The sequence below is a fragment of the Geotrypetes seraphini genome, chromosome 16 (assembly GCF_902459505.1).
Source record: "Geotrypetes seraphini chromosome 16, aGeoSer1.1, whole genome shotgun sequence".
Lineage (NCBI taxonomy): Eukaryota > Metazoa > Chordata > Amphibia > Gymnophiona > Dermophiidae > Geotrypetes > Geotrypetes seraphini.
The window spans coordinates 21,797,694-21,941,872 of NC_047099.1; the positions used below are offsets into that span (position 1 = coordinate 21,797,694).

At 44.9% G+C, this 144,179-nt stretch overlaps 1 protein-coding gene across 1 annotated transcript; it reads right to left on the reverse strand.

Annotated features, from left to right (window-relative positions):
* Positions 1 to 259: 259 nt before the first annotated feature.
* LOC117349765 (NXPE family member 3-like) lies at positions 260 to 102,795 on the reverse strand. The gene is made up of 5 exons (XM_033923356.1): positions 102,727 to 102,795; positions 38,799 to 39,538; positions 31,639 to 31,709; positions 15,735 to 15,947; positions 260 to 1,511 (listed from the first exon to the last, which is right to left on the reverse strand). Exons 1-5 carry the CDS (start codon positions 102,793 to 102,795, stop codon positions 979 to 981), a joined length of 1,626 nt encoding a protein of 541 aa, XP_033779247.1. The 3' UTR covers positions 260 to 978.
* Between the last annotated feature and the right edge of the window lie 41,384 nt (positions 102,796 to 144,179).

The following is a 144,179-nucleotide window of genomic DNA, read 5'->3' on the forward strand; positions in this document are numbered from 1 at the left end:
GATGACAAATCACCAGGAGGGAAACCTACTCCCTTCTGCCTGTCGGGCCACATGCTCAGAATGATGGGCCTTCCCTCTCCCAATGCATCTTTGATATGAAGTGGGAGGAGCCTAAGGCCCTGATTGGTTCAAAATAATTTTGAGCCAATCAGGGCCTTAGATCCCTCCCACTGCATCTGATAACCTCACTGCAGAGTAATTATTGGGACAGACTGTGGCCAAAACATGGCCTGGGCTTTAGGTCTTGTCCTAGTGCCTGCTCTCTCTTCATCCCTCCTTCTACATATCTACGCTTGATTCTGCAGCTTTGATTAGGCCAGGCTCCAGAAACTACTTTTCAAGATCTTGGCCTCAGGCCCCTTTTCCTCCACCCATGCTATAAATGTTAGCTGCAGTGCATCCCTTTGCCTCCCTCCCTTGAGTCTGCCCTCTAAAAAGTGCAGAGGCTCATGGGCTGGCAGCTATTCCTAAAACGCTGGCCTGCAAACCCTTGAAACTTTAAGTGGAGAGATTAGGATTCAGAGGGAACATACTGCCACTGTTTGTTTTTCTCAGTGGTCCACTAGGAGATCCCTGAGTCTCCCATAGGACAATCCACCCCTAGAAATGATTGCACTGGATGAGGTGGGGTATCATTCCTACTTTCTGCTGTCCAAAAATAGGGTTACCCTATGGCTGCAGATAAAGGAGGATGGATTGAGACATCCGGGATTTACTTCTATTGAAAGCAATAAAAGTAAAGAGGACAGAGACATCTACATGTTGCTTCCACTGAAAGTAATGGAAGTAAAACACGGATGTCTCAATCCATCCTCCTTTTTCTGGAGCCATATGATAATCCTATCCAAAGAAAACATTACATTCATCACTGTACTGCAATAATATTGTCTAACTTGCAGGGATTCTCTGGCCTCTCTTTGGATTGCTTGAAATAATTTATCAAGAAGAAAGCACAGGGCATGCTCTCAGGTGCCTGACTTAGGAGGGACAGATAAAAGAGAGAAGAATGTCTACTTCATTCTGAATAATTTTCTTCCAGGGGTGGATGATTTTCGGAAAGTAATGACAGGATGTCATCTGCCATGCATCAACAATGGCCACTGGGATCCCTGAGAACATCCTTCTTAAGATGATGTCCAGCTGCAAGCTGATCCAGTCATTGACGTCCAAATATTTGTATCCCGTGTTTGCTGACTTGATGATAACAGTGGTCTGAGGGCTCCTGTACAAGAGATCCACCACCGCCCTTCGGATGCTCTGCACCCGCTGGATGTACATGTCCACAGGCAAGTAGGTAAAATGGGCCCAGATGTTGAAGACAATCACCACTTGAGGTCCCCCACCTATCCCATTAATGTCATTTGCCATGTAGTGGAGGTCTGCCACTCTGATCTTGGTCATCCTCAATGGCTTTCCATGCCCCCTCCACTGAATTAGGTAGTTGTTTTCTGCGTCTGTGGCCAGTATAGGGCCCATCTCATGCGGCACATGTAAATCAATCGTCTTTAGAGCTGTAAAAGAAAGTTACCCGGTGTTACCGTCAGTAGTACAGTCTTAGAGCATGATGACTTGTTAGTGTGAGTAGGCCGAGGCCTGAGCAATTGAGCAAGGTGGCCCAGGTGGTCACTTGACTAGTGGCCTTGATCAATATGAGATATTGTGTACAGCCTAAAGTGCAGGAAAAGGGTGTGATCTGGCTTCATGCAGAAAAAAACTAACAAGAGAGACACTGACAATGAGACTCAAACAGCAAGGTCAGATACAAACTGGCTGAGGCTGGAACATGTTGAAACTGACAAAGAGGAATTTGACCTGCAGGGAGTAACGGATGTAAACCATGAACAGAGGATGTCCAGTAAAAGCACATTTGCTTAATTGTCATCCCCGTAGTTTCTTTGTAAATGTAAAAATAATGACTCAATAAATAGAAGTAGGATGAAATGTTCTAAGATAGAAGTATTATATGCATAGGTTTACCAGACATCCGGATTTCCCCGGACAGCTTTTCAAAATCTGGCACTTTGTCCGGGTTTTGAAAAGCCTCCTCAAATCGTGTCGGGCAGGGAGCAGGGGGCGGGGCTAGGGCATTACAGGGCGGGGATGGGTGGGCCTGGGGGGTGGGTCTAGGGGATTGGAAAATCTGGCAACCCCATATATGCACAAATAAGATAGGGAAATGGTCAAGGTTAAGGTATAAAGTTATGTGTGCAACTAAGCTGCTGATCTGTAGAATAGTATATAAAATATAAAGAATAGGTTGCAAAAAGTATAGTACCATGTTGCAAAACACTAAAGTAATGAGTACATAACATACCTAATTTAGTAATATAGATAGAGGAAGTTAGAGACAGGAAACTAGAGCCGTGTTAGGCCAATAACCATCTTTGCTACCCTGAAGCATTCTGGATGTGTTTACAAGATCTGTGTGCGTATAGGCAAGGACATTCATTATCTCTGGATGTCCGTTGCCATGTGAATGTGGAGGAGAGCTGGTTTCTCATCATGGGTGTGAACTGTGCTTTATGGCTCTTATCATCTTTGGCCCGTCTTGCGGTCAACCGAGGACCTTGTACAAGATCATTATTCATTATTCCACTGCATGAAAAAAGCCCCTGCTAGGCTAAATTTGATTGGTTCTCTAGGGTCACCTGGCACACCCTAAGAATCCGTGTGCTATCCTGTGTTACGGCAGACAGAGTAGATAAAAGAATCCTGTGGAAGAGTGTAGGGTTAGAGAGAAACATTCTGCGCCTTGTATGCTAGCTACAAGCATAAGAACTTCCTCCCCTGTGATGACCTATTGAATTACTAACCTTATTTTATTGCCTTCTGTACTTGACTGCATTTCTTTGATAAAATAAACCACTTGAATTTGAGAACTGTAACAGGGTGTTGTATGGTCGCTATTTACTCTGTGAAGGGCTTCTTGCAGCCAGCCTTTCACAATGAGTCAGAAGTCAGTTCTGTGATGTGTCCATGCAGGCTACGTATTTTAAGAAAAAGCTTTGGGATAACAGAAGCAGAAAGCATTGTTTCTGTCCAAGCTCAGAAGGAACATGTGGAGGTTTTGTGGCCACCTGGATTAGGCCTGACATCAAATATCTCAGTCAAATTCAGCCAGTGCCTTTGAAAACACTGACTGCCACTGGCTGAATATTGCGGGGGTATGGTATACTGCTTTGAAGTAATCTTTCTACCCTGAGGTCATATATGAGGGTGGTTTGAAAAGTTTAGTAAAAAAGAAATCTATATTTCTCAACATAGTCTCCTTTGCGCAGCGGCCACAAAGAAGGCAAACAGAATGTTGGGCATTATCAAAAAAGGTATCACTACCAGAATGAAGGAAGTTATCCTGCCACTGTATCGGGCGATGGTGCGCCCGCATCTGGAGTACTGCGTCCAATACTGGTCGCCATACCTTAAGAAGGATATGGCGATGCTCAAGAGGGTCCAGAAAAGAGCAACAAGGATGATAAAAGGCATGGAAAACCTTTCATATGCTGAAAGGCTAGAGAAGCTAGGGCTCTTTTCCCTGGAAAAACGGAGACTTAGAGGGGACATGACAGAGACTTATAAGATCATGAAAGGCATAGAGAAGGTGGAGAGGGACAGATTCTTCAGACTAGCGGGGAAAACAAAAGGGTACTCAGAAAAATTGAAAGGAGACGGATTCAGAACAAATGCTAGGAAGTTCTTCTTCACGCAGAGGGTGGTCGACACCTGGAATGTGGTTCCAGAGGAGGAGGTAGGATAGAGTACGATATTGGGCTTCAAAAGGGGATTGGATGATTTCCTGAAGGAGAAGGGGATTGAAGGGTATAGATAGAGGGTTACTATACAGAATAATAAATGATTAGGGAATGAAAGGTTTAGGTAAAAGATCACATACAGGTCATGGACCTGGGGGGGCCGCCGCGGGAGCGGACTGCTGGGCATGATGGACCCCTGGCCTGACCCGGCAGAGGCAATGCTTATGTTCTTTGTGGCCTGTGAGAGTCCAGGTTTTCTATCCCATCTGAAAAATAGGTTTTGTCAAATTTTAAAAAATATTTCTTTAACTTTTCAAACCGCCCTCTTATCATTGGGGAAACACTTCATACATCTCCTTCTTCTGTATCTCTTTTCTCCTTCACTGTCTCTCATTTTTTTTGGGGATTAGAAGTTTCCAAGTTTAATAAATCTTTGGAGATGGGAGAGCTTCCTTAGGATTGGAGAAAGTGGAGACAGGGAAGAAGTGGGAAACTACAGACCAGTAAGTTTTCCAGTGGTTGGAAAAGTAATGGAAGCACTGCTGAAAGAAAGGATAGTGGATTTCATGGAATCTAATGGGTTACAAGATCAGAGGCAACATGGATTTTTACAAAAGGAAAATCCTGCCAAACATAGTAACATAGTAGAAGACGGCAGATAAAGACCCGAATGGTCCATCCAGTCTGCCCAACCTGATTCAATTTAAATTTTTAAATTTTTTCTTTTTAGCTATTTCTGGGCAAGAATCCAAAGCTCTACCCGGTACTGTGCTTGGGTTCCAACTGCCGAAATCTCTGTCAAAACCTACTCCAGCCCATCTACACCCTCCCAGTCATTAAAGCCCTCTCCAGCCCATCCTCCCCCAAACGGTCATATACAGACACAAACCGTGCAAGTCTGCCCAGTACTGGCCTTAGTTCAATATTTAATATTATTTTCTGATTCTAGATCCTCTGTGTTTATCCCACGCTTCTTTGAACTCAGTCACCATTTTCCTCTCCACCACCTCTCTCAGGAGCGCATTCCAGGCATCCACCATCCTCTCCGTAAAGTAGAATTTCCTAACATTGCTCTTGAATCTACCACTCCTCAACCTCAAATTATGTCCTCTGGTTTTACCATTTTCCTTTCTCTGGAAAAGATTTTGTTCTATGTTAATACCCTTCAAGTATTTGAACGTCTGAATCATATCTCCTCTGTCCCTCCTTTCCTCTAGGGCAGGGCTGCCCAAGTCCGGCCCTCGAGATCCACTGGCAGGCCAGGCCCCCAGGACATCCACAATGAATATGCATGAGAGAGATCTGCCTGCACTGCCTTCTTGGTATGCAAATCTCTCTCCCATGCATATTCACTGTGGACATCCCGAAAACCCGGCCCGCCAGTAGACCTCAAGGACCGGACCCGGGCAGCCCCGCTCTAGGGTATACATATTCAGGGCTTCCAGTCTCTCCTCATACGACTTCTGGCGCAGGCCTATCATTTTCGTCGCCCTCTTCTGAACCGCTAAATAACTTAAAATATTGTAATCACTCTGAAACTTAACAATTAAATGAAAAGTGCTTTTACTACTTATGCTTTCTCACTTCCCCCCCCCCCCTTTTTTATTTTATTTTTTTACAAAACTGTAGCGTGGTTTTTAGTGCCAGGCGCAGCGGTACTATGAGTGTCAGAGGTGCAACTGCCACAGCCGGCGCTAAAAACCACGCTTTAGTTTTGTAAAAGGTGGAGTTAAAAAAAGAACTAGACTTCTAACTTTAGGAATTAAGACACAGATTCTATAAAGGGTGCCTGAAGTTGGGCGCCTAGATCCGTGTGCCTAGCCAATCTAGGCACCTAATATAATTTTTAATTAGCTTAGTCAGTGCTATTAGTGGACAGTGAGCACTTAACTGGCAAAAATTTAAATTAATTGGGTTGTAGGTGCCTAACTTAGTAGGCGTCTAGCTCAAGGTGCCTACTAGAAAGAGGGTATGGTTAGGGATGGGTCTTGGGTGTGATTTGCACCTAGGTGCCTAAATTGAACTTAGGTGCCAGTATTTAGGCCTTGAAAACCCTAGCAAAAATAGGGGGCGCCTAAGATTTTGATGCCTGCCAGCACCTAAGTCTAATTTAAGTATCCGTATAGAATGCCGGACTCAGCAGCCGCCTAAGAAGTGGCTGAGAATCGCAGACCAATTTCCTATACAAATTTGCATCTGCCCTAACGGACAGATACCTAAACCCACCTAACTGCCTTGATTCTCTGAACCAATCAGGGCCTTAGGCTCCTCCCCAGTGCATCCCAAAATGCATCAGGAAGGGGAAGGCCTGCCATTTTGGAATGGCGGGCCTGCCGGCTGGAGGGTGAAAGCAACCCTCTGACTGGACTTTCTTCTGGAAAGGTATGGAGGGGTGTGTGGGGACTTAGGGGGGCTGGGGTATCTACAGGTTTGGGGGTGCCAGGGGGTCTTCAGGTTTGGGGGGGTCTGGAGGGGGGTGTCACTGGTTGGTGGGAGTAGTGGGAAGTTCCAGGGAGTAGCAGCAGGAGGGAGTGGGCATCCTTAATGCCAGGGTACTTCAAGGGGAGTTCCCTGCTGCAGCCATTCAGATGATCAGCTGATCGCAGCCAGGGGATTCCCTTGCCACGATCAGCTCAACGGCAGTGTCTATTTGAAAAGTAGGCCAGCATATGCTTACCTACATTTCAGGTATTTGTCATGGCTATGGAGACGCCAAGGGCTACTTAGGCTCGCCCAAGGCCACTTACGTGCCAAACTACGCCCAGCCTTGGGCAAGCTTAAGTGTCCCAACGCATCTCCCTCAACTGTGACAAACGCCTACAGTGTAGGCGGTCTGCCTTCATAGTAACATAGTAGATGACGGCAGATAAAGACCCGAATGGTCCATCCAGTCTGCCCAACCTGATTCATTTAAAAAAATTTTTTTTTTTTTTTTTTTAGTTTTTTTTTTCTTCTTAGCTATTTCTGGGCAAGAATCCAAAGCTTTACCCGGTACTGTGCTTGGGTTCCAACTGCCGAAATCTCTGTTAAGACTTACTCCAGCCCATCTACACCCTCCCAGCCATTGAAGCCCTCCCCTGCCCATCCTCCTCCAAACGGCCATACATAGACGCAGACCGTACAAGTCTGCCCAGTAACTGGCCTAGTTCAATCTTTAATATTATTTTCTGATTCTAAATCTTCTGTGTTCATCCCACGCTTCTTTGAACTCAGTCACAGTTTTACTCTCCACCACCTCTCTCGGGAGCGCATTCCAGGCATCCACCACCCTCTCCGTAAAGTAGAATTTCCTAACATTGCCCCTGAATCTATCACCCCTCAACCTCAAATTATGTCCTCTGGTTTTACCATTTTCCTTTCTCTGGAAAAGATTTTGTTCTACGTTAATACCCTTTAAGTATTTGAACGTCTGAATCATATCTCCCCTGTCTCTCCTTTCCTCTAGGGTATACATATTCAGGGCTTCCAGTCTCTCCTCATACGTCTTCTGGCGCAAGCCTCCTATCATTTTCGTCGCCCTCCTCTGGACCGCCTCAAGTCTTCTTACGTCTTTCGCCAGATACGGTCTCCAAAACTGAACACAATACTCCAAGTGGGGCCTCACCAATGATCTGTACAGGGGCATCAACACCTTCTTCTTTCTACTGACTACGCCTCTCTTTATACAGCCCAGCATCCTTCTGGCAGCAGCCACTGCCTTGTCACACTGCTTTTTCGCCTTTAGATCATCGGACACTATAACCCCAAGGTCCCTCTCCCCGTCCGTGCATATCAGCTTCTCTCCTCCCAGCATATACGGTTCCTTCCTATTATTAATCCCCAAATGCATTACTCTGCATTTCTTTGCATTGAATTTTAGTTGCCAGGCATTAGACCATTCCACTAACTTTTGCAGATCCTTTTTCATATTTTCCACTCCCTCTTCGGTGTCTACTCTGTTACAAATCTTGGTATCATCTGCAAAAAGGCACACTTTTCCTTCTAACCCTTCAGCAATGTCACTCACAAACATATTGAACAGGATTGGCCCCAGCACCGAACCCTGAGGATTGATTTTTTGTATTGAGTGGCTAGAGAACTGGATCAAGGAATGTGTGGCGGATTGGTTGGAGCTACAGCCCCAGCACCCTGGGGTCATTGGTTCAAACCCCACACTGCTCCTTGTGACCCTGGGCAAGTCACTCAGTTCTCCGTAGCCCAGATACATTAGACAGATTGTGAGCCCACCGGGACAGATAGGAAAAATACTTGAGTACCTGATTGTAAAACCACTTGATAGGCGGTATATAAAAACTTAATAAACTTGAAACTCATTTGATATAGTCTATTTGGATTTCACCAAAGTCTGACACAGTTTCTCATTGAAGGCTCATAAATAAACTGGTTAGGCTTCAGAATGGTAAATGGGACTAGAAATTGGTTGACCGGTGGACTTCACAGAGTGGTCGTTAATGGAATTCACTGGAAGGGAAAAAGAAGAGCAATGAAGTGCCTCAAGAAATGGAGCTGAATCTATTCAATATATTTGTGGGCAACATTGCTTTAAGGTTAGAAGGTAAAGTTTGCCTTTTTGAGGATGACGTCCAGATTTGTAACAGAATGGATACCCCTGAGGGAGTGGACAACATGCAAAGTGATCTGCAAAAATTGTGTTTTGCAGTTGAATTGTAATGTGAAGTGCAGAATGATGTAAGTGGGGAGGAGAAATCCCAGGGAGCCAGTTCTTAGGGAGGTGAGAGATTGATATGCACAGACAGAGAGAGAGACCTTGGGGTGAAAGTGTCGGAGGTGTATTCCCCCAATATTTGGGCCAGCTTCAGTCAGCGCTTTCTTAAAACACTGATCATTGCTGGCTACATTATCCCCTGATATTCAGCGTCAGACTATGTCCAGACACTGACACTGAATACTGTGGGATTTTTGGGACAGGCTGGCCTTCCAGACCTTATGCAGTCCCGGATGATATTGAACCAGGACCGCATAAGAGTTATACGGCCCCGGCTGAATATTGGGCCAGGCCTGCATAAAAAAGCAAACCCTGCTCCAAACCCCCTTTCCTGACTTCCCTGACCATTTCTTCCTCCCCCAGCCTGTGACAACCCCGCTGGAAGGCCTCCCCCATGTGTAGGTAGGCTCCCCCATGTGTAGGTAGGCCCCCCTCCCAGGCTTACAACCCCCCTCAATCCCCCTAATATGTAGGTAGGCCCCCCTGGGCCTTTCTTTGTCCCTGGTGGTCTAGCAGGGGTTGATGGGAGCAGAAGCGCTTCTGCCCCTTGCGACAGTTCATCAAAATGGCTGCCGTGACCTCTTGCAGCAGCTCGCGATATAACAGGAAAGTACAAGGGGCAGGAGTGAGGGGGCTATGCCTCCACCGACCCCTGCTGGACCATCAGGGACAAAGGTAGGCCCAAGGGATCTACCTATACATTGGGGGGATTAGGGGGATTTGTGAGCTAGGAGAGGGTAAGGGAGCATAGTTGAGGGGTTGGGGTGGTTGGGGTTGGGTTGTTATGCTTTTGAGGTATCCTAAATCAGGCTGCTTAGCTATGTGGATGACAGCACTGAATATTGCCGACATTCACATAACCTGGGGGTTCCACCTCTATGTTGCACACTTTTTAGTTGGGCTTTCTGAGGGGATAATCAGCAGTAGAGGCCATAAAACGATTTGAAGCAGTTCAGAGGAAAGTGACAAAAATGGTATGTAGTTTATGCCAAAAGTCGTATGAGAAAAGACCTGACTAGAGCAGGGGTTAGCAACCTTTTTAAAGCAAAGAGCCATATAGAGAATGACACGGTGACAAAATTCATCACCGTTCCCATCCCTGCGGATAACCGCGGGAAATAAACCCATGTCATTTTCTAGTGTCTATTTCATCCTCTGTCCTTCTACACCAGCATTATTCAAAGTAAAGCTTGCGGGTCAGTGGTTGTGGCCATTCATACTCTGATTCTTATGTGAGCCAACGATAATGAAGCCATTGTGACATCACTGATGTGATTGGTTCTTAGGCACTGGTGGAATGAGGCATTATGACATCACAATATCTGCTCTGGATACCAGAGACTGTCATTCTTTAGTGTCTATCTCAATCTCAGTCCTTCTACACCAGCATTCTTCAAAGCAAAGCTTGCGGGTCGGTGGTTGTGGCCATTCATACTCTGATTCTTCCCTCTTTCCTTAAAGAATGACATGAAGATGGTTTCCCCTTATCAGTCACTGGCTGAAAATTCTCCCTGTTTTTATATTTTACTAGTGTTTAAGCCCGTTACATTAACGGGTGCTAGAATATATGCTTGTCTGTCTTTCTTTATTTATGTCTCTCTCCCTGCTCCTGTCTCTTTCTTCCTTTCTTTCTGTCTCTCTCCCTCCTGCTATTTTTCTCTCTCTCTCCCTGGCACCCTTTGTCTGTCTGTCTTTCTGTCTGTCTCTCTGGTCCGCTGTCTGTCTTTATTTCTGTCTGTCTCTCCCTCTGGCCTCCTTTGTCTGTCTGTATTTCTTTCTGTCTCTCCCCCCCCCCCCCCCCCACTTTCCTTTGCAGAAGCAGCAGCGGTATTTCCCTTCCCCTCCAGGTCCCTGTGAAGTAGTAGCAGTATTTTCCCCCACCCCCCTTTCCCTTCTCTCCCCCCCCCACTTTCCTTTGCAGAAGCAGCAGCGATATTTCCCTTCCCCTCCAGATCCCTGTGAAGTAGTAGCAGCATTTTCCCCCACCCCCTCATTCCCTTCTATCCCCCCCACTTTCCTTTGCAGAAGTAGCAGCGGTATTTCCCTTCCCCTCCAGGTCCCTGCTGAAGCAGTAGCAGCATTTTCCCCCACCCCCATTTCTTTCTCTTACCGTGAGCTGTCCTGCTCCGTTCGGCCCCTCCCTTCTCTTAACGCGATCTGGCCTGCTCCGTTCGGCCCCTCCCCCTTCCCTTCCCGCGGGCTGGCCTGCTGCGGCTGAAGGTTTTTTTTCAAGTTTCAAAGTACCGGCGGCTCCTCTCACGATCCCCGTGGTGGCTGATCCTCCTGTAAAGAGCAGCCTGCAATGGTGGCTGGCTTTAGCGAACCTCGCAGGCCACTCTCCAACTCGGTAGCACGTTCCCTCTGACGCGATCCCATGCGTCAGAGGGAACGTGCTACCAAGGTTGGAGAGTGGCCTGTGAGGTTCACTAAAGCCGGCCACCATCGCAGGCTGCTCTTTACAGGAGGATCTGCAGCAGTGGCAGTGGCAGCGGCAGCAGCGAGTTAGAGCGGGAGGTGTGTTCCCTGCTGAGGACGCGGGCAGGGAGAGAGCTTGCCTGGCTTCCATTGTGAGTGAGGGCGGGAGGAGGGGAGTAGCCAGAATGTTCCCTGCTGCCGGATTGGCGGCCACGGATCACACATCACAGCGGCAGGGAACACGAAATCCTAAGTGCGCATGTGCGCTTAGTCTTTTATTATATAGGATTTTCTAGTCAAACACCAGTGTTTAATGGCAACAAACATTTACTTAATGTACCCTTTCAGAAAAAAAAAAAAAATTTGTGAAATCCATAGTCCAAAAACTTTAAACAAAACCATCTGGTATAGTAGAGAACACTTCTCTTTAGATGTCTTGTTTGTAGCTTAACTTTAGCTTAATGGCAGACAGTCCAAAAGAATCCGATTCAACGCAGCCAGCATTTAGAAACATGGAAACATGATGGCAGATAAAGGCCAAATGGCCCATCTAGTCGGCCCATCCGCAATATCCACTATCTCCTCATCTTCCTATTGGCTAAGGCTCTTAAACATTTGCATCTCCTCTTCCTATAGGCCAAGGCTCTTTACACCTGCATTGTGAGGTCATAGAACGTTATGGGTATAGAAACATTGTAACATGATGGCAGATAAAGGCCAAATGGCCCATCTAATCTGCCCATGTGCAGTAACCATTATCTCTTTATCTCTCCGAGAGATCCCACGTGCCTATCCCAGGCCTCTTGAATTCAGAGCAAATAAGAATCAGCTGCTCAAATAGTGCCGGTGACTGGGCACTATCCTTCTAGCCCAACATCTGCTCCCTCTTCCTCCCTTCTCTGCCCTCCTAACTTGACATCATCCTCTCCCTTCTTTCTTACCTCCTGCCCTCTCCCATCCCTCACTCCCATTGTCCTGCATCTATTCATCATTCCCTTCTGCTCTGGGATGCAACATATCCCTCTTTCTCTTCTCTCTACTTGCTATCTCTTCCTTCCTCTCATACACCCCAATGTCCAACATGTCACAGTCTCCCTCTCTCTTCTTCCCTTGTTCCCTAGGTCCAAAATCTCTCTTCCTCTCTCCCCATGCATCTTCTCTCCCTCCTCCTCCTCCATGTCTATTTCTTTCTCTCTTCCCATGCACCATCTCTCCCTCCTCCACCCTTATGTCCATTTCTCCTTTTCCCCCGTGCACCATCTCTCCTTCCCCTCCACCCATATGCCCATTTCTCCCTCTCTCTCCATGCACCATCTCTCCTTCTCCTCCACCCTTATGCCCATTTCTCCCTCTCCCCCCATGCACCATCTTTCCTTCCCCTCCATCCATACGTCCATTTCTCCCTCTCTCCCCCTGCACCATCTCTCCTTCCCATCCACCCTTAAGTCCATTTCTCCCTTTCCCCCATGCACCATCTTTCCTTCCCCTCCATCCATACGTCCATTTCTCCCTCTCTCCCCCTGCACCATCTCTCCTTCCCATCCACCCTTAAGTCCATTTCTCCCTCTCCCCCGTGCACCATCTCTCCTTCCCCTCCACCCATATGTCCATTTCTCCCTCTCTCCCCATGTACCATTTCTCCTTCCCCTCCACCCTTGTGTCCAAGACCGCACCCAGGGTGGACTGCCCCCACCCCCTTTATTACGCCACTGATTAATATATCGACACCCAGTGGCATAGCCAGGGTAGGAAGCGTCCTGGGTGGAGATGTCCCCTGTGCCTAACTCTCTATCCCCATCACTCCTTCCATGCCAAACCTTCCGTGCCCTCTTCTCTACCCCCTTTTCCTTCTGTGCCCCAATGCCACTATCACACCCTCTTTCCCCACCCCTTGTACCTCTTTAAATCTTTGCCAGCGCATGCGCCCCCTCCCCCACCTTCTTACACCACTGCTGATACCCTTCGCAGCAGAAACTGACCACATAAGTGTTATATTAACAAATAGATTTGGGCACTTAAAAGCATAACTGTGGCTGTTTAAATTGTCTGTTTCACGTTGTACAGCAGCTCACTGAAAATGTGCATAAAATGAAATGGAAAAGCTATATGCCCTCCTTACCAATGAGAATCTACCCGAGGATGATAAAACTGTATTTCAGAGAAAGTTCTGCCAGAAAGGATAGTCAAACCTGGGTGTATGTGTGTTTTTGCATTTAGCTCATCTTTCACCATAACCAGAGTTAATCCAGACGCAGTAATGGCTGAAGATATAAAAAGGATGGAGTCGGCTACTAAAATGGTTACTGGTCTTCGTCATAAGGCGTATGGGGTCAGACTTAAAGGTCTCAATCTTTATACTTTGGAGGAAAGGCGGGAGAGGGGAGATATGACAGAGACGTTTAAATACCTACGTGATGTAAATGCGCATTAATTGAGTTTCACTTGAAAGGAAGCTCCGGAATGAGAGGGCATAGGATGAAGGTAAGTGGTGATAGGCTCAGGAGTAATCTAAGGAAATACTTTTTTACAGAAAGGGTTGTAGATGCGTGGAACTGTGTCTGAATTCAAGAGGGCCTGGGATCGGCACGTGGGCTCTCTCGGAGAGAGAAAGAGATAATGGTTACTGCAGATGGGCAGCTCTATGACCTCACAATGCAGGTGCACAGAGCCTTAGCCTATAGGAAGAGGAGATGCAAATGTTAAGAGCCTTAGCCAATAGGGAGAGGGGAGATATGACAGAGACGTTTAAATACCTACATGATGTAAATGCGCATTAATTGAGTTTCACTTGAAAGGAAGCTCCGGAATGAGAGGGCATAGGATGAAGGTAAGTGGTGATAGGCTCAGGAGTAATCTAAGGAAATACTTTTTTACAGAAAGGGTTGTAGATGCGTGGAACTGTGTCTGAATTCAAGAGGGCCTGGGATCGGCACGTGGGCTCTCTCGGAGAGAGAAAGAGATAATGGTTACTGCAGATGGGCAGCTCTATGACCTCACAATGCAGGTGCACAGAGCCTTAGCCTATAGGAAGAGGAGATGCAAATGTTAAGAGCCTTAGCCAATAGGGAGAGGGGAAATATGATAAGAGACTTTCAAATACCTACATGATGTAAATGCGCATGAGTTGAGTTTCATTTGAAAGGAAGCTCTGGAATGAGAGGGCATAGGATGAAGTTAAGAGGTGATAGGAGTAATCTAAGGAAATACTTTTTTACAGAAAGGGTGGTAAAATCGTGGAACAGTCTCCTGGAAGAGGTGGTGGAACATAAGAACATAAGAATTGCCGCTGCTGGGTCAGACCAGTTGTCCATCGCGCCCAGCAGTCCGCCCACGCGGCAGCCCCCAGGTCGAAGACTTGTGCCCTAACCGAGACCAGCCCTACCTGCGTTCGTTCCAGTTCAGCAGGAATTGTCCAACCTTGGCTTGAATCCCTTATAACAGACTCCGGGAGAGCATTCCAGTTCTCCACCACTCTCTGGGTGAAGCAGAACTTCCTTACGTTAACTTCAGAGAGTGCCCTCTCGTTCTCTCTACCTTGGAGAGGGTGAACAACCTGTCTTTATCCACTTAGTCTATTCCCTTCATTATCTTGAATGTTTCGATCATGTCCCCTCTCAGTCTCCTCTTTTCAAGGGAGAACAGGCCCAGCTTCTCTAATCTCTCACTGTACGGCAACTCCTCCAACCCCTTAACCATTTTAGTCACTCTTCTCTGGATCCTTTCGAGTATTACCATGTCCTTCTTCATGTATGGCGACCAGTGCTGGACGCAGTATACCAGGTGAAGTATAGCCCGGTACAGTGGTATGATAACCCTCTCCGATCTGTTCGTGATCCCCTTCTTAATCATTCCTAGCATTCTGTTCGTCCTTTTTGCTGCCGCTGCGCATTGTGCAGACGGCTTCATTGACTTGTCGACCAGAGACTGTATGAATTTAAGAAAGCCTCGAAGAGAGAGGAGAGATAATGGTCACTGCTGATGGACAGACTGGATGGGCCATTTGGCCTTTATCTGCCATCATGTTTCTATCAAATAAATGCCTTTATAAAAATCTTGAAAGGATAGAAAAAACACAGCCTGATCTTTGTATGCCATTTTCTCTGTGCAGTAGATGAATGCATAAAATCCTACATAAAATCCAAGCTTCCCATCTACACCCCCACTCGCACCCTCCGCTCAAAATCAGAGATACGCCTATGCATTCCTCCCCGGAAGGTCCCTCCTCTCAGAAACTGCCCGCAAACAATCCTACAGCCACTTCATTCCACATCTCTGGAACCAACTCCCCCCTCAACTCAGACGACAAAACTCATTATTGACATTCCATAAAATGGTAAAGACCCTCCTCTTCAACTAAAGGTCACCCTCAGTCTTCCCCCCTTAAGCCCCACCTCTCCCTTCTCTCTCCTGTCTATCTTCTCCCTAAAATTCAGTATAGTCCTCTCTTAGTCTGTACTCTGATAAATTGTATCTAAACTCAAATAACTTGTACTTAAACTAAACTACTTATACTTAAACTCTTCTCTTAATTTGCTGTATACTCCCTGTATTTAAACTACTGCACAGTCTTGTATGTCCAAACATTTAAACCTATTGTATATCCTATATGTCTAATTACTCTCCATTGTGTATGTTCACTTGTAGACCATTCTGAGCTACTGGGAGGACGGGATAAAAATCTAAATAAATAAATAAAAGATGTGGTGGATAACCAGTAAACTGAGCAGTGACTCACAGAACATTTGGACACAGACATGACCTAAAGGATCCTATTTTTCCACACAGACATATCTCAGGAGGTCTATATTATTCCTGAGAGAAATGAGATGGAATCACGGCCTTACAGGGAACAAATTTTTCAAGGTACTCCCACCACTGCCGCAGGGTTGAGTCTCCAAACATATACACCACTTTCCCACTCAGGCACTTGGTGACGTTGGACGGTGTGGGGAACGTTCTGCTGGAACAGACCCGAGATATCCAGGTGTCGTTATAATAGAATCCAGATGGATCTGGCATCGGCAGCCCTGGCGTGCAAAGAGGTAGCAGCGGCTCATCTGTGAATTGCAGAATTGAATAAGAAATGTTCAGGGGATCACTTTTCACACTGTTTTGCTACCTTATTTGTTGGGATTAATTTACCATTGCAGTCATGGTACATATGAGGGATCGTCAAAAAGTTTCTGGATTTTTATTTTTTAAACACTATTTATTAAATATCTCAATAGCAAATTATATCACTTTTCCAAATAATCACCGAGTTTTGCGATATATTTTTTTCCAGTGTCCTACTAACACCCCCACCAAGAGCGGCTCAAGGTAATCTGCCGCCTGAGGCGAGGGATAATCTAGCTAAGCATCCAAAATGGGGATGAGACAAGGGCTGCTGTTCCCCTTCATTTAACCATTTCACCATTCTCCTATCCTCCCTCCCCCACGCCTATACTTTCAATTTGCCCTAAAAGTTGTTGCCGGGCAGCGGTAGCGAGTCACAACTTTTAGGACAAATTGAAGGTAGATATGGTGGTGGGGGGGGGGAGATAGAGGGGAAAAATTCCTTTAGGGGGGAGAACAGTGAATGGGTTTGATGCTGGGAAGGGGAGCAGCAGAGACAGCAAGATGCCACTCCCTCAACAGTGCTGCCTGAGGCCGCCACCTCAGTTGGCCTCATTATAGGGCCTCCCCTGACACCCTCTTACTACTTCTCCCGCCCCAACCATTTTCCGTCAAAATATGAAAGTGCAGAAACTTTTTGAATAACTTTTTGAATAACATTTAAAAAAAAAAAAATTGTTTTATCATGTCCACTGAAGGAGAATCATCAGAGACCTCTTTAGATCAAATAAAAAGGTGGAGAATAAAGCCTCATAACTTTGATATAACAGCTGTGCACACAGTGGTGTAGCGAGGGTAAGAGACGCCCAGGTCAGAAGCGCTCCTCCCCCATCCTTGTCTCCACCCTCCGCTCCTTCCCAGATCCCCCCCCCCCCCCCGCTGTGCGCCTCATGGTCCCTTCCCCCATACCTCTAGTTGTTCATCACCACGAGTAACAACTTCAGCATGCTCCTCACGACTCCCGGTGGCTCTCCCTCCGATGTTACTGCCTATGCGTGGCACCCAGAAGTGACGCCAGCGGGAGAGCTGATGTGGTCACGAGGAACATATTGAAGTTGTTGCTTGCGATGGTGAACTAGAGTTACGGGGGAAGGGCGCACGCTTGTGGCGAGGGGAGGAATGGGAAGAGGTGGAGGGGGCAGAGAGGAAGAGGGGGTGCCAGCACCCGCAACCAACATGGTGCCCAGGGCGGACCACCCCCCTCGCTCCCCTCTTACTACACCTGTGTGTACACACAGTAAGTAGAAGCTGTTGTAAATCATCTCATAGGATGCACATGCGAAACTCTATCAAAGTCAAATCATAATAATAATGAAAGAATAAAAACAATCTTTTATTTTTATATTACCATGTGTCCCTGAAAATAAGACCTACCCCAAAAATAAGCCCTAGCATGATTTTTGGGTAGGTCCTAATATAAGCCTTTCCCAAAAAATAAACCCTAGCTGGATCAACCCCCGAAGCCCCTCCCTAATGTCCCCGACACTCCCCGATTTGCCGGCGGCAGCGCTTTCTTCCCCCTCCCCCAGTATCTTTCCTCCCCCCTCACTCATCCCCTTGCGCAGCATCTTTCCATCCCTCCTTCCCATCCCGCGCAGCAGAACCCCGCCGAACTTCCCACCCTGTGGCCGACTTACTTCCATTCCAAACAGCAGTGGCGGCAGCAGTGAACAGGCTGCTTCACGGCCTTTCCCGCTGGGGTCTTCCCTGTGCTGCCGTGTCACTGATGACATCATCAGTGATGCGGCAGAGGGAAGGAGGATAGTCAGGTTTCTGCTACACGGGGAATGGGACGGAGAGATGGAAAGATGCTGCACAGGGTTGGTGGGATCGTCAGGGTTCTGCTGCACAGGGGGGAATGGCTTTGTATCATCTGTTCCACAAAGATCTCAAGACTTTTTTATTTCAGAAATGTTATGACGTCTGAAATTCAGTTTAAGGATGATCTGTAATTTGTTTATTTGTTAACCATTTAAAGCTCTATTTTATAGGGAAGATGTGGCATACAAGAATAATGCTTAGATTAGATCTAACGCAACACAATGAAATTGTTTTTGGGGTTCTGCTGCACGGGAGGGGAGGAGGAATAGAAAGATGCTGCACAAGGGGATGGGTGAGAGATGATCGTTGTATACAAAAAAAAATAACACATCCCCCCAAATAAGCACTTTTGGACCCCAAATTAATATAAGACAGTGTCTTATTTTGAAGGAAACACAGTAGATACTTTCTGCATGTATTATTATTTAGCTTAATGATTTTATTATTGCAGATGAAATTTAATGTGGACAAATGCAAAGTGATCCACACTAGGATGAATAACCCAAATCTTACCAGATGCTAGGATTGACCTTGGGGATCAGCGCCAAGAAAAAGAACCTGATTTCATTGTAGACAATACAATGAAATCTTCCACCCAATAATAATAATAATAACTTTATTCTTCTATACCACCACAATCTTGCAACTTCTAGGCGGTTTACAATCAAGAGAGCTGGACATTCAGCGAGTTACAATGTGCAGATAGTCAGAGGAAATACAGAGTGCAGAAACTTTAAGGAAGCAAAATTATAGATATACAAATTGCTGAGCAAGAGTATAAGGTATACAAATTGGAATAAATTTCCAAGTGGGCCTGTTAGGAGAAGGCCTTGCAATTAAAAAAAAAAAAAAACAGCGAAAATTACGATATGATAACAGTAACAGTTTATATATATCACAGAGCCATGAAGTTCTATGCGGACTTAAGTAACAGTTTATATATATCACAGAACCATGAAGTTCTATGCGGACTCAAGAGGGGAGAGAGGAAAAGGGTAGGAGATCAAGAGGACCGATGTTGAGGAGAGAGAGAAGAGCAGGTCAGTTGTTTAGGTATTTCAGGAACAGGTGTGTTTTTAGGCGCTTCCTAAATTCCTCATAGGTAGTGGGTGAAAGAAGTTGATCTAGGTCTTTACCCAATAAGGCTGCTTGGTGTGAAAGAAGGTGATCATGGTGTTTTTTCAGTTTGCAACCTCTAATTGGAGGGGAAATGAAGTTTGAATGTGTGCTTCTCTTACATTTGTTGGTGGAAAAGGAGAAAAGGTCCGTTATGTATTTGGGGGCTAGTCCATATAGTACTGTACTTTGAAGCAGAGGCAGGCGAATTTAAACTTTACACGTGCTTCCGTTGGCAGCCAGTGCAACTGCCGGTAATAAGGTATCACGTGATCGAATTTCTTCAGCCCGAAGATAAGTCTGACTGCAGCATTTTGCATTATTTGAAGACATCGCATATTCTTTTGGAAGATTGCTAAATAGGCTATGTTGCAGTAGTCAAGTTGACTTAGTACGAGGGATTGCACTAGGATTCTGAATGCTGACGTATCGAAATAAGATTTAATGGATCTGAGTTTCCAGAGAGTGAAAAAACCCTTTCTGGTTACCCAATGTGCAGTGGCGGCCAAAAAAGCAAACAAGCCGCTAGAAATTATTATAAAGGGATGGTTAACAATTAAGAATGGTATACTGCCTCTGTATCACTCCATGGTGTGACCTTACCTGGAGTATTGCGTTTTGTTCTGGTCACCTTATCTCAAGAAAGATACAGCGGAACTAGAAAAAGTTCAAAGAAGAGCAACCAAGATGATAAAGGGGACGGAACTCCTCTCATGTGAGGAAAGACTAAAGAGGTTAGGACTCTTCAGCTTGGAAAAGAGACGGCTGAGGGGAAATATGATTGAAGTCTACAAAATCCTGGATGGATCAATTTTTTAGTCTATCAAAAATTATAGACTAGGGGACACACAATGAAGTTACAGGGAAATACTTTAAAACCAATAGGAAGAACTATGTTTTCACTCAGACAATAGTTAAGCTCTGGAACATGTTGCTAGATGTTGTGGTAAGAGCAGATAGTGTAGCTGGTTTTAAGATAGTTTTGGACAATTTCTTGGAGGAAAAGTCCATAAGGAGCAGCATCTTTCTGCTATTGAGACAAACATGGGGGAGCCACTGCTTGCCCTGGATCGGTAGCATGGAATGTTGCTACTCTTTGGGTTTTTGCCAGGTACTAGTGACCTGGATTGGTCACCGTGAAGACAGGCTATTGGGCTAGATGGACCATTGGTCTGACCCAGTAAGGCTGCTATTATGTTCTTATGTTGAGTATTGATGGGAATTTCCTAGGTGACATCATCAGCATCACGGAAACATGGTGGAATGAGGAAAACATTTGGGACGCTGTGCTACCGGGATACAAGCTATATCGCAGAGACAGAGTAGGTCAAAAAGGTGGGGGTAATGCCCTATATGTCAAAGAGGGAATTGAGTCTACCGGAGAGAACACGCTGGAAATGAAAAATAAGGTAGAGTCTCTATGGGTCAAAATTCTGGGAATAAATGGAACGGAAACGAAGATCGGCATCTACTACCGACCCCCAGGGCGGACTGGAGAAATTGATGGAGAAATGACGGACGTGATTAAACGCAACTGCAAGGGAGGCAATGCAGTTATCATGGGTGACTTCAATTATCCGGGATTAAACTGGAACCTAGAAATCTCCGACTGCAGTAGGGAGACCAAGTTCCTGGATGCTGTAGGCGATTGCTTCCTGGAACAACTTGTCAAGGAAATTACGAAAGGAAATGCAATTCTGGACTTAATTCTAAATGGACTACGAGGACCCGTGCAAGGTGTAGAAGTAGAAGGGACGCTGGGAAGCAGCGATCTCAATATGATCCACTTCAACCTGGACACAGAGGCAAAACATTGATCCAAAACGACGGCCACGGCACTGAACTTCCGAAAAGGGAATTACAAAGGGATGAGACTCATGGTAGGGAAGAAGATTAAGAAGAGGATAAGCACTGTAAAAACGCTAGAGCAAGCATAGTCCCTTTTTAAGGACACAGTCACCGAGGCGCAAAATCTATATATACCGTGTATCAACAAGGGATCCAAGTAGCGGTAAAGGAAGTGATCAGAGACAAGAAAACTTTGTTTAAGGAATGGAAAAGATCAAAAACAGAGAAAAACTTGAAAAAGCACAAACAACATCAAAGCAGGTGCCATAAGGTGGTAAGAGGGGCCACAAGAGACTATGAGGAAAAATTAGCCAAGGAGTAAAAAAACTTCAAGCCGTTCTTTCAATATATTAAGGGGAAATGACCTGCAAAGGAAGCAGTGGGGCCATTGGATGATCATGGAATAAAGCGAGTGCTAAAGGAGGACAAAGCCATTGCCGACAAACTGAACACAGTTTTTACATCTGTATTTACCGAAGAGGATATACACAACATACCGGAAGCCAACAGGCTATAAGCAGGAAACGAAATGGGAAACTGACAGTATTGACGGTCAATCTAGAAAAGGTATGCAGACAGATTGATAGGCTTAAAAATGATAAATCCCCGGGACCGGATGGCATCCATCAGAAGGTAATCAAGGAACTGAAAGGGGCTATAGCTGAACTGCTTCAACTTATCTGTCGATCAAATCAGGAAGGATTCCGGAAGACTGGAAAGTGACGAATGTTATGCCGATCTTCAAGAAAGGTTCGAGGGGAGTTCCGGGAAACTACAGACCTCGGTTCCGGGAAAGATGGTAGAGGCGCTGATAACGGACCGCATCATTGATCATCTTGACGGACACAATATGATGAGGACCAGCCAGCACGGCTTCAGCAAAGGAACATCTTGCTTGACAAACTTGCTGCACTTCTTCAAGGGAGTAAACAGGCAGATAGACAAGGGTGACTCGGTCTACATTGTATATCTGGAATTTCAGAAGGTGTTTGACAAGGTTCCGCATGAACGACTACTTTGAAAAATTGCGATCCATGGAATCGAGGGTGAAATACTCACGTGGATTAAAAACTGGCTAGCGGACAGGAAACAGAGAGTGGGGGTAAATGGACAATACTCGGACTGGAAAAGCGTCACAAGTGGAGTGCCACAGGGTTCGGTGCATGGACCCGTGCTCTTCAATATATTTATAAATGACCTGGAAATTGGTATGACAAGTGAGGTGATTACATTTGCAGATGATACAAAGTTATTCAGAGTAGTGAAGACGCAGGAGGAATGCGAAGACCTGCGACATGGCAAATGAGGTTTAACGTAGATAAGTGTAAGGTGATGCATGTCGGTAACAAAAATCATATACACGAATACATGATGTCCGGTGCAGTACTTGGAGAGACCCCCCAGGAAAGAGACTTGGGAGTACTGGTCGACAGGTCAATGAAGCCATCCTCACAATGTGTGGTGGTGGCAAAAAGGGCGAACAAAATGCTAGGAATGATTAAGAAGGGGATCACGAACAGATCGAAGAAGGTTATCATGCTGCTGTACTGGGCCATGGTATGCCCTCACCTGGAATACTGCGTCCAGCACTGGTCGCCGTACATGAAGAAGGACATAGTACTACTCGAAAGGGTCCAGAGAACATAAGAACATAAGAACATAAGAAATGCCTGCACCGGATCAGACCTGGGGGTCCATCCAGTCCGGTGATCCGCACACGCGTATCCCTCAATGTGTCCTGCAAGAAGATGTGCGTCCAATTTTCCCTTAAATCCTAGAATGGTAGTTTCCTCCACCATCTCTTTCGGGAGAGAGTTCCAGGCGTTCACCACTCGCTGTGTGAAGCAGAACTTTCTGACATTTGTCCTGGCCGTGTCCCCTCTCAGCTTCAGGCCATGACCTCTGGTCCGAGTCTGGGTCACATTCGCCAATGTGAATAAAGCTATTTCTTGCTCTCCATCCTTTCCCCCTGCTGGTGAGTGAGCTTGTTCCATTTTGTCGATTCCTTTTAGCAATTTAAAAGTCTCTATCAGATCCCCTCTCAGTCTTCTCTTCTCAAGGGTGAATAATCCCAGTTTTCTGAGGCGATCTTTGTAGCTCAAGTTCTCCATACCTTCTACTAGCTTCGTCGCTCACCTCTGCACCTTCTCCAGCAGTGTTATTACATTACATTACATTACATTACATTAGGGATTTCTATTCCGCCATTACCTTGCGGTTCAAGGCGGATTACAAAAGATTAATAAAAACGGTGTTACAATGGGAGAACTATTGATTAGCTAGAGAGGTAAGTAGTAGATCTTTTAAACATTTCACGGGTTGTTAAGGGTAAGGCGGTTTGCAAAAGAATTAAGAAGAGGGTCACAATGGAAGCTCTATTGTTATTACTAGTGAAGTAAAGGGTAGATCAATTGTCAGTTTTAGAGTTATTAGGAGTACGTGGTGTTATGGCTGCTTCAGGAATTTCTTGAAAAGTATAGTTTTTATTTCTTTTCTGAATGTCTTGTAGTCTGGGGTGGTCGTTAGAAGGTTGGAAATCTGGTTGTCCAGCCTTGCGGCTTGAGTGGCTAGGAGGCTGTCGTGTAGTTTTGTTCGTTTTACTTCCTTGATTGGGGGAGGTATGAATGGGGAGTGCGTTTTTCTGTGTCTGATAGTGGGTGTTATATCCTTCTTCAGGTATGGAGACCAGTGTTGGACACAGTATTCCAAGTGTGGTCTGACCATTGTTCTATAAAGCGGCATTATGACCTCCCTTGATCTACTCGTGATTCCCTTCTTTATCATGCCTAACATCCTGTTAGCTTTCTTTGCCGCTGCTGCGCATTGAGCGACTAAAATGGTTAAGAGGCTGGAGGAGTTGCCGTACAGTGAGAGATTAGAAAAACTGGGCCTCTTCTTCCTTGAAAAGAGGAGACTGAGAGGGGACATGATTGAAACATTCAAGATACTGAAGGGAATTGACTTAGTAGATAAAATCAGGTTGTTCACCCTCTCCAAGGTAGAGAGAACGAGAGGGCACTCTCTAAAGTTAAAAGGGGATAGAGTCTGTACAAATGTATGGAAATTCTTCTTCACCCAGAGAGTGGTAGAAAAATGGAACGCTCTTCCGGAGTCTGTCATAGGGGAAAACACCCTCCAGGGATTCAAGACAAAGTTAGACAAGTTCCTGTTGAACCAGAACGTATGCAGGTAAGGCTAGTCTCAGTTAGGGTACTGGTCTTTGACCTAAGGGTCATCGCGGGAGCTGACTGCTGGGCATGATGGACCACTGGTCTGACCCAGCAGCGGCAATTCTTATGTTCTTATTATTCCATAAATAGTGGTTCTTCAACCTGTCCTGCGGGACCCCCAGTCAGTTGGGGTTTCAAGATATCCCTAATGAATATGCATAACCTAAAGCCTAAGCTTGAGGGTTTTTTTCCAGTTAGTTAAATAGCTGCCTATTGGATAAATCAAATTCTAAAAATCAGCTGTTAAATATTTAATACAAACAAGTATTATCTGAATCAATTCAATTTTATTCTTATCTCATACAGTTCATTTCATTATAGTATAACTTTCCAATACTTAATTTATTAATAAATATCAGAATAATTTAGTCAGTGAACCTAATCCCCATCACTCACACTCACACTCACTTCTCAGCTTTCACACACATACTACAGTCATTGTCATTACTTTTATCCAAAACTGGATCTTGGTTAGTTCATGAGTTCATTAGTCCATGATCATCTAGTCAGAGAGGCTTCGAACTGAGAGTTGCACAACAGTCTAGCACATGAAAATCACAGTTTCTTAAACACAATCGGCAGGCCTCTCTGTCTTCATGATGGTCCTGTTCTTCAATTCATAAAGCATTCAGCTCAACGCAAGACTGTATTTCGCCACCTGGTGTCTTCAGGAGCTGTGTTTGCAAGGCTCACCAACATCAAACTGCCAGTTTGATTTCCTGGTAGACTGTGTGTTTCCTGCTTGTCAGCTGATCCCGGCTTGTGCTGAACCCTGGGTCCCTGTTCAAGTCATGCTTAGTTTACTGGTGAAGTTATGATGTTGGTGAGCCTTGTAAACACAACCCCTGAAGACGCCAGGTGGCGAAATACAGTCTTGCGTTGAGCTGAATGATGTCACACGCATCCGCGTATGTTGTGAGGCCCTCCAGACTGGTAGAGAAATAACAGATGAGGCTGTTTGGGGGGTGGGGCTGGGGAGAACAGGGCGGGGTTAGAGGCAGAACGGGGCAGGGTTGTAGGCGGAAGGGGGTGGGGCCATACATCCGGGATTTTACAACTGAAAAAAGCTAAAAAAAAATCTAAATTCCCTTCACCCCAGCTTGGAGCAGTGGTAACTATCTTAGTCTGAAAAGAACTTAGTACAGATAAAAAGGACAGATTGAATGACATGAATGGAACATGCGTGGGTGGCTCCTCCCTCATATTCTGCAAAATCTTCATTCCAATCACAGTGAATGTTATTGTGTGCATGAGTGTGAGAGATAAATATCTGGTGAACAGTTCCACTTCTGAATTATTTTGTAAAATTCAAAAGCTTAAAGGCGGTATCCCTTGAGATCTCAGAAGCATTTCTCTCGTAAAAACGCACCGGGGAAAAAGAAGCAAACATTGAATACAGGACAAAGTCTGCAGCGGTCAAAACAGCAGTTAGGGAGGCCAAACTTCGAATGGAAGAAACTCTAGCGAAGAACATCAAGAAAGGGGACAAATCATTCTTCAGGTACATTAGTGACAGGAAAAAGAACGCAAACGGGATAGTACGCCTTAGAACGCCAGACGGGAATTATGTGGAAACAGATTCTGAAAAAGCCAAACTACTGAATGATTACTTCTGCTCAGTCTTTACCTGCGAGGCACCAGGGCACGGGCCACAGCTGGAAGCAAAGCAAAGCAAGGAAGACCCATTTCAGAATTTTGAGTTCACACCAGCTGATGTTTACAGAGAACTGTCAGGACTCAAGGTGAACAAAGCCATGGGACCGGACGAGTTGCATCCAAGAGTCCTCAGGGAACTAGGCGATGTTCTGGCAAAACCGTTAGCCATGCTCTTCAATCTCTCCCTAAGTACGGGGAGAGTACCCCTGGACTGAAAAACAGCAAACGTCGTTCCTCTGCACAAAAAGGGTTGCAGAGCAGAGGCTGCGAACTACAGACCAGTGAGTCTCACATCAATAGTGTGTAAACTCATGGAAACTCTACTTAAAGGTAAATTAGACTCGATATTGGATGAAGGGAATCTAAGGGATCCCTGTCAACATGGATTCACCAGAGGCAGGTCATGCCAATCCAATCTTATAAGCTTCTTTGATTGGGTGACAGGAAAGCTAGACTCAGGAGAGGCTCTGGACATAGTATACTTGGATTTCAGTAAAGCTTTCGACAGTGTCCCACACCGTAGACTATTAAACAAGATGAAATCGATGGGGTTGGGTGAGAAACTAACTGCATGGGTCAATGATTGGCTGAGTGGAAGACTTCAGAGGGTGGTGGTCAATGGCACCCTCTCTGAGACTTCGGAGGTGACTAGCGGAGTGCCGCAGGGTTCAGTCCTGGGACCTTCCCTTTTTAACATATTCATAGGGGACCTGACCCGGGGGCTTCAGGGTAAAGTATCACTGTTTGCCGACGCCGCCAAACTGTGTAACATAGTAAGTGAAAGCAACCTCAAGGACAGTATGACGCAGGATCTGATCACGTTGGAAAACTGGTCCTCGACATGGCAGCTGGGCTTCAACGCTAAAAAATGTAAGGTCAGGCATCTCGGCAGCGGAAATCCATGCAGAACATACTCCTTGAATGGAGAAACGCTAGCTAGGACTTCAGAGGAACGGGACTTGGGGGTAATCATCAGTGCAGACATGAAGGCTGCCAAACAAGTAGAGAAGGCTTCATCTAAGGCAAGGCAAATGATGAGATGTATCAATAGAAGCTTTGTCAGCCGCAAACCTGAAGTCATTATGCCACTCTACAGAACCATGGTGAGACCTCATCTGGAATACTGTGTGCAATTCTGGAGGCCACATTACCGGAAAGATGTGCTTCGAGCTGAATCGGTCCAGCGGATGGCCACTAGGATGGTTGCTGGACTCAAGGGTCTCTCATACGAAGAAAGACTGGGCAAACTGCAGCTCTATACCCTGGAGGAGCGCAGAGAAAGGGGTGACATGATTGAGACATTTAAGTATGTCACTGGTTGTGTCGAGGTAGAAAAAGATATATTCTTTCTCAAGGGACCCTCAGTCACAAGGGGGCACCCGCTCAAACTCAGAGGGGGGAAATTTAGTGGTGACACCAGGAAGTATTTCTTCACGGAAAAGGTGGTAGATCACTGGAACAAACTTCCGGTGCAGGTGATCAAGGCCACCAGCGTGCTCGATTTTAAGAATAAATGGGACATCCACGTGGGATCCCTACGAGGGTCAAGTCTAGGTCACTAGCACTCAGACTCAAGGGGGTGGGTCAATAGAGTGGGCAGACTTGATGGGCTGTGGCCCTTTTCTGCCATCATCTTCTATGTTTCTATCTATTGGGATGCTCCACTTTCTACAGTTTAGATATTTAAGTATAAATAATATAAGTGGAGTCCTATAGCTGTGTATTAGTAGTCCCCCTTCACTGCACTGGAGGAGCATCATGATCGGGGGTTTGCCCTACCCCCAGCAGCCGTTTCGGCACCTGGCCTGCCTCCAGTCCTCTTAAGGGCTCAGCAGACCGGGCCTTTTCCTGCCCCAGCACAGTGAAGGGGAAGGGAGATCGAGTCGGCCCCCTTCACTGCACCGGAGGAGCATCGTGATTGGCGGTTTGCCCTGCCCCCAGCAGCCGTTTCGGCACCTGGCCTGCCTCCAGCCCTCTTAAGGGCTCAGCAGACTGGGCCTTTTCCTGCCCCAGCACAGTGAAGGGGAAGGGAGATCGAGTCGGCCCTCTTCACTGCTCAAGACTTACACCTCATATAACATAGACCTTTATTCCGTCTTATAGATCTGTTCATAGTCTCTCTAATATACCTGCACATTGTCTCACTTAGTACAGATCCGCTCATAGTCCTTTTCATCTTACCTGCTACTAATCTCATCTTGAACATCGGTTCATAGACCTATTTTCATATCCTTTCCTCTCATCTGCCCTTGAGTCTTTCGTATTTGCCCACCTCCTCTTAATTGACTATCTCCCCTCCTCCCTAGCCTCTCCAGCCTACCCCCCTTCCCCAGCCCAGCCTCCCTCTTTCGCCACCCTAACTGCCACCCCAACATGTCTATCCCCACTCACAAGCTCATTGTCCTCCTCCTCCTCTATTTGCTTAGCACAAGAGGCTGGATTACAAAAGCTTTAGCCTTCGAACCTATACCAACCTACATTGCATGGACTAGAATCCCAGGACCTGATAAATTCCTCCGCCCCACCGGCTCATTCATGACGTCACAGAAACAGGTCCTTTCCCCATCCCTGTGATCAACACTACCCGCCACCCACCAAGACCAGCACACAAAAGTAAACGATCTCTAAAAAATTTACAATGTACAGAACTTTCGCCCCTCCCAGAACAATCCACTCTTCCCGGCGCCTACCTGAACATTTGCTCAGTTAGAAATAAGGCCCAACTCTTCAAAGATTGGCTGGAAGAACCCCATCTAGAAATTAGACTACATCTAACCGAAACATGACTCATTTCTGACCAGGATGTAATCATAGCGGATATTCTCCCACCACATTACAAAATCATCCCCCTCTCAAGAAACTCTAAAAGAGGAGGTGGTCTGGCCATCATTCTCCATGACCACTTTCACTTCCAAATCCTAGATTCCAAATCAACTAATAACCTGGAAATCCTCACCTGCAAAATCTCCAAAACTGACTGCATTGATAACCTTATCATCACACTATTCTACATACCCCCTAATGGAATCTAGCAAAAGAAGACTACTACGAATTCCTTCTACGAACTCGGCAGCCAGCACCCACAACCTCTTATCAGGAGACATCAATCTACACCTTGAGCAAGAAGAGAACCCCAGTGTTGCAGACCTATTCTCCTTCCTCACATCGCTAGGCTTCACCAAGCCCCCCCAAACCACAACACACATTAAAGTTCACCAACTTGACCTGATCACTTTCCTTTCCAACACCCCCACTACTCCTAACATAAGTCTCACTGAACAAAATTGGTCTAACACCCCTTGGTCTGACCACCTGCTGTGTCAGTTCGAACTAGCCTGGCTCAAAAAACAACCAGACAGGAAACCCAAGCCCAACCATACAAAGACAATGATCTGGACAAGAGAAAAAATTAATCCAGCAGATTTCTGGTCACATTACACCCTCATTTCTAACTCTGACCCTGACCCCAACTTCTACCTAGACTGGAAAAACTTCAGCGACCAAGTCCTAAACACCATCGCACCCCTAAGACTTCGCAAGAAAACCCCTCGGCCCTCAAACAGCTGGTTGACGTGAATCTCCTAGCCATAAAACGCGAAGTACGGAAACTTGAAAGAACATGGCGTAAATCAGGGACTGACAACGATAGACTCAACTGGCGAATGAAAGTCAACAAATACAAAAGATTGATCAACGATAAACGCAGTAAACATTATTCCCAACTAATCAATTCCCCTTATCTAAATAGTAAAGCACTCTTTAGAATAGTCAACTCCCTCCTAGACACAGATTCACACAAACGCTCCAGCTCCGACCTCCCGCCCCCCGCTACAATCCTAGCAGACCATTTTGCCAACAAAATTCACACCTTAAAATCGTCTCTTATAGCTCCCAGCCCTGAGCCAATATTCAACCTTCCTGCAGCAGACACAATAGGTTCAATTACAGACATGACCTGGAGCTCCTTCGAAAGCCCAGACTGGATCCTCTTTCTCAATCTCTACTCAAAATACGCTAACTCCAACTGCCTATTAGACAATTGCCCACCCACCATCATGAAATCCGCTCCCCCCTCATTCAAAGCCGACCTCTTCAATTGGGTCTCACTATGCCTGTCCACAGTCACTTCCCGACTGAACTTGGCCACATTCTTGTATCCCCCCGCCTTAAAAACAAGGAACCTATCTCCTCCACCGCCAACTACAGACCCATCGCCAACATCCCACTCTTCCAAAAACTCATGGAAGGCCTTATTAACCACGACCTCATGAACTACCTAGAAAAGTTCCACATCCTTCACGACTCCCAATCCGGCTTCCGCACAAACCACAGCACAGAAACTGTCTTAGCTGCTCTGATCAATTACCTCCTCCACCTGTTCTCACTGGGCAAAAGCGCCCTTGTACTCCAATTCGACCTAAGCAGCGCCTTTAATCTGGTCGACCACAATATCCTGCTCAACTGCCTTGACTCCATTGGCATTACCGGCCAAGTACTAAACTGGTTCTCAAGCTTCCTAACTAATCGTACTTACCAGGTCCACAGCAACGGAACCTTCTCCCATCACTGGCGCAACCCCTGCGGAGTCCCACAAGGCTCCCCTCTATCCCCCTCCCTTTTCAACATTTACTTGGCCCCCCTGGCACGGACACTTGCTGACTTAAACCTAAAATCATTCATATACGCAGATGACATTACCATTATCATTCCCCTAACTTCACTTACACAACAGATGGAACAACTCACCTCCTCCGTCCTCACCAAGTTAGAACTATGGACCTCACAATTCAAATTAAAATTGAACACCGAAAAAAACAAAATTTTCCTGGCAAGTCCTAACCATAAACTTACAAACACTTCCCTGAAATTGAACGGCCTAGACTATCCTATCAACCCCACCATAAAAATCCTTGGAGTCCTCCTAGACAGATGCTTGACCTTCGAAGATCATACCAGTGCCCAGGTCAAAAAATGTTTCTGCTCCCTCTGGAAACTTCGTACCATTAAACGCCACTTCGACCACCTCTCCTTCCGTCTTCTGGTCCAATCACTAATCTTAAGTATATTGGACTATTGTAACATCATATACCTGGGATCCTATAAAAACACCATCAAACGTTTAAGAATAGTTCAAAATGCTGCCGTCCGCCTCATCTTCGGCCTCAAAAAATATGACCACGTTAGCCCCTATTACACTAAACTCCACTGGCTGCCGGTGGAGGCAAGGATCATCTTCAAATTCGCTTGCCTCTGCTTCAAAACCCTAGCAGGCTCTTCTCCAATCTACCTATCCAAGCACCTTGAAATTGCAGGCCCCTCTCGTACACAAAACACCTACCTGTTTTCCTTTCCTTCCCTGAAAGGCTGCCTCTACAAGAAATTCCTCGACAGATCCCTAGCATTCCATGCGGGCACTCATCTCCAATTCCCCCTCCCCCTACCAAATGTTCAGGAAGTCAATCAAAACCTACCTTTTTGATAAATTCCTCTATCTTCTCCCCCCCCCCCCCCCCCCTCTTCCTTGCCTCCTCCATGGACCTTGACTTACCTCAGACTCTCGACTCCTCCAATCTTGTCAGCCACCAAATGGTTAAACAAAATGGATCACCCTATCCAACTAATCACCACAGTATGTATCACCGCCGTATGTAACACTACTGTATGAACTCCGCTATATATATGTAACTTACAGCAAATGTAACTTCTCTGCAATTTGTAACCTAGCTGAAAAATAACTTCACCGTAAATGTAGCGGTGCTGAAAATGTAAATGTTGCTATGCCAAAAAAAAATAAAAAATAAAAAAAGTAACTTCACTGTAAATGTACAGTCTCTTCATCTGTTAACCGCATAGAACTTCCATGGTAATGCGGTATACAAAAATAAAGTTATTATTATTATTATTATATGGTACAGATATGGCAGAGGGTTGGGACAGGCCTGTGGGGTTGTGCGATCCTTACTTTGGCTGCTGTTCCCAGCGAGGACATGAATTGCAGGAATTCGCCTTGGGACCTCTTGATCAATTAGTTTACTGGAATCAAAGAGAGAGAGAATGAAACGAGTGAGATGACACAAGAGGTTTTAGTGCGGCAGCCCTCCAGGATCTCCACAGATAAAACAGTTACCTATCCTCTACATTTATTTATTTCTTAAGATTTATTAACCACCTGATGGAGACCACCATTCCGGGATTAAAGGGCAAGTTGGATGCACACCTTCTCGCAAATCACATAGAGGGATACGAGTAAACAAGGTTTCTCAACGGGGAACCCCTGGCTTGGCCTCCGCGAGTGCGGGTCGCCGGACTGGATGGACCTAGGGTCTGATCCGGCGAAGCCATTTCTTATGTTCTTATGTTATGAAGAGATTCTCCCAAGGTGATGAGCAGATAAACCCAAGGGCTGCACTGATGTGATCTAAAGTCCTGCTCTGGAAAACAAAACCAACTTAGCATATAACTATGAAATTATTATTATTTTTTTTTTTTAATGTGATGTTTAGATGTGCTCAGAACTGTTTTAGAGACCACTTCAGGGATGTTTGCTCTCTTGACTTGTCTCTACTTTTTATCATCGCACCAAATGTAATTGCTCAAATAGGTAACTTACCTTATCTTTTTGAATTTTGTTTACAATTGTGTTAAATAATACACTTAATTTAGGGCCTCTTCTATCAAACTGAGCTAGCAGTTTTTAGTGCAGAGAGCTGCGCTGAATGGCCTGCACTGCTCCCGATGCTCATAGGAATTCTATGAGCGTTGGGAGCAGCGCGGCTCACCGCATTACAAACTGCTAGCGCAGTTTGATCGAAGAAGCCCTTAATCTCTGGGTTGATAGAAAAGGCCCTTAATCTCTGGGTCCTGATGCGTTTCGCCAAAGTTTCTTCATAAGACCCGCACTGCCAAAATCTTCAGCGTAATAATCCACACATTGCACAGCAAGAGTGTACAGTCAAACCTCGGTTTGCGAGTAACACGGTTCGAGAGTGTTTTGCAAGACGAGCAAAAACACTCTTGCAAATCGTGCCTCGCAAACTGAGCATTGACTCGATTTGTGAGCCCCCACCCCCGAGAACCGGCATCATCCACCCGCCCAAACCCAAACCCTTACTGCAATCTGGCACCGGCACGCAGCACCAACCCACAGGACGTGCCGGTGCCGGAAGAACCTGCCGCTTGCCGCTGATCTCTGCTGGGCTGGACCTTGAGCACTGGCGCATGCTCAAGGCCTTCTAGCTCCCACTCTCTCCGAGAATCTCATTAGAATCTCAGAGAGAGCAAGAGCCAGGCCTTGATATACGAGCACTTTGGTTTACGAGCACGCTTCTAGAACGAATTATGCTCGCAAACCAAGGTTCCACTTTACATAGGAAAAGGCAGCATCTTACATACTGCAGTGAGCAGTACACCCATTGTAAAACTAAACAAGTTCTGATTGACAAGTCAATGAAGCCGTCTGCACAATGTGCGGCGGCGGCAAAAAGGGTGAACAGAATGCTAGGAATGATTAAGAAGGGGATCACGAACAGATCTGCTGTTAGAGTATCCTGTCCTGACCTGAGGAAGGGAGATTTAGTCCCTAAATTAGTCATAAATGTATTAAAATTAGTCCAATAAGAGTGAGGAAGTGACATCACCGTACTAGATAGTCGGCTGAACGCGGAGCTCCACATGCTCGGGCCTTAATTTAGCTCCTTCACTGTCCAAAACGCATATAATTTGCACAAAAAAAGTGCATGGATGTATGGTACCTTTGTGGATCACATTTATAAAGTTTGGTTGTCCTCAACCATCCATAAAGCTCTGAAAGATTTTCCTTTTGTGCCTAGCAGTGCGGAAGCCTCCAACATGGCAGCACAAGGTGGACAGCGTGCACTCTCTCCAGCTTTGGCCCTGGAGGTAGAGATGTCTACACTAGCCCAGCCGGAGCCGATAGCAGAAGTGAAAGATCTCCTGCATGAAATCAGAGGGCCGAGCTTTCCATGATACCTGCTGATCTCCGGGTGAGATTGCGGAACTTGGTCACCACATCAGGGAGACAGAACACCAGGACCATCTTCAAGAATTTGATATGTGTACAAAATTAGTCCAATAAAAAGATCACCTTATTTCCATTTTCTATTTATTAACGTTTATCAATACAGCTACAATACTTTATCCTAAAGCAAAAATAAATAAATAAATATAATTTTTTTCTACTTTTGTCATCTCTGGTTTCTGCTTTCCTCATCTTCTCCTTACTCTCTTCCTGCTCTCTCTCTCTGCCCCTTCCATATGGCATCCTCTCTCTTTCTATGTCCTTTTCATCTCTCCCTCCACCTCCATTGGTCTGGCATCCAGCTTCTTCCCTTCCCTCCTCTCCCCCAATGATTTGACATCTCTTGCCTCTCCTTTCCTTCCTTCTCCCCCCACCCCCCATGGTCTGGCATTTCACTCTCTCCTCTCTCTTCCCTTTCCTTTTCTTCCCTCTCAATTTATTTTCTGCATCTGTCTAGATTGAGTACTGAATAGGAAGAAAGAATTGAATTTCCCTCTTTTCACTGAGTCTACCTACAGCTTACCACCTCTTTCTCTCACCCTTCTAATATATCCTCTTCCCCCATTCAGCATGTGCCCTTTTTTATTTATCCCATCCCCTTCCATCATGTGCTTTTTTTCTCTACCCCTTCCTTTCAGTATCTTCTCCTTTCAGTATCCTCTCCCATCCAGCGTCTGCTCCCATCTTTCTCTCCTCCCCACTTCCATCCAGCATCTGCTCCCCTCTCTCTTCCATCCCCACTTCTTCCCAGCATCTGCTCCCCTTCCCATTAACATCCAATGTCTGCCCCCTCTCTTGCCCTTTACCCCATTTCCATAAGCATCAGTCCCTATCTCTCCCTCCAATCCAATTCCATCCAGTATCCTTCCCCCTTCTGTCTCTCTCTGTACCCCAATTCCATCAGCATTTGCCTCCCCTCCCTCCATCTACTCCACTTCCCTCTCCATCCACCACCCTTCTATACCAGTATCCTGCTCCCTTCTCTCTCCCTACACCCCAATGCCATCCAGTATCCTGCCCCCTCACCTCCCCACCACTGCTATATGCTTCTCAAACCAGCAGCAGTGGCTGTAAACTTAAATGTATCCATCATGGGACCTTTCTGCACCTCTCCATGGCTGCTGGCTTTGCTCTGGAACAAGGAAGTGATGTTGGAGGGGATGGACTAGTAGCAGTGGGGAGGTGCTGGAAGGTCCCGCGATGGCTGAATCTAAAGTTTACTGCCACTGCTGCTGGTTCGGGAAAGCAGCAGTGGCAGAGTAGGGTAGGAAGTCCCGGACCCGATGTGTCAAATGTGCACCCTCTTAGAGCATGCACCTGGAGTGGACCGCCCCGCCCCTACCTTGGCACATCACTGCCGGTGCGGCAGATGTGATGAAGCCCATAGAAACTGAATGGGCATCATTGCATTTGTTGTGCGGGAATCACTACTGCGGCTTTGTAAAAGGGGCCCTAATTTTGCAGAAGACGCAAAACTATTCAAAGTTGTTAAAATACCTTCAGACTGTGAAAAATTGCAGGAAGACCTTAGAAGATTGAAAGACTGGCCATTCAAATGGCAGATATAATTTATTTATTTCTGCACCTCCAAGGGGATCCTAAGTGATTTACATTGAGCAGTCAGGTACTCTTAAATGCTTTCCTTATCTGTCCTGGCAGGCCCACAATCTAACTATGGTACCTGGGGTTAAGTGACTTGCTCAGGGTCACAGGGAGTTGGGGGGAAGGGTGAACTGAACCCAGTTTTCCAGGATCATAGTCTGTTGCACCAACTGTTAGGCTACAACTCCACTCCTTGCAGCTCTGTAGCAAATTTCTATTCATATTCTCTTTCAGCATTCTACTGCTTCTTATTTTCTTAATTTGGATCTTTCTTTGAAGGATGCTCTTTTGACTTTAATAGCCTCTTTCACGTCATATTTTAACGATGCTGGCTGACGTTTGCTTTTTTTTCCACCCGTGGAATACATATGGTCTGGGCTTCCAATATGGTATTTTTAAACAACATTTATACCTGATGTTTGTGCTGCAGTGAACCCAGCTGCCATGGAACTGGTATAGGAAAATGCTACAAGCCTTATTTCAGTCTGAAAACAAGCAGGTAAGCAAGAAATCAGGAATGGGGGTAGGAAAGAATAGGGTTACCAGCAAGGCTGGATTAAACGGTAGGCTCAGTAGGCATGTGCCTCAGGCCCGAAAACATCAGGGGGGCCCACTAGTGTTGTGTTAGAGGAGGGCAAACAAGGCAGCTGTCTTGGGCGCCACAGTTCCAGGGGGCCTTGCAGTCTGGGCATTTCTTCCCCTTGTTGGCCGATCTCCCTCCCTTCTTCTCATCTTTGCAGTCACCTTTCAGTTTCAAAAGGGACATTTTCTTTTTCAGATGTGCCCTGGCGCAGCAGCCGTTCTCTTAAATTGCAAGCGGCTGCTCAGCCCACAGCTTCCTCTCTGATGCAGCTTCCTGTTTCTGCCTGGGCAGCTCACAACAAGGGGAAACTTTGAGCTGAGCAGCTGTTTGAGCAGCTAGGGCCTGCCTGAAAAACCCCTATTCAATTTGAAACTGAAAGGCAATCGCAAAGATGAGGGGAAGGGAGGGTGATGGGCCAACAAGGGGAATAGGTTAAGTGGTGCTTGAGGTTTATCTTGTGCCGTCAGGACCATGTGGGAAAGCAGCAGCAGCAGCAATGGTGGAGAGGTGAAGGGGCAGGATAAATTGATGAAATTGAAGTGGAGGGAGAGAGAGAGAGAGAAGGGGGCTGGATACTCTATGGAGGGGGAGAGAAAGAAGGGGGCTTGGTACTTGATGGAATTGGGGTGGAGGGAGAGAGAGAGAGAGAGAAGGGGGCAGATGATAGAAGTGGGGTGAAGGGAGAGAGAGAAGAGGGCAGATATTGGATGTCAGCTGGGAGGGGAGAGTTGGGGGAGTAGATGCTGAATGGAAGTGGAGAAAGAGAACATATACTGGATGGAAGGAGAGTTAAAAAAGGGCATATGTTGGATGAGAAGAGGACAGAGGTAGTGAGATATTGGAGGGGGGTGAAAGAAAGTGGTGGCAAGCTGTGGGTAGACATAGTGAAAAGAGGGAAACTGAGGACTGGATAGTAAGAAATAATTTTATTTAGATGGAGGCAGAAAATAGAGAAGGAAGAGACCAGGGAAGAAAAGGAAAGGAGAGAGAGAGAGAGATGCCAGAGCAAGAGGGTTAGGGGGCAAGAGACATAGATACCAGATCTGAATGGAGAAAATGAGAAGAATGCTAAAAATCACAGGGGGAGGGAAGGAGAGAGATGCCAGACTATGGGGGGGAACAGAGGAAAGAAGATGGATGACAGACCTATTGGGGGGGGAGAGATGGAAGGGATGGCAGACAGTTTCTGGAAGGGGGCATAGAAAAAGAGTCAATGCTATATGAAAGAGGCAGACAGAGGGCAAACAGTGGATGGATGGAAGGAAGAGAATGACATGTGTCAGCCCTAGCATTGCTAGCAATCAGAAATTTTGGTTGCCCTAACCAATGTCAGCAAAGGCCTATGGGACATTATATCAATCTGACTCTGGAATGTTGATGCAGAATTCTGGGCTCCTGCACAGAATTCACATACATTAATCATCCAGCCAGACTGGATTGTTTATCAAGAAGATAGGCTGCTTGAATGGGACAAAGAAGCCAGAGACTAATCCCATCTACCATGCCTGCAAGTATCACACCCTCCTTATCAATTAAACTAACCATTGTTTCAAACAGTTTACAAATTCTAAACAGAAAGATACTGGGAAATTCAATAGTTTCTATATTCAGAATAAGATTCCAAGCTATAAAAGCCTCCTCTCTGCAACACACATGGATCTATCTCTTTCTCTATCTATCTCTCTATCCCTTCTCTCTATCTCAGGAACCCGAAGCTTATATCATCACCCCATCACCCTTTTTTCTCTCTCTCTGCCTCTCCCTGGAACTTCACACTTCTTTCTGGACTCTGTAAGGCAGGGAAACTGCTTTGCTCTCTCATTAATTGTAATGCTTAATTGTAATGCTTATGAATATTGCTTTTCTGTAAGCCTATTTCTATAATATATTCTTTATGCAATCACCTCTGGCTGTTTCTTATTTGATTCTACTCCTGGTGAATCTTCTGTAAAGGTATTGAACTCAGGACCTGGCGTTTGGTAAGGGCGCCTAACATAACCCCTACATCAATCCTTACAACATGAAGATGAGGAAAGCAGAAACCTGACAACAAAAGTACAGTAAAGTAGGGTAAAGTAGTATTTTAGCTGTGTTTATAAATAGAAAATGGAAATAAGTGATCCTTTTATTGGACTAATTTTAATACAGTTTTGACTAAGTTTCAGAGACCAAATTCTCCTTCCTCAGGTCAGGACAGGATACTGTAACAGTAGTATACTTTACTGATTTAAACAAAGAGGTTTTGACTTTTGAAAGCTAATTTAAAAATGTATTATTCCAATAAAATGGTATTATCTTCTTTCTATTTTTTCTTTTCTTTTTATTTGTTAATTTGTAAAGTAATATGTTGTTTCTCTTTTTTCAAATTTATATCTGCTGCTGGGTTTTGAAAAGCCGTCCGGAAAAATCAGAACGTCTGGTAACCCTAGGTATAAGGAGGGAGATGGATATGATCCCATGCAGTCTGGTCTGGGGTCAGAGCAGAACCTCTGAGCATGGAGCTGCAGAAACAGAAAGAAATGTAAATAAGGCAGAAAAAGGTAGATTTTACATGCCAAGATGAGCCTACCAAAATAATAAAACAAAGCAAAAATGTCTGGTGGCAAAATCATTCCACTTTAACAAACATTCAAAGTGACCTTTCAGGAAAAGAAAAGAGTGGAGTCGCAGTTACAGCCATCCCTACCACTAGGCCAACTAGGTATCAGCTTTGGATGGAATATTTTAGGGAGTGGCAGTATGGTAGCCTAGCAGCACAATTTAAGAGAGTAGCAGAGTGTGAAACCACTATCCACATGATGGAAAGCCTTTGACCGTCCTGATGCGTTCTAGCACAGATCACAAAATAGGAAAGTCCTCCCCAAACACACACATGTACATGATATTTATAATAATTTACCCATCAAGAAACACATCATCCTCTTTGCTTGTGACTGTTCTCGCCCCTCCCTGTTGGTAGTAGACCCAGGAGCTGCAAGGAAGTTTTTCGGGCTTTACACAATACCACTTTTCTCTAGTACCAGGATCTATAAACTCACACAACACCCCATTCAACTTGTAAATATTACACTCTGTGATTTCCTCCTTTCCATTCTCCTGGAAACTTCCTTGAAAGTAGATTTTGTCTGGCCTGGTTTTCCTGAATGTCTTGAGGATCTGGATGGCCTCGATAGTGTACACGAGATGGACAGAGATCTCCAAGTCTCCAGGCCAGAGCAGCAAGAAGATTACAGTATATGTCCCATTCTTGTGGTCCTTCACGAACCCTGTCACACCAGCTTTCAGTTTTGGGGAATGGAGTTTGGCTTGGAAGTAATCTCCTCCATAACTCTTTGATCTATTTAGGTAGTCTCTCGTAGTTACCAGCAACTCCAGGGTCTCTCCTACTGAATAGTTGGCTCTGGGATTCAGGATCCGATAGTCACAGTTCTGAGGACTTGTAGACAAGTTGAAACTTGGTGTCCCTTGGGAATCTGGCCATGCTATCAACTCCTTCAGCATCTTCACTTCCTCAGAGTCTTCCCAAGCAGTTGTCGTGGCTGGGGGCCGAGTGGTGAAAGGGACCTGTTTCCCAGTATTTATCCTGGGATGAAAGCGAAGTATCAGTTTCCACTCAATCATCAGAAATCTGGAAAATATCTAGGAAAAGAGAAAAATGTTTAAATGAGACTATGTGAACATCAGCCTCTGCACCAACTTGGGACAATCATGGACAGTGGTGTAGTGAGGGGTGGAGGCACCCCTCCTTCCCCTGTACCTCTAGCTGTTCACTGCTGCGAGGAACCACTTCAAGGTGTTCCTCGCGACCCTGGCGACTCTCCCTCTGACATCGCTCCCTATGCAGACCACCTCCTTATTATGCCATTGGTCAAAGCACCTGAGAGCAGAGTATCCAGACTTGGGAACATTCATGAGCTCTTAACTGAGGCATGGAGCTGTTTAGATTGTGTCTCGGCTCCCTCTGCCTACACAAATGCTACCTTTCAGCAGAGTTATTTGTATTATGGCTGTCGTGATCTGTTGTTATTATATAATTATATAATTTATGTATTCAGTATTTGATAAACCCCCAGGTACATCTTGACTTTTAAAACTATGCAGACTAATACCCCGGCATTCACAAATAGACAACTGATCCCTTATGACCCTCCCCGAACTTTAAGATCAGCCTCACAGCATTCCCTTAATGTCCCATCCCTAAAGATAATTGGTACTCGTCAAACTCTCATTTTCTCAGTCATCGCCCCTTTAATTTGGAACTCTCTCCCTCTATACCTCAGAGCTGAACAAAACTTGCAGAAATTTAAAAGCAGCCTAAACTGCTTACTCTTTAAAGATGCCTATAACTGATTATTTTACATACGTACTTATTTAACTTGTCCCCCCTTTCCTATTGTATATTCCTCATATGTAGTCTTTCTAAGAAATTGTAGTTCTTCCCTTTTTCCCCAATGTTTTCATGTCATGTTTGTTTAGTCGGTGTATGTCTAATTCTAATTATTTAAAATGTTTGTCTCCCAGCTATTTTAAATTACTATGTACAACACTTTGTACCTTTGGATAAGCGTTTAATCAAAATTTAAATAAACTATGAAACTATGTCATAAGGTTATAATAGAAACAACAACAAAAGAATCAAAGACATGAAAAACATACAAATGGCAGACCTTCCAAGTCTCCTGCTTCCATTTTTGCAGCCCTTCTCCCACCTTCCTGCCGACAATCTTCGATCTCCTGCTGAGTTGCCTTTCAGTGCCACAGTATCAGGAAAGACCTTCTATAAGGTCATTTCCTGCTGCCGCTAGTCCTGGGGCAGCAGGAAATGACCTTTCATGAAGGCCTCTGTTGCCATGGCAGAGGCAATGCCTTTTGCTGATTGGTGAATCAGCTGGGCCAGGGGCGGAGAAACAAATGGGGATGGGAAGGTCTGGGAGGAGTGATGGGCAGATCTGGGCTGAGCACACCTGACTCTGCCGTTGAGTGGGGCAGTCCACCCTAGCAGCTCTGAAATGGAGGTATAACAACATCATCAACCAAAGACAGACAATGCAACTAAATAAAGTTACTGTAAATATAGAGTGGCCAATATTCAAAGTGATTTAAATGGCCAGGAAAAGCTCCTGGGCATTTAAATCTCATGTCTGGTGGCAACCAGGGAAATTCACTGAACAAAGCTGCTGAATATCTCCCCATCCACCCATGCCAAAACTAGCTAGTTTGTGGCAACCTAGCTCATAGGAGCCGGAATAGGGGGGGTTGGGCATAGCCTCACCAAAAATTGCTGGTGGCAACAGGACCGACAGTGAATGGAGGAGTGTGTGGCGCGGTGGTTGGAGCTACAGCCTCGGGACCCTGGGGTTGTGGGTTCAAATCCCATGCTGCTCCTTGTGACCCTGGGCAAGTCACTCAGTCCTCCATAGCCCCAGGTACGTTAGATAGATTGTGAGCCCACCAGAACAGAAAGGGAAAATGCTTGAGTACCTGATTGTAAAAACCGCTTAGATAACCTTGATAGGCGGTATATAAAAATCCTAATAATAATAATAAATTTGAATACACAGGCGGCACTCATGGAAGCGGCATCTTCCTGCCGGCCAGCTCACCTGCCGCAAACCATCCCCCTGCCATCTACTCCTCTCTCTCACCCCACCAAACATTGCTGGGCGGAAGAGCCAATTCTCAGTGCCGCCCTGCTGTTGGCATCTTCTATCCACTGCTCGCCCCTTCTGACAACTTCCTGTTTCCGCTGGGGTGGGTAGTGGAGAGAAGTTGCCGGCAGCCGCAAGGCAGCATTGAGAATCATTTCCTCCACCCAGCAACATTTACAAGCAATGTAAAGTCGACAGGGGTGGGGTGAGAGAGAGGAGTGGATGGCGGGGAATGGTTTGTGGCAGAGAGAGCCAACTAGCAGGTAAGCTGGCCGGCAGGAAGATGCAGCTTCCACAAGAGTGCTGCCTGGTGCCGCCAGATTTGGGAGAGGGGTAGAAGGTAATGAGGAAGCAATATAGGACTTGGGAGAGGGAGAGATGTTGGATTCAAATGAGGGAAGGTGGGAAAGGGGAGGAGGGTAAGATGTCAGATTTGCGAGGGACAGGGATGACAGAGAGGGTAGAAGGATCACAGGGAGAGGGGGGTAGAAGGGGTACAATGAGAGATGTATTTGGAGGACGACAGGGGAGTAAGAGAGGGAGAGAAGGACATGGGGGAAGGCAGAGGGGGGATCAGTGAGAAATGGTAGAAGGGGTGAAAAGGAGGGAGAGATGGATGTGGAGGGGTAAAATGGAGAGAGAGATAGATTTAGTGAAGAGGGCAAAATGTGGAAAGGAAAGGAGATTCAGGAGAGGAAGCAGAAGGGGGAGGAAAGATGGACTACTCAGGGAGAGTAGAGGAGGAAAAGGAGAGATGGAGAGGGAAAGGCAGAGGGGATATGGACTGGAGGCTGGATGGGGGTTGGGAGGAGATGTCACACTTGGGAGGAGGTAGTAGAAGGGCAGAAACGAGAGATGTTGGAACTTGTGGGAGGGGAAGAGAAAGAAAGACAAAGGAAATGCTGGGTTACAAGGGTGGAGTAAGCAAGATGGAGGGGAGATGCTTGAAATGGTGGATCCATGTGGGAGAGTTGTCAAGGAGATGCATGAGCAGAATGAATATATTAGGATAGAAATGTGGTAATGGGAAGCAGATAAAAGGGAATAAGAGGATGAGAAATGTGAAAGCTAGGGGGTGAGAGAAGGAGAGAGAAATTTGATTAGATAAAAAGTGAAAAGGTATAAAGCAATGTTCCCTCTAAGCTGCGTGGCCGTACACCTTTTGGTAGTGGGTCACGCAGCCAGCATACCAGGACCTCTGGCCATACTCTGCTGCTGCTGCTTTGTGAAGAAAGAAGTGTGGCTGGAAGGAAGTGAGAGGCTTACTAGGATGTCTTAGAGCCAGATAGAACACAGGTATACCCTTGGGAGGGAGCATAAACTTGGAACAAGGAAGGGAGGGAGAGGTGTGTTGGGTCACAAAGAGAGGGATAGAGGGAGAGGGGTGCATTGGGACAGAAGGGAGGGGAAGGGCACATTGAGACAAGAAAGGGAGTATGAACTTATGACAAAGGAGGGAGGGGCATGAACTTGGGGCACAGAAGGGAACGTGTTGGGACTGTGACCAGTCAGGCTCCGGGCCTGCCAAGGTCACTATGAAAGTGGGATGAAAGGGTGCCAAGAAGCCCAAAAAGGGGATTGCCAAAGCTAGCTCCCAGTACCAATCTGCCCCGCTTGAGGATGCCACGGACCCAGAATGGGGAGGGGGGGAAGAGGAAACCCTGCACAATTATTACCATACCATCCACGCAGCAGGGTAGGAACATAGATTTTTAACCTAGTCCTAGGAAAAGGGAAGAAGACTATTGCTCTACTGTCCACCGGGGGAGCCAGAGAGAAGCCCAGGTGAGAGCAAGCTCAGCTAGAGCAGGGCATGGCTCCCCTCTTGAAAGGCCAGTAGATGCTAACAAGCTACTAGGCAGGTTAGGGAGGAAGCCCAGGTCTCTCCCTAAAGAAGAGCTTCCCAGCTCAAGCATGGGTAATACCTGTGACCCCATGGAAGTGGAAGAGGCTGGAAGAGGCTTCCACTTCAGAGTTGGAAGCAGACCAGGAGTTACCAATGGAGTTACAAGGAGAGCTGGTCCCTGAGGGCTTGGAAGTGGCTCCTGAGCCAATGGAATTAGGCTTGGGAACCCTTTACAAAGCCTGAGCTGAGGAACTGTGAGTTTTTTTGTGGTTACTATTTTGGGCTGAGTTTGTGTTTTTTGTTAGCCTGGGACATTGACTGTTTGAACTGTGAGGTTTTTGTTTCTTTACTGTTTTGTTCTCTGCACATTTTTGGTTAAGAAGCTGAGAGTGCCTTTTTGTGGGGAGAAGTTTGCCAACACCTGGGAAGGATTTTGAAAAGCTGTTTTGTGCTTTTGCAGGCAAACTTGAGGCACTCCCTTATTCCCAGCAGTGTTAAAAGATATCCTGGAGGCTTTGCTATTTAAAACTGTTTTGAGTGTTTGGTGCCGCATAGCAGAGAACTGAACTCTTTTGCAACCTGCTAAGGAGCAGGTTTCAGAAGCCTTGTTGTAAGAAGCTCTGTGGAGAATAAAACCACAGAGAGGATTATTGGCATTTGGGAGAGAAAATCCTGAACTCACCCAGAGTTTTCCTTTTGGGTATTTTTCCTTTGTGTTTTGCAAGTTGCATTATTTGTTTTGAATTTTGCTATTCTGACATTAAATTTACCAGTGTGAACTACATCCTGGAACTTTGTGGATGGGTTTTTCTTTTCTTTGATTATAATTTACAGTGTCTGCAGAGTGACTCCATACTGGGTCACACGCCGGTGCAGTTTTTAACTGTAACCACTAGGGGCACTGAGGAGTCCCGTGGCTAGGCACTAGTTCCGGTTACAGGACACAGAAGGGAGAGAGGGGGCACAAATTTGGGACACGGGAGGGAGAGAGGGGGCATGACCCTTAGACATAGGATGGATGGAGGGAATAGAAAGTGAGAATTGAACAGGAGAAAAAGAGATGGTGTACATGGGGAAAGGAAGAAAAAGGAGAATTGTTGGGAGGGAGAGAATTGTTGGACATGGTGGTGGGAAAGGAGTGAGGCTGAGAGAGAGAAATGTTGGTTGTGGTGGAGAGGGAAAAGTGGGACAGATAGAAAGGGATGCAAGAGGGAGGAATGTTGGACATGCATGGTGGTGGAGGGAATGGAGGAAAAGATGTGGCATGGTGCTGGAGAGGGGTGATAGAAGGAGAAATGTTGGACATGGGACTGGTGGGCAGGGGCAAAAAATGTTGCACAAAGTTTGGGGGATAAGAGAGGGAGAAATGTTGGATGTGGCAGTAAAGGGAGTTGGAGAAAGGCACCCTGGATCCCTCCCTCCTTCTCTTTCTTCCTACTCCTTTTGCAGCAAGGGAGGGAATGAGAGAGAGATGGTGGACAGTGAAAGAGAGGGACACGTTGCATATAGGGGTGGAGGAGAAAGGAAAAAATGCTGTGCAGGGGTGGGGAGGGGAAAATGACTGCCTTGTGTAGTTTAATTTTCTGGTTACCATTATGTATTGTTAATAAGATTATATTGTGTGTACAGTATATGAAAAATGAATGGAAGAAATGGCATTTACAAGTATTCTTATTACGGGGCGGAGCGATTAGTGATTTTTATTCCGCCATTACCTTGCGGTTCAAGGAAGATTACAGAAGAGGATTTCTGGATATGTCCAGAGGTGTTACAGAGTTGAGCGGGTTGCTTCAGAGGATTGAAATGTTTCATACGGTGTTAGTTAGTCTTCATGGATTTCTTGAATAGTAGGGTTTTTATTTCTTTTCTGAAAGTTTTGTAGTCTGGGGTCGTGATCAGTAGATTGGAGAGTTGGTGGTCTAGTTTTGCTGCCTGTGTGGCTAGAAGGCCATCGTACAGTTTGGGGTTTTTTCTGTTTGATGTCTCTGATTGGAGGATATGTGAATGGTGTCTGGGTTCTCCTGTGTCTGGTTGTGGTAGTTTGGATTAGGCTGGGCTGTCACCATTTATGGATTTAAATAATAGACAGTAGAATTTAAATAATATTCTTGCTATAATTGGGAGCCAGTGAGAGTCGAGGTATGCCTCAGTGATGTGGTCTTGTTTTCTTAGTGAATAGATTAGTCTCAGGGCTGTGTTTTTTGTACTGTTTGTAGTTGTTTTGTCATTGTTGCAGGGCAGGGGAGATATAGGATGTTGCAGTAGTCAAGGAAACCTAGAATTAGGGACTGGACCATGAGCTGGAATTGTTTTCTGTCGATGAATTTTCAAACTTGCCTTAGGTTTCTCATGAATGAATGATTTCTGTATTGTTTTGTTGTTTTGTGGTTGCATGGTGCAGCATCTGTCTATCGTCATTCCCAGAATGGGTTGAATGGGGTATGTGATTGAGTTTATTACTAGGTTTGTTATGGTTGGGGTTTTTATTTTTTTCAAGAAGTATGAATTTTGTTTTGTCTGGCTTCAGTTTTAGTTTGTGGTCTGTCATCCATGTTGCCACTGTTTCTAGAGTTCTGTGTAGTGTGTCTGTCATGGTAGGCGTGGGTTAAGCCTATTTTGTCTAGGCAGGTGCCGAGGGATGCAATGTAGAGATTGAAGAGTGTTGGGGATAATGGTGATACAGGGGTTGGACCAGGGTTCTGATTTTTCTTTGTTTGTTTGACTCTGTAGGTCCTGGATTGTAGGAATCCTTGAAACCATGTGTGTACTTTGCCTGTGATTCCTATTCTATCTAGTATTTGTAGCAGGATGTCATGGTCTACCAGGTCAAATGCTGTGGTGAGATCTAATTGAATAATCAGCATTTTTTTTTTTTTGCCTGTGCTGAGGTGTTATCTTGCTGTATCCAGAAGGGAGCCTAGTAGTGTCTCAGTGCTGAAGTTGGTTCTGAAATCTGAATCCAGACTGTGTAGGGTGGAGCAAATTGTGGTTTTATAGGTAATTGGTGAGGAGTTTAGTTACGAGGCCTTCCATTAGCTTGACATATAGTGGAATTGAGGCTATGGGTCTGTAGTTGGATGGTTGATCTGTTGCTCCTTTTGGGTCTTTTAAGATCTGGGTGATGATGATTTTGGAGAGGTCTTGTGGGCATCATCTGTGAGCATGGTTTGTATCCATTGCATAAGGAGAGTGTGGAGTTTTAAGCTGGAGATTTTTAATAGGTTTGGAGGGCATTGGTTGAGGTTGCAGGCTGCGTGGCTGTATTTTTTTATAGAGTTTGTTAAGGTTGGACCATTGTATTGTGAAGAAGTGGGACCAGGTTCTATCTGCTGCAGCTGATTCTTTTTCTGTGAGGGGCATTCTGATCTCTTCTAGGTGGGTTGGGGTTCCTGCGAAGTTTATCCTGGCATTTGTAATTTTGTTTTTAAAGATTCAGCTAAAAGGATGGCTGAAGGCGGAGTGTTGTCGTTTTTGGCTAGGTAGGGTTTGGTGTCTGTGAGTTCTTTTAGTAATTGGAATAATTATTTTGTGTCTTGGGTTTCTATGCCTATTTGATTTGTGTAATATGTCTTTCTTTTTTCTTTTAGTTTTATACTGCTCCCGCCGTATCCATGGGGTTAGGGGCAGAGCCGGCCCACGAATATTAAAAAAGCGTGAATAATATTCGGGCCGTCTCTGCCCCACTCCCCCGCTTCCCTCTGGCATTCCTTAAGCCTTACCTGATGGTGTAGCGGGTTTTCAGGGCAGGAGCGATCTTCCTACACTCCTGTCCCATGCAGATCACTCATGGGAAATGGCTGCCGTGAGCTCCCGTCAGATGAGAAGCTTCCGCCCACACAAGCACGCGACTGCACAAACACTCCGGCGGCTTTTAACAAGTCTGAAACCTTAAAACATGCTGAGAAGGTAAGGGGGAGGGAGGGAGATGCACGGACTGCGCGAGGGGTGCCAAAGGACAGTGAGGTGGTGAGATGGAAGGGAGGATGCTGCGAGGACGGGGCGGTGAAGGGGATGGTGGTCCGGTGACCGGGCAGTGACGGGGACAGATTTTTTCCCCGTGTCATTCTCTAATAAGATCCATCTCTAAATTACTTGAGCTGTCCTCTTCGATCACCCTGATTCACTTGTTAGTGATCTCCTGCATTACAAGAAAAGAAATAAGGCATCTTCAGATCATTCAAAATACCGCTGTAAAAATCATATTTAACGCAAGAAAATTAAACCACGTTTCTCCCTTATTATACAAAGCATATTAGCTTACAGTGGAGCACAGAATTAGCTACAAAATCTTGCAATTAACATTTAAAACTCATCAAAATAATCAACCCGAATTTATAGACAGATTCCTTATTCATAAGAACATAAGAATTGCCATCTCCGGATCAGACCCTGGGTCCATCAAGTCCGGTGATCCGCACATGCGGAGGCCCCACCAGGTGTACCCTGGCATAGTTTTAGTTCCCAAATTACTGTATGCTTCTCAAGGGAGATGTGCATCTAATTTACCCTTACCCGTATCACTCTATGCCACTCTTAAGGAGATGTGCATCTAGTTTACTCTTAAATCCTGTAATGGTGGATTCTGCAATTACTTCCTCTTGGAGAGCATTCCAGGTGTCCACCACTCGCTGCGTGAAACAGAACTTCCTGATATTGAAACAGAACTTCCTGATATTCGTCCTGGACCTGTCCCCCCCTCAGCTTCAGTCTATGTCCTCTTGTCCGTGTCACATTGGACATTGTAAATAACTGCTTTCCCTGCTCTATTTTGTCGAAACCTTTCAGTATTTTGAAGGTCTCGATCAGATCCCCTCGCAGTCTCCTCTTCTCAAGGGAGAACAACCCCAGTCTCCTAAGTCGTTCCTCGTAGTCCAGGTTCTCCATACCTTTCACTAGCTTCATTGCTCATCTCTGCACCCTCTCTAGCAGTTTTATATCCTTCTTTAGGTATGGAGACCAATGCTGGACGCACTATTCCAGGTGCGGTCTGACCATAGCTCTGTAGAGCAATATTATAACTTCCTCTGATCTGCTAGTAATTCCCTTCTTTATCATGCCTAGCATTCTATTTGCTTTCTTCACCGCTGCCGCACATTGTGCCGACGGTTTCAGGGTCCTATCTATCAGTACACCCAGGTCCATTTCCTGTTCGGTCTTTCCCAGGGTTACACCTGACATACTATACTTGTGATCTTTATTTTTTCTGCCTAAAAGCATCATTTTGCATTTTTCCACATTAAACTTCAACTGCCATTTATATGCCCACTTTTCCAATTGATTCAAGTCGCTCTGGAGTCCCTCGCTGTCCTTCTGCGATCTGATTGCCCGGCATAGCTTTGTGTCATCTGCAAACTTGATGATTTCACTGGATGTTCCTTCTTCTAGGTCATTTATGAAAATATTAAATAAGATGGGTCCAAGTACCAAGCCCTGGGGTACACCGCTAGTCACTTTTTCCCATTCCAAGAACTTCCCATTTATGCCCACTTTCTGTTTTCTGTTCTCTAGCCATTTGCCTATCCATCTTAGTATATCTCCCTCTATTTCATGGCCTTGTAGTTTCCTGAGAAGTCTTACATGTGGAACCTTGTCAAACGCTTTCTGAAAGTCCAAGTATACAATATCCACTGGTTCTCCACTATCAATTTGTCTGTTCACTGTCTCAAAAAATTGAAGTAGGTTCGTCAAACATGATTTCCCTTTCCTGAGCCCATGTTGACTGGCTGTCATCAGGTCATGTGCGTCTAGGTGCCGGACTATGCTATCTTTGATCAGTGCCTCAACCATCTTTCTAGGGACAGACGTGAGACTCACAGGTCTGTAGCTACCTGGCACTCCTCTCGATCCTTTTTAAAATATCGGCGTGACGTTCGCTATCTTCTAGTCATCCGGTATCTGTCCTGTTTTGATTGACAGGTTGGCAAGTTTTTTTGCAATAATTCTCCGATTTCAGTTCTTTTAGAACTCTTGGATGAATTTTGTCCGGTCCAGGAGATTTATAACTTTTAAGTTTGTCGATCTGGTGGTAAATCTGGTCCAAGTCCACATCTACTGTGGTGAGGCTGTCCTGTACGACTCCCTTGAACACTTTCACTGTGTCAGATATTGTTGCGGTGTCTTCCTTTGCAAAGAAGGAATTCAGTCTGTCTGCAATTTGTTTGTCGTCCTTGACATACCCTTTTCCTCCCAAGTCATTCAGCGGTCCCACCACCTCCCGTGTGGGTTTTTTTCCCTTTTACATATCTAAAAGAGGGCTTGAAATTTTTGGCTTCTTGCGCTATTTTCTCCTCGTAGACCTTTTTGGCAACCTTCAACGCCTTGTGACATTTTTTTCTGATCATATCTATGTTTGTTCCAAGCTTCAGATGTTTTTTGTGCGTTTCCACATCTTAAAGGAGTCCTTCTTTTCATTTATGGCTTCCTTCACCTCTTTGGTAAGCCACGCCGGCTCTCTTTGCCTTTTGGCTTTCTTTACTTTGGACATCCATGGAATGTAGAGGCTTTGAGGGGCATAATAAAAAAAAACGTCTAAGTCCCCTTTTGGCCTAAGGCCTTTAAATGTTGAAAGTAGATGCAGGGAAAATGTCCATTATAAAAAAAAACGTTTGAATGGAAGCTAATGCAGGGGTAACGTGGTCGCAAATGCCTAGGTTTTTCAGGAGGCGTATTGCAGCATTTTGCACCCTTTTGGAGGCGGGAGACAGTTTTGGTAGGCAGGCCCACTAGTAGTATTTTGCAATAGTCTAAGTGGGATAGTACTAAAGCTTCTGAGAAGTATGCACGTATGGCTTTTAGCTGGCAGAGGTAGTAGAAGGAGGATGATACTAGTTTGGATACGTGATATGTCATTGATAAGTTTGAGTCGAGAGTTTCTCCTAGGCTGCGGACGTTATCCTTGGGTATAAGGGTGTTTGTGCCCCAGGAAAAGGACGGACGGGGGTATAAGCAAAGATCTTTCTTTCCCATGGGAAAGCTGCGTCAGTCTTTTACTGAATCCTACGGAATCATCACTACACCTTCTCTTCTCAAGTCATGACTCAATGGGCGAATATGATGACTACTCCTATCTTGGATATAAATTGGAAATTATTCTGGTCTAAAATCAATCTACTACTTTCATCCAGATTCTCACAATCTCTATATTTCATCATAAGGCAGGCTGTCTAGACTCCCTTCCGAATGTGGAAGGCTAAACTGAGACCTGGTCTAAATGCTGGCACTGTCTCAGTGCTGATGGAACCCTTGATCACATGTTGTTCCAATGTAGTACTATTCAACCTTTTTGGTCTCGCATATGGAATACCATTAAAGATATTACATCTTATAATTCTGACCTAACTTTTGACATAGTAATCGTTTGCTCTCAACATCCAAGCTATACCAACTCGGATTGCCCTCCAAAACTGATTGGCTCTGTTTGCAACTGCCATCATGTATATCCTCAAGAACTGGAAATTGGCCTCCTTGTTAGATTACACTTTCTGGTGGAATTCGCTTTGTCTCTATAACAAATATGATAAATATTGTGACAGGGAAGCTCCTATCATGGGTTCAAAATCTGCTTTAAACCCTACCACTAAAGAAAATGTGCTTATTCCTAAGCCAAGGAACCGGCCCATTAACTCTGTTCCCAGTGCTAAGATCAGACAGGCAGGGCAAAACAGAGAAGGGATGGCAGAGAAGAACAGACTACCTAGTTCCAAGCTCCTATAATTCCTTTTATAAATCATCTGTTCATTCTCAGGTGAAACCTCTGGTCAGGCAATCTGACACAGCAAGGGTTAATGAAAGGGGTGAAGCTGACAGGCAAAATGTGCTTAGAGCACAAGTTAAAGTTTCACAGCAGGAGAAATCCAAGCCAGCTGGGAACACAGACAATCAGGAACCTGGAGTGAAGGACATTCCTCACAGAACAGGGAACAGAAGGCTAGAAGCTCTGTCTTACTTCTGCAAGGAAATCTCCTGTCCCAAAGCACAGCCATGCTGACAAAACTTTGCTTCCCAAGCAAAGGCTACTTAGAAGGGAAAAGTTCCTTGAGCAAAGCAAGCCAAAAGCTGTTCCAGAGGATAGCTTGTATCCAGTTTCAGAGAGTGAGGAATCTCTTATGGAGGTAGGGGGGAGATGTCTTTGAGGGGAATGAAATCGACTGCAGCCCAGAAGCCCTAGACTATATGTCTGAATGCAGCATGAGTCAGTAAGGTACTGTGTGGGGGAAAGGAATGAAAGTGTGTTGTATAATAATGGTCTAAAGTACTTCAAAGCAACATTTCTGTCCTCATGAGGATACTTTAGAAGGCATGAGTGTTTGATGTGTGACTGTGAGGATTGGTTAGCAACAGAAATTAAACCAAACTCCCTGTATGCAAGCAAAGCATAATGAGTAGGGAAGGGGTTAAAGCTAGCAAACGTTAGAAGGAGAAATAAAGCCCGGAGTTGATTCAGTGACCTGATATTTCACATCCCTGATAGTGGGAACTTTTGGGAGGGGATTCTTAGACCATTAAAACAAGGGTGGATGGTTCCTAGCTCACTGCCCAGAAATAAGAAGGGTCAGTAGAATATTCATACTTCAGGCAATCAGGTAGGGAGAACTTCCTGAAGAAACAGTGGGCTCAATACAATATTTGTGCCAAGCCTAAAAAGAGTGGAGCTAAACGCTTGTATATAAGTTCTTGAAACCAGAACGCTGCCAGGAACTGTGCAAAGCAGGGCAGCAGAACTGTGAGCAAGAAACCCTATTTAAAGGGAAATGTTTTGGGCTTTTTTTCTTTTCTGAATGATGCAAAAAGTGGCTGCAAAAGGAGAACTTTGTTTGTGATAAATCTTTTCCAAGCATCATCAACCGGTGTGGCTGTATTAGAACTAGTGCAAGCTGAACGGGGCAGCAGAGAGGCAGGGCGACAGTGTGCAGGGTTTTTTCAGGGCTGCAGGACTGGGATTTCAGGGTGGCAGAGAGCAGGAAAGGATGTGAGCAACTGGTCCTTAGCAGTCGCTTCTTTTTTGATCGGCCAGCCCAGTTGGAGTTCCTGACTTTATTTAGTGAATCGAGGCCCTTCTTACTTTGCATACTGTTTCCCCTTATTTGCATATTGTGACCAAGCAGATGTAAGCCCGACCCAAGCTTTAGCTGAAATAAAAAACCCCAGGGTTAAACTAGAAACCCGGCAGAGAAAGTCCAGGATCTGGGAAGATGAAGGTGAGGAAGATAATAGGAATCACCACCAGGGGAGCTCTAGAGGTCCCTGGTCGTCAGCTGACACTGCTAGGTCAGGACACTCCCCAAGAGTAGAAAAGCCAACAGTGGCTTTCAAACAAGGCAACAGGTTAGGGAGGAAGTTTGTGCCTTGCCTCCCTAGGGTGCTTCCCAAGCCAAACAGGGTCAATGGTCCTGTCCCTATGGAATGGAGTGAAGTTGAGCCAGCAGGGGACTTGTCCAGGCTCAGGGAAGAGCCTATGGATTTTGAAGAAACCCGTGCTGCTGTGGAAGTTGATTACCCTGAAAGAATGCAGGTGGACTTAGCTTGTTGCCACAAACTGTGAGTGGAATTTACAGTGAAATGTTTGGGTAGGGTTTTGTTTTTTTGCCATATAACACACGAGTTGAGAATTACTGTGAAAAGCTTGGAGAGGCGGGGAGAGGTTTGCTTCCAGCTGGGTGGGAATTTTGTAAAGCTGTTTTTTTGCTTTAAATTGCAAACCTAGAGCTATCTCCTTCTTCCTGGCAGTTGTCTCAAACCTGCCAGAGGCTTGTTTTTTTTTCTTTGGTTGAAGCACTGTTGTTTTGCAAAGCAGTGCACTGGACTGTGTGTTGTGCTGCTACCCAAATGACTTGAAAGTTTTGGACTGACAAAGAGAAGCTGAGTTTTCAGCCTGAGTTTGGGTTGAACTTTATTTTTCCTTGTTTTGGACATGTTTTGGGACTGTTAGTTTGGCCATTGCCATTGATATCACTGCTGATGAACGACTTACCTGTATATCGATCCAGAGTAAAGCTGAAAGATATTTTCAACCATTTGATTAAGTTTTTTTTTTGTTGTTTTGTATTTGAACTCCAATCCAGCCTGCAGGGTGACTCCGGTCCGGGTCACACGCAAAAAGTACTGTGTTTGTAGTCACCTGTATCTTGGCCTTGCCTGTGTTAGGCTAAAGTGGTGACCACAATATGCGGATTGGGTGCAGGAGGAAGGTTAGTGAATCGGGTCGCAAAATGGTCAGGACACGATCGGTGGGTTTAGTAATCTAGCCCTTAGCTTACCCAAGGCAGCAGTAAGTTCAATCATTCATCATTAGTGGGTTAACAAGATTTTCAGTGAAGCATACTCTGCTAATGCAACATAAAACGAGCACCCCCATATCCATAATGCAGAGTTACTGTAGCAAAATATAGATGATGCCAGGAAATGCAAGCAAAGCTACTAGCAGGCATTTCATTAAATGGAGTGTGTGAAAACTTCACCGCAGAGAGAGGCACTTTGTGTAAAAACAGGGCTTAATTAACTAGGAAAAACTGCAGTGTTGATCAAGAGGTGATAAGTGCGTTAAGCAAGCCAGCAATTATACTAAATACAGCAATTAGGGTAAGCATGTCAATTATATATAGAGACATAAATCATGCAATCAAGTCTACAGAAGGACCAACGTGACTAAAAAAAAGTAATAGGCAGAGAAGAGTCCTGCATATCAATTATGCTAGACATTCAATTATTCAGAGCGAAAGAAAGCAGTCAATAAAGGGCTAGCTTCACTAAAGACACCGATTGTGTCCCGACCACTTTGCGACCCCAATCTGATTCACTAACCTTCCTCCCATACCCAATCTGATCCGCGCATGCAAATGAGGGGAAATGGCATGCAAATGTAGGCAGGCAGCGATTCACCCCCCCAAAAAAAAGAGGAACACTGACTGGGCTGACCGATCCCAAAACAAGCGACTGCTGAGGACTAGTCGCACACGTCCTTGCCAACTCTCCTTCTCCATTGCCGCCCTGAAATTCCAGCCAACTTCTACCAGCCCTGCTGTTCTGCCCTGCTCTCTGTCCCGAGTAAAGCATCTCCTGTTCTCTGCCCAGACTCTTCTCTGCCGCGATTCTCCTGCAAGAGCTCTCTGCTCCCTGCTGCGATTTTCCTGCAAAAGCCGTCTGCCGCAATTCTGCTTGCCGCCCCTTGCTCTCTGCTCCAACCCTTGCTAGGTTGATGATGGTCCTATAATGGGTCCATTATAGGATGGCTTGGGTTTCAGTCCGGGATTGGGAAAAGGAAATGCCGTCTACGCTGATCTCCTAGGCCAATCCTTTAGAGGAACTTAGAAATTAACTTGGGGGACACGGGAGTACAGTTAATAACTGGAGGGGGATTTATTGTTTCCTTTGAGGAAGATGGGAACTTTAGCCACCATTGTATTTTAAGAGGTTTGGATGCCCCGACTCTTCTCTGCCCCGCTCTCTAGCTCCTGCCTTCCCTGCAGTATGAGCCCATGGTTTTAACCCACTTTAAACCTGCGGGTTAAAACCACGGGCTCGCGAGTAAAAGTAGATGGTCTGCGCACGTGTTGGGATCGCTGGAGAGCGATCCATGTAGTCGGTGGGGGGCGTGTCTACGATCACCCTCATTTGCATCGCCCCCATTTGTGAATCTGTCGGCCTGCCTCAGATCATCCACGGAGCGGACAGGATAGGGCAGGTTAGTGAATCTAGGCCTAAGTTTGCAGAAGGTCTGGCAGGCTGAAAAAGTAACAAAGAAAGAGAAATCCTATACTTCAATTACGTTGAACATATCAATTATGCAGAAAGAGATAAAAAGAGATAAATTAAGCCTGCAGGAGGTCCGGCAGGTCAGAGAAAGTGGCATACAAATGAGAATCTTATTCTGGGAGACTCCAGGGAAGCCCTGCAAATCAATGCAGAGCTATAACAGTGTGATTTCCACGTGGATGTGAGTCTAGGCAGTAGCGGTGCCACATTTTTTTATGCCTTGTCCATGGGAGTAGGATTGGGCAGCTTCAGGAATTCTTCTACTTTCTTAGAATCTATAAAATCTTTGGTGGAATTACGATAGGTGATGTGGAGTCTTGCAGGGTAGAAGATACCGAAGCGAGCCCCCATCTCCTTTAATTGTGGACGGTATGTCAAAAGTTACGGGCTTCAGCCGTACATTTACTGAGGTTAGACCGGAATAACAATGTGCTACCATCAAGCTTAACCAGAGCATTAGCTCTGGCTTTCTGCATAATCTGAATCAATTGTATGTACCTCAATATCTTGATAATTATTGGGCCGCAAATATTTTTCAGACACCGACCTCGTAGCAGGCATTCAATTTCAAAGTCTCTGTCAAATGTTATGTCTAGCACTTTGGGGATCAGTTTTTCAACAAACTTAATGATATCAGAGCCTTCTTGACTTTCGGGGACACCTAAGATCCTTAAATTATTTCTTCTCGCTCAATTGCTAGCATCGTCAAATTCCTGTTCAAACAAGTTTCAAGTTTTATTAAGGTTTGTTATCTACGCAATATCATATACTTCAATGCGTATAACATTTTTTAAAAAAGGAGGACAAAACAAAACGTTATCTTCTTACTCCATGGACAAGCAGGATGAGTCAGCCACATGTTGGTGATGTCATCTGATGCTCCCAATCTGGATTCACTCTCCTAGAGCTCAGAGTAAGGCTTTTGGGGAAAAGCCCCCTCTGAGCATCTGCAGGTTGCTCTAAATAGGATTGTGGTAGCCCTTGTGCTCCTCAGTTTAAATTATCTGCCATACCCAACGGCTGGATCAACTGCTCACCAGCAACCAAAAACCAAAAGAATGCTAGAGCAAAAAAAGAAAATACCACTGCAAAACCGGGTTTTAAGCAATGCCCAAGCTGCAGAAGAAAAACAAGCTCAATGGACCCCCATGCGCTCTGTGTCCGTTGCCTCGGAGAAGCCCATCTCATAGCCGCCTGCCCCCAGTGCCTCCAGATGTCCCCGAGAGCACACAGAAAGCAGTTGAACTCCCTGCATGTGGCGTCGGAAGAGCTGCGAAGAAAAACTAAAAAATCAAACATCTGGATTCCCCCCACTTCAGCGCTGCCGGGGACCCCAGCAACCAAAGCAGCACTCACACAACTAGTATGGGCAGAAGCACAGCAAGCAAACCCGACATCCCCAGCTCACCTCCTGCACCAGGATCCTCATCCAGCGCCACACAAACTGATCCTGTGGCTTGCCTGTAACAGACAATGCCTCCCCAACGGCCGATCCACTGATTGAGCCACAAATGGGAATTCTGCAGGCAGGGGCAATGGACGAGGGTCTTCCATCCTCTCCGCCAGACCCCCTCTTGGCGCCATCATGGAGCAGCATGGTATCAGCATGATGCCATGCTGCCTGCAGCCCAGGAAGTTCTCCAGCCTCGATCTCATCGTTGGATGATGCCTCAGAGCCTGCCTCCACCCCCTTAAAGGCACAGCTACAGGAAACCTGGCTCCAGCCCCTTAAAGGCACTGTTACAGAAAACCAACAGAGTGGATCACTTACAGTTCACTACATACAGGCAAAGAAGAAGGAATCGCTATAGAACAACCTCTTCATCTTCCTCCTCCTCCTTACCGGTACACTGCAGGAGTCAGATACGAGGTCACCAAACCGCGCATTGCTTAATGGAAGGACCAGTGGTGAGTGACCACCTTGTCCCACCCAGACCAACCTCCCAGCTGCCAACGCTGCGGGCAAACACCAACAATTCCTTGAACTTTTAAAAAAATTCATCAATCAACACTTCCCAGGACAGTGGATGCAACTACATGATCCATCGAACAGTACGGACCAGGGGCATCAGCCGCCCGCCACATCATGGCTTCATGCTGTAACTACCCCATCACGGTCGCCTCCCATGAACAGCTTCACCTCAGAAAAGAACAGCGAACCCTACCTGGAGACGATATATCATCGCAGAAAAGCCTGTGTATACCCGGGGAGATGCAACAAGAAAACAGGGGAAACAAAACCACAAATTCAAACACAAAAAGACAAAGTGGAATTGTCCCAATCAGAATGGTGAGCACTGAAAAAGTGTCCTTCAACTCATCTGATGAATGCAAATATCTTTATTGATTCAATATCTTGTATATATATCCAAAGACTCAACGACCCGACATGTACATATTTCGGCCCAACCGGCCTGCCTCAGGAGTCTACAAATGTATACATGGATATATATGTTAAAAACAACATCTATTACATTAATAAAGACATGTTAACTCAAATATGAATAAACAAACAGCAAAGAATAAACATAACTGCTCAAAAAATGGACGTATAGTTTCATTAACTTATAATAAACAAATCCAAAGCAATCACAGGGGCTGATACATACTATATGTTGTATACCATTACAACTGATACATAGTGATTAAAAATAATATTAGTAAAAAAATATTATTAAAAAATTCCCATATAGAGGATTAAAATACCATAGCTGTAAACAAACATATATAATCATATTAAAACAGCTACCATCTAAAAGATTATATATATGGGAATAAGTTATAAAAACATATAAATAACTTAAGAAACATGACAAATATATATTGGAGTAAGGCTAAGCACACTATGTAATTGTATGTAAAAAGAGTTAAAGTTATTACTGACAAATTAGCCATTAAAAACATAAGTTTGAAGAGGAGGAGATAATAAATATGTGCTATATTAACCTTTTAAAGGATTTTAATATAAACAATGAAAATGAATAGATAATAATCTGTGTGCGATATACCTTATGAGCCTTTAAAGGTTGTATAGGAAACTCACATGGGATACAAAGTATCACACACTCTACAAAACGAGTACTAAAATAAAAGCAATAAACATAGTTAAAAAGTATCATTAATGAATAGTGCCAACAATCAATAATAGGCATGGCTTAAAAACGTGGTTACTAACAACTGAAAGTGATTATACCCGTAAGACCACCAATTAAGACAGCCAAACCAAAAAATGCTGACAAACCGAAAAAACCAACAAAAGGAAAAGCAATCAAATGTAGGGGGAAGGATAATAAAAAAACAAAAAACAGCAGCAGTGTGAAAACCACCGAAGTGTATCTATCTTAATTGGATAAACAAAGCATAAAGCAATTGATGGACCAAATATGAAAAAAAAATATATTATATTGGAACCAGCATAGTATAACAAATCACATTGGGTTAAGGTGAAACCCACAACACAAAAGGATATAAAAGGAACAAAAATATACAAAGAACAAGCAAAAAGGCCCAGCAGGGTGTAATTAGACTCATTTGGGTAAAAATAGCGGCTGGATAAAATAAATTAAAAATACACCCGCCGTAAGGCATGGGACAAAAATGATGAAAAAAACAAAAACAAAACAAGCTAAAAACTGAAACCTGAGGCCCAACAGAGTTTGACAAATTACATTGGAATGAAAGTGAGGACCGCGGCACCAAAAGTAAATACTATAAAAAAAACAATCTAAAATGCGAAGGCTAGAGCATGGCGGCCCAGCGGGGTGTGACTAGCCACATTGAAGTGAGATGAAAACCATGGTGCAAAATAAAATGTTGAAAATAATGATACAACCCCATAAACTACAAAATAAAAAGCAGCTGGACTTATACTCTGGATGATGGATAGCAGTAAAGCATCACAAACGTGTTGTTAGCTCGAAAAAGAGAAGGGCCACAGCTGAGTTTAAATGTATGACCGGAGTGAACGTGTTGACGTCACCAAATCTGAATGATTGGCCAACGTGGACATGTGACAAACGTAAAAACATCAATGGACATGACAACTCTAAAAAACGATAGGTCTTCACATAAAAACTACATAATAAAAGTGTTTTAAAAAACACCGGAAGGGTAAAACCAACACAATATTCAGAAAATCATAATTGAATAGCATGACAAATAAACTTAAATGGGGCACTTCTAAAATAAACGTAAATGGAAATGAATGAAAAATGGGTACAAATGCTCAGAAATAAAAGGGAAGGAAAGATAGGGGAGGGGGGGAAGAAGGGAGAGGGGAGGGATGGGAGGGGGAGGAAGGAGGAGGAGAGGGGAAAGGGGGAAGGAAAAGGGAGGGAAAAGTAGAAAGGAAGGAGAAGGAAAGGGGCGGGTGGAGGAGAAGGAAAAAGGGGGGAGGGGGGATGAGAGAGAGGAAGGGGGAGAGGGAAGGGGGAGGGGGGAGTGGGGAGGATGGGAGGGAGGGGAAGAGGGGGTAAGAGAGGAAGGGGCAAGGGGGGAGGGGAAGGGAATGAAGGAGGGGGAAGGGAGAGGAGGGGGAGGGGGGATTGAAAAAACACCCATCAAGGGGTATGCATGAAATAGTATGTTAAAAAATACTAATTGGAGCAGAAATAACTATGTCAAAAAAATTATATATGGCTCTAATAAAAAACTACATAAATGGTCTCAAATCAAGTTCCATATTTAAACCATATGGACTGATTGTATTATAATTATGAATGAAATGCTGTTCTTCTCTCATAAGTAAAATATCAGAATCTCCCCCTCTTCACTTTGTTTTGATCTTTTTCAGAACAAAAAATCTCAAATCATCAATACAATGGCTATTTTCATACCAATGTTCTACAATCGGTGCAGATTGTACATTCCTACTAATGCAACTCCTATGTTCTATCATTCTTGTCTTGACCATATGTTTAGTTTTGCCAATATACCATTTATGGGCATGGGCATATAATAGCATAAATGACCTGAGAAGTCTGACAATCACTATTTTCTCTCAATTTGATATTAACTCCAGTGACAGGGTGTTCATAACTCTCAATATTCATACTATGTTTGCATATTGAACAATGTCCACAAGGTGTATGGCTACCATGACTAATATTATTTAATAATGGTTCAGGCAGAGTAGAGGGCACCAACATATTCCTGTTTCTAGAAAAAGCTATTGTTGGTGTAATCTTCTCAAAACACTCATGAGTTTGTAATATATGCCAATTTTTCTTAATACTTTGTATATCATGAGAGAGATGAGAGAATCTGAGAGTGCACACTAATTCTGGTTTGGGTCTAGTCGAAACCTGATTTAGCAAATCAACCCTATATTTCATTTGAGCCTTTTGACGACATTCAATAACACATTTTTCTGGGTAACCTCTTGCTATAAAGTTATTTGTCATCAATGGTGCTTGTCGTTCAAATTCATCCATATCAGTATACAATCTACGTAATCTTAAGAACTGAAAATAAGGAAGGTTCTTTTTTAAACTTTTGTTATGAAAGCTAGTGAAATGCAGATAAGTGTTTCTGTCTGTATTCTTCTTATATATGGTTGTTTACAGACCATATTCTGTTTTATAAATCTGAATGTCCAAAAATGAAATGGACTGGTCATTGTATTCCATCTTAAATTTTAAGTTAACGTCACATGTGTTCAACCATTGGTGAAAACTAAATAATGCATCACTGCTACCTCTCCATAGTATAAATACATCGTCAATGTATCTCTTATAGAGGACAATGTTCTCTTGAAAAGAATGCGATCCTAAAAAATTCTCTTCAAAATCTGCTACATAAAGATTTGCAGTGTCAGGAGCCATAGAAGACCCCATAGCTGTACCCTTAATTTGTTGAAAAAACTTCCCTTGAAAACAGAAGTAATTATTCATCAATGCCATACTTGCTAATGTTAAAATGAAATGGTTTGGGACCCTTCTATGTGTTTCCCTCCCTCTAAGTGTTTTTTCTATGATACCTAATGCTGATAACTGAGGGATGTTTGTATACAAAGACTCTATATCCATAGTAACCAAAATGATATCAGAGAGAATCCCTTCATATTGTTCAATAATATTAATCATATCGGAAGAATCTCTGATATATGATTTGATACATGGGACAAAAGGTCTTAGAAAAAAAATCAACAAATTTTGACAGTGGTTCTGATTGAACCATTCCCTGAAATAATTGGACGCCCAGGAGGATTTGTACATGATTTATGTATCTTATGTAACATATAGATAGTAGGAATCGTAGGGTGATCAACCGTTAAAAATAAACTTTCTTTCATTATAATGCACCCTGCTCCTTTGGCTATTGAAATCAAAGAATCAATCTCTGCCTTGAGTTGTACAGTGGGATCTTCATTCAATTGAACATAATAAGTTTGATCAAACACCTGTCTCTCTACTTCTGTAACGTAAAGCAACCGGTCCATGATAACAATTCCACCCCCTTTGTCCGTTGGTTTGATAACTATGTCAGTGTTATCTCTAAGATCTTTAATTGCCGAAAATTCACTTTTAGATAGATTATAAAATAACTTCTTTCTATGATCCCTTTCCAAAGTTGCAATGTCATGTAAAACACATTGATAAAAAGCTTCAATGAGCGGATCTACAGGCCCCGGGGGCTCCATCTAGACACCGGTTTCAAAACTGACAAATCTACTTGAGATGGACTATTTGAAAAAAAGTGTGTGATTTGAAGTTTTCTTTGAAACCTAAATAGGTCTATTTTAGTTTGAAGTGAATCATATGGCAGACAGAACAAAAGATAAACTTTTTCGTAAAACATCCTCCTGGGTCTTAGATAGACAAAAACCTTATATATTAAAAATAGGGATCTCTTCTGTATGATCTGTGTTTAATAATTTACACTGCCTCTGCTTCTTCCTCTTTCTCTGCTTGGATAAAAAGACCTGCCTTGGTACTGGTAACGTGGGAAGTACCTGCCTTGCTGATAAAAAGGTGGATGTCCTCTCATCGGTATGCCTTGATATTTCATTGGTGACCTGGCTGTGCATAGATTGGACAACTTGCCCTTAAATCCTGGAATGGTGGTTTCCTCCACAACCTCTTCTGGGAGAGCGTTCCAGGCATTCACCACTCGCTGTGTGAAGCAGAACTTTCTGACATTTGTCCTGGCCCTGTCCCCCCACAGCTTCAGTTCATGACCTCTTGTCCGAGTCACCTTCGACAATGTGAATAAAGTTTTTTCCTGCTCTATTTTGTCGAATCCTTTCAGTATTTTAAAAGTCTCTATCAGATCCCCTTGCAGTCTCCTCTTCTCGAGGGTGAATAATCCTAGTTTTCTGAGGCAATCTTTGTAGCTCAAATTCTCCATACCTTTTACTAGCTTCGTCGCTCGCCTCTGCACCCTCTTCAGTAATATTATATCCTTCTTTAGGTGCCGATGCACCCTGCTCTGGGGAAAACCTTTTTGAAGATAAAGTGAAAGAAACAGTAGATACAATGAAAGAACAATGCACAACTCTCCAAACCCTTTCCTCAGATGGCTGGGTAAAACCTCTCAATTACCCAAACAACAAGACTTGTCCAATTAATTATCTTCAATCTGAAATCAATTCTTAGGTTAACTGTGCTCTCGGATGCCTGCGCTGTAAAATCATAAAAGATTTCCTCTACAATCTGTGCAGGACAAGGGTATCTTTCATTGAGCTCAGTACCTATTAAAAGAAAAGTGCTAATACTTTGTGCTTCAAACTTATATAAAGTGCTTTTGTGCAAGATTAATAACTGAAACCGGCACTTATCTCTTTATGACTTTAGTGCCAGTATCGTTGTTGTAGCAATAGGAAACTTAAGCCCAACGGGTAATCGAGCGATTTAGTTGACTGTTTCCATTGTGTAGTAATTCAGTCGGTAAAACCTCTGCCATCAAGGTGACAGCACCTTAATGAGCATCGATGACACCATACCACAAGGCGATATGACAACCAGCAAAACCTACAAATATATAATGCCCCCCTATCAGCACAGACAGTGACCACGGGAGCACAAACAACAAAAGCCAGCCGCAGCCGCCTCCACAAAACCTGGGCCCAGCTTATGACTCCTCAACGACGGTCGGGGAGCCGCCTCTCAGCCTTCCTCGGAATATGGAAAAACATGGATAAATGGGTGCTGCACATCATAAAAAAAGGATACCACATCAGATCCACACCTATCCCCATCCAACCCCCCAGTAAAAGAAAGGGCCATAGAGCCTCAACCTAGGCTCATCCACAGGGAAATACAGGCTCTCCAAGCAAGAGCAATAGAACCAGTGCCGAAACTACAACACAACCAAGGTTTCTATTCCCGCTACTTTTTCATTCCAAAAAAATCTGGAGGCTTCAGACCCATCCTAGACTTGAGGAAACTCAACAAGTATGTCCTCAAAGAAAAAGTCCTCATGCACTCCATAGGAACCATTCTACCGCTGATTCAAAAAATGACTGGCTGGCATCACTGGACATTCAAGATGCATTTGACTTGGTTGACCACGCCATTCTACTAGACTGTCCGACATCTATTGGAATCTCAAGTCATGTTCTCAATTGGTTCCATGGATTTCTGACAAAAAGAACCTACAAGGTGTTCAAGGACGACACTACCTCCTACAGCTGGGACTACCCCTGTGGGGTCCCACAAGGCTCCCCCTTGTCCCCCACCCTAGGAAACCTCCCACAGAGTTTAAAACTCAAATTCTTCATCTACGCGGACGACATCACCATAATCATTCCGCTCTCTTACTTTACCTCAGAGCTACTAAACTCGCTATCTTTCACCCTAAATCAGATCTAACTTTGGATGACAGCGTTTAGACTAAAGCTAAACCCAGAAAAAACTAAATTCTTCTTAGTATCCCCAAACGACAAAATCAAGGAAACTGCGCTACATGTCAATGGACTAGACTACTGTATTAAGCAATCCTTAAAAATACTAGGAGTCACTTTAGACAAGCATCTCACACTGGAGAAACACACTGACCTAGTGTTTAAGAAAAGTATCTCGGTGCTCTGGAAACTCCGCACCATTAAGAAATACTTTGATGACACCTCCTTTCGTCTGCTGGTCCAATCTTCTATTCTTAGTGTCCTGGATTACTGTAACATCATTTATCTAGGCGCCTTCAAGAAAATCACCAGGAAGCTGAGATTGGTCCAAAATACCGCCATCCGCCTCATCTTTGGCTTGAAGAAATGGGAACACATATCCCCAAGTTGCACTGGCTGCCGTTTGAATCCAGAGTTCTATTTAAGTTCTCTTGCATCTGCTACAAAACTGTATCTGGTATGTCACCAGATTATCTTTACCCCCACTTCAACCTGAACTACAATAATAAGAGCTCCCGCAGAATAACTCTGTTCGTTTTTCCCTCATTGAAATCGTGTCATCTTAAAAGATTCCTCGAACGAACCTTCTCTTTTCAAGCGGCCAAACTAAACTCATGGCTCGCTCAAATTATACTTGACACTTTTTCATACCTCCACTTTAGAAAAAAGCTCAAAACTCTACTTTTCAATGGACCAAATCCTTAATGCTCCCCACTTCCGCCTTACGTTTCCTTTCTCCACTTTAGAAAACAGATCAAAACTCTTCTTTGCAACAGACCAAACCCTTAACGCTCCCCATCCCCTCCTTAACGCTTCCCACCTCTTCCTTTACTTTTTACGCTCCCTCCCCCCACCCTTCTAAGATTGTTGCTCCCCCCTTTCATCTAATACGCTTTGCTCCCCCTTCTCTTAAATTCAATTGTATTCTCTTACCGTACACACTGTATGTGCTCTGTATATAGCCCTTCCCTCACCTAAATTGTTAATGTAAACTAGTTTGACTCTATGATTGCTTTGTTATGCTCTTTAATTTCAACCGCACTGTATGTAATTCATCTATCTGTTGTGAACCGCCTAGAACTCCCTGAGTATGGCGGTATATAAAATAAATTATTATTATTATTATTTACTTGCACATACCATTGCACCCCTCCAAAAGAAAACTACTACGGTTCAGGATACTGACACAGCACTTCCAATACAGAGTGCTACCATTTGGACTCTCCTCCACGCCATGAGTAGTCACAAAAGGTGTCGCAGTAGCAGTCACCCACCTCCACAAGAAAGCCATATGCATGTTTCCCTACCTCAATGATTGGCTGTTGGTGGGGCCATCGAGCAGGGAGACTGCCACAGCAGTCGACACCACAATATCTCTCCTTGGGCTTCCTCCTAAACACCAAAATACCAAGCTACAACCAACCCAGTCACTAAAATTCATCATTGCAAGGATCTGCATGCCACTCAATGCAGCTTTTCTACTCCAAGCAAGAGCAGAGGCAATCCTGGCACTGATGCAGTGCATATCAACAGCGTGTACGGTCACAGCAAGGACAATATTCTGCCTCCTGGTCCATCAGGTGGCCTCAATCCACATTGTCTCACTAGCAAAGCTACACAAGCGTCACCTCCGAAAAAACTGGAACCAACACAACCAAACTCTCACAAGATCACCATAGACTAGAGCGTCAATGACACACTCAAATGGTGAACACACCAGCGGAACCGTTGTAAAGGCAAGCTGCTCCAGCAACCCCAGCACCAGCTGACTCTGACCACAGACACCTCCAAACAGGGTTGGGGGGGCCCACATGTTCCATTTGAGGACCAAGGGCCCGTGGTCATCATCTGAGGCCAAACAACACATCAATCTCCTGGAGCTCAAGGTAATTGGGAATGCCCTACAAGTCTTTGCTCCATGGATCACCAACAAGATCATACTAGTCCAAACAGACAACCAGGTAGCAATGTTCTATATCAACAAACAAGGGGGCACGGGTTCCTTTGAACTCTTCAGAGAGACCCTCAAGATATGGAATTTTGCCCTGGAAAACAACATCAGTATCCAGGCCACCGACCTCCCAGGCCTCAACAATGCCCTAGCAGACAGCCTCGGCCACAAATTGGACCCTCATGAATGTTTCCTCCACCCGGCGGTGGCCCGGGATCTCTTTCACAAGTGGGGCCTCCCAAAAATGGACCTTTTATGCCAGAGGACAACAAGAAGTGTGCCCTCTTCTGCTTCAAGCAACCAACACAGCACAGTCAAGCGCAGGACGCCTTCACCTTAAACTGGGGTCAACATCTGCACTATGCTTTCCGCCCCTTACCCCTCATCCACAAGACGCTGCAGAAGATCAGGCAGGACGCAGCCACCCTGATCTTCATCACACCCTACTGGCAGAGACAGGTGTGGTTCCCCTTCCTGCAACGCCTCCAACCTGAGGACCAGGGGCACATCCTCCACCCAAAACTGGACACCCTGGTGCTAATCGCTTGGATGCTGAAAGGTTGATCTAGGAACCCCTACAACATGTTCGCTGAAGTGACTGAAGTCCTTCTAGCAGCCAGACACCCCTCAACCAGGAAATCCTATGCACTCAAGTGGAAAAGATGCCACACCTGCCCGATCCCAGAAATCCTTCAATATTTGCTCATCCTGTCCGTGACGGGCCTGAGGACACCCTCTATGAAAGTACACCTGAGCGCCATTTCAGCCTTCCGCATCCAGATGGAAGGAAAGACCCTTGCAACAAATCCACTTGTCACCAAGTTCATGAAGATTTGCAAACCTGCACCCATCGGTCCACCGCCCTCCGTCGGCATGGGACCTTAGCATTATCCTAAGCAGACTGACAAACCACCCTTTCGAGCCACTGGAGGAGGTACTACACAAGTTCCTCACCTGGAAGACAGTGTTTCTTATTGCCATTACATCTGCAAGATGCATCAGTGAACTACAAGCCTGGTGACCTACCCGCCATATATGCAAATACTGCATGACCATGCACTGCTGAGAACGTACCCAAAGTTCCTACCAAAGTTCCTACCAAAGTTCACCAGGGCTTGTAGTTCACTGATGCATCTTGCAGATGTAATGGCAATAAGAAACACTGTCTTCCAGGTGAGGAACTTGTGTAGTACCTCCTCCAGTGGCTCGAAAGGGTGGTTTGTCAGTCTGCTTAGGATAATGCTAAGGTCCCATGCCGACGGAGGGCGGTGGACCGATGGGTGCAGGTTTGCAAATCTTCATGAACTTGGTGACAAGTGGATTTGTTGCAAGGGTCCTTCCTTTCATCTGGATGCGGAAGGCTGAAATGTAATTGTGCTCCCATCGTTCTTCCCAGAACCACATGCCAATGACACAGAGCAATGTCTGCACACCTTGGGCTGTACCCATGCCCTTACACATTGAACACACACAACCATGGTGGCACAGCTGTTAATCTTTTTTGACCCCAACAAACCAGGGGCACCGGTTGGGAAATGCACAATATCAGACTGGATCTCAAGTTGCATCGCCCTCTGTTACAAGGAAGAGGGATTGACCCTTACCAACAAGGCCACAGCTCACCAATTGAGGGCCATGGCAACAACACTTGCAAAACTCCTCTAGAGAACATTTGAGGAGCCGCAACCTAGTCCACCCCACATACCTTCACCAAGCATTATTGCCTGGACCGCCCTTTGCAGACCTGCAACAACTACGGCATCAGCATCCTACAAGCTGAAACCAACCCACGGGACATGCAGTCAGAAGCTGGAGAATGGATATCAGCACTAAACTTTCTAAGAGAGCCTATATACCCAGAGACCCTTCAGATCACTAGATGGACTCTTGTTCCTTTTAGGCCATGTTGGCCATGCTAAAAAATGTGTTTTCTTTGTTTATTCAAAACACCATGTTGGTGGCATTTTTGCTTGTTCCAAGAACAGATATGAAAACTTGTTTCTTTGGCTTAAACCAGGGTTGTCAAACTCAATCACATAAGGGGCTGAAATCTGAAAATAAGGTTAAGCTGCGGGCCTAATTTTTAATTAAGATAATTAGGGGTCATTTAATTAAGGTACGCTAAACGATTTAGCGCGCGCTAAATGCGCACCTTAATAAAAGGGCCCTTAAGTGACTAAGGCTTAGTCTCAGTAGAAGTATAGGGTTACAATGTCTCTAACCCCACACCAGCTCTGTGGTGTAATCAAAATAAATATTATAATCACAAAACAGAAAAGAAAATTATTTTTTCTACCTTTTGTTGGTCCCAGGCTCTGATTGTCTTCTGATAACTCGCTTGCCAGGGTTTCCTGCCCATTTGTCATTTTCTTCTTTCTCCGTGCTAACTATCCATCTTCCATCTCTGTCCTCCCCTTCCATTTCCCTTCCCTCCCCCGGAGGTCTGGCATCTTTCCTTTTTTTCATGTCCATATCTGCTGCAGCAGCAATGGACCCTAATATCCCCAGATCCACCATCTGTCCTTTTCTCAACTACCCTTTCATCCAGCATCTCTCCCTACTTCCCCACCACCCCAGGGTCCACCATCTCTCCGTTTCTATTCCCAACTACCCTCCTATCCAGTATCTCTATCTCTCCTCCACACCATCCCTTGTGTCCAACTTCTTTCTCTTTCTGTTCCTTCCCTCTCTCCCTCTCCTCTATTTTATTTCTACCCCATCCCACCCTCCACTCAGTCCGGCATATGCACATCTGGACCCCTTCTTCTCTCCCTCTGGGCCCGTCCCTGTCCCAAAGGACTGTATGTTTCCCCCCCCCTCCTCTTCTTCCCTTTCTCACCTTCAGAATAGGCCCGCTGTTTCTACCCTCTCTCCATTCCAGCTTCCTGGTCTCTTCTGGCCCACCGGCATGAACCGCTGCTCTTCATTTGCAGCCGTCTTCACCTTGTCTCCTCTTCAAAGCAGCCTGCTGAGGATCGCTGGCCAGCTTCAGTGAACATCATAGGCCGCTCTCCATCTCAGTAGCACGTTCCCTCTGACGCGATCCCGTACATCAGAGGAGGGGCGGAATTGTGTCAGAGGGAACGTACTACCGAGGTGGAGAGCGGTCTGCGAGGTTCGCTACAGCCAGTCAGCGATCCTCAGCAGGCTGCTTTGAAGAGGAGACCAGGTGAAGGCGGACACGAATGCAGCAGCGGCGGTAGCGATTCGTGCTGGTGGGCCAGATTTATTATAAAGCTTAAAATGTCTGGCGGGCCAATATTGAACACCCCGCGGGTCAGATTTGGCCCGCGGGCCACAGTTTCACATGTCTGGCTTAAACAAAAGAAAGTTCACGTTTCTTTAAAAGTAAAACAAAAATTGCCTGGTCTCACATCTCTCTCTCAACAACCTGGAAGTCTCACCCTACTTCAGCAGGACACTGGGCTGTAGAGGGTCCACCCCAGTAGGGGCCCCACTTGCTGCCCCTTTGCACCCGCAGCTGAAGAGTCACCAACATGTGGCTAACTCATCCTGCTTGTCCATGGAGAAAGCGAAGCTATGGAACCATGGGGTGCACGGGGAGGTCCACCGATGGATCAAAAACTGGCTGGCAGACAGGAAGCAGAGGGTTGGTGTAAAGGGCCATTACTCGGACTGGCAAGGGGTCACGAGCGGGGTTCCTCAAGGATCGGTGCTGGGACCGCTCCTGTTTAACATATTCATTGACGACCTGGAGGAGGGAACAAAATGCGAGGTCATCAAATTTGCAGATGACACCAAACTATTCAGCAAGGTTGAAACCACGGTTGACTGCGAGAATCTCCAAAGGGATCTTACGACATTGGAAGAATGGGCGAAAAAGTGGCAAATGAGCTTCAATGTTGGGAAATGCAAGGTCATGCATATAGGGAGAAGGAACCCGATGTTCACTTACAAAATGGGGGGATCAATGCTAGGGGTCAGTAATCTGGAAAGAGACTTGGGAGTAATGGTAGACACGACATTGAAGGCGTCGGCACAATGCGCCACAGCCTCGAGGAAAGCAAACCAAATGTTAGGTATCATTAAGAAGGGTATCTCGACCAGAACGAAGGAAGTCATCCTGCCACTGTACCGGGCTATGGTGCGCCCGCATCTGGAATACTGTGTACAGTACTGGTCACCGTACCTCAAAAAGGACATGGCAATGCTTGAGGGAGTCCAGAGAAGAGCAACTAAACTGATTAAGGGTATGGAAAACCTTACATACACTGACAGACTGAAGAAGCTGGGGTTGTTCTCCCTGGAAAAGCGGAGACTCAGAGGAGATATGATAGAGACCTTCAAGATCCTGAGGGGCATCGAAAAGGTTGACAAAGACAGATTTTTCAATTTGAAAGAAACCACAAGAACAAGGGGTCACTCGATGAAATTGAAGGGGGACAGGTTTAAAACAAACGCAAGGAAGTACTTTTTCACACAGAGGGTGGTGGACACATGGAACACCCTTCCGGAGGCCGTGATAGGAAATAGCACAGTACAGGGTTTCAAGGAAGACCTGGATAGGTTCCTGGTTACTTACCTGTAATCAGTGGCGTACCTAGGGTATGTGGCACCCGGGGCCTATCATTTTTTGACACCCCCCCATGTAAAAAAATATTTTTTGTAATGACCATGAAACGGAATAAATGGTCAGAATAGAAACAGGCAGTGAAAATTTTCTTATATTCCAAACATAACATAACATAAATTATGTCTGAATTGTCATGACATCAGAAGTACATATGGAGTAGTTGCAGGTGATGCTTGGGACAGTTCTGATTGTGTTAGTTCAGTTTTATGTGTTTTTTGAATAGAAGGGTTTTTATTTCTTTTTGAAGGTTTTGCAGTCTGTGGTCGATGTCAATTGGTTGTAGAGTTGGGGGTCGAGTGTTGCAGCTCGAATGGCTAGGAGGTTGTCGAACAGTTTTTTTCTTTTGACGTTTTTGGTTGGAGGGTGTGTGAATGGTGCGTGAGTTCTCCTATGTCTGTTTGAAGTGGATTGAATTATTTAGCTGAAGAAATTAGTTACCCCCTCATCCCACACACATTAATTCTCTTCCATTTTTGTTCTCATTATAAAAAACACTGATAAGTTCCCAGAAAAAAAATACATTAAAATAAGAAGTGAAAACAAAGGCCCCTACAGATGAGAACATAACATAAGAATAGCCTAACTGAGTCAGACCAATGGTCCATCATGCCCAGTAGCCCATTCTCATGGTAACCAATCCAGGACACTAATACCTGGTCAAAACCCAAAGAGTAGCAACATTCCATGCTACCGATCCAGGGCAAGCAAAAAGGGCTGCAGAACAGAGACAGAAAACTACAGACCGGTGAGTCTTACATCCATAGTGTGCAAACTCATGGAAACACTGATCAAACAGAAACTCGACGAAATTCTAGACGAAGAAAATTTACGAGATCCACACCAACACGGATTTACCAGGGGAAGGTCCTGCCAATCTAATCTGATTGACTTCTTTGACTGGGTGACCAGTCATCTGGATGCCGGGGAGTCCCTGGATGTGATATATTTGTACTTCAGCAAAGCTTTTGATAGCGTCCCACACCGCAGACTGTTGAACAAACTAAAATCGATGGGATTAGGGGATACATTCACTACATGGGTAAAGGATTGGCTAGATGGTAGGCTTCAAAGGGTGATGGTAAACGGTACCCCCTCCAAAACGTCAGCAGTGACTAGTGGAGTACCTCAGGGGTCCGTCTTAGGGCCGATTCTATTCAATTTATTCATAGGAGATTTGACCCAAGGGCTTAGAGGAAAAGTATCACTATTTGCCGACGCCGCCAAACTATGCAACATAGTAGGTAAAAGCAGTGTTCCTGACTCTATGATGCAGGACCTACGGAAACTGGAACAATGGTCATCAACTTGGCAGCTAGGCTTCAATGCTAAAAAATGTAAAGTAATGCACCTAGGCAAAAAAAATCCACACAGAACTTACTCACTAAATGGTGAAACCTTGTCCAGGACCACGGTGGAACGTGATTTAGGAGTGATCATCAGCGATGATATGAAGGCTGCAAATCAGGTGGAGAAAGCTACGTCCAAGGCAAGACAAATTATGGGCTGCATCCGTAGGGGTTTTGTCAGCAGAAAACCTGAAGTCATAATGCCACTGTACAGATCCATGGTGAGACCCCATCTCGAGTATTGTGTTCAATACTGGAGACCACACTACCGAAAAGATGTGTTGAGAGTTGAGTCAGTTCAGCGTATGGCTACCGGGATGGTCTTGGGGCTCAGGGATCTCACGTATGAAGAAAGGCTAAAAAAATTGTGAATGTACTCACTGGAGGAGAGAAGGGAGAGGGGGGACATGATTGAGACCTTTAAATATATCACGGGGCGTATAGAGGTGAAAGATGATATCTTCAGTCTTACAGGGCCCTCGGTAACCAGAGGACACTCGCTGAAAATCTTTGGAGGGAAATTTCAAGGTGATGTTAGGAAGTACTTCTTCACCGAAAGGGTGGTCGATCATTGGAACGAGCTGCCTCAGCAGGTGATTGAGGCCAACAGCGTGTCAGATTTTAAGAGAAAATGGGATATTCACGTGGGATCTATAGGGGAGTAAAAGTCAGGGAGTGGGTCATTGGTATGGGCAGACTCGATGGGCTGTGGCCCTTTTCTGCCATCAATTTCTATGTTTCTATGTTTCCCCCATGTCTTAATAACAGATTATGGACTTTTCCTCCAGGAATTTGTCCAAATCTTTCTTAAAACCAGCTACACTATCTGCTTTTACCATAACTTCTGGCCACTTCATTTTTAAGTTTAGATCTTTCCTTTCAAACAGAGACCTTGCTAGATATCAAATACAGCACAAGGTAACTTCACATGGACTTAGCTGTGCAGGAAATGTGAATCTCCTCATACACCCATCATATAGTGCAAAAATGTGCAAAGGTCTGTTTTTTTCTTTCGATCACTACATAGCCTAATGCCACACAAGCAGCGCTGTTACAAACATATTCTGTAGGTCAATGCTAAGGATAACAAAGTTTCCTTCCTTGGACCAGAAGGAGATACTGATAAACCACTGGAAGAGATCCCAAAACAACACCCAAAGACCCACTCAGTGTGTGAACCAGTTGAGTGGAGTGGACTAACTGGGGGGTGGAAATGGGCCCGAAGTTTGCTCAGCAGAATTTCCCAGACCACCTCTTCCTCTCAACACATTGACACGCTGCCACCATCACCACTAGGAACACCTCACTGGTAGGCCAGCTATGCTATAAACTTTATAAAACACATTATTATATTTTCTTATAAAGCACATATTTTAACTGAACTCTCTGACATCCTCAGCCTTTCCATTCACAAAAATAGAAGGAAGAAAAGTTCCCATTTCCTGCTGTCTCATGTCCCCGGCCTATACAATATTTTTTTTCTGCAGACCCTTCAAAAGTCTGACCAAATCCTCGTTTCACTTGCATTATAAAGTACTGTGGATGCCATCTCTCCCCAATCCCAGGTCCTAAAGTCTAAGACAGTAGCGCAAACTAATGCTGCCAGATTCAGGAAAAAAAATTTTGATTCAATTCAGCCTATATTGAATTGGTTTTTCAATTCGATTTTCCTGCCCAGTTGGGTGATTTTTTTCAAAACTCCTGGTGGGTTTTATAGCTTTTTCACCCCCTTTGGCTTCTCCTAACCACACTGGCGCTGTGGTATAAATAAAATAAAGAAACAAAAAGGACTTTTCCTCTCTCTGTTAAATCCTAGCTCACGTTTGCAGTCCAACACCAGCTCTGGCAGGATACACATTTCAAATCTGACATATTATAATCACAAACCAGAAAATAAAATTAATTTTTCTACCTTTTGTTGTCTGGTTATATTTCAAATCTTGTTGGTCCAAGGCTCTGGTTTTCTTCTGATAACTTGCTTGCCAGGGTCTCCTTCTTTCTGCATGTTAACCATCCATCTGCCAACTCTGTCCTCCCTTTCCATTTCCCTTCCCTTCCCAGGAAGTCTGGTATCTTTCCTTTTTTTCATCTCCCTCAACAGATCCACCTTTTCTTAACTACCCTTTCATCCGGCATCTCCCCCTCCTTCCCCACCACCCCAGAGTCCACTATCTCTCCCTTTCTTTTCCTAATTACCCTCCTATTCAGTAACTCTATCCCTCCTCCACACCATCCCTTGTGTCCAATTTCTCTCCCTTTCTGTTCCTTCCCTCCCTAAATCCCATGGTCCATTATCTCTCTCCCTCTCCTCTATTTTCAGACCCATTATTTCTTCCCCCCCCAAAGTTGGCATATGCACGTCTCTTTGAACACCCCCTTCCCTCTGTGTACTTCTAAACCAGGGTCCCCCCCAAAGGCCTGTCCCCTCTTAAAGGTCTGCCTGTCCCCCCTTGAAGGCCTGCACCCCCCTTGAAGGCCTGTCCCACCCCCTTGTAGGCCTGTCCCCCCCCTTGAAGGCCAGTCCTCCCCTTGTAGGCCTGTCCCCCCCTTGAAGGCCTGCCTGCCTGTCCCCCCCTTGAAGGCCTGTCCCCCCTTGAAGGCCTGTCCCCCCCTTGAAGGCCTGCACCTCCTTGAAGGTCTGCACCCCCCCAAAGGCCTACACCCCCCCGAAGGCCTGCACCCCCCGAAGGCCTGCACCCCCCGAAGGCCTGTCCCCCCCCCTTGAAGGCCTGTCCCACCCCCTTGTAGGCCTGTCCCACCCCCTTGTAGGCCTGTCCCCCCCTTGAAGGCCTGCCTGCCCCCCCCTTGAAGGCCTGTCCCTCCCCCTTGAAGGCCTGCACCCCTTGAAGGTCTGCACACCCCCCGAAGGCCTGTCCCCCCCCCTTGAAGGCCTGTCCCCCCTTGAAGGCCTGCCTGCCTGCCTGTCACCCCCCTCCCCGTTGAAAGCCTGCCTGCATGCCCGCCCGCCCCACCCTGAAGGCCTGATACCCCGACCCACCCCGAAGGACCGCTCACCCCCCTGGCCTCCCCGCACCACCTATGAAGCAGCCGCAGCAGGATCGCGATGTCAGCAATCCCTGCGCTGCTTCCTGTGCCGCGGTCCCGCCCCTCCTCTGACGTCAGAGGATGGGCGGGACCGCGGCGCAGGAAGCAGCGCCCAAGCGCTCAGGGATCGCTGACGTCGCGATCCTGCTTCACAGGTGGTGCAGGAAGGTCAGTGGGGCGAGCGGTCCTTTGGGGGTGGGGGGGGACTGAACGGCAAGGCCGGGAGCACCCCCTCAGGGCTGGCACCTGGGGCGCACCTCCCCCCCGCCCCCCCCTTGGTACGCCACTGCCTATAATGGGAGTTCTCCGTGGACAGCAGGATAAGTCAGCCACACGAACCCTCTGGTATACCATTAAAAGTGTGGCAGACAAAGCCGCGCCAACAAAAGCACACCAGACATATGCATGTCGCCAGTTCACCCTATTTAAAGCCTTATCTTTTATGCTCTTAGGGGGGGAATCCCCGACTACAGTTAGAAGTGCTGGTGCTCCTGTTGGGGGGCTTGGGGTGGGAGAAACCCCTAGCAGGATACAGAAGATGGTGAAGTGAGGTAAACTGGAAACATTCTCACTAGTGATTCTGCACATTAAAAGATAAGTAAAAATACTTCCTGTTGTAATGTTTTATTTAAATTGGTTTATACGATTATAATACAACAGTAAGTGATCAGCAATACATTAAGGAGGAGATGAAAAAAGGGCCAAGGATTGACATCATCACCCATTAAGCTTTGTAATTACACAATTAGTGCTTAATAAAGCGTGTTTTGGAAACCCTTTAGCCCTTTTTCCTATACTGGACACTTAAGTGGGGTGGTTGTGGGAAACTCCCATGCACTGAAAACTCTTGTTTTTCCCTGTTTAGGAGTTTTCAGTGTAGTGGGGGGGCGGGTGTCCCCCTACACCCCCGCCCCATGGGAGCGCCAGCACTTCTAACTGTAGCAGGGGGTTCTTCCCCAACACCCCCTCAGTACTTTTGATGTGTCACCGAACCCTCCCAACCTCCCCTGGGGGCGATCCTGCCATCTCCAAGCTAAGACAAACACTGAAGAGCACAAGGGCTACACAATCCTATATACGGTAACCTGCCCATACTCAGAGGGGGCTTTTCTCCAAAAGCCTTACTCTGAGCTCTAAGAGAGCGAATCCAGATTGGGGTCGTCGAATGATGTCGCCAACATGTGGCTGATTTATCCTGCTGTCCACGGAGAACTCCCATGACAGGTAGATAACTTCACTTTATTTGCTTTTGCAAAGTTTTAATGTTCTCCTCCGCCATTCCCGATTTTATTCCCAGCTCTGAAACATGAGTTTTAAATTGTGTGACTTTATTTGTAAGGTTAGAGAGTTCCTCTTTTATATTTTCATAGTTTATTAAAATTTGATAAAACGCTTCTCCTGGAATACAAAGCGTTCTACATTAAAATTTTAAAATATGAATAGGGATCAAACAACAAATAATGAACATAGACCTTCCAAGACTGACAGTGTCTTCCTTGGTGTCGTGTATGATTTCTTATAGCGCTCTCAGCTCCTCTAGGATTTCAGCACTAGTGCCATTTTCCAACGTCGGGAGACATGTTTTAGATGGTGATCTCGGTTCTGGCTTATGCCTCTTTCCTGTCTCATTGGAAGCCATTCTTCGCCCAAAATAAGTAGATGAGTGAAGAGTATAGTAGTTAAACTCTCTTCTGGAAAGTTGTTATAATCAGCATGGTTGTCAAATTTTCTCTGTTTTCTTAATTAATTCTGCTGTGAGGAGAGCTGCTGCCAGAAGGATGCTGGGCTGTATAAAGAGAGGCGTAGCCAGTAGAAGGAAGAAGGTGTTGATGCCCCTGTATAGGTCATTGGTAAGGCCCCACTTGGAGTATTGTGTTCAGTTTTGGAAACCGTATCTGGCGAAGGACATAAGAAAACTTGAAGCGGTCCAGAGGAAGGCGATGAAAATGATAGGCTTGCGCCAGAAGACATATGAGGAGAGACTGGAAGTCCTGAATATGTATATCCTAGAGGAGAGGAGGGACGTTCAAATACTTAAAGGGTATTAACGTAGAACAAAATCTTTTCCAGAGAAAGGAAAATGGTAAAACCAGAGGACATAATTTGAGGTTGAGGGGTGGTAGATTCAAAGGCAATGTTAGGAAATTCTACTTTACGGAGAGGGTGGTGGATGCCTGGAATGCACTCCCGAGAGAGGTGGTGGAGAGTAAAACTGTAACTGAGTTCAAAGAAGCGTGGGATGAACACAGAGGATCTAGAATCAGAAAATAATATTAAATATTGAACTAAGGCCAGTACTGGGCAGACTTGCACGGTCTGTGTCTGTGTATGGCGTTTGGTGGGGGATGGGCTGGGAGGGCTTCAGTGAATGGGAGGGTGTAAATGGGTTAGAGTAGGTTTTAACGGAAATTTCGGCAGTTGGAACCCCAGCACAGTACCGGGTAGAGCTTTGGATTCTTGCCCAGAAATAGGTAAGAAATAAAATTAAAAAATTTAATTGAATCAGGTTGGGCAGACTGGATGGACCATTCGGGTCTTTATCTGCTGTCATCTACTATGTTACTGTGTTACTATGGGCTAGATTCACTAACCCTCCGATCCAAGTGCAATCCGTTTGCATGCAGGCCGACGAATTCACTAAAGGCCTGCTTTACAAAAAATTCATCCAAATATCTTAACCCCTCTTCACCTTCCTCCAGATAATTCTCCCCTATAAAATCCTCCCCAAATCACCTACCAAGTAAACAGATCCCTGAAATGCATTGTAATCTTACCTACTCTAAATGTAATCTATTGTTTATATCACACAGTTCTGCACTGTCAATTTGCTATCCAACTTGTAAATCCCCTCGGAATCTTTCCAGCTATATCTCCTCTGTTGTTAAAAAAAAAAAAAATTGTATCTTCACTGGAAAATATCCAGTCAAATCTTTTGTAATCCGCCTTGAACTGCAAGGTATAGGCGGAATAGAAATCCATAATGTAATGTAATGTAATACAAATAGAGACAATCGTTGACACGCTCCCAGCCAACTTCAAGGATCGCTAAAGCCCTGACAGTAGTGACAGGAGAAACAGCCTCCTGTCACTGCTGTCAGGGCTTCTGCCGCTGGCTTTTTAAAGTTTTTTTTTTCATTGGGCAGATATTTTTCGTGTTTTGCACACGCAAAATATCTGCCTGATTTAAAAACAAACAAAAAAAAAAACTTCCCCTCCCAACAAGTGCCCCAAACACCCCTCCTTCCCTGAACTCCATCAAAAATTTGCCCCGCCACCACCGGTTAAACCCTCCCAACTGGCCCACTGCACCACTCATCCGAATGGCCTACCGCGCCACCCACCCGACAGGCCCACCCCTGGCCGGGCCAGGCCCGAACCAGCACTCCCTATTTCAAAGTCGGGAACAGGAGGGGTGCTCGGTCCCTCCTGCTCCTTAGGCTTCCCACGAAGTCTTCTGGGAGCAGGAGGAACTGCAAAGTGCTCCTGCCCCTCCTCATGATGCACTGCCAATGTGGGCAGGACCGCAGCAGAGGAAACAGCTCAAAGCACTGCAGTACAAAGAGCTGTAACTGCGATCTTTGGCTGAAGCTGTAAGGTAAATGGTTAGGGAAGGCCAGGGGGAACACAGAGGCCTTCCCAGGGGGGGTGCACAGTCTTTTGGGGTGTGGGACAGGCCTTGGGGGGTGCAGGCCTTCAAGGGGTAAACAGGCCTTTAAGGGGGGGCAGGCTTTCAAAGGGGGGACAGGCAGGCTTGGGGGGGCAGTCCTTCAGGGGGTGGGACAGGCCTTGGGGGGTACAGGCCTTTAAGGGGGGAACAGGCCTTTAAGGGGGGGACTGGCCAGGGATGGTGGTATAGTCCTTCAGGGAGGACCAGGCAGGCCTTCAAGGGGGGACAGGCCTTCAGGGATGGGGGTACAGGCTTCAGGGGGACAGACCTTCAGGGGAGGTGGGCCCTGGTGTAGAAGTACACAGAGGGAGGGAAGGGGGTTCAAAGAGATGTGTATATGCCAGACTTTGGGGGGGAAGAAATAATGAGTCTAAAAATAGAGGAGAGGGAGAGAGATGATGGACAATGGGATTTAGGGAGGGAAGGAACAGAAAGGGAGAGAAGTTGGACACAAGAGATGGTGTGGAGGGGGGGATAGAGATACTGGATAGGAGGGTAGTTGGGAAAAGAAAGGGAGAGATGGTGGACCCTGGGGTGGTGGGGAAGGAGGGAGAGATGATGAATGAAAGGGTAGTTAAGAAAAGGTGGATCTGTGGATGGAGACGAAAAAAAGAAAAGATGCCAGACCTCCAGAGAAGGGAAGGGAAACGGAAGGGGAGGACAGAAATGGCAGATGGATGGTTAGAACGGAGAAAGAAGAAAGAAGAAAACCGTGGCAAGCAAATTATCAGAAGACAATCAGAGCCTGGAACCAACAAGATTTTAATAATGACCAGACAACAAAAGCTAGAAAAACTAATTCTATTTTCCATTTTGTAATTACAATATGTCAGATTTGAAACGTGTATCCTGCCAGAGCTGGTGTTAGATCGCAAACGTGAGCTAGGATTTAACAGAGAGAGGAAAATCTTTTTTGTTTATTTTGTTTACACCACAGCGCTAGGGTGGTTAGGAGAAGGCAAAGGGAGTGAAGAGGTTATAAAATAAACCTACCAGGATGTTTGAAAAAAACACCCAATTGGGCAGGAAAATCGAATCGAATCGAAAAACCAATTCAGTAGGCTGAATCGAATCGAAATTTTTTTTCCTGAATCGGGCAGCACTAGTCCAGAGGAAGGCTACTAAAATGGTCTGTGGTCTTTGTCATAAGGCGTATGGGGCAGACTTAAAGATCTCAATATGTATGCTTTGGAGGAAAGGTGGGAGAGGCGTTTAAATACCTACATGGCATAAGTATGCATGAGTTGAGTCTCTTTCATTTGAAAGGAAGCTCACCACCTGCCCCTCCAATTTCCCCTTCCAGTCCCACCCAACTCACGCCCTCCTCTCTCACCAGTTCAGTAAGGACCAACATGTCCAACTTCACAAGAAAACTTTTAACCCTCCTCCTTCTTTACCTACTTAGCACAAGGAACTGGATCACCAGAGTCTTAGCCTTCGAACCCATCCCTACCTACCTCACTTGGAACAGAATCACCAAACCAGGAAACCCACTTCTACCCTCCCGTACCCTCCATGATTACAAGGAATCAGGCCCCTTCCCAATCTTCATGGTCAATGCTTCCCGACACCTCCTTAGACCAACACACAAAAGAAACCGACTCCTAAGAAACCTACCAATTACAGAGCCCAGTACTCCCCCGGAACACCACACAATCTCTGGTGTCTATCTGAACATTCGCTCGGCTAGAAAGAAAGCCCAACTGATCAGAGACTGGCTAGAAGAAACCCACCTCAACATCCTCCTCTTAACCGGAACATGGCTAACTTCCGATCATTAGAGATTTTCTTCCTACAAGCTACAAAATCATTCCACTATCAAGACACACCAGGAGAGAAGGCGGCCTAGCTATAATCCTCCGAGATCACTTCCAATTCCAAACTTTAGACTCTAAACTGACCAATGATCTGGAAATCCTCTCCTGCAAAATATCCAAAGCAGACTGTAAAGATAATCTGACCATCACAGTTTTCTACACCCCCCCTAACAAATGGAACCAAGCTAAAGAAGATCTCTACGAATTCCTCCTCACAAAATCCACCACTGGCACCCATACCCTTCTCGCCGGCGATGTAAATCTCCACCTGGAACAGGCAGAGAATTCCAACGTCTTTGACCTTCTCTCCTTCCTAACATCCCTAGGATTCTCTAAACCACCCCCAACTAAAACCCATGCTAAAGGACATCACCTAGACCTGATCTGCCTCCCCCAGCATAAGCTTTAACGACGAAACCTGGACTGCCACCTCTTGGTCATATCACCTCCGATGCAACTTTAAATTACACTGGCTCAAAAAACAAATCCAAAGGCAACCAAGAACTATCCACAAAGAAAAAACAATATGGACTAGAGGTTGAAAAGAATTAGGTCACAATTACTGCCCCACACACTCTCTCTGTCATTAGCAAGACAGATGCATCTGGGAACAATATCTTAGAGACAAAAATTCTCCCAAACCTGTCCAGTTTATTGAATGTTCTATGACTCTTTTTATATCATTTTACATGAGTCAATGTCGTCAGCATGTGTCAGCATGTGACGTAAATACAAACCATATATGGACACAGATCACATGAAACTTTAAAGAAATAACAAACATCTTACTATCTAAAGGCTGAAGTCCAAAGGGTGCTCTGCATCGCAGACACTTTTTGTTATCTAAAGCTTCTTACAGCTTACAGCTTATGAAAACAATTGAATTTACTTCACAACAAGATAACACACATCTCTCAAACATAAAATGGCCTTGCAGTATTTCAGAGAAGGAAAAACAAACAGGGTCTGGTTTTCTTACAGCTTCAAACACAGCCTAAGAAAAATTACACGTGTCCCTTCAATCCCCTCTTACATCATGAAAATGATGTCATAAATGCACAGCATGAGCTGGGAGGGAGAGATACTCTAGATACGTCTCTCGAGGAGGGATTTTAGGAGCTGTAATACGAATAACAGTGCATGAGCAGTCGAAAAATTACATAAGAGACAGATTATAACAATAAAAAGGTCTTTTACCCAACCCTGCATTCAACTAAAGTACTGTTCCCAAGAATTAGATAAACCAGAGTTATGTTTGAGCTCAGCAGAGAGATCTTCTAATTTCTGAATGGCCATAGTAACCTTTCCTGTAGGACCTGTATTGTCAGGAATAAAAGTGTAACACCATAAAGTACTGGGAAGAATTTTACAGACACCCCTCTTCTCAGCTAGAATCATATCCAGGGCCATACGATTTTGAAAACCATCTGAGAAGTGGGGCCTAATTGATCAGCAATACCTTGCAAGGCGTCCCTAGAGTAGTTCACAAAGCATTGCTGATTATAATAAATTTAATTAATCCAATCAACATTCTTATTAATAGTAACAAAGGGAATAAGGGACTCAAACCCAGCCTTAACCTGATCTTGGGCCTTAAATTCATCTGGGATCCCTCTTGGGACCCCTATAGCATCTATGTATACATGCGGATCAAAACTACCAAGGAGATCAGATTTATGTCGAGACAGAAAAGAGGAAAAACCATATGAATAGGAAGGGTGCCCTTCAGAAAGAATATGCAGGAGCATGGTAACCTTACCTAAAGTGCACTGGCCTATCCACTGGCTGGGTAGCTTAACACGGAGCCAAAAGTCTCCATAGAGCCAGTAAATATCACCTAGGGTGAAAATCTGATGCAACAATGGGGCATACCTATGATCCAAGACAGAACAATAACCTGGGGGTAAATTACCTACAAAACTACCCTGTGTCAGATTAGAAACATGACATGTGTAATTACCCTTATAGATGGTAACGGCAATATCAAGCTTTTTCTGTCCAGGCCGCAAAAGGTATTTAGAACACCACAGTGCACAAAGGGGATAGGTAAAATTAAAGGAGGTAGCTAGATCCCGTAAGAAAACTGATGGGTTGTATAGCTAGACCCACCCTTAAACCACATGCCCATAATATACATACCTTCATCAGTAGGTCTAGGGTGGTCAATAGTAAGAGAAAGCTTAATAATTTGTGCAGGAACACTTTTCCTATAACAGTTTCCAACCTTACGAAGGGTCATACAAGTAAGCAGTGATTTACCATTTTGGTACACTTTTTTCAGAGCACTTTCTGGTTTATAAGCCCAGTCAGTATCAATATTCCACCCTACCGCTCCCCAGAATGCACACTTACCCCCCAACGTGAGTCAATAACACATATATATACATATGTCTTTAGTTTTAGGAATCTCTGAGGACCAATGGCACAGCCTTGGGATATCAATTGATGAACAGTCCACAATGTCACAATACTCAAAAGTGAAGGTGACCACGTGCACACTGCTGGAAGTATACCAAAGGGTAGTATACTGTCTGTCTTTCTGGATTCCAATTGAAGAGCAGCCCTTGGAAGGGAGTCCAGCTTGACGTCGTGTTCGCAAAGAAGTGCCGGGGGTGCTGTTTACAGCAGGAGTGTCATTTACAGATGGGTATGGGCAGAAAGTGTCGTGAACCCAGGACACATCATCCCTATAGACCCAGTTAGAAATGATCCATACAGGAAGAAAAACTAGCAGCAGCGTTGCCAGTAAGAGAATGATAAAGTTGGTAGAATGCTGCAATGAGATCATCATGTTGTTCCACTAGAGGAGATGAAATCTGCGCAGGGAAGACTTGCTTCTGGGGTTTTAGGTTAACCCTCTTCAAGCGACTTGCGTGGATCCAAACAGGAAGCTCCTCAGTGAGTATAGCGGTCCTGGTCACAGCGATCGCAGTAGTGGGAAGGCCAAAGGGGAAATCCGTCTGCTTCCTATCCTTGAAAAGCTTCAGGACGATCACCAGGCTGGAAAAAATGGGTAGGAATCTGTGGAGAGAAAGGAGAAGTGCAAGACACGTTTCTTTGAACAAGCCCTAATATTTCAATGAGCTTTTGGATGTATTCCTCCTTTATCAAGGGAAGATCACTACTCTCAACTATTGAGGGTTTGTCTACCCATGGGGTGGGGAAAGGTCATCCCGTGAGAATCTCAAAGGGAGAGCAGCCAGATGTCTGTACATACAGAAAGAGATCTTTTCTGTACATACAGAAAAGAGTCCAAATATCATTCAGCAGCTGTACTCCAATGTGATCCAAATAAGAGATAGAAAACAAGAGAGAAACCATGTTGCCTGTACTGAATGTGGCAACATGTTACAATACCAATACATTTACTTGGTATAGCTATGGCAAAAGAGAGACAATATTCAGTTACTTAAGGTTCTTAATTGAACAATCCAAAAAGATATGTTTTTGCGTGCTGCATATAACTATTATGGCACTTCAGAGAGACCATACTGATGTACTGAATGTATTCAGAAATGTATACTGAATGGATCATATGTAGGGAGCACCACGAAATAAACGCTGTATAAAATAAAACTTTTTTTAAAACATATAACCCCTAACTAAGCTACATTTAGAATATGAAAGCTATAAGTAAAATAAAAATATTGCGCAGTTAGGCTAGTAAGAAGTGGAAAAAGAGCTCTAGAAATGGCCAATGTTATGTATCCTGGGGTACACACTAAACTAAAGCAAGGAGACATGACACAGACAAAACATAAAGTTTTAAGCGTGAAGCTATTATTCCATCTGTCAAGTGTGCAGGGCTGAATTTAACTCTGCAAACACATTGATATAAAAAAACCAAAACTACAAATAATGTATATCATAACCATCTCATATTCGGAAAAAGGCATAAAGCTAATGTCTCTTTGGAGCGTCTCTATCTCTGCAGTGATAAAGAGGATCCTTGGAAAACATTAGAAATATCTGTGCCAAAACTGATCTGGGATGGCTATGTATATATCCGAACTACTGCTAAGAAAAAGAAAAAACATTTTAAATTAGCAACATCCTAATTTCAGCTAAAACAATAGAAAGGAATTGTGTCTTCCAATTTGTTTTCAATTCACAAACGTGCCAGCTGTAGCTATCGAGCTATATATATCTGTATCAAGGAGCAAAAGGTCAAGAATGAAAATATCACTAGCAAGAAGTTAAAATGTCGAGCGAGCACTGCGATAACCAATACCATGATATTGGGCAATGAATAAGGGAGAGCTAGCAGCTGGTATCCAGGGTTTCCCCTCTTTGCACCAAAGTCCGTCCAAAAGGGCGGCTTTGGGCACCTGCCAAACGCCAGGCATCAAGTTCAGAGGGGGGTAACAAAGGACTGAAACTGTGAAAAAAGAGAGGAAGAGAATCCTGTTCACCCTTGAGATCCAGGAGCCCATTTAAAAGAAGGGCTTGGACATCGTGAAAAGTGTGAAGGGTAATGGGGTGACCAAGGATCAGAGGAGTAACCATCTCTACCACCATAGCACATGCAGCCAGGGCTCTCAAGCAGGCAAGCATGCCATGAACTTGAACAGGAGTGTCTGAAAAAAAAGGCAACAGAGCGTAACTTACCGCCATGTTCTCCCTTCATGGTGTTACAATGGTCCCGAACAAAGAGATGAAACATATGGTCATAATCAGGAAGACCCAGGCCTGGGCTAGAAACCAAAACACATTTCAAATGTCCAACATTTCATGAGTCCATCTGATAAGATCAGTCATTTCAGAACCCAGGGTCTGTCTCAGAATCTGGTCATAGAAGGAACAATCAGAGATCCATTGGCGGCAGTAACCAATCATATCAAGAAAAGTAAGCATGTCTTTCTTGGTAGCTGGGCGGGGCAGACCCAGAACAGCAGCAATGCGGGAAGTGCAGAGTTTCCCCTGACCATGAGACAGGACAAAACCCAGGTATTTCACTTCAGATTTACACCAGTGCAGTTTATTTCGTGACACCTTGTGACCACACACAGACAACCATTGTAAAAGGTGCAAACTATCAGCCTGACAGTCTCCTGAATTATGGAACACAAAAAGAGGTACAGGATGAGGACAGAACCATGAGGGGCAGTCCATGGCTGTAGAATAACCCGGAGGACAATGGAGAACACCACAGGGGAGTCAACATAGCCCTGGGGCATTCCACACCAGGTATACTGTTGCTTAAAGGTGAAGGCAAAAAGGGGCTGAGAAGCCTCATCAACAGGGACTGAAAAAAAACATTCTTTAGGACAATGACTGAGAAAAAAACCATTGGCTGCCGGTGGAATGGAGGAGAGGAAGAAAGGAACATCAGGGACAATAGGTGCAATGAGAATTACCAAAACATTAACAGCCCTAAAGTCTGGGATGAAGCGGGGGATGCCATCAGCTTTGACAACAAGAGCGATGGGCGTATTGTAAGAAGAGATGGTGGTTTTGATAATACCGGAGGAAAGAAAAGAGACAATCAGTGGAATCATGATTCTCACCGTACTGCTTACAACATTGTCAGTGGAAGCCCAAACCGGGAAGTCTGGGGGAAGGGGCAAAAGCATTCATGCACGGACCCTGATAATGAAAGCAAAGAACAACAGCAAGGCTGGCAATCAAAAGTGCATTTGTACTTTATATAATTCAAACTGCCAAATAGAAAAAAAATGAGGTTTACGGTCAGAAAGAGAAAACCAGAATCGCATTCCTTAAGGTCAGTAACTAGGTATCCAAATAAGCATAGAGAAAATTTACAACTTGCTAATCTTCTAAAAACAAAACAAAATTTTGCCAGCACAGAACACAAAGGAAGTAGCCGTAGAAGAAACGCACAAAATGAGTCAGGATCAAACTATTATATGTTCGAAAGGAAGACAAGAAACAGTTCTTGTGTACAAGCTGCGAGGGAAAGATCTTAGACTGATTCAAACACCACTTGCAATTCATTCCACATAACAGCATGTCCTACCTCAGTGTTAACACAGTCTCTACGGTTGTTGTGTAAAACACAGTAAATCACAAATAGTCACTCTTACTTTGTTTAAGAGTACAGACAGTCAAAGTTCACTATGTAAAGAGAATAGATCTCAAATGTCTGCAGTCAAACCTCAGAGCAAATCATAGGGAGAGACTTCTGTGCAGACTATCATTGATCAAATGTTCTCTCAGAGAAACTATTCAAGTGAACAATTTTGACTGATATAACCAAAGACAAATTTTTTCAGTGCTTATTGCTTAAGTGATTGTTGATTATAATATTGAAAAAATACTTAGCTTGGGTCGAACTTCACAATCCAGCCCGCTCAATAGATATAATCCAATAAATTCAATATCCAATAAGACGGAAGATCTCCGTTTCGCCCGGAAATATATTATATCAGGCTTCTTTAGAAAATAAGGATTTGGTCAAGGACAGACACTCTTGTACCATCCATGACTAGCCACAGAGTCGAGCAGTGGTATAACTTTCAATCAACAGCTCGAAGCGGCAAACGCAAAACCTCAGTGTTAAACATATAAACAGTGCAAACGTATACGGGAAAGGATTGGTGACATAAAGATGTAAGCTGAAGGAAGAATGTCACACACACACACAGGCAACATAAGCCTTACAAGTCTCATCTGTCTAGGAGGGGGAGAATCCTAAGTGCCTTTATGACTCATTACAAAAACAATATAACAATGCAAAAATATTCGCTTATCATACCTTATAAGCGAGGTACAGTAATAAGAGACAATAAAATCTTATACTCTATAAAATTTTTAACCTCACAAATGACAGAGTGGGCAGGGGGTTCTATAAATAATTTCATTCTTCCTGAAAGAATGGCAGCTGCTTATATTCATGAGGGGCGCTTCCCAAAAGTACCCCAAGATTTTTCCCCAAAAACTCCGTAATAGAACCCAAAGCTTGAACTTAAAATAAAGGGTGGGAACAGGACGCCAATACCAGTGAGTATTAAAGAACAGAAAAAATTCAGAAATACTCACAAAATATTGGTGATGTCATCTGTCCATCCCGGGCGGGCCCCCAACTGAAAAGAATTAGGTCCCAATTACTGTCCCACACTCTCTCTGTGTCATTAGCAAGACAGATGCATCTGGGGACAATATCTTAGAGACAAAAATTCTCCCAAACATGTCCAGTTTATTGAATGTTCTGTGACTCTTTTTATATCATTTTACATGAGTCAATGTCGTCAGCATGTGTCAGCATGTGACGTAAATACAAACCATATATGGACACAGATCACATGAAACTTTAAAGAAATAACAAACATCTTACTATCTAAAGGCTGAAGTCCAAAGGGTGCTCTGCATCGCAGACACTTTTGGTTATCTAAAGCTTCTTACAAATACAGCTTATGAAAACAATTGAATTCACTTCACAACAAGATAACACACATCTCTCAAACATAAAATGGCCTTGCAGTATTTCAGAGAAGGAAAAACAAACAGGGTCTGGTTTTCTTACAGCTTCAAACACAGCCTAAGGAAAACTACACATGTCCCTTCAGAGGTCAACTAAACCCTGATGAATTCTGGTCCCACTACAACCCAACATCCATCCCAGACCCAGACCCCAACTTCATCCCAGGTTGGAATAACTTCAGCACTCAGGTTCTAAACAACATGGCTCCACTGAAACGCTGCAGGAAAAAACATTGCTTATCTGCCAACTGGTTTGACGTCGACCTTCTAGCTCCGAAACGAGAAGTGCGCAAACTAGAAAGAATTTGGTGCAAATCAGGCACAGACAATGATAGATACTCCTGGCGCATAAAAGTCATTGAATACAAAAGAATGATCAAAGAGAAACGCTCCAAATATTACTCCCAATCAATCAACACCCCATCCCTAAACAGCAATAAACTCTTCAGAATAGTCAACTCCTTATTTGACACCAAGTCTCATAAAAGCTCCCCCACAGATCTTCCATCCTCCCCGACAAACCTAGCCAACTACTTCGCCCAAAAAATTCATAACTTAAAAACCTCTCTTGCAACGACAAGCACCAGCCCTTCAATCCATCTACTTCCCCAGACTACGAAGGTTCAACCGCCGACATGACCTGGAGTAGCTTCGAAAACCCGAACTGGAACCTATTTCACGAGCTATACACTAAATATTCCAAATCCAACTGCCTAATAGATAACTGCCCCCCCCCCTTCAAAGTTGAGCTTTTCAATTGGGTCACCCTCTGCCTGTCCACTGGCTACTTCCCACTGGAACTCGGCCACATCCTCGTACCTCCAATCATCAAAAACCCCAAAGAACCACTCTCTTCAGCCGCCAACTACAGACCCATTGCCAACATACCCCTCTTCCTCAAAATTATGGAAGGCCTTGTCAACCATGACCTCATGTCCTACCTTGAGAAGTTTAACATTCTTCATGACGCCCAGTCTGGATTCCGCACTAACTACAGCACGGAAACCGTCCTAGCATCAATAATTGACTACCTCCTCCAACTTTTTTCCCTGGGAAACAGCGCACTGCTACTCCAGTTTGACCTTAGCAGTGCATTCGACCTAGTAGACCATGGCATTCTGCTTAGCTGCCTCGACTCTATAGGCATTTCGGGACAGGTACTAACTTGGCTCACAGGCTTCCTAAAAAACCGCACCTACCAAGTCCACAATGAAGGAACCTTCTCCCATACCTGGTGCAACCCTTGTGGAGTTCCTCAAGGCTCCCCCCTATCTCCTTCCCTGTTCAATATTTACATGGCATCACTGGGACACATGCTATCGGACCGAAATCTGAAATCCTACATTTATGCAGATGACATTACAATCGTCATCCCTATCTCCTCATTGTCACAAGCAACAAAACAACACGTCTCATCAGTACTCACGATGGTCGAACACTGGACTACTCGGTTCAAACTAAAACTAAATCCAGAAAAAAACAAATTCTTCCTCACAAGTCCCAACCACAAATTAACGACCACCACCCTGCAAACTTAACAGTCTAACCTACCCTATCAAATCCACCATCAAAATTCTTGGAGTTATGCTGGACCGCTGCCTGACTTTCGAAGACCATACCAATGCCCACGTCAAAAAATGCTTTCACACCCTCTGGAAACTCTGCACCATCAAACATTACTTCGACTTCCCCTCCTTCAGACTGCTGTTTCAATCCCTAATCTTAAGCACCCTTGACTACTGCAATATCATATATTTGGGCTCCTAGAAGAAAACCATTAATCGCCTGAGGCTCATCCAAAACACCGCCGTCCGCCTCGGGCTCAAAAAGTCATACCATATTAGCCCTTTCTACAGAAAACTTCACTGGTTACCTATAGAAGCAAGGGTCATCTTCAAATTCGCCTGCCCTGCTTCAAAACCTTAACTGGCTCATCCCCGATATACCTGTCACACCACTTTGCATTCCCAGGCACCAATTGCACATGCAATACCTATCTGTTTACCTACCCATCCCCAAAGAGATGCATCTGCAAAAGATTCCTTAACAAAACTCTCTCATTCCAAGCTGGCAGATGGACTGATTGCCTGACCACCCTCATCTCATCTGCTCCATCCTATCCATCCTTCAGAAAATCTCTCAAATCTTACCTCTTTGATAAATTTCTCTAACCCCTTCCCTCCCCGCCTAATGACCTATCTCTAACCGCCTCCCTTCCTCCCCGATCTTCCCCTTCCTCCCCCCTCCTTCTCTCCCTCGGCTTCCCCTTCCCCTCTTGGTACTCTCCTGTAATTGAAATTGGTTCCATTATACTTGTCAATCAATTCTCTGTATCCTCGTTATATTTGTACAGTCTTTTTGCACTATATCTTCGCTGCATATGTACAGTTTCTTTGCATTGTAAACCGCTTCAACTGCATTATACAGTCTCTTGCATTGTATCTTCGCTTATATATATCTTCGCTGCTTTTGTACAGTCTCTTACATTGTAAACCGCTCTCAATTGCATTGTTCAGTCTCTTGCTTTATATCTTCGCTGCATATGTACAGTCTCTTGCATTGTAAACCGCTCTGAACTGTTTGTGGTATTGCGGTATACAAAAATAAAGTTATTATTATTTATTATTATTAGGATAAAGTTAAGAGATGACAGACTTAAGAGTAATCTAAGGAAATACTTTTTTACAGAAAGGTTGGTAGATTCATGGAACAGTCTCCCAGAACAGGTGGTGGAGACAGAGACTGTCTGATTTCAAGAAAGTCTGGGATAGGCTTAGAGAGAGGAAGAGATAATGGTTACTGCATATGGGCAGACTGGATGGGCCATTTGGCATTTATCTGCCGTCTGATTCTGTTTCTATACATAATGCACAGACAAATGGATTATGAATTTAGATGTATAAAGTAACGTTAGATAATCTTAGGTTTTGCATACAATTTGGTAAAGTTAACATACATTTTCTTTTTTTCATCTTCAGTTAACCATGAGCCTTTTACCTTTTTTAAGGCATATTCATTTTCTTGTGTATAACTATTGCCAAACCCCATCCCACCCCTTTTTTCAAGGCACGCTGCTGAGCAGCATAAGCTAAATGCCGAGCCACCCATCCTAATCCTTGGCATTTAGGTCACGCTGCTTGGCAGCAGGGCTTAATAAACAGGAGTTAGTGAAGCATGTCTTTCTTACGAAATGCCTTATGGAATGACTTACACGAAGATCCCTTCAATTAGAAACTGCCTGTAGGCATGTTGACTCTTATTTCATGCCTACAAGGTGGAATCTAATCCCACCATCTATTAGATCACCGGAAGGAATATTGAGTTTCAGGAAAGCTGTGAAAACTTTTTTATATAGAAAATGTCTGCAAATATGGATCATGTCCTTAAAATTAACATTGGTATGGGTTTCATATATGCTGAATCTGTAGGAAACATAATTAATCTGTACAAGGGTTTGTTTTACTTACGTACGCACCTAATTTCTCATCAATTAAATCATTTCCCTTCCCTATTGTACTTTCCTTATTTGTATTCTTTTTTTAAAAAAATTGTAGTTCTCCCATTTTTTCCCAATGTTTTCATGTTACTAGTATGTTTATTATCTAAAACATTTGTTCCCCAGCTATTTTAACTTATTATGTACAACGATTTGTACCTTTGGATAAGCGTTTAATCAAAATTTAAATAAACTATGAAACTATTATCTTGCTTTTGTGAAGCAATATAATAATAATAATAATTTTATTCTTATATACCGCCATACCAAAAAAGTTCTAGGTGGTTCACAACAAGGTGAGCTACATGGGATACAGATAAAATACAAATTAGAATAATGGACTTAAAAACAGATAAAGATAGAAAGCATTTATAATATAATGCAGAAAATACCGGCATGGCAGGAAAAGAAGTAATACATAGAACAGATAGAATACATCAAGTTGAATATAAGGAACTTGATTGAAAAAATGAAGCAGAATGCATTAAGATACCAGCCTATCAAAAAGTTGAGTCTTCAACAATTTTCTAAAATCAAGGTAGGAAGAGACCTCTAACATAATTTTTCCAAGCCATACATTCATTTTAGCAGCTTGAAATGAGAGGGTTCTCTCAAGGAACTTCTTATAATGACAGGATTTTATAGATGGATATGAAAACAAGTGCACTCTTCGTGTGGTCTTTTTGGCGTGACTCAAAGAAAAATGAGACACAAGATAACCTGGTAACAAACCCGAAACTGATTTATAACAAATATAAGAAAATTTGAAAAGATTTCTCGACTCTATCGGCAACCAATGGAGTTTCAAATAAAAAGGAATGATATGCTCCCATTTTTTTTAAACCAAAAATGAGGCGAACGGCAATATTCTGAATCATTCTCAATTTTTTGAAAATTATCTTGTAAGCACCTAGATATATATATAATGTTACAATAATCGAGAAAACTTAAGATAGAAGACTGTACCAGTAAATGAAAGGAAGGTTTGTCGAAATACTTCTTAATGGTACGAAGCTTCCAAAGCACAGAGATACAAATCCGTGTGTTGTTCCAATGTGAGATGCTTATCCAGAGTCCCACCCAATATTTTTATGGATTCTTCTATATTATAGTCCAACCCATTCATTGTTGTTTCTTTAATCTTATTTTTTTTGTTGTTGCTGACATACTGTGTATGTGGACCTGTAACCCAGGCCTGCACAACTCAAAAATGATCTGAGGCCGAAACGAAGTCGGAAAATGTAGCGAGGGCCGCAGATAGTGGCCACGGCTTGAGGCACCCGGAAGTGCGTGTGCACGTTGCTGTGATGACAGAGGTTTACATCTCGTCAACATCCGCACATGCGCAGAGGCCTTCCAGACAGGTGGTACCAGCAGGGTAGATGGCAGGAGAGGAGAGGCACTGGCTCCGGCTGATTGCCTACAGCCATGTTTCTCAACTACTTCAAGCTAAGTACCCCAACCACAGATCTCCAAGCTCCGTCCTAAACCCACCCAAGCTCTGCCCCAGATCCTGCCCCCTTTATTAATTGTAATGCAATTTTTTCCTTTCAATTTTCATATACACACAATACACACAGCAGATATAAATTCTCAAAACTGACACATTTCAATCACTAAATTGAATCATTTTTCCTACTTTGTTGTCTGGTGATTTCATTAGTTTCTGGTTGAACTTCCTTCTGACTGTGCATCCAACATTTTTTTTCACAATCCAGCCCCAGTGTCCAGGTCTCTCTCTCTTTTCCCTCTGCTTACCCTCCCCAGATCCAGTGTCAGTTTCCTATTGTATCTACCATCACCTCTGTTCCAGGTCTCAAGTTTCAAGTTTTATTTTAGTTTGATGAATTGCTTATTTAGTTTTACTAAGCGAGATACAATAATAAAAAATATAAGCATATAATTAGACATACCATTAAAATTTAAAATAATGGGTTAGACAAACAGACTTACAGACTAATCAACACACAAGGTGAAAAAGGGCAGAACTATAATTCAATGCTTTAAAGTACAGAGGAGCTAAAAAAAAGTTTGAGAGACACTGTACTAGAGAGATGTGATCAGTACTAAACTTTTTAGCCCCTTGCAACCTAAGGGAACTTTAGAGGAGATCCTTGAGACCCGAGACCATCCGGGTGGCCATACGCTGGACCGACTCAAGTCTCAGCACATCTTTGCGGTAATGCGGCCTCCAAAATTGTACACAGTACTCCAGATGGGGTCTCACCATGGATCTATACAATGGCATAATGACTTCGGGCTTCTGGCTGACGAAACCCCTACGTATACAACCTATGATTTGCCTAACCTTAGATGAAGCTTTCTCTACTTGCTTGGCAGTCTTCATGTCCTCGCTGATGATCACCCCTAAGTCACGTTCTGCTACAGTCCTTTGTAGGATTTTACCATTAAAGGTGTACGTCTTGCATGGATTTTGGCTGCCCAGGTGCATGACTTTACATTTTTCGGTATTGAATCTGAGTTGCCAGGTCCTGGACCAGTGCTCCAGTAGGAGTAGGTCGTGCACCATACTGTCGGGCATTGAGTTTCCGTCCGGCCCTGTGCTTTGGTCTGACGTGTTTCTGCCTACTACATTGCATAGTTTGGCGTCATCGGCGAATAGCGCTATTTTAACTTGAAGTCCCTCAGCCATGTCCCTTATGAAGATGTTGAATAGGATCGGGCCCAAGACCGAGCCCTGCGGCACTCCACTGATCACCTCTGTCTTTTCGGAGGGGGTGCCGTTCACCACCACCCTCTGAAGCCTACCTCCAAGCCAGTCCCTAACCCATGCTGACAACGTGTCTCCTAATCCTATAGAGCTCATCTTGTTCAACAACCTGCGGTGTGGCACGCTATCGAATGCTTTGCTGAAGTACAAGTATACGATGTCTAGGGACTCCCCAACATCCAGCTTCCCTGTCACCCAGTCAAAGAAGCTGATTAGGTTAGATTGGCAGGACCTCCCCTTAGTAAATCCATGTTGACGCGTATCTCGTAGATTCTCCCCGTCCATGATCGTATCCAATTGGCGTTTGATTAGAGTTTCCATTAGCTTGCTCACTATTGATGTGAGACTCACCGGTCTGTAGTTAGCAGCCTCCGTCCTGCATCCTTTTTTGTGGAGTGGAATGACGTTAGCCGTTTTCCAGTCCAATGGGACTTTACCTGTACTAAGGGAGAGATTGAAGAGCGTGGATAGCGGTTCCGCCAAGACGTCACTTAATTCCCTGAGTACCCTGGGGTGTAGGTTGTCTTTGCTTTGTTAACCTTGAGATTAGATAGTTCAAAGTGGACAGTGCTGGGTGTAAACTCAAAATTTCAAAATGGGTCTGCAGAGCTATCCCTTGTCTGCAGCTGAGGGCCGGATCCCGGCGCCTCACGGGTGAAGACTGAGCAGAAGTATTCATTTAATAGTTCAGCCTTTTCAGAGTCCGATTCTACATAGTTCCTGTCTGGTTTCTTAAGGCGTACTATCCCGCCTGTGTTTCTGTTTCTGTCACTAATATACCTGAAGAGGGGTTTATTGCCCTTCTTGATGTTCTTCGCTAGATTCTCCTCCTTTCGAAATTTGGCCTCTTTGACCTTTGTTTTGACTGCTCTTGACTTGGCCAGATAGTCTTCTCTAGAGTCCTGCTTCCCTGATTGTTTATAAGATATGAACGCTCTTTTCTTTTCTTTTATGAGGTCTGAGATTTCTGCAGAGAACCACTGTGGCTTATTGTTTCTTCGCTGTTTACTCACCAATTTAATAAAGCGGTTGGTTGCTTCTTGTATGGTAGCTTTTAGAGTTGACCACAATACTTCTACATTATCTGTTTCTGCTCGGTTATGCAGCGCCTGATGGATGAAATCCCCCATGCCCTCGAAGTTGGCGTCCTTGAAGCTGAGGACCTTGGTTAATGTGTTAGATTTTGTGAAACCTTTCCTTAGATTAAACCATACCATGTTGTGGTCACTGGAGGCCAACCTGTTGCCCTCCGAGACCTCTGTGACACTTTCCCCATTGGTAAGTATCAGGTCCAGTATTGCCCGATCCCTTGTTGGCTCCAATACCAGTTGCCTGAGTCGTGCTCCCTGAATAGAGTTTAATAGCCTTCTGCTGCTGTTGAATGCAGAGGAAAGTGTAGTCCAGTCCACATCAGGCATATTGAAGTCACCTAACAATACAGTGTCCCCACGCAAGGTGATATTTTTTATATCCTCGATTAATTCCATATCCAGGTCATCCTGCTGTCTTGGGGGTCTGTATACTACACCAACATACAGGCATTTGTCCTTCCCCCTAGCCAGATTCACCCAAAGGGATTCCCCTGTGTACCTGACATCTGCGATTCTTGTGACTTTAATGTCATCTTTGGTATATAGTGCTACCCTCCCCCAACTTACCTAGTTTAAAGCCCTGTGAAGTAGGCCGGCTAGTCGGTGTCCAAAGACGTTCTTTCCTCTTCTGGTCAGGTGTAGCCCGTCTGGTCCCTGTAGTCCTTGTAGTGCCTCTCCATGGTGCAGGAACCCGAAGTTCATCTCCTTGCACCATCCGTGCAGCCAGTCGTTAGCCCACTGGATGTGATCATCCCTGGCTCTACCCTTGCCCCTCACTTGGAGGATCGAGGAGAAGACCACCTGCGCATCCATTCTCCTCAGCTTCTCACCCAGGGCTCACTCGTGAGGGTTCAGAGGAGAGTGACGCGCCTGATAAAGGGGATGGAAAACCTTTCATACATTGAGAGATTGGAGAAACTGGGTCTTTTTTCCTTGGAGAAGAGAAGACTTAGAGGGGATATGATAGAGACTTACAAGATAATGAAGGGCATAGAGAGAGTAGAGAGGGACAGATTCTTCAAACTTTCAAATAATAAAAGAACAAGAGGGCATTCAGAAAAATTGAAAGGGGACAGATTCAAAACGAATGCTAGGAAGTTTTTCTTTACCCAACGTGTGGTGGACACCTGGAATGCGCTTCCAGACAGCGTAATAGGGCAGAGTACGGTACTGGGGTTCAAGAAAGGATTGGACAATTTCCTGCTGGAAAAGGGGATAGAGGGATACAGATAGAGGATTACTGCACAGGTCCTGGACCTGTTGGGCCGCCACGTGAGCGGACTGCTGGGCACGATGGACATCAGGTCTGACCCAGCAGAGGCATTGCTTATGTTCTTATGTGTTAGGCTTAAGCGTAAAGTGCCTATGTAGGTGCGATTCCAGGCATTTTAATTTTACCATTTTTTATTGATTATTGATTACATTACATTAAAATTAAATCACTTGCAAAAGCAACACAGAGGGAGAGATCTACCATAAAAAAAGAAAAGAAAATAACTTTTTTTTTTTAAAGGAAAAAGATTTTAAAGATCTCTACCTCCACATAAATCCACCATTTCAAAAGGGAGAGAAGAAGAAAAAAGATAGAGGAGATCAATGAAGAAAAAAATCTTTCCATATACAAAAACAAGGCTTAGTTGGATTTAAATATCTCAGTGAAAACTCTTCACGCTAGTCATTGATTTTATTTCCAGTGGTTGGCTTCTTGAGATCCAAAAGGGACCTCAAATGTTCAGGCTGAAATAAACATCTCAATCCCAAGTATTTACCGTATTTTCACTCATATACTGTGCACCCATGTAAAATGCGCACACGGGTATAGCGCGCAGGAAACTGTAATTTATGTAAATAAATTTTTATATACCGCGCACACCCGTATACAGCGCATGCCGCCCTGACTCTCCCGTCGCCGCCCGACTCTCCTTTCGCCCGCCCTGACTCTCCTCTGGCCGCCTCGACTCTCCTTTCACCCGCCCCGACTCTCCTCTCCCCCTTGAAGTCCTGTCCCCACCCTGAAAGCCTGATGCCCTCCCCCGACATCCGATTCACCCCCCCCTGCAGGACCGTTCGCACCCCCACCCGGAAGGACCGCTTGCACTCGCACCCGCTCCCCCACCCCGAAGGACCGCTCGCACCCCCACAGCCTCCCGACCCCCCCCCCCATCATGGAGAAGCTCCTATTGTCCTGCAGCTTCCTCTGCCGGTGGTCCCGGCCCTTCTGTGAGCCCTGCGTCTGCGCTGCTTCCTCTTCCAGCGGTCCCAGCCCTTCTGTGAGCCCTGCATCTGCGCTGCTTCCTCTTCCGGCGGTCCCGCCCTTTCTCTGACGTCAGAGTTTGAGAATGGAGCGACCATTCATGCGGCTGAAGAAGGTGGCTCAACTTGTCCGCCAGATAATTCTGCTCGCTCTAAATATACACCGCCCAAAGGAAGATGTTATGGCGCAACGCACCTAGTCAAAGACAAAGGGCTTCCCTGCAAAGCGACAGGGAACCTGTACCCCCTGCCCTCTTGCCCCGCCAACTCCCCGACAGCATCAGGGCAAGAGGGAGCCCAAGCCCTCTTGCCCCGCAGCACCCGCGGCACCCCCTGATTACATTTGGGGCAAGAGGAAGCCCAAGCCCTCTTGCCCCGCGGTACCCGCGGCACCCCCCAATTACGATCAGGCCAGGAGGGAGCCCACGCCTTCCTGTCCTCTTGCCCCCCCCACCCCCCTAGACGATCGGGCAGGAGGGAGCCCAACCCCTCCTGCCCAAGCGGACCCCATACCCCCACCCCCCACTACAATACAGGTAGGAGGGATCCCAGGCCCTCCTGCCCTCAACACAACCCCCCCAAATGACCCGAACCCCCGATCGGCCCCCCCGGTGACCCGCAACCCCTCGGTGACCCCACCCGCTCCCAATCCCACCCCCCATACCTTTGAAATGTTGGCCGGACGGACGGGTGCCAAGCCCGCTAATCCGGCAGGCCAGCCGGCTCCAGAATAGGGCTGGATTGGCCCAGGCGGCTGAAACCTCACCCACAGGTGGGGACTAAGATGCCTGGGCCAATCAGAATAGGCCCAGTAGTCTTAGGCCCCTCCTGTGGGCGGGGCCTTAGGCACATGAGCCCAACCCGGCCCATTTGTCTAAGGGCTAGGGCTCCCTCTTGCCCCGAACGTAATCGGGGGTGCCGCTTGGGCTCCCTCTTGCCCCGATGCTGTCAGGGAGTCAAGGAATAGGCGGGGCAGAGGGCTTGGGCTCCCTCTTGCCTTGAACATAGTCGGGGGTTTGGGGTGCTGCGGGCCAGGAGGGCTTGGGCTCCCTCCTGCCCGAATAGTTTTAAGGTGGGGGGGATTCTGTAACCGGTGTTGTTTTTGACAGACACCGGTTACAGAATCCAGCTTTTAGGTGATGGACTTGATCCTCCTTCGCCTAAAAGCCCTTATGTTGGACGTTTTGGGCTTAGGAATTTTTTTGGTTCATTATGGGGTATCACTCTCTCCTCAAAAATGGATTTCCTGTCCTATTAACCCTCTTTCTTCCTCCCCTCTTAAAGTCAATCAATTTGTACCTTTGCTTAATCTTTGTAAACTGCATAGAACTTCACGGTATTGCGGTATATAAGCTGTTATTATTATTATTATTAAGTGTAGACGTCATGGGGGGATAAGTGTAGACGTAGTGGTGGTCTGGGCGTTTAAACAAATGAATGTAGAGGTAGGCCATTATCAAAGAAAGGATTTTTTTTTGGTTATGGACATTTTCCCTGCTTCTGCTTTCAACGTTTAAGGCCTTAGCCAAAAAGGGATTTAGACGTTTTTTTTTTTATTATGCCCCTCCACGTGTTTGACTCTGACCATTGTAGTTGGAAATTACGTCAACGGGGTGCTGAAAAAGTTATTGGACACATGTATTCTGTGAACTTACTACCTGATCCAGAACGCTACTCTCTGCGCCTCCTATTGCTCAATATTTCTGGTGCACAATCCTTTCAACATCTAAGAACTGTAAATGGAAATATCTACCCCACTTTCCAAGAAGCTGCAAAACAAAGAGGCCTCATTAACGATGATAAAGTATGGGACAACACTCTGCAAGATGCAGTGCAATACAGCATGCCTAAACAACTAAGGGACTTATTCGCGTACATCTACATATTTGCCTCCCTACAAAATATAAATGACCTTTTCCTAAAATACGAAGAATACCTTATTGAAGATTTAGTTAAAACACATATCACTCACAATAATGATTGCACTCTATGTCGTAACATAGCACTCAAAAACATATCCAACGTTTTACTACTCCATGGGAAAAAGTGTGAAGATTTTGGATTACCATACACAATAACAAATACTAACCTACTAACAAATACCTACGACCAAAACTTAGAAAAACAAACAACTGAACAAATGATGACAACCTTAAACGTAGATTAAAAAACAGCTTTACAAGAAATATTGTCAGCAACCCAAAATAACAACCTCTCCCACTGTTGTTTCTTCTTGGATGGCCCAGGAGGTAGTGGTAAAACCTACCTTTACACAACACTTCTCTGTACATTTCGTGCACAAGGTAACATTGCACTCCCTGTAGCCTCCACAGGTATAGCAGCAAATCTTCTTAAGGGTGGGAGAACATACCACTCCCTATTCAAATTACCCGTACCTATACTTGAGAACTCAATATCAAATATGCGTCTAAATTCTACTGATACTAACAATTTACGATCCGCTAAACTAATCATTTTGGACGAATGTACTATGGCCCCCCTCTATAGCTCTTACATTGACAAACTACTATAAGAAATAATGGATAACAACAAACCTTTTGGAGGAAAAGTTCTCTTACTTGGTGGCGATTTCCGTCAAACACTTCCTGTGGTACCTCATGCTGACCAGACAAAAATTGTATAGGCATGTATAAAGAATAACAACCTGTGGCCCAAATTCAAAGTCCTCACCCTTAAAAACAATATTCGATCAATAGACACTGATTTCAGCATTTGGCTCATCAAAGTTGGTAATGGTGATACGTCACACATTGACGGCTTGCCTGATGACATCATTGAAATCCCTTCCCAAATTTTAACCATAGAAAATATTGTCAAAGACTTTTTTGGAGAAAATATTACTATTGCAGATATTCCAAAAAATTTTTTTAAAACCTATACTTTGCCCAAAAAACTGATATAAATACCATAAATGAACAGGTATTCAACATTTTGGAAGGCCAAACTGTAACATATCTCAGCTCCACCTCAATTGATGACTCCACTCATGAAGACATACAAAACTATCAAATAGAGTTCCTCAATGAACTAACTCTAACAGGTATGCCAAAACATAAACTCAACCTTAAAAAAGGAGCCATCATTATGCTTCTTAGAAATCTAAACACTAAAAGAGGATTATGCAATGGTACCCGCCTCATCATTAATGACTTAAAGAACAACCTCATCATTGCTCAAGTAATAACCGGTTCAGCAGAAGGAGAATTAGTTTTTATTCCACGTATTGATTTGGCTCCAACATCCACTGATTTGCCCTTTACATTACGAAGGTGACAATTTCCAGTCACATTAGCCTTCGCCATGACAATCAATAAATCTCAGGGGCAAACTTTAGAAAAAGTGGGCATTTACTTGCCAGAACCAGTATTCAGCCATGGCCATTTATATGTAGCTTTTTCTAGAGTTAGAAGTTTTTCAGACATTCTGATGACAGTTGTAGACGGCCCTAACCAAGGAAAATTATTATCAAACTCAAAAAGAATCTTCATAAGGAATATTGTCTATAAGGACATTTTATAGATATACAACATAACAAAACACAACAACAAAAATTTCTTAAAATAATCTTAATAACAATAATAATAAAACCCTTACCTGCACATGCACACTTTTAAAATCCATGCCTGCACATGCACAATATAATAAAACCACCACACACAAAAAAATCTGAGCACCAAGCATTCCTTTACAGCCTTGAATTAATCAGGGTTTCTTATGTTGTCTGTAAAGTATGTGTGTTATCTTCAGTTGACAGAGGTTTGAGGTAACTGAGGCTTTGGTTTTCATATTTGTATGCATAGTTAGTTGGGGAAGGGGGGGCAGTTTGCAATAAAATACTGCCATTTATAGTGTTCCATTAGAGAAGAATCTCACAAAAAGAAGATATTTCTCAGACACTTTGGATTTTTAAATTGCAACTATATGCCCCAGTGGCACACAGATCTGCTGGAAAAATGTGAAAGCAACAATCTTTTAAGCCACAACATCCAACAACAAATAAGAAAAACAGAAAAACTTAAATCAAACGTACAATGGATAATAAAGCTCTCATGGTAAGTTTTCAGGAATTTTTTTTTTACTCTTAAGTCTGCACATCTATTCTAGCATCCATTATTCTAACGGGCTTAAACACTAGTCAAAATATAAAATACAAGAAAGATATACGAGACCAATGATATTTCACTAAGGGCTCCTTTTACGAAGCCGCGTTAGTGGCTTTACCGCACGTGACTTTTTATCATGCGCTAACCCCCGCGCTAGCTGAAAAACTACCGCCTGCTAAAGAGGAGGCGGTAGTGGCTAGCACAGCCGGCAAATTAGTGCACGCTATCATGCGCGTTAAACCGCTAACGCGGCTTCGTAAAAGGAGCCCTAAGTGGCTGTTTTGACTGGACTTGTTCCAAAGGCATATAGCTGTGAACACTTGAGGTCTTTCCACCTTTTACAAAAGTATATACAATTCAAAACAATATATATATATATATGTGAATTGTTGAAGTCTATGGTAAAGATTCATTCCTATATTCATCTTATCTGAAGGTTATTAAGTCTTGGACTTATTATTTTGAGGATAAATTTGTTCATATCTAAAATTAACAATCAAGATTGCTGATCAGATATCTCAGAAAAAGATCTCTCCAAAAAAGCTGACATATCTTTAAAGCCATTTTCTTGTAATTGTAGTTGATCCTGATTGTTTCAAAAAGCCATCACCTGTCTCCATCTTATTTTTATTACTTATAGGTAAATAATAATTTCACCATTTTTCACAGGTTTAAATGGTATTTCTCAGTTAACTTAAGCAGTGGTAGGGCGCCTTCTGTCACCTAAGTTTCGGCACTGTTTATAGAATATCCCCCTATGTAAATTAAGGACCTATTTTACAAAGCCGTGCTAGCGGCTGCAGCGCGGTAACGGCTCCAAAGCCTATAGAGATTTAAAGGGCTTCGGGGCTGTTGCAGCGCGGCTTTGTAAAACAGGCCCTAAATAAATAAACAAATTCCATCTGATAAAAATATCAAGATCTCAGATGAGATTTGAAAGAGTACATGCCTGTTGCAGGAAACATAATGTAAAAAAAAAACCTACTTTATGGGCAAAAAAAAAAGGTTTCTACATATTTATAAATATTATGTTTCTAATAGAAACTTTCTATCAAGAGCCTTTATGCCACTGTGCTTTAGTCTTCTAACATTTTCAAAACAACCACGTCTGGAATGGAAAGTCCAGTGTGCAAGGTCTGTACAACAGGAGCTGAGAGGATGGGAGAAAAGAAACACTGGACTTACCCCAGCCAGAAAACAGAAGGTGAGAAGCAAAGTAGAACCTAGGCATCCTTTCCTGGCAGTCAACCTCATGGCCAGAGGTTACTATCTCCTCCAGATTCTCTAGGACTTGGGGTCAGGGTTTCCCTTACAACCTGCTGATACCTCTTCACAGTTCACCAAACCAACTGCTCTCAGAGAACAGGCACCAATGCAAGTTCAGGTGTTCTATAAAAGTACAGTCTCTCTCAGATGTTGTAAGTGTCACACCAATTTATTCTGATGAAACCCTGGGTGTTGGTTCTGGTTGGAATATTCTTTCTAAAATTTCCTTGTAAGTGTGTGGTTAGATATCAATCTAAAATGTATATTTTTTCAATCCCTCACAATTAACTTGTTTTTGAGTAACAAGACTGTTGCATCTGGACAAAGTCTCTCCATGACTGCAGTGATGGACCCTCAGACATAAGGAAGCTGTTTTGCTCCTAATCATATTATTGAGGTCCAAATCTAGGAATTTTTTTTCTTCAATAAGACTGATGATTTCTTATTCCTTTTCCTTTATCGTTCATTTCTTGTCTCCTGCATTATAGTGAACTTGTAACAATTTTCAGTATGATTGTTTCCTTGCACAAATATTTACAAATTTTCTTGCTAGAACTGGATATTGGGGTTTTTTTGGGAGGGGTGGTTCTGTACAAGTATATTTTGCTCAGTCATTATAATTTAAATCTCAAAAATAAAGGAAAAGAAAAAAGCAATACAAAAATACATCCTTTAAATTTAAGGCACCTAAATAATCATATATATTTTTGACTTATACTGTATATTGTTAAATTATTGTTTTATTGCTATGAAAATTCTCCTGTAGCCTACTTCTGCCTTCTAAAAGTGCCTTTGTTCGAATGCACACATCAGTTAATCTTCTTTTCTAGTTCAGGGACCCCCAGCTATAGAACTCATTACTGCTATTATATTTGCGGATATCTTTAGATACATTCAAGTCTGAATTAAATGCCTTTTTATTCCAAGATGCCTTTTTCTAACTTATCCCTTCCTTTAGCCCAAAAGTGATAGGTTTGGATAGCAGGTGAACAGAGTTCTGTTTCTAACCTGCTCATAGATGCACTGGAATAATGATAATTGTACAAATATTTCCAATAAAATAATGTTTATTAAATTTAACAGAAATCTTGTTTGAAAAGGCATTTGTCCTGTAGTAACATGATTCAGAAATAGCTTACCTTATCTGTAGTTATCTCTGAAGGCATTCCATATCTGGGGACAGTTCATTCAGTGACATTGTAATCACTTACCCACGTATTTCTGTAATAATTGTTCATTCACAAATAAAAGACGTGAAATACCACAACTATTAAATTGCAAATTTATTAATATCTAAAGGAGAAATTTAAACTTTCCATTAACATGAATGAACTACTGTCACTATAGAGGGTTCCTATCCTAAAGAGCTTAACTGTCAAAAATAAGTTTAACCTAACACTCTGCTCAGTGTCAGCCCTGCCATACAGTTGATAATTGTCAGCATGTTCTGTTGGCTTAACCAGTATCAGCAAAAGACTATGGAAGATTACATCCATCATATCTAATCTGGGACATACTTAGATTACATCTAAGGGCTCCTTTTACGAAGGTGCGCTAGGGCCTTAATGCGCAGAATAGCACGTGCTAAATTGCTGCGCGTTGTGACAAACGGACGTCTTTCCCAAGGTTTGCCACAGGGAAAGGAAGGAAAGTATACAAACCCCAGTGCAGAAGGGCTGACTAGGTCAGTGCCCAGGACAATAAATTAGCTGACTACCTGGTGAGTGACAATGAAATGGAAATAGAACAGGAAGGCTTAGACTTACCTAAAGCAGTCCCAAAGCCAGGCAGGAAGAAGCTGCCTTGCTTTTGTCCAATGCCTGTAAGGCAGAAAGCTCACAAGCAGTTTCCCCTCAGAGAAATGGCATGGGCTGAGGAAGGAATTCCCTTCCCCCATCCAAAGCCAAGGGGGAGTGGTTCTTTCCCTCAGCTTAAAGCCAGGCTCATCAGAGAGCAAGGGGAGGAAGGAGGAAGAGCAGAACGAGGCTCGGCAGTAGAGCAGAGGCAGGACGGGGCTGAGCTTGCCTCAGACCCTGCAGAGCAGTTCCTCAGCACTGACTGGGAAATGACTGAGGAACAGGCTGGTAATTTGGCCACCAAATTCCTTCCCCCAGAGCCAATGGTGTTGGAGGAAAGTGGGGCTATACAGGAAAGCTGGTCAGAGGAAATGGAGAGCTGAATATCCTGGAAAAGGTCTGTGAACAGAGGTTTTGTTTTGGCTGTATTTCTCTGTTTGCTCTTTGAACTAATGACTGTGGGAGTTACTAGGGAAAATAATCCTGTACTGCAATTGCACATGTTAGTGTGCTGGAATTTGTAAAGGATACAGTAATCTCCTCTTCAGGTTATGTTCACAGCTGAACCAAACGCCAGGCTGTAATGCTGGCTAGTTTAAACCTCAGAGTTTTCTGGCTTCAGGACTCTGTGAAAATGCCCAGCTGTAAAGAGATTGCCATAGCAACTAACTAACTCAATTAGCCTGCCTGCCTCATAGGGAGAAGGAGATTAACCCTCTCAGGGAAAAGCCTGCTCGGGTCTAAGGAGAAAGTCCAGCTCAGCTAGAGAGAGTGAGTGCACTGCAGGACAGCACAGAATATTTCTCAGACATGAACAGGAATGTCTCTTCTGTAAAGCTACAGTGGAAAGTTATTTGTGCTAACTGTTTCACCTCCTAGCCTCATGAAATACTAAGGACTGTATGTGGTTTATCAACCAAGCCCAGAGCTGATTACTGGGTGACCAGGAGTGAAATGAACTTTTTCTGTTGGTTTCTGTATGATGTTCATGCTACCAGGAAAACCTGGAGTGGCACAGTAATTCCACGGCCGGTGGCCAAATAAAAGCTTATGTTTGCACCAAGGCCATTCTGACAAAGCGTGATTTTTTTCAAAGCCCTTGGGGAATAAGCTTTGTTGGACATTTGCCAGTGGCTACCAACTTGAAAGGAGACCCTAATTCTAAAGGGACCACGCCAGTAACAAACCTTGTGTCACTACCCGATGGCTCAGGGTGTTCGCAGAGAGCGCGGGTGTGACAGCGTGCTAGTCGCTACCGCCTCCTTTTGAGCAGGCGTTAGATTTTCAGTTAGCGCGCGCTAATCCGGTGTGTGCGCTAAAAACGTTAGCGCACCTTCGTAAAAGGAGCCCTAAGTTATCAGTATTTAAGAGTAACAAAGGACTTTGGCAGAAGCCTGTCAACAGACTTGATAAGATGTGCTAAGGTCAGGTAGGAAAGAATATGACCCCAGCTACATTGTCAGAGTGAATCTAGAAGTTTAATAGTGACTCCAATTTATGAGGGACAATTCACACCTCACATCTTATTTACCAGTATTTCAACCAATTTACAGAAATATATGGGTACATAACATCTGTTGTTGTTATTTTCTATACCATGTCTCAAATTTATAAAGATAAGAGGTTAAAATCCTTACCCTCTCTCTCTAGAGCTTTTGACCATCTCCTCCTTCACTAAATTCTCTTCAGACCCATCCATCAGTCACACCTAAGAAAAGCACACATTCATGCCGGTAGACAGTCCTTGCTCTCTCACACACAGAAGCAGTCTCTAAATTCACTCTGTATTTATAAAACTCAGCATATTTTTGATGTATTTTTCTTGTAAGTATTATTTCTCTGTTCAGTTAAGCTATTTCCTGCACCTATAAACCTTAACCTCATCTCCTGCCTGATTCCCACTAAAATATCCCTTATACTCAAGTCATAATTCATATGCACATACCTTCATGACACATGTCTCACAAAACTTTCTGTTTTTTAAACACTTAACACAACTCCTGCTTTCACATATGTGTACATTTTTTGTAAGTGTCCTTGCCTAGGTAGCAGGCATTTTCCCATGTCCATCTCTGAACAGCCAGAAACATATCTTCTCATATCTTTCCTTCTTCTTATGCTTCTGCACAATTACAATTTAACAATTTATAACTCCTGTAGGGTGAACACGTCTAGCTGTTCAAATTTTCCCTTAACTTTACAGGTTATAATCCCTCAATCTGTGACTATAAGAATCAACCTCACTTAACATTAACTTCTGTTTACTTTAAAGTAATACAAATTTTGTTCTTATAGTTCACCTATCATATTGGGACCTTAATTTCCCAGTATTCAATCTATTGCCTCTTTCTCTCTCCTGAAACTACATGTTTTATTCTTTTCTATATCTTATCTGCATTCTCTCATTAACAAATTCACATCATGCACAAATCAACTTCCTTCTCTCTTTCTGTGCAATTTTTTGTATAATTCTCTATTCTGTTCCCTTCTTCCACCTTTGCTAATCCACAGAAATAAAATAAAACTATATCATATAACACTTTTATTTAATTCTTTTTCCAAATACCCTCTATTATTTATCAATACAACAATTTTTTTCTGTTAGGGGTTTGTTTTTTTTCTTCTCACTGAAAGCAAGTTAAAGGCATTGATTCACAGTGTAAATTTACATCTATAAAGAGCATAATTTAAAATACCGTGCCATTTATAGACATGGAATATTCTATCATAGTTATAATTACCTATTTCAAAATATTCAGCACAACCTCTGATTTTATGATGTGTTTGGTACTTCTGCTCATTAAATAAATGCAAAAATCGGAAACAAATTAAAATTAGTAATGGCAATTCCTTTTCTAAAACCCATGACGCTTAAACAAAATCTTAAAATCTACCTGTGTTATCTAAGTAGGGTAACTATTTGCATGTAACAAACAACAGTTCTGTTTAACATTACAGATGCTTGTTTCAAAAGTAAATACATGAACTATTATAATTACTAGTGGGTACAGCATTTATAGTAAATGCAGAAAAACAACAAATAAGCTGATTCTAAAGTCTTATCATTGGCCTCTGCTGGGTCAGACCAGAGGTCCATCGCGCCCAGCAGTCCGCACCCGCGGCGGCCCATCAGGTCCATGACCTGTCATGTTATCTTGATTTAACCTTAGCCCCCTTGTTTTCATCTATACTCTTTCCATACTCTTATCTTCCCTTTATCTGTATCCCTCAATCCCCCTATCCTTCAGGAATCCATCCAATCCCTCTTTGAATCTCTTTAGTGTACTCTGTCTGACCACTTCCTCCGGGAGCGCGTTCCATGTGTCCACAACCCTCTGTGTGAAGAAGATCCTCCTGGCATTAGTTCTAAACTTCTCCCCTTCCAGTTTTTCTGAGTGCCCTCTTGTGCCTGTGGTTCCCCGTAGTCTGAAGAATCTATCCTTGTCTACCTTCTCCATGCCCTTCATGATCTTGAAGGTTTCTATCATGTCCCCCCCCTAAGCCTCCTCTTTTCCAGGGAGAAGAGCCCCAGCTTGTCCAGCCTGTCAGCGTATGAGCAGTCCTCCATACCATTTATCATTTTCGTAGCTCTTCTTTGGAGTTCTTCTTCACCCAGAGAGTGGTAGAGAACTGGAATGCTCTTCTGGAGTCTGTTATAAGGGAAAACACCCTCCAGGGATTCAAGACAAAGTTGGACAAGTTCCTGCTGAACCAGAACGAACTGGAAAACAGCTAACATCGTTCCACTGCACAAAAAGGGTTGCAGGGCAGAGGCTACAAACTACAGACCGGTGAGTCTCACATCAATAGTATGCAAATTCATGGAAACACTAATCAAACGTAAATTAGATGCAATCTTGGATGAGGAGAATCTACGGGATCCTAGTCATCATGGATTCATCAAGGGTAGATCCTGCTAATCCAATCTCATCAGCTTCTTTCACTGGGTAACAAAACAGCTAGACTTGGGAGAATCCGTGGATGTCGTATACCTAGACTTCAGCAAAGCTTTCGATAGTGTCCCGCATCGCAGGCTGTTGAGCAAGATGAAATCAATGGGGCTGGGAGAAACACTAACTACTTGGGTCAATGACTGGCTGAGTGGCAGACTTCAGAGGGTGGTAGTTAACATCGGAGGTGACCAGTGGAGTACCACAGGGCTCAGTCTTGGGCCCGCTCCTTTTTAACATATTCATAGGGGACCTAACTCAGGGGCTTCAAGGTAAGATAACGTTATTCACTGACAACACCAAACTATGCAATATAGTGAGAGACGGCAATTCACCAAATAATATGACACAGCACCTACATTTGTTGGAGCTTTGGTCCTCGACCTGGCAGCTGGGCTTCAATGCTAAGAAATGCAAGATCATGCACCTCGGCAGCAGAAATCCATGCAGAATTTACACCTTGAATGGTGAGACCTTAGCTAGAACTTCAACAGAACGAGATTTGGGAGTGATCATCAGCGCAGACATGAAAACTGCTGATCATGTGGAGAAGGCTTCATCTAAGGCAAGACAGTTGTTAGGTTGCATCCGCAGGAGTTTCGTCAGCCGGAAGTCTGAAGTCATAATGCCATTATACAGAACCATGGTGAGACCTCATTTGGAATACTGTGTGCAATTCTGGAAGCCACACTACCGAAAAGATGTGCTGAGAGTAGAGTCAGTGCAACGGATGGCCACCAGGATGGTCTCAGGGCTCAAGGATCTATCGTACGAGGAAAGGCTGAAAAATTTGCGGCTATACACACTCGAGGAACGTAGAGAGAGAGGAGACATGATCGAGACGTTTAAGTATATTACCGGCCGTATCGAGATGGAAGAAGAGATTCTCTTTCTCAGCCACAAGAGGACATCCGCTCAAACTCAGGGGCGGGAAATTTCATGGCAACACCAGGAAATATTTCTTCACCAAGAGAGTGTTTGATCCTTGGAACGAGCTCCCGGTGCAGGTGATCGAGGCAAACAGCGTGCAAGAATTTAAGAGCAAATGGGATGCCCAAGTGGGATCCCTTAGAGGGTTAAGCCAAGGGAACCTGTCACCAGGAGTGGGATCCCTAGGATAGTAGACTTGGGGGTGGGTCAGTAGAGTGGGCAGACCTGATGGGCTATGGCCCTTATCTGCTGTCATCTTCTATGTTTCTATGTTTCTATGAACGCAGGTAGGGCTGGTCTTGGTTAGGGCACAGGTTTTTGACCTGGGGGCCGCTGCATGAGCGGATTGCTGGTTGCAATGGACCATTGGTGTGACCCAGCAGCAGCAATTCTTATTGTTTTTTGTTCTACTTTGAGTTCTATGTCACTCATTAAAACATGGCGGAGATAGAGGACACCCCAGGGAGCAGCACAGAGCCGAGCGAACAGCACGCAATCCACTTGCTGGCGGTCTCCCATGCAGCGCTGGACTCGCTCAGGGAGTTGCTCCTGGAGATCCATTCTGAAATGCAGACCCTGTTACCATAATAGTCACTGATTTGAAACGGGAGTTGGTGGAGTTATATAAACGCCAGAATCTGGGAGAGAGCAAGACCAGAAGGCCTTGAGCATGCACAAATTCTCAAAGCCAAGTCCAGCCCAGCACAGGCAAGAGGGAGGATCTCCGACGCACCGCCCAGCCCAGCCAAGAGGGAGGATCTTCGGGCATGTCCTGTGCGTTGGTGCTGGTGCCAAATCAGGGTAAGGGATGTTATTTCGGTGCTCGGGAGGGATGTAGGATCGCGGGGGGGAGGGGGACATTGTGAGCGGGGGGATGCCGGATCGCTGGGAGGGATGCCAGATCGCGTGGGGTGGCGCTCATAAATCGAGTCAAACTCGGTTTCCGAGGCGCCGATTTTGTGAATGTTTTGCTTGTCTTGCAAAACACTCGCTGTAAAGGTATATTCTTTATAAGGTTATTTTGCAATGTAAGAAATCACACAAAAACATTGTCTCTTTTTGTTATCTGTAACTATGACTACTGGCTGTGGAATTTCCTACACCCCTCCCTGTTTCCATGAGAAATGAAACTTACTTTTCCTCATAAGCTACACCCATTATTAGCTTGTGACTGGGCATGTACAAAGGGGGGGGACTATAAATATGTGATGTTGGTCTGAATAAACACTTCATCTTTCTTTGGCTATCTGTGTGTGTGTGTGTGTGTTTTTTCTGTCTCCGGATGCATCTGTAGTCAGGACAGAAGAATGAGGCAAATACAATTTGGGACCCATTAGTTTCAGCTGGGGGCTCACCCAGGAGTGACGATTGTGCTGGGACTCTAAGTTAGTATCTGTTTTCTAGTGCTCACTGGTCTCTGCCCTCTTCCACACCCTTATTTGATTATTGAAGCTTTTGGCAAGTCTCTTGAGGTTTTTGACCCTTTGTGCGTTTGTAGTGGTGGTTTTGGGAACCCCCACAGATTACCTGTCCTTTTGGGAAGGACTGCTTTAACTAATTACCTGTTCTTTTGGGAAGGACTGCTCTAATTACCTGTCCTTTTGGGAAGGACTGCTCTAACTAATTCAAATCTGTACAGCCTTGCCTGTTCTGCTGTTCTGGCATGTTCTTTTTCTTTCTATTGCATTGTATATTACGATGTCTTGTGTGAGATTTGTGCTTTGTTCTGGGTCAGACAGGCACTAAGGCTGGCTTTTCTTTTGTTCACTTGAAAAAAAAAAAAACCAGTTCCCCATGCTGTGCCTCTGGGCAGTAGTGAGAGCTTTCACCCCGCTCCTCCTTTTTCCATGCCTTCCAGTGAGATAGAAGGCGGCCTTTTGGCTGCCTCCCTTTTTATTCCTCCACAGAGTTTTTTCTCTAGGAGGAAGGGGGGTTGGAGCAAGTTTAGTGCGGAGGAGAAAAAAATTGGCTATATTCAAAACAAAGGGGATTACAATGAGGTAAAACATCTGCTCATGAGACCCCTTAAACTATTTATCTCCTCCTTGTAAAACCCTCGGGGGAGAGGGGATGTTCAGATAAAATAATTTGAGACGGTGCCTTAAACAGAGATGGGAGGAGCTGAACGGGTCATTCAACATAGGACTCAGGAAGAAATACAGCTTTAGTAGTTGAGCTAATACGAACAGACTTTCTTAAAGCAAGCGATGCTTCAATTCTTTTTACCAGTGCTTAGGAACCATTTTGCATCTATGCAAGGGTTTTTTTTGTTTGTGTTGTGCCTAGTAAAAAGGAACTTTATTCTAACTGTGGTATGCATACTGTATTTGTAGGGAATTTGCTGTTTTCCCTCCTCCCCTATGGCCAGCATTTTTTGCCTGTCCCTCCTTGTTTTTTATTACAAGAGAAGGGGAGAGAAAACATTTCCTCGTGACTAGAGTTGAAACTTATTAAACTTTTTCACATTCAGAATAGGAAGGGAGAAGACAATAAGAACTAATTTTCTGATCTACATGAACAATTTATGAATTAATAGTTTTAGGATATCTTTTTGCTTTAGGAGACATTAGAATTCTTTTATAAAGCTGTGGGTGTGTGACTTTTGCTGGCACCAATTTACGGTGACAGAAGAACACTATTGCTTGCATATAAAAACACAAAAATCTAAGCATAGGATTATTGCCAAAAGTTACAGCACTGTGCACATTTTGAAGTTTTGAAAAAAAAAAAAAAGTCAAAGGCTTAGTATTTGGAATTTAATCGATTTTTTAACTTGGGAACTTGGTCGACGAAAGCACTGGGGAGATGGAAGAAACAATTTGGGGTTAGAAACATGGGAAAGGTTGTAGACCCAGGTTTGCTCTATGGCTGATGTGGATTTGGTGACAGGATAGTGTACGTTGCTAAAAAGGGATGTGTTACGTGTTTAAAGATGTGTTACGTGTTTAAAGATATTCTAGTTGGAATAGGCAGGTGTGAGTAAAGTTCCAAGTTATTTTTGTTTGGGTAAGCTCTTTGGGGTAGGAACTATATACAGCAACTATGAATTGACACTAACTCATATGTTCTAGTGGAAAGTGCAATTTACTTTTGTTTTACAGTATACTGTACAAGTCTCTTTTACAGGTCTGGGAGATGCAGCTTGTTGGTGACTGATTTACCACCGGTATTTGGAAAAGGGTGTTTCCCCTATCACTTAAGAACAAGTTGTGCTTCAAGTAACCTTGAATTGACACTGCAATACTTCATATTACCTCTATATTTACCCCTGGACACTGTATGGTGCTTTACCTAGTAAGATCTGCCTATTTCTGTAGATTGAAGCCAGTTGTGTCTCTGATTGCATTATCTCTTATGACTGTGTGACTTGACTGAAGACATGCCCTATGAATAAAATAGGCAGAGCAATGGAGCCCATTGACTAAATTGTTTGTTTTCTCTTTCAGAAGTTCAAGCATACGTTTAGACTCCAGACCCTTTTCTGATTATTGATTATTGTGCCATGAGTTACATGAAAATTTACTTTGCTAGTGCTATATTCTATGATGTTGTTTTCTTCTTCCTTTTGTATAATCGTGTTTATTGCAGATGTAAGTTCAGCCCTGACTCCGTGATGGATGAAAGCAAATTTAAGGCCTACTGGATCTCTATGTTTGTTTGTGCCATGTCATCTCTGTGTTGTCTGTCTGTTTGGTTTATGGGGTACCCCGGAAGATATACTATTGGCCATTTTTGGAGTTTTTTATCCCCATTTTTTTGCATTTTTGTTGTTTCCTATCTAAATTGCACAATATCTTTTTTGGTTCTTGTTTTCATGGCCTGAGCGCTACTTAGTTAGGGGTTATATTACTAAGACAAAGGTTCTATACATTGTTTATTCCGTGGTGCCCACTGGATCTGCTCAATTCACAAATTTCTGTCATAATGGGTTTTTTTTGTGCCCTACACTGAGTATGTCCTTATGGTCTCTCTTGAATACCTTACTAGTTGTGCGCAACCCACACCAACTTATCACCCTGCCGTCTTATGAACATTGTGTATCTGCCTATTATCTCTCATTTCCGTACTTATACCAAGTCAATGTCCTCCTTTGACTCACCTCCTTGGACTTCAGCTGCTGGATGATACCTGAACTCCTTTCAAGCTGGTGTGTCTCTCTCCCTGTCTGTGCAGACATCTTTCTCTCCAAGTATGAACCTTAACAGTTTAAAGAGACTGATACCCCTGCAACACCACATCCTAACCTTTTCATTTCTTGGACTGGAACTGTTTACAAGTGTTTGACTGTAACTGGCAGCTTGTGGTTTATCGCAACCCCCACCTGGTGCCTTTAGCAGGTGCTGAGGGCCCCCTCATTACCCTGCCTGCCCAGTGCCTTTGTATTTTGATGCATGCATGTTATTTGATGTTGCTTATGGTCATGGTACTGCCCCTCATACTGTTCCTCAATTGGCAGCATTATTATCTCCAATGTGTTCTCTAGTTTAATGCCTTTCCAGTAATGTCCCTATGAGGACACTTTCACTCCTGGAGGAGCCTGTCTTTTATGGGAATATATCTCATGTGCTATTTTCTGTTATGTTTCCCCTGTTTTTCTGCACATATGAAAGTAGATTTTGGTTTTCTTGTTACAACTAGGTTGGGTTCGAGTCTCTTATTCCCCTTATCACTATCAATAAGAATGCCTCACCACACTGGCTCATGTTCCTCTCTGAACCTGGCGTGGCCTCCCTGCTGACTGGCTCTTTCGGTCTTGGCTGCCTGCCTTGCCTGGTTCCTGTGATTCCATGATATTGTCAACTCTGCTGTTCCTCGCTTTACTGTAGCCCTGGCTAGTACCTACCGGTCCCTACCACAGCCCCCGACCTTCCGGCAGCTTTGATATTTGCTGCTCTTGGTGATTTGTATATGTAAAGGCATTATTTATTATTTATACTTCTTTTCCAAGGTTTTCTCTCTATATATGTGATCTCAGACACCTTAGTGGAGTACCTTTCTCTCCACACTGCTGCCGTACGCTTATGACGTCATTTTCATGACGTAAGGGGGGATTGCAAAAGTATATTCTTTATAAACTTATTTTGCTATGCAAGAAATCACACAAAAACATTGTCTCTTTTTGTTATCTATAACTGACTACTGGCTGTGGAATTTCCCACCCCCCTCCCTGTTTCTATGAGAAATGAAATTTACTTTTCCCCATAAGCTACACCCATTATTAGCTTGTGACTAGGCAAAGGGGGAGACTATAAATATGTGATGTTGGTATGAATAAACACTTCATCTTTCTTTGGCTATCTGTGTGTGTGTGTTTTCTGTCTCCGGATGCCTCTGTAGTCAGGACAGCAGAACGAAGCTAATACAATTTGGAACCTATTCGTTTCACTCGCAAACTGGTGCACTCATGAACCAAGGTTTGACTGTATATATAAGTAATAGTATGGGGGGGGTTATTCTTTATGTAATTTTATTGATTGAAAATAAGTGCTTACTGTAATGGTTAATGGATGTATAGTGTTCTGCACTTTTTACTGATTTGAAAATTAATAAAGATTAATAAAATAAAAATTTAATTCACTAGACCAGTGGTCTCAAACTCAAACCCTTTGCGGAGCCACATTTTGGATTTGTAGGTCCTTGGAGGGCTGCAGAAAAAATAGTTAATGTCTTATTAAAGAAATTACAATTTTGCATGAGGTGAAACTCTTTATAGTTTATAAAAGTTTCCTTTAACAGTTAAAAGGAAAGATATATAAACTATAAAGAGTTTTACCTTATGCAAAATTGTCATTTCTTTAATAAGAAATTAACTATTTTTTCTGCGGCCCTCCAAGTACTCTATTTTTTCTGCAGCCCTCACATTTAAAGTTTAATATCTTTTCTTTCTCAAAACTGGCACATTTCAATCACTATATTGAAAATAAAATCATTTTCCCCCCCTTTGTTGTCTGGTGACTTTATTTTTCTGTGCTTTCAACTATGTTTCCAGGGCCTTCTTGTCCTTTGACTGTTTTTCTCTCCATCTTCACTTTCTGCCTTGCATTCATCTTTGGCATTAACTTAATGTTCAATTTTTCTGCTTTCTTTTCAAAATCTAAGTTTCCATGTCTTACCTTCCCTTCCTATCTCTTTCTTCTTCCATCCTATTTCCATGGTCTGGCATCTCTTTCCTTCCTTTTTCTCCCTCCCTCCTTCCTTTCCCCTGGTCTGGCTCTGTCTCCTTCCCTTCCCCCATGCCCTGGCATCTCTCCCTACCCCTTCATGGTCTGATATCTCCTTTCCTTCCCTCCCTCCCATGAACTTGGCTTCTTCTCTTGTTCCTCTCCTCTCCCTTCTCCTTCCTTCCCTCTCTTTCCCCAATTGGGTGCAGCTGCAACAGAAGCGAAATTTCCCTTCCCCCTTTTCTGTGCAGGAGAGGCATTTCTCTTCCCCTTTCCCTCCCTCTCCCTTTCCCTGTACAGCAGCAGCAGCATTTCCTTAGGGTCCCCCTTTCCTATGTAGCAGAAGCATTTCTCTTTCCCCTCCCCTTCCATTCTCTTCCTTGAGGAGCAGCAGCGTGTCTTGCCGGCTCGTTCCGTTCAAAGCCGTGGATGGCAGCTCCTTGCGAGATCCGCGCCTGTGTCTGAAGCCTCTCTGATATTGTGATGTCAGAGAGGCTTCTGATGCAGGAGTGGATAGCACGAGGAGCCGCCAACCCGCGGCTTTGAACGGAACGAGCCGGCCAGACACGCTGCTCCTCCAAAAGGAAGGGAAAGGGGAAGAGAAATGCTGTTGATCACGTCCAGTCAGCGGGCCACAAATAACACCATGAGAGCCACATGCGGCCCACGTGTTTGAGACCGCTGCACTAGACATACAGGATACCACTTCTTTATGTATTCTTAAACAGTGCAAAAGTCACTTTCACTATTCTTTTACTGCCCTCTGCTGGACAAGGTGAGGTTAGCAAGCAATAAATTCCAGTCCGCAATTTATGGGTCTTGAGGTCTTTCTTCATCCAGGAACAGGGTTGTTTTTTTTTTCCTTCAATATATTATAATGCACAAGAAAGATGAAAACAAAAGGATTAAGTCATTAAATAAGATATTACACCAGAACCAGTGTAATTCTGTTATTGGTTTTGGTAAATGCATTATTTGGCATGGATGTCATATCTGAAGTTCTCCCCAAAAAAAACGTTTTTCAAAAACAATGTATACGTAGAGAGCTTGGTATTTGATAGCATTTTATATTAGACTTTCCATTTGTTTGCAATTGATTTTTAATAGGTTTGGATGGCATTGAGGTAGTCACATGGCCATTAAATGCAGGCAGGCATTCTAGGAGATACAGGCAGAGACTGCCATAAGAGAGCAGTCATGCTGCAGGTAATTCAAGCGGGCACTGCTCCAGGACAGCAGTCGCATTACAGAAAGTGCAGGACATACACTTCAGGAAGTACAGAGCAGCAGAGGCTGCTATAGGAGAGCAGTCATATTGCTGATGATGTAGGCATTGCAAACTGTGTGCCTCCTGAGATTTCAGGTGTGCAGCGGAATGCCGGGAAGGAGGAGAGACATGTCCTGTCGGCAATCAGCCGGCGTCAGCACCTCTCCTTCTCTCCGTATGTCTTCCCTACCTGCATCCCCCACTGGTGGCTCATGGCCCTTCTGGAGGGCCTTAGCATGTGAGTGACATCACTGCGTCAACGTCCACGCACTTCTGGATGCCTTGAGCCGCGGCCACTACGTGTAGCGCGCTGAGGCTCGACAAAGACTTCCAGAAGTGAGTTGTCACATCGCAGCCCCTGCAGACTGCTCCAAGATGGCAGTCACACACTGCAGTCTGCAGGAGAGACCACCACAGAGAGGAGAGTGCACAAAGTCACACAAATATAGGGGAAAGCTCAGCGAGGACAGATATATGAGAGAAACAAGTCTATTTCATTCTGAACAATGACTCTGCTAGGGTGACGGTCCTGTTTCAGATAGTGACAGGACGTCATCTGCCATGTGTCAACGATGGCCACCGGGAGGCCCGAAAACATCCTCCTCATAACGATGTCCAGCTGGAGGGACAGCCAGTCACTGCCATGGTAAAAGAACCCTGTGTTGGCTGACTTGATGATGACGGTGGTCTGAGGGCTCCTCTGCAGGAGGTCTGTCACCGCCCGGCGGATGTTCTGAAGCCGGCGGATGTACAAGTCCACAGGGTACGTGATAAAGTTAGCCCAAAGATTGAGGACGATCACCAGGTCTGGCCCGCCGCCAATGGCATCAATGTCATTCACCACGTAGTGACGGTCTGCATCCTCAGCGGGTTCCCGTGGGCCCGGTACTGTAGTAAATAACCTCCCTCGGCATCCGTGGCCAGGAGGGGCCCCGAATTATGCTCAACATGCAAATCAATCTGTATCAGAGCTGTAAAGTAAAGAGGCGGAGACTGTCACCACTCGGATTCTCACTCCTCCCCCTGCCCAGTCCCTAAACAAAGCTTCACTCCCCAGACCAAGAGCAGTTTCATTGAGCAGCTTTACTTTTATTTCCTGTATAAGAAATAAGTGACATTGATCCAGCTATTTCCTTCTCCTTCTCTGGGCCTCCAGCTCAGTTGCAATCAGGACTAGAATCTAGTGCCTGGAGCCTTTGTAGAAACCTACCCGGGGATCTCTCTCGCCAAGCTCCTGGCCAACCTCATTAGCATAACAGTGCTTGGCCAGGATCCTAAATCCAGCCACAAGATGTCACTGTTGCACGATTCTATGACTCCCTACCTCTCCAGCATACGCATACCCCAACCCAGCCAACCCAGAGAGTAAGGAACCTGAGCAGGGAATGTAGCCCAGGCAGTGCAGTGCACAGCGCTGTCACGGTTCCATCAGGTTTTCAAGTTGTTTGAGAAAAGCAATAGAAATTATGGAAGCACGTCTGAATGCCTGAAGCAAATTTTTGGGACTCGGCAGAGAATTTGCCAGAGAAAGAGAATAATTAGGGCTGGATTCACTAACCTGCCCGATCGGGTCCCGATCCTGGCAGGTCCGACTGATTCAGTAAACTTAAACATGCAGATGAGGGCGATCAGAGGAACGCCCCCCATCTGCCTGCACGGCTCGCACATGCGCAGAACATAGGAGCAGCAATTTTTTTTTTTAACTTTTTAAACTTTTGACTTTGGGGAAACGCCGCCACCTCTACTGACCCCCAACCTGTGTTGTTCCTAAAAGCTGGTCCAGCTGCCACCCTCACAAAAAGATATATGGAGCCCCGTGGATTTAACCTGCTTTAAACCTGCGGGTTAAAACCATGGGCTCGCTGGACAGGGAAGGGCAGGAGAACGGCAATGCGGCAGGGGAAGATCGAGGCAGAGCAGGGCGGCATGAGGGCGAGCAGCAGAGATAGCAGGGCAGCATTCGGGGCGAGCAGGCAGGAGAAATTGCAGGGCTGAGAGCAGGGCTTCTAGTCGGAAAGACGTTTTCGACTGTCCCCAGCAGTCACTTCTTCAGGTGATCAGCCAGCCCAGTCGGATCAGAAATTTGGTGTAGTGAATCGGGTCGCTGTCCAATTTGCATGTGTTTCACCTTATTTGCATGCAAGGATTCCAAGCAGATCACAAGAGAGTTAAGTGAATCAGGCCGGAGGGAAATTTGATAGTTAAGTGGTCGCAAACCGATTAGTACACAATCGGTTTGCTTAGTCAGAATTTTAACCCACAGATGTCACAATCAATATCTACAAATTCCAGTTCTACCAGAAATGAAATTAACCCATTCAGTACCCAATCAAGGCCCCTAGCACTGTACAGAATATAATGATTCAATCATAAAAATATATAATAGAATAAAAAGGATATATTAGGTCTTACGTGCTAAATTTCTTTCATTGAGCCGCTCCAGATCAGTCCAGATACGAAGGAATATAGGGCTAGATTTACGAACCTCCATTAGGGTTCCCGATCCGTGGCCAACCCGTACAGGCCCGATGAATTTTCAAAACAAAAAATTTAAATGAGGGCGATTGGAAGAACGCCCCCTCCGACCGCACGGATTGCTAAGTGTGCGATCCCGATGCATGCGCATGCGTCTAAGAGCCGTCTAGAGCTGCAACATTTTTTTAAACGTTTACCAGCCCAGCCAGCCCGTGGGTTTAACCCGCTTTAAATCTGCGGGTTAAAACCACGGACTTGCAGTGCGGGGAAGGCAGGAGAGTCGGGGCGTCAGGAGAGATTAGGGGCAAGAGCAGGGCAGCGAGTTGGGGCGGCAGGCAGGAGAGATTCAGGACAAGAGCAGTGCGGCGAATCGGAGCAGGAGGCAGGGGAGATTTGGGGCAGAACACGAGATTGGGGCTGAGACAGGGCAACAGATCGGGGCAGAGAAGCAGGGCAGAGAGCAGGGTGGCAGAAGGCAGGGCAGTCAGAGAGGACCTCAGCAACTGGTCCTCAGCCCTCACTTCTTGTGTTGATCGGCCAGCCTAGTTGGTTTGCAAATTTTCTGTAGTGAATTGCATCCCTGCCTACTGCTGTTCCCCTCATTTCCATGCATGGATTGGAATCGGGCCAGAGTAAAATCAGGTTGCAAAGGAGTCGCAAACCGATCAGTACACGATTGGTTTGCTTAGTGAATCTAGCCCATAGTCTCCTCCCAGAAGATACCTTTCATTTGCTAGACTGAGAATTACTGACTGGTGTGAACTGCGCATTGCCCTTCAAAGGGTGAAAAGCATTGAATCAGTAATTTTCAGTCTCCATCTGCTGGTAAGACAGCATATAACAACTCGTCTGGACTGGTCTGGAAGGACAAGGAAAGAAAACCTATTACAAACCAAACCTATCTACTCTCCCATCAAACATAGGGGTTACCAGATTTTTTAAGTTAAAAAAGGGGACACGTGGCCCTACTCTGTTCTGCACCCAGCAGTGGTGTAGTGAGGGGGTGCCCCATCCCCACCCTTTTCTCTACCCTCCCCTCTCCTTCCCGACTCCCTCTTCCCTTTCTCCCCCCCCCCCCCATATCTTTTAATTTTCCAGGCACGAGCATCCTCATGAGCTTGGTGCCCGCGTCATGTCAGCTATCCCTCTGATGTCACTTCCTAGGTGTGGGACCTGGAAGTGGCATCAGGGAAATTAAAGTGGTATGAGGGAATGGAAGGGGCACATGTGTGCGGCAGGGGAGGATCAGAAAAGAGCAGGGGCAGAGAGAAGGATGAGTGCTGGTGCCCCTGCCAAGACCAGAGCGGACAGCCCCCCCCGAACCTTCTCCCTTACTAAGCTACTGGCTCCCACTCACACCCTGCTATGCCCCATCCTGCCCCCAGTCACTCCCCCACACAAACCTTTGTTGTCTTCCCTGAGCTTCGGGCCACGTCTAGAGGTCCTCTGCGACCCAATGATGTCGTACGCCTCTGCGACCCAATGATGTCGCACGCGTGCATGCGATGTCATTACATCACATTTGTGCATGCTCAGAGGCCCCCCTCCCCCCCTCCAGATTCATCCCCAGGCTCAGGTTTTCCAAAACCTGGACAAACTGCTGAGTTTGGGAAATTTGTCTGGGCACCCGGACAGTCCTCTAGAAAGAGGACATGTCTGGGTTTTCCCGGACGTCTGGTAACTCTAATCAAAGACCCCTGAAATCAAACAATAGACAATCCGTCCATAGAAAAGGAAGAACAAAGGAAGTGTGTGCTGAAGGCAGCGAGAAGTAGAAAATAAATTAGAAAAAGAGAATGAGGAAAACAGAGAAACTGAACACAGAAAAATGGGTTCATAGTCATTTGCACGGGAGACATCAGCGCGCCGACATTGCAGCGCAGACAGTTCGGCGCAAGACACCAGCGCGCCGGCGAAAAAATAACTTTTAAAGAGCTCCGATGGAGGTTGTGGGGGGGAAACCCCCCCCCACTTTACTTCATACTCTTCGCGCTGCCGTTGGGGGGATTTGGGGGGTTGGAACCCTCTATTATAGAATAAACTTAACTTTTATCCGATTTTTTAGAAAAAAGTTAAGTTTTCTCTATAATGTGGGGGGTACACTCCCCCCACATCCCACAACGGCAGCGCGCAGAGTATGAAGTATGCACCCCACACACACCCCGACGAAGCTCCTTAAAAGTTCCTTTTTCGCCGGTGCCGGTGTCGTCTTCTCTGAGCTGCAATGTCAGCACACTGATGTCTCTCACGCTTTTGTTCGCCAGCGCATTGGTTTCTTGCGTCAAATTGTCTGTGCTTCTAATGTCGGCGCGCTGATGTCTCACACGCTTCTGTTCGCCGGCGCGCCGGTGTCTTGCGCCGAATTGTCTGCGCTGCAATGTCAGCACGCTGATGTCTCACGCACTTTTGTTTGCCGGTGCGCTGGTGTCTTGCGCCGAACTGTCTGCGCTGTAATGCCGACATGCTGATGTCTTTGTGCGCTTTTGTTCACTGGCGCGCCGGTGTCTTGCGCCGAATTGTCTGCGCTGCAATGCCTGCATGCTGATTTCTCGCGCGATTTTGTCCCGTCACCGAAAAATGAGAGGCAAGCAAAGGAAATGGGTAGAGAAAGGAGAGGAAGGGAGAAGAGTCAACATTCAGATTCTCCAGGAAATGTGTACGCTAAGAAATAACGTGTCTCTTACTGGGAATGGAAGACACGAGATACTCCCCCCACTGCCTTAGGGTTGAATCCCCAAACATGTACACGAGTTTCCCCCTCAGGCAGTGGCTCTTATCAGACGGTTTGGGGAACCTCTTGATGGAACAGACCCGAGATGTCCAGACGTCATTGAAATAGAATCCGGATGGATTTGGAATCGTCGGCCCCGGGGTGCAGACAGGAGGCCGTGGTTCACCTGAGGAAGGCAAACACATAGAGGATAGATTCACTCATATCGGCATGGCTTAATTTCCTTACAGAAGATTTCTGTCCTGTCTATACCATGGGATGCTGAAAGGTTCTCAGCCCAACCAACTTCCTAAATTCTGAGTTATTTTGCCACTGTAGCTGAAAAGAGTGTTATCATATTTCATTAAGTGATAATTGTCAGCCTAGCATTGCTAGCTGTGTGTGTTGGGGGGGGGGGGGAATGGACCGCCTCAGGCACCATCTTTGGAAGGGGTGCCAATGCCAGCACTTCTCCTCCTTTCTGCCCCCCACATACCTCTTTAAACGTTCGCCAACGTAAGTAGCAGCTTTCCACTTGCTGCTCCCGCCAACCTCAGCTTCCTTCTAATGTCACTTTCTGGTCACAGGTTGGAGACGCTGTTCGCGCCGGCAAACATTTCAAGAGGTACATGGAGGTGGGGGTGATCAAGTGGCAGGGAAGAGGGGGCACTTGGTGTGGCAATGCCAGACGCCACCGCCGTGAGTGCCACCTCCCTTGTTATGCCACTGGTAGCAATAATAGTAATGGTATATGTAATTTTATAGCCGTACATTGGCCTAACCGATGTCAGCAGAAGCCTATGGGACATTATATCAATCTGACTCTGGAATGTTGATGCATAGACCCTAAGGGCTAGATTCACTAAGGGCACGCATCGGATTCGATCCGTGTCCAGGGGGCTATTTCACGAATTGCCCTCATGCAAATGAGGGCGATCGGAATCACGCCCCCAAACGACCGCTCTGTACAGGCAATGTTAGGAAAAAATATACTTCTTTAGCCTTGAGCACCCTGCAAATAAACTTACAAAATATCTATGTGTATAGATGATAAACTCATGCATTCGCACTTACCCCAGTCATAAGACACACAATGAGAGTCGCAGCCAGGTACCCAACGTTCCTACATGCCACCAAGCCCATAATGTGTTTGAAAAAGTGGAACCGCGGAGAGTATCTGGAACCCTTGTAGGCGATGATTATTTTGCCCATGGTGAGAAGTGGCTGCCCCCCCAAGTCTCCAGTACAGCCCAGCATCAAGGGGACAGCTGTGCTGCCTTGATTTCTCCTGCCAGAAGCTAAGGAGAACCAGAGTCCACTGCTGTCCCCCTCTAACCCCTGGCTGAAAAGCTGCCTCCTGACCCCCATCCCTGCAAGAATGCTTAGGGGAGGCTCAGGTTGCTTTCAGATTAGGAAGGGCCAATGAAGGCAGAGCAAACAAACCTGTGAAGTGGCATTTTTCCCCCCACTGTGATGACAGTTCTCACATTGTAACCCTTATAATCTATTTGCTTATCCAAAAATGACTAGTTGCAGATACAAGACTTTTTTGGATAGGACTCTTGCATTTCAAGCAAGTAAGCAGCAGTCCTGGTGGGGTAATTGTATTGGTGGAGTTATGTTGTCTTATGGTACATTTCGAAAAGTAATTAAGTCAGTGTTGTTTGATAAATTCATTTCCTAAATGTGGATATTATTGTTAACAAAATTTTACATTGAACATATTTAAGAAACTTGTTGTATTTTAATTATTTGTATTGTATTTCGCTGATTATCCCAGGACAAGCAGGCAGCATATTCTCTACATGTGGGTGGCATCACCGATGGAGCCCCCTAGTGAACATTTTCGCAAACAGACTTGTTGGCGTCTTCGAGACATCACTCTAAGCGTGCCTCCTCACATAGGGAATACTCTTCCTCGAGGTCACCCCCAAAGGAGCGCACTGCTGTACCTAAGACCCAAACACCTATGGTCTCGGTGCCTATGTTCGAGGACATGCTTAAGGCTATACTTACCACGCAGCTTTCCTCGGTGGTGAGCCAACTGGTCCCGACTTTGATGCCTCTGACCTTGGTCTCGACCATGTCTCGGTCTGATCAGCCTGAGCGTCCCCTCGTATCTCGAGGCCATACCCGCAAGACTCACTGGGTTCCCTCGAGTGAATCTTCCTCCTCCGAGTCACCTGTGACTTTTTGGGGATCCAGGCCTGGGGGCCGTTTTTCCCCCGCCGCTATGTCATGGCTTGTCCTCCTAAAAAGCCCCGGTCTTCTCTGCCCCTTTGGGGCAGGTCTCTGACCGCGAAAACTTCCAGGCAAAAACGCTTGTCCTCGAGTTGGACTCTAGTGTATGTTCCCCTTTGAGGTGGCTGCCAGCCTCTAAGGCACATGTGTCAAACACAAGGCCCGCGGGCCAAATCCGGCCCGCCAGGCCTTGCAATGTGGCCCGCACCGCGCTGTCATCACTGCACGCCGCTGCGTTCCATCACAATGACGCGCGGTGACATAGGAGGCTTGTGATCTCGCCGGCCGTACTTGCTATCTATCTCCCCCCATCGACCGCCCCCCCAAGAACCTCCGACCGCCCCCCAGCCAACCCGCGACCCCCCTGGCTGACCCCCACGACACCCCCACCCCCCTTCCCCGTACCTTTCTGTAGTTGGCCGGACAGACGGGAGCCAAACCCGCCTGTCCGGCAGGCAGCCAACGATGGAATGAGGCCGGATTGGCCCATCCGTCTCAAAGCTCCACCTACTGGTGGGGCCTAAGGCGCCTGGGCCAATCAGAATAGACCCGGGAGCCTTAGGTCCCACCAGTAGGCGGAGCTTTGAGACAGATGGGCCAATCCGGCCTCATTCCGTCGTTGGCTGCCTGCCAGACAGGCGGGTTTGGCTCCGGTCTGTCCGGCCAACTACAGAAAGGTACGGGGAAGGGGGGGGGGGGTGTCGTGGGGGTCAGCCAGGGGGGTTGGAGGTTCTTGGGGGGGGGCGGTCGATGGGGGGAGGGGGGTTTGCGTCGAGGGCAGGAGGGCCTGGGATCCCTCCTGCCCGTAATGTAGTGCGGGGTGGGGGTAGGGGGTCGCCGTGGTCAGGAGGGTTTGGGCTCCCTCCTGGCCTGAACAACTAGCGGGGGGGGGGGGGGGGTCGCCAGGGCCAGGAGGACTTGGGCTCCCTCCTGGCCCGATATTGTCGGGGAGTTGGGGAATCGGCGGGGCAAGAGGGCTTGGGCTCCTTTTTGCCCCGATCGTGTTGGGGAGTCGGGGGGGCAAGAGGGCTTGAGCTCCCTCTTGCCCCGATCGTGTCGGGGGTGCCGCGGTTGGCTGGGGCAAGAGGGCTTGAGCTCCCTCTTGCCCCGATCGTGTTGGGAGTCGGGGAGTCGGCGGTCCTTCGGGGTGGGGGTGCAGGTGCGTGCGAGCGGTCCTGCTTGGGGTGAATCGGACGTCGGGGGGGGGGAACTATGTAAAAAAAACCAGATACAGAGTTTTCAAACTGTCAGTTTGTCAAGAAACACCATTGCAGACAGAGTTCAAGAACTCTCAGGAAATCTATCATCACAGCTGGCCGAACAGGCATGCAGTTATCTCGCTTTTTCACTTGCTATCGATGAAAGCACAGACAACACTGATACAGCGCAGCTGTCCATCTTTATACGTGCTACGAAGACCGACCTCTCTGTCATTGAGGAACTTTTGGATGTAGCTGCCATGCATGGGACGACGACTGGTAGAGATATATTTGAGGCTGTGAAGAAATCTATAAATAATTTTAAATTACCCTGGGAAAAGTTGGTGGGGCTAACTACCGATGGCGCACCTTCAATGTGCGGAGAAAAGAAAGGCTTGGTTGGACTAATGAAGGAAAGAATGCAAAAAAGTCACTGCCACACACCCTTGATTACTTATCATTGCATTATCCACCAAGAGGCTATGTGTGGAAAAGTTCTGGACATGAATGACATAATGACCACAGTCATTAAAACTATTAACTTTATAAGGGCACATGGCCTGAATCATCGCCAGTTCCAGCAGTTTTTACAGGAGGTGGGTGCAGAGCATGGAGACGTGCCATACCACACAGAAGTAAGATGGCTGAGCAAGAGCGCAGTCCTCAAAAAATTTTTTGAGCTCAGAGAACAAATTGCTCTTTTCATGGAAAGTAAAGGAAAGCCCTTGCCTGAACTGTCGGATCCCGCCTGGCTATGTGATTTTGCTATGATGTGTGACATATGCGAGCATCTCGCCCAACTGAATCTGAAGCTGCAGAGACGCAAACAAGTCATCACGAAGATGTCAGACATGATCACAGCATTCCAGCGTAAACTTCAACTATGGAAGTCCCAACTGGAACAGGACAATCTTGCCCACTTTCCCGTTTGTTTGAGTATCTCAACCACTATTTCTGGTACTTTTCCTTGCAGTTGGCTGGCTACCAAAGTTAGCCGTTTACTAAGTGAATTTGAGCGGCGCTTCTCTGACTTTAGAACACAGCACTCAGGCTTTGACATCTTTGCCAATCCTTTTACAGTTGATGTCAACAATGTGCCCCATCACCTTCAGATGGAGATAATCGAGCTTCAGTCTGACAGTGGCCTGAAATCAAGGTTTCAGGATGTTGAAATTGAGGACTTCTACCCTCTACTGCCCCCTGACTCAATGCCAGAGCTCCGACTTCATGCTGCCCGTATTCTATCCATGTTCGGGAGCACCTATCTTTGTGAACAGATGTTTTCAATAATGAATCTGAACAAAAACAAGCACAGATCACGCATTACCGATGACAACCTCCATGCTGTTTTGCGGGTTGCTACAGCCCAAGAAATAAAACCGAACATTGACTCATTGATACGGGGAAAACGGTGTCAGACATCTAGCCAGAAAACAAAACAATGAGCATTTTAGGTACATTCCAATATTACTGTTTTGCTTGATACCAATATTACTGTTTTGCTTGATAGCATGTGAGTTGGTTAACAGCACTGTTAAGGAAAAGATTGTTCCACTCATTTTAAATTCACATTTCTGGTTAACATTGTCAGTTTATGACTGTTCAGTAAACCATTCGGCCCGCGATTTAGGCTGGATTTTAGATTTTGGCCCCTTCTCTGATTGAGTTCGACACCCCTGCTCTAAGGGGTCTTCTTCGAAACCGGTGGAGGAATTTTCCTTTGCCCTTTCTTCTCTGAGGCTTCACCAGCTGCTTCCCTTCCCCGGTCCATCTTGGTTGAGGTCGTTCCTCGACGCCCCCAGACACTTTAGTCGAGCCTCTTCGGTCTCCCATTCGCGGGACTCCGAGGCTCCGGCTTACTATTCGAGGGAAATTTCTCCCTCTTTCTCGGCTGCCCCCAGATCTCGGTCGGGGTCTCCTCAGGAGGGTGTCTTCTTCTTGAAACTCTTCCTTTACTCGTTTTATCTCTGACATGGGTAGGGCCTTGAACCTGGACCTCCAGTCTGAGTCACGTTATACCCAGGAATTCCTGGCGGAAATGGGTGTTGATCATCAGCCCCGTGAGGCGATGCGTTTGCCCCGGCAAATATTTCTCCAGAACCTGGAGACCCCCTATGCGGTCACGGCCATTCCCTCCAAGTTGGAGTCCCGCTACTGAACGATCCCGGTTAAGGGGTTTGAGAGTTCCCAGCTTTCTCACCAATCCTTGGTGATTGAGTCTTCCTTAAAGAAGTCCAACCCCTCGAAGGTTTACGCTGCCGTCCCTCTGGGCAGGGAGGGCCATATGATGGACAAATTTGGGCGGCGTCTTTATCAAAATTCGATGATGGCGAACCGTGTCCTCAACTATAGCTTTATCTTCACGTCCTACCTCCGGTTCTGTGTGGACGCCCTCCGCTCGTTCCGGGAGGATGTCCCGGATTATTGGTGTCAGGAGTTTCATCTCCTCAAGGAGACCCGCTCCCAGCTCTGCCTCCATATGTTTCAGGAGGTCTATGACGCCTTCGAGTTGTCCTCATAGGTCATGGCATTTGCGATCGCCATGCGTCACTTCACTTGGCTCAGGATTGTGGATATGGATCCGAACCTCCAGGATCGTCTAGCCAATCTCCCTTGCATGGGAAATGAGGTGTTTGATGATTCCATTGAGGCAGCCACTAAGCACCTCTCGGAATACGAATGGTCCTTCGCATCTCTGGAGAGACTTAAGCCGAAGACTCCTCCGGCTCGGCACTATAAAATTTATCTTCGGAGGTATTCGCAAAAATCTACTCCTGCGTTCTCTCGGCCTCCTTCGAAGCAGCCGCAACACCAGAAGTAGCACTTGGCTAAGGCCCTGCCACCGGCCCCGGCAAAGCCTGGGCCGTCTTTTTGACAATTCCAGTCTGAACCTTCAGGCTCCCTTCCTCCTGGAGCCTTACACCCTCCCCATCGGGGGTCATCTCCTTCATTTCTATACCCAGTGGGAAAGTCTTACCACCGACATCTGGTGCTTTCCATCATCCGAGAAGGGTACTTCCTGCACTTCAGTCACATACCCCCGGACCTTACTCCAAGAGAGTTTTCTTCTGCCCGGTCTCAGCTGCCTCTCCTTCTACGGGAAGCTCAGGCCCTTCTTTGCCTTTGGGCGGTCGAGGAGGTTCCTCCAGACCAGTGGAATACTGGATTTTATTCCTGGTACTTTCTGGCACCCAAGAAGATGGGGAATCTGCACCTGATCCAGGACCTCCGTGCTCTGAACAAATTTCTAGTCAAGGAATGGTTCAGAATGCTCACCCTTCCTACCTTATATCCCCTCTTGGATGAGGGGAACTGGCTGTGCTCACTGGACCTCAAGGAGGCATACACGCACACCGAAGTGGTTTGTTAAAGGTGGTTGAGCAGTAACCTCATTGGAAAAAAACCTTCAATGTAATTATAGCCTTATGCTGTACTTTGCTTCATGAAAAACAAAAGATAGAGGAAAAATGTTTGAACTTATCTTCAGCTGATCGGTACACCAACAGTGGCCAGCGTTTCACAAAATTGCTGCCTCAGGGTGTATCCCGACTGATCAGTCTTCTAGAACAACAATGGAGAAACATATGGTTACAAATCTCTAACTTTCTTGTTCGTGGTTCTAGACAAAAATTCAATAGCACAGATGAAATCAGAAGGACATACCTTTCAAACGGGATGCCAATACTCGTCTCATGCATCTGAAATGGCTACTACAGGGTGACCCTGAATTTGAACTCTCCCGGTGAAGAAACGTCAACACCGAAAGTGAAAATGCATCACAAGGAAACTATTGCTGAGAAGGCGCATTGTCAACGTGTCTTCAAAAGAAACGGGACAAAATCAAAATGATCCAGAATAAAACTGCATTCGCTAAAGTGCTCAATAAATAATATGAGTAAAACATATGTGAAAAAGGCATATAAATGGAAATAAAAATAATAATAATAAAAGTGTGAATCGGTGCAACTGACCCAATCAGGGTTATTGTGTGTGTTTTAATAAGCAGTCAAAAGCTACAATGAATTCATAACCTGATTATGAAAAATCTTGATTATAAAAAACAGATCATTCTAATGTAAGGGACCAGATTTTAATAAAAAGCACTCCAGTCAAGTCTCTGGTTCAGACCCACAAGGCTCTTCGCTGTTCAGAAGGTGAATCCAAAATTGCTCAGCTTGTAATAATCGGTGGGATCTGTTGTTGACATCTTCACCAATGTGGACAATAACACAGCAGTGTAACTGATTGAAATTATGATTATGTTCCAGACAATGTACAAGTGGAGCCTGAATTTTATTACTGTGTAAACAACTTTTGTGTTCAGTGATGCGTCTCCTAAAAGAACGTGTAGTCTGTCCCACATAAATCTTTAAACAGGAGCAGATGACAACGTAAACTACAAAAGTTGTAGTACATGAAGTCGAATGTTTTAGACCAAAAATTTGACCCGTGCTGGGTTAGTTAACTCTATAGTTACTTCACAGGTCATACATGCTCCACACCCAGTGGATTGGTTGGTAGATGGAAAATGACTTGCTTGTGTATAGCTGACATCGGAAGGACTTAATAATTCCTTGAAGTTCTTCTGTCGTGTGAACGCAATCCTGAAATGTGTTTCAACGAACAAAGGGTGCAGCTCCATGATCTCCCAGTGTCTCCGTAAAATCCTTGTTATTGCATTCATTCTAGGTGAATACTATAAAATACACGTGACTGTATCATCACTGATAGTTATGTCTCTTGGAATGAATAGAAGGTCCCTGTTGAGAAACTTCACCCTCCTATAAGCCTTCTTGAGCCTCCTATAACCCCTCTTCTTTAATCTTGCATATAGATGTTTGCTCTTAGACTTATAATCCGTAATATCTGAACATAAACGGCGATATCTGAAAAATTGAGAAGTGGGAAGGCTGCGTTTCAAAGGAACAGGGTGATTGCTAGAAAAGTCATGGAACATGTTCCTATCGGTAATCTTTCTAAATACGGTAATTTCAATCACCCCCTCCTTTTTGGTAACTAGTACATCTAAAAAAGAAATCTGGCAGGAATGGCAGGTCATGCCGAATTCAACATTCGGATGTCTAGAATTCAACCACGTATGGAAAGAATCAAGATCTTCTCTTGTGCCCGTCCAGATGACAAATATGTCATCTATGAAACGCAGGAAAAGTCTCTCTTGCCATATACAATCAAGAATGCAAAGAACTCCTCAATGGTGTTTACACACTGGGGATATCTCAGAATGCTACTCTGATGGTTTTCCTGTCAGTGTAGCAGCACTCCTCAACGAATTCACCCTGTGAGTTTCAAAGCTCCTTGCCACTCTTTATTATATATCAGTCATAAAATTAAAGTCTGATTTAAACTTTCTTTTCTCTTTTGTTCTTTTCTGTTTTTAGTTTCTAATATTCATTATTCACTAAATCTTCTCATATTGTTAAACTTCATGAAATATTTTAGAGCATATCTTATTCTTTTCAATCTTAAATATTCATAATTGAACTTAGCTTTTATGCAGCTTTTGTTCAGCTACATAGTTGCACTGCTTCCCATCTACGCGTTTCAGATCTTCTTCAGGACGGAGCAAGTGCTGTAACTGTTGTATTTCACCATTCCATTTCTCCCAAGGCCTTTTAACAATTAGCCTGTTTAATAGTTGAATCTATGAAACGCAGCCACGTTAGAACCCGATCCGAAAACAGGTTATCGACGATCCACTCATTTTCAAATTTTTGCATAAAAAGATTCGCCACTGAGGGTGCCATGGTCGCCCCCATGGCCACCCCCGAAATTTGTTGGAAAAATTTGTCCAGAAATCTAAAATAATTCCTTTTCATTGCAAGGGACAGTTCAATCAGGAAATCAATGGGGATCCTGGAGTTGACCATATTATTTTGGAGGAATTCCCTAATGATAACAGTGGCTTCTGCCTGAGGGATGATAGTGTACAAGGATTTAACATCAAACGTGACATAAAAAGTTATATCATTGACAGTTGTAATTTCAGAAAGTTTCAATAAAAAATGTGAGGTGTCACGTAAATAGGAAAAGCCCATTGATACCAAAGGGCGCAAGAATATATCCACAAAAGTTGACAAAGGCTCAAGTATAGACCCCTTGCTGGACACAATTGGACGTCCAGGACGGTTGCCAAATCTTTATGAATCTTTGGCAAGATGTAGAACTTTGGAATTCTGGGGTCAGGATTGTTAAGATATTCAAATTCTTTTTTAGTAAGGACGCCATTTTCAAAAGAAGAAGAGGTCAGGTCCCTAATCTCTATTGCCAGCTGGGAAGTGGGATCTTCATTTAATTCACAATAATCAGTGGGCACACTCAGCAACCTAAATACCTCCGCCTTATATTTGTCCATATGTAAAACAACTACTGCCCCTCCTTTGTCGGCTTTACAGATGCGTATTGTTCGATTAGATCTTAAATTCTACCTAGCATATGTGACACCTGGGGCCCATCCTTCTTGACCCCCCCCCCCCATGAAAAATATGATTTTTAGTAACAATCCACATATTGCACAAGAGTGTACCTAGGAAAAGGCAGCATCTTAAACACTAGAATACCAACACATACATTGTAAAACTAAACAAGCCAGACCCGCACAGTCAATTGATCCTGCAGTCAATGCCAACTGAAAACTATGTTCTTTTCATACACACAGAACAGAGATATACCCTCACCCAATATGGAATAATCACAAACTAAAAATAGAAATATGTAGACAAAAATTAAACTGAATCGCCAAGAAACCAGACTCTGCATACAATGCAACACCACAACATCACAAAAACAGTAACACATGTCCTCTAATACAGTGCAAAATATAAAGACAGTAGATGTAAATTTGAAAAAACTGATACATAACAATCACCACTTTACAAATTAACAAATAAAAATAAAACAAATAATGAGAAATAAGAAAATACCATTTTATTGGACTAATCCCCATAAGCTTGGTCCCCATCCCCGCAAACCACCTGATTCCATCCATACAAGTCTTGAATTGTTTTATATTGAACTTATTATATTAAAGTATAAAAAGAAACAATATTCTGTACAATTGTCAATTTATAAATCAGCGTCTTCTCCCCGCTCTCTCTTCCCCAATTCCTTTCAGCGTCCTCAGCCCACTCTCTCTCCACTTTCTTTCAGCACACGCACATAAAAACAAGCAAGTAATTTTATATCATTTTCATTCCACTCATTCATAGAAATTAAAGTCTAAATAATGCCAGTCACATAACAAAACATGATTTTACAAAAATAATTCCCTGCACAGTCAAGCCTGAAAGGATTACTAGATGTCTTTTAGCAGGTCCCCTCCCTCCCTCCCTCCCTCTTAACTTTGTAGCTAAATCAAAATGATCTACCAACAATAAAATTTTAAAAACAGAAAGCACACTGTACGCAGAGAAAATGTTAATCATCATTTATATTCCGCGGGTTTTCAAAGAGGTCAAGGCAGATGACTTTATGCAATGTCACCTCAGTAACAACTATATAAAAATAGACAAATATACCCCCTCCTTCTTACTAAACTGCGATAGTGGTTTTTAGCGCAGGGAGCTGCGTTAAATGTCCCACACTGCTCTCGACGCTCATAGGCTCCCTGCGCTAAAAACTGCTATTGTGGTTTAGTAAAAGGGGGCCATAGTGCAAAATATAGACAGCATATATAAATTCTCAAAACGGACACATTTTGATTGCTAAATTGAAAATAAAATCATTTTTCCTACCTTTGTTTGGTAATTTCATCAGTCTCTGGTTACACTTTATTCTTCTGACTGTGCATCCAATCTTTCTTCCCTTCTTTCAGCCTCCTGTATGCTTCCTCTCCTCCAGACCTCATTCCCTCCCCCAACTTTTTGTTTGTTTCATCCTACCCCCTTCTTTCTTTCTCTCTCCATGCCCCCTTTCTTTCTATATATCTGTCTTTCTCTCTCTCACCGTGCCCCATTTTCTTCTTTCTTTCTTTCACCTGCCCCTTCTTTCTTTCTCTCTCCATGCCCACTTTCTTTCTCTACGTCTGTCTTTCTCTCTCCGTGCCCCATTTTTTTCTTTCTTTCTTTGTTTCACCCTGCCCCCTTTCTTTCTTTCTTTCTTTCTTTTTCCCTCCCCTCCCCCATGCCACTGCCATTGGGAAACATGCTGCTGCCACCGCCGCCAGGCTAAGGCTGCCACTGCTGCCATTGAGAACAGGCTGGCGCCGAGTTCTCCCTCCCTGCTTTTCTTCCCCATGGGGCCTACCAAATCTCGCCGCCCGACGTCAATTCTAACGTCAGAGAGGACGTTCCAGGCCAGCCAGACAGCGATTGGCTAGCCCAGAACATCCTCTCCGATGTCAGAATTGATGTCGGGTGGCGAGAGTTGGTCAGCCCCGCGGGGAAGAAAAGCAGGGAGGGAGAACTCAGTGCCGGCTTGTTCCCGATGGCGGCAGTGGCAGCCTATTCCCCGGTGGCAGCCTATTCCCCAGTGGGTGGCCAGCTGTGCACCCCCTTGGGGCATGCACCCGGGGCGGACCGTACCCCTTGGTACGCCACTGAGAGATATACCTCAATGTTCTGTTCTTGGGCCTGTTCTGTTTAACATTTTTATAAATGATATTGCTGCAGGGCTGTCAGGTAAGATTTGCCTCTTTGCAGATGATACCAAAATCTGCAATAGACACCCAGAATGATGTGAATAACATGAAGAAAGACCTGGGGAAGCTTTAAGAATGGCCTGAAATTTGGCAGCTAAAATTTAATGCTAAGAAATGCAAGGTCATGCATTTGGACTGCAAAAACCCAAGGGATTGGTGCAATTTAGGGGGTGAAGAACTTATGTGCATGACAGAAGAGCGGGACTTGGGTGTGATTATATGTGATGATCTTAAGGTGGCCAAACAAGTTGAAAAGGTGACGGCGAAAGCTAGAAGGATGCTACCATGGGGAGGCGCATGGGCCAGTAGGAAAAAGGAGGTATTGATGCCCCTGTATAAGACTGGTGAGACCTCTTGTAGAATATTGTGTACAATTCTAGAGGCCGCACCTTCAAAAAGATATAAAAAGGATGGAGTTGGTCCACAGGAAAGCTACTAAAATGGTGCATGGTCTTCATCATAAGGATAGGGGAACATCTCAGTATGATCTCTGTAAAGATCTCAGTATGTCCTTTAGTTCCCTTATGTTGGAATCCCTTCAGATCTTGTCATTTGAGGAATACACAGAGATATAAACTATCATTCCCTTCTTTTAAGGGTATTAAATCTATAGGAAAGCTTAGTCAGTCTTTTGCCTTCAAGCTGGTAGAGAAGTGGAATGGACTTCCTGACTCCATTAGACTGCTAGACCAGCTACAACAATTTCATAAAGCCCTGAAAACTCTGCTGTTTAAACAAAACTTAAATGGCTTACCTATCAAAGAACTGACGATAATACAGCTTTTTTTTTTCTCTATGCTCTTTCTTATGTACACTAGTCTTAATTACATGTGAACAGAGTTGAGCTCCGTTGGGAGATGACCCGGTATATAAATTGAAGACTAGATTAGATGTTTACTGTGGAAGAAATGCACTTGGGGGAGATATGATAGAGACATTTAAATACCTACATGGGTTATATGTTCTCTCAGGGTTTACACAGCTGGCATTATGCTTGTTGTAGGTTTCCAGGTCTCGCTGCATCTTGTCAGGTAGAACCAACATTTCAGCCATCATGTTGTGAGGTCTGCAGTTTGTCTTTATATAGTAGGTACTCAAACTTGATTGGTTGGGACTTGAAGTGGATGAGACGGTAAAGTCCGTTGGTCACAAATTTGGATTTTGGTGGTAAAATCGGTTGGTCTCAGCATGATGGCTGAAACATAAGTTCTACCCGACAAGATGAAGTGAGACCTGGAAACCTACAACAAGCAAAATGGCAGCTGCGGAAATCCTGGAATTCCCAGCTTCACTGGGAAAACATCTTTAAACTCACCAGAGACGTTTTCACTCTATGGGAAAAAGAGATCAACTGATTTTTCCACCAAAATTCATATTGGTGACCAACAGATTTTCCTGCCTCATTCACCTCAAGCCCCAACCAATCGGGTTTGAAGACCTTCTGTATAAAAACAAACTGCAGACTTCACAACATACCCTGAAGAAAGCCACAGCATGATGGCTGAAAAGCAGGTTCTTCTAGACAAGACACAAAGAATCCTGTAAACCTGCAACAAGCATGATGCCAGCTGCAGAAACCCTGAGAGAACATTGTTGATCTGGTTTGACAACTGCTACTATTACAATTAATTATTTCTATAGCGGTGCACAGAGTCACAAAGAATAAGAAAAGTTTCAAGTTTAAGTTTCAAGTTTAATAAGGATTTGATTGATCGCGTAATCAGAATTCTAAGCGATGTTCATATTACTAAAATTACAAAGTTTAAGGAGCAATACAACAAATGACAAAAGCTAAGTCTTGCAAGACTAATGACTAACACTACAGACCGTGAAACACAAGGAAAGGAAGGGGAAGGAAATAAAATTGTTTGATAGTAAATAAGACATTCAAGGGAAAAACAAGAGGAAAGGAAAAATCAGTATGCTTCAAAGAAGCAATACAGTGAAGTTAAAATCAGGCCACAAAACTGGCTTACTAATTATTAAATGCATCCTTAAAAAGAAAGCTTTTTAATTTGCTCTTAAATTTCTCCAAGTTGCGTTCTTCCCTTAAGTAAATAGGGAGTGAGTTCCATGTTTAAGGGGCTGTGACAGAAAATCCAGGCTCAAAAGAGCTTACAATCTAGTTGAATAATATTTCTATTTCTCCACCTCCGACGATTCCCGCCCGACACTCCACCTGAGTGGCACGGTGGAACAAAAATCTGTGACAGTGGTGTCCCCGCGACCCAGAGAGTTGCTGTGGAGAGAAAAATCTCTTGTTTGACGTTCCACCTGAGTGGCAGGGTATATTTGAAAGATATTCAGGCACTTTTAAATGGAAATTCTTCAAGATCAGATATAAAACTTTAAAGGTAATACAAGCAGAAACTGTCAATGTAACTCTTTCAATATGGGAGTAACATGATCTAATTTCTTCCCATGAATAATACGGATTTACTGCCATGTTCTAGACAAGCTGAAGTATTTTCAGACTGTTAATTATAAAGCCAGTGTATAAAGAATTACAATAGATGATACGACTTGTCACCAAAGCATGTACCAACTTAATCAAATTATCACGAGTCAGAAGGGGCCTCAGCTGCCGTATTAATCGCAGTTGGAAATAAGTTTTGACAACATGATTTAATGGTTGATCGAACTTTAAAGCATTGTCAGAGTGAAAACCTAAAGTTAGAATTTCTTCACTGAGAGGAATTTGAAGATTGCTAACAGATGAAGGAACAGATAAAGACCTATCTTTGCGTGATATCCAAGATTATTCAAGATCAAATTGTGTTCTGACAGCTAATTTAACAAAAGCCCCAAGTTACTGTTAACATTTGTATAGAAATGAAACAAAACATAAAGGAAAGAAAGTTATACCTTTTTTATTGGACTAACAATGCATTTCTGATTAGCTTTCACAGGTAACCTTCTTCAATTCTGAAGAAGGTGATATAAATAAATTCCATCTGATAAAAATATTACACTCTCATATGCCTGTTGCAGGAAAATGGGAGCCCAAGACCTTGTGTCGACGGGCGTAAAGTAACGTGGGGCTGGTAGAGCCCTCGCGTTGCCTGTCGGCTGGGGGTAGGCAGGTTAGTGTAGTTAGGGGGAAGGGTAGAAGTAGACAGGCAGTGATTGGTTGAAGAGCCTGTCAGGGAAGATAGTTTTAAATTAATTGGTGGAGTGGCGCGGGGTGAGTACTTAAAGCCGGCACCCTGGAGGACTCGACTCCTCCTCAGGTCTTCCAGGGCAGTTTTCCCACCCTCCCGCCCTCTGATGGGGGGGTGGCTATAGTAGTTTGGGGGGAGGTGGATTCCCGAGCTACAGGGTCAGGAGGCTCATCAGGTGATGAGCGTCGGGACGGCAGGGAGCCGTGCCCGGTGGATCAGGTGACCCGGAAAAGGGGCATGAGGGTAATGCCACCCCTCTGACTCTTGCTGTGGTGGCAGGGTTGAGGGAATAAATTAAGACACTCTGTAGCTCGGGAGGTTTTGGTTTATTCAATGTTCATTATGTTAATGAAGTTAAGATTGTTATGTGTTTGGTTAATAAACTGAGCTGCGGCTAATTTTACCAACAAAATTGACTCATTAGTGTCTTTTTGAGAATTAAGAAAGGGATAAAGAAAGGGGGTTGGTGGTTATGTAAATATGGTATACCGTATTTTCACGCAAATAACGCGCACCCGTATAAAACGCGCACACGGGTATAGCGCGCAGAAATCACGATAATATGTACAAAAACTTTGGTATACCGCGCTCACGGGTATACCGCGCATGCTGCCCGACGCTCCTTTCGCCCGCCCTGACTTTCCGTGCGCTGTCCCGACTCTCCGTTCACCCCCCCTGACTTCCGTGCACTGTCCCCCCTTGAAGGTCTGTCCCCATCCTGAAAGCCTGATGCCCCCCCCCGACGTCCGATACATCCCTCCCCCCGAAGGACCGCCGACTCCCCAACAATATCGGGCCAGGAGGGAGCCCAAACCCTCCTGGCCACGGCGACCCCCTAACCCCACCCCGCACTACATTACGGGCAGGAGGGATCCCAGGCCCTCCTGCCCTCGACGCAAACCCCCCTCCCCCCCAACGACTGCCCCCCCCAAGAACCTCTGACCGCCCCCCCAGCCGACCCGCGACCCCCCTGGCGACCCCCACGACCCCCCCAACCCCCTTCCCCGTACCTTTGGTAGTTGGCCGGACAGACGGGAGCCAAACCCGCCTGTCCGGCAGGCAGCCAACGAAGGAATGAGGCCGGATTGGCCCATCCATCCTAAAGCTCCGCCTACTGGTGGGGCCTAAGGCGCGTGGGCCAATCAGAATAGGCCCTGGAGCCTTAGGTTCCACCTGGGGGCGTGGCCTGAGGCACATGGGCCAAACCCGACCATGTGCCTCAGGCCGCGCCCCCAGGTGGGACCTAAGGCTCCAGGGCCTATTCTGATTGGCCCACGCGCCTTAGGCCCCACCAGTAGGCGGAGCTTTAGGATGGATGGGCCAATCCGGCCTCATTCCTTCGTTGGCTGCCTGCCGGACAGGCGGGTTTGGCTCCCGTCTGTCCGGCCAACTACCAAAGGTACGGGGAAGGGGGGTGGGGGGGTCGTGGGGGTCGCCAGGGGGATCGCGGGTCGGCTGGGGGGGGGCGGTCGGAGGTTCTTGGGGGGGGGCGGTCGTTGGAGGGAGGGGGGTTTGCGTCGAGGGCAGGAGGGCCTGGGATCCCTCCTGCCCGTAATGTAGTGCGGGGTGGGGTTAGGGGGTCGCCGTGGCCAGGAGGGTTTGGGCTCCCTTCTGGCCCGATATTGTCGGGAAGTCGGCGGTCCTTCGGGGTGGGGGTGCGAGTGGTCCTGCCGGGGGGGGATGTATCGGACGTCGGGGAGTCGGCCGGGCAAGAGGGCTTGGGCTCCCTCTTGCTCCGATCGTGGATGCAGGTGCGGGTGGGAGCACGTGCGAGCGGTCGTTCGGGGTGGGGGTGCGAGTGGTCCTGCCGGGGGGGGGATGTATCGGACGTCGGGGAGTCGGCCGGGCAAGAGGGCTTGGGCTCCCTCTTGCTCCGATCGTGGATGCGGGTGCGGGTGGGAGCGCGTGCGAGCGGTCGTTCGGGGTGGGGGTGCGAGCGGTCCTGCTGGGGGGGTGAGTCGGGCGGGGTGGGAACTATGTTTTAAAACTTTGGTATACCGCGCTCACGCATATAACGCGCGAGGGGTATGCGCGGTAGGTAAAAACGCGTATAACGCGCGCGTTATATGCGTGAAAATACGGTATATGTAGGCAGACAGCAGGGTCTATCCAGATCCCGCTGTTACATATTGGTGAATGTTGAAAAAAACAAACACTTTATGGGCAAAAAAAATGTTTTGTAAATATTTATAAATATTATGTTTCTAATAGAAACTTTCTCTCAAGAGCCTTTATGCCACTGCGCTTCAGACTTCTAACATTTTCAAAACAACCTCGTCTGGAATAGAAAGCTCGGTGTGCAAGGTCTGTACGACAGGAGCTGAGAGGATGGGATCAAACCTGAGAGAAAAGAAACACTGGACTCACCCCAGCCAGAAGACAGAAGGTGAAAAGCAAAGTGAAACCCAGGTACTGTTTCATGGCAGTCAGCTTCATGGCCGATGGTTAGTATCTCCTCCGGATTCTCTAGGACTTGGGGTCAGGGTTTCCCTTGCAACCTGCTGATACCTCTTCACAGCTCACCAAACCAACCGCTCCCAGAGAACAGGCACCGATGCCAGTTGTTCAGGTATGCTGCTCATAAACCAACCTGCTAGATCACAAAGCTAAAGTCTTCCTGGTGTTTCCAAGGGGGAGGGAGCAATGGTGGGAGGTAAATATACCACAATACACACCTACAGCTACTTTAAATACTCCAATCTGAGGTGTGTCATTTGCATAAATAAAGTCTACTACAGTCAATTTGTGAGCACACCGTGTTAGTCTAAGAAAGTCTCTGGAAATGTTGCAGCTGTGCATGATCTTCGGTGTCGACATCTTCGCTGGCCGCTGGAGTCAGCTCGTCGGCTCTGGAACTCTGGATTACCTACTACGCTAACTGAACCCAAATCAATAAAGGAAAACCCTATTCTAAGAAAAAAAAAGACTTGGCAGAAGAAAGGGGGGCTGACTAAATGCATAAAAGAAAAAGGGGTTCCTGGCATTGGCATAGTAAGGAGAGGGTGGAGGGGGCAGACCGTCTCGGGCACAGTATTGGTGGGGGTACCGGCGACACTCCACTCTTGGGTACAGGGCGTTGAGTGTGGCATGGAAGGAGTGTGGGACTGCAGAGGAGGGCACAGGGGGCACCTCCTACCCTCGCTAAGCCACTGGTTCCTGGCTAGCCCTCTCCAATAGCCATAGCTTTTATACTCCTCTCAGTTTGGCTATCCCCACCCTTCTTGCACTAGCCACAACCACTGGCTATCACTAACCCCACAGGAGGCTCTAAAGCAGGTCCTGGCAAGACAGGCTTGACATATAGTGTGTTTCACAGGGTTACAAGACGTCCAGAGTTCTCCAGACATGTCCTCCTTTTGAAGACGTCCGGGGGTCTGGACAGCTTTTCAAAACCCAGCACTTTGCCCAGATTTTGAAAAGAAATCTCTGCGGATGCCTTCCTGCCCAACGAACAGGTAATGGAGGTGGGACTGGGTCGGAGCTGAGGGCAGAGCTCGGGTATAATGGGGAGGAGATGTGGAATTGGACGAGCCTGGGGGCGGGTCTAGGGTCTGGATTTTACTGACGTAAAATCTGGTTACCCTAGTGTTGCAAAAATTGCCAAGATAAACATCTGGTAAATCAGTGTCTATAGATTGCTTCATTATTCGCTGATAAATGTCACCACGTTACAAAAATACCCCACGCAAAAAGCTGCTGCATTACCAGTGACAAAAGTGATGACATCAATATGTCACTGTGGTAGTGAAGCAATGTTCCATGTAACCCCTTCAATTAGACGAACCTGTCTGAATTGCTTCTATCTGGATCAAGGGCATAACCAAACACCTAATTTTGGATGGGCAGAAGATCCCCTCTCCCACCCAGGCAAGGTGTTCTCATCTGATTTGATCCATTCCAATCCTTCTCCTCCATCCCCCCCTCTGATGCTGTCTACCTTTCATAAAGCTGATCTTTGTTGGCAGCGAGCCACTCCACCCCTGTAGTAACAAGAAGTTGCATCAGAAGGAAGACTGTGTGGTTGGTTCAGAGGGGCCAGAGCTGAAAGTGGGTGGGCCTGGGCCCACCCATGGCTATGCCAGTGTTCTGGATTATGGCTTTTCTTGAATGTGTAGTAAAGAAGATCAAGTGAATCCACACCCAGGGAAGTGAATTCTCACAAGGTCACTGAAATTTAGGTGCCGGGAAGATCTGGCCAATCACAAATTCTATAGCGATAGTTATATGTGCAATTACCGTTATAGAATACTAGTGTAAGTCTGCATTTACACGCCTAATTTTAGGTATGATTCCATATGCCAGCTCAATGGCTGGCGTAAAATGCATGCACCTAACTATAGGCGATTAGGTGTGTAAATGCTAGTATTTACACCCCCACCCTACAACCTGCCCATGCCTCTCCATGATTCATGTACCCCTAAGGGCAGTTACGTTCATAACTGCTAACTATGCTTTTAGCACCAATTAAGTCCAGTAATTGGCTATTAATTCCAATTAACAGCCAATTATTGAATTAAGTGTCGCATGCAAATGACCTTATCCTATACCTTGTGGATGTATGTACTAGATATATCCCCCCCAACCCATCCATGTCCCTCCCAGGTTCTCACCCCCTTGCAGTGGCATGCTATAAATTTTGCACACTCAGGGCTAGATTCACTGAGCAAACCGATTGTGTACCGATCGGTTTGCGACCCGATTTTCCTCCCGCCCGATTCACTAACCTCTCTCAATCAGCCTCCGATCCAATCCGATCTGCGCATGCAAATGATGGGGATCTTCATTAAAATGTAGGCAGGCAGGGATTCAAAAACAAATTTTGAAAACCGACTGAGCTGGCTGATCAACAAAAGAAACGACTGCTGGGGACCAGTCGCTAACTGCTTTCCAACTGCATCTTGCTCTCTCGACCTGGATTCTCCTGTCTACTCACCTGCCCTGACTCTCCTCTGGCCACCCTGCTCCGCTCTCCTGCCCGACTCTACTCTCCTACCCCGACTCTCATCTCACTGCCCTACTTCCCTCTCCTGCTCGACTCTGCTCTCCTGCCCCGAATCTCTGGCCGCCCTGCTCTGCTCTCCTGCCCAACTCTTCTTTCCTGCCCTGACTCTCGTCTCGCCGCCCTGATCTCGTCTCCTGCCTGACTCTGCTCTCCTGCCCCAAATCTCATCTCGCCACCCTGCTCCCCTCTCCTGCCCAACTCTGCTCTCCTGCCACCTTGAATCTCCTGCTCTCACCACCCCAACTCTCCTGCCATTCCTTGCACTACGAGCCCGTGGTTTTAACTCACGGGTTAAAACCACGGGCTCGCGAAGAAAAGTAAAACCAAAATGTAAAACGAAAAGGTCGCTGCTCTTTAAGCATACACAGACCATCTATAGATGGTCTGCGCATGCTCAAGTATTGCTGTTCAGCAATCCGATTCAGTCAGTTGGGGGCGTGATTCCGATTGCCCTCATTAGTGAATCAGCTCCCTGGACATGGATCAAATCCGATCTATGCCCTTAGTGAATCTAGGCTTCAGTAAGAAGAATACCGACTAAAGGGCAGTTACGTGTGTACCTGCAATTAGCACCAATTAACTAATTACGGCCAATTACTGGTTGTTACCAATTAGCTGCTAAATTGACAATTAAGTTACAAGCATAACTGCCACTGGTTGAAGCTTAATTTTGTCGTATGATGCACACCATCATAGGATACACAGTGTGCGTTAATTTAAATCAAAAGTGTACAATAAATTGAATAAATAATATAATGTGCTTTCTGTGCGATAATAATGAAGTCGATTGAGGATTAAATTATGGTAATGAGACACTTATCTTATAAATACAATTTCACAAGATAAGCGCAAAATTGTGCACACGAGATTATAGAATTAGAAGTGCAAATATTTACATACCAGGGGGTCCAGAAAGATCATGACATTTTTGAACGATCTCAGATCTACATCTTCCATGAATGCACATGTACAATTATGTCATCGGATTCATTTTGTTTTGTACTCAATCCACATCAAATATTATGAGCATGTCTGGAATTCCACTGGGTCATTGATCCATTTGCTGGATAAAAAACCTAATAGGACGTTAAAATCATTAGGTTTGAAAAACTTGGCTCAATCTTGTGGACTGAAGGATATTTGGAGGATTCTTCATTTTAATGCTCGGGAATTTTCCTTTTATTCCCATGTTCATAAATCCTTTTCACGTATAGATTATATATTTGTATCTGATACATTTGTACAACAGGTTAGGAAAGTCACTATTGATCCAATCATTTTATCTGATCATGGTGGAGTATGGATTGAATTTTAATTTGATGATCAAGAAAATTATAGACCTGTTTGGAGGTTTGATAATGCACTGTGTCGCCGGCACGCTCCAGGCAGAGGACCTGGGAACATTGGCCACAACTAAACTCTTGTGAGTCGCTGCGTGCCTCACAAGGATAAGTTCTTTCAGTGTTTAGTGAAAGGGACAGCCTCCAAAACAATAAGTTCAGTGTCAAATAAAGAATTGTTTTTAATTGTTTAAACCAAAAAAAATACAGTAACTTGTTTGTCAGGAAATGAAATATCAAAACCAACGGGCTTTCCATACAAAGTAGACCCAAAGTTTAATAAACAATCTCTGGTTAAAAAAAAAACAAAACAAAAAATCCAAACTCAGAAAAAGAGAACTCTCTTCCTCAGAGGTAGGTTCTCATGTACATCATAGTCCAAATGGAGTTCATTACCCAAAAGAAAGGAAAACTTTTCCAACAAAATAAAGTCACAAGTCAGTGCAATGATACTGGCTTCTTCAGCTACCGAAGGCTGGAAAGA

Bases quoted from the DNA above. Each gene is read 5' to 3' on its own strand.
- LOC117349765 (XM_033923356.1), bottom strand. From the start codon at position 102,795: ATGAGGTTGACTGCCAGGAAAGGATGCCTAGGTTCTACTTTGCTTCTC. The intron at 39,539-102,726 runs GTAAGTCCAGTG...CTCTTTTCCTAG, and splicing joins CCTTCTGTTTTCTGGCTGGG to ATATTTTCCAGATTTCTGAT. The intron at 1,512-15,734 runs GTAAGGCCGTGA...TTTCTTTTACAG, and splicing joins CCTTGAAAAATTTGTTCCCT to CTCTAAAGACGATTGATTTA.